General features: G+C 41.1%; 2 protein-coding genes across 2 annotated transcripts in view; one reads left to right on the top strand and one right to left on the bottom strand.

Annotated features, from left to right (window-relative positions):
* Positions 1-7,844, top strand: part of LOC125900068 (sterile alpha motif domain-containing protein 9-like) — a 9,979-nt gene extending 2,135 nt beyond the window's left edge. Inside the window, exons 2-4 of the mRNA XM_049594832.1 lie at positions 1,612-1,674; positions 1,761-1,826; positions 2,166-7,844. Coding sequence (XP_049450789.1) covers positions 1,803-1,826; positions 2,166-6,734 — 4,593 coding nt within the window. The 5' untranslated portion in view covers positions 1,612-1,674; positions 1,761-1,802 and the 3' untranslated portion in view covers positions 6,735-7,844. The remainder of the gene's footprint in view (positions 1-1,611; positions 1,675-1,760; positions 1,827-2,165) is intronic.
* Positions 7,845-31,017: 23,173 nt separating this feature from the next.
* On the bottom strand, positions 31,018-141,758 carry gli2a (GLI family zinc finger 2a). Its single transcript, XM_049594834.1, has 14 exons — positions 141,117-141,758; positions 115,759-115,898; positions 79,136-79,241; positions 67,611-67,816; positions 61,132-61,341; positions 51,801-52,002; positions 49,137-49,335; positions 46,257-46,367; positions 45,566-45,706; positions 40,850-40,999; positions 39,205-39,369; positions 38,507-38,788; positions 36,985-37,351; positions 31,018-35,663 (listed from the first exon to the last, which is right to left on the bottom strand). The coding sequence occupies exons 2-14, from the start codon at positions 115,871-115,873 to the stop codon at positions 33,355-33,357; spliced, it is 4,563 nt and encodes a 1,520-aa protein (XP_049450791.1). The 5' UTR covers positions 115,874-115,898; positions 141,117-141,758; the 3' UTR covers positions 31,018-33,354.
* Between the last annotated feature and the right edge of the window lie 2,421 nt (positions 141,759-144,179).

The following is a 144,179-nucleotide window of genomic DNA, read 5'->3' as shown; positions in this document are numbered from 1 at the left end:
TTTTAGGATGGCAGGTCAGGGGAGTGAGAGCTGAGTACATGGAGTGGGGATAGTGAGCAGGGGATGGAGAAATAAACAACTAGATAGTCCTCATGACAGTACTGTTGGAATTACAGTGGCATGCAAAAGTTTGTGTACCCCTGGTTAAATGTTTTAAAAATGTGAAGTGTTAAGTAAGTTGAAGATGAAGATGATCTACAAAAGGCATGACGTTAAAGATGAAACAGGCTTCTCAACATTTTAAGCAAGATCAGTGTATTATTTTTGTTTTGTAAAATTTTAGAGTGGAAAAAAATGGAAAGGAGCACCATGCAAAAGTTTGGGCACCCCAAGACATTTGAGCTCTCAGACAACTTTAACCAGGGTGTCACACCTTAATTAAATTGTCAGGCTATGGCTTGTTTACAGTAATCTTTAGAAAAAGGCCAGGTGATGCAAATTTTAAAGCTTTATAAATACTCTGACTCATGAAATCTTGTCCCAACAATCAGCAGCCATGGGCTCCGCTAAACAACTGCCTAGCACTCTGAAACTAAAATAATTTATGCCTACAACGCAGGAGAAGGCTATAAGAAGATACCAAAGTGTTTTTCCTCAGGCTGTAATGTAATTAAGAAATGGCAGTTAACAGGAACTGTGGAGGTCAAGTTGAGGTCTGGGCGACCAAGAAAATGTTCTGGGATGCTGCTAGTAGGCTGCTTTTTGGAAACAAGTCTTGTGGACTGATGACGTTAAAATAGAACTTTTTGGACACAATGAACAAAGGTATGTTTGGAGAAAAAGGGTGCAGAGTTTCATTAAAACTACACCTGTCCAATTGTTAAACACGGGGGTGGTTTGATAATGCTTCGGGCTTGTGTTGCAGCCAGCTAGCTAATACTAAATCACTGTGCAGCACTTAAATTTCCTAGGAAAGCCATTGGCCGTGCATGTGAGTTGTTGACGATTACAACGTGTGTGTCGGCTTCGTTGAGTGTACCAAGTGCAGCACGATGCTGGTATATGACAGCAAAAAGATGAAGGCCTCAACACTTAAGAGGCACATGATGAAGGCTTGCCATGGAAAGAAAGACAAGAGTCAGCCTTCAATGTCCACTTTCATATCCTTACAAAAAAGGTCAGGTTTAAGATACTGTCCGTCTCAGAAACTGACACAATGTATAAATCTATGAATCTGCCAATAATTATTATTTTATTAGCTTTGTATCTTATGCACCATAAAAGGGTATGTTTATACATGACACTTTAGGACCCCTTACGTTATTCTAGGCCCAGTTTAATATGCAACTCACTTCTATACATTGTTTATTAAAGGGGATCCCTGCCCTGTCTCTCCCTCAGCGAAGGGGTCCTTGACCTGAAAAACATTGAAGACCCCTGGAATAGTCACTATTAATGTTAGTTACTGATAGTTCAGAGTATTTACCACAACATAGGTCTGTAGCGATTTGCTGAGTTTTTGATACTCAGGGCTACATACAGCTTAGTTGGTGGTTTTTGGTACTTAGGCCTGCAGACAGTTTAGTTGGTCAAAGAATTGAGGTTCAGTACCTTGTCCTAGATATGCTTTAACAATTGTCAATATATTCATATTTATACTTTCTTTTGCAGCATTAATGGTCAAGATTTGTGAAAGGTGAGCCGGCTATCATGGATGATCTGGAAAAAGTGAAGGTAAGGCTGAAATTTATAACATTTTGTGCTTCCAGACAGTGTCTAGTCCTCTATCATGAATTGCTCTTTTTAAATTATTTTTGTAGCATGAGTGATCTACGTGTGTGAAGAAGGAAGCAAGGCAGACCATGGCGGAGGAATGGGAAATCAAGGTACATGTAAATAGCAGTTGAAACAATCTGCACTTTAGAGGAAGTTGCTCCTGTACCATAATCCATCAAACTGCTTTTGTAAAAATGTAAAAAATGTAAAAACTTTTTTACTTTTTTTTTTTTTTACAACTTTTTTACTTTTTTACATGCAATTCACATGCATAAATTTAACAAACTAACACAGCTTTGTAAATTGTGTTCACTTCTTACATATTAAACCACTTTAAGTCATTGTGCATTATTACACCTCATACTTAAAAATTAAAAATGATCAACAAATAGGTGTGCAGTAATTTCAGGTGAAAATGAGAAAAAAAATAACAGCACTTTTTATTTTAGAGTCAGGAGGAGGATCTGTCACCTGACATCAAGAATTGGAGTAAACATCAAGTGAGAGAATGGGCTGTCAAGTTGGATGATGTGGATGACAGAGTTGCAGAGACACTGTTTCAGCAAGACATTAATGGAGCCAGTCTTTTGCTTTTAGATAAAGAAGACTTAAAAGAAATTGGTGTGACTTTTGGACCAGCAAAACTTATCATTCATGCCAGAGATGAGTTAGTAAAATTAAAGAAAGAGGAGCCAGCAAGCTCTACAAATCAGCCTGGAAGACCATGCAAACCTTATCCATTTTGTAGGTACCATGATACCTATAGATACATGGAGAGCAGCATTCTTGATATTACAGAATCGGGTCCGTCAGATTTAATTGAACCCTGTCACGAGTATAAAGCTTTCATCAATACAACAGATGAAACTGAAATGATCAAGTTCACAGAAGAGACGATTCGCTTTGCAGCTGCCTGCATGAATAGCCGCACCAATGGCACCATCCATTTTGGAATAGGAGATGAGCCAGAATTCAGGCATGGCCAGGTGTTGGGAGTGGTTGTTAAGGACAGAGAAGCTTATGCAAAGGAACTAAAATCTGCCATTGATGGTTATTTTGAGTATAAACACAAGCAGACTGCTCAAAATTGCATCAAACCTCCGAGATTTGTTGGCGTTCTCAATAAGAATATGACATCATCAGACAAATGTGTGATAGAAGTGGACGTAGTCCCTGACTCTACGATGTGTGAAGAAAACATCTACCACACTTTCAACATGGACACAAAAAAAGCCAAGAAAAAAGCAAAGGGTAAAGAAACAGTTGCAATGGAAACAAAACCATCAAAACAATTCTTTGTCAGAGATGGTGGTAGCAGCAGGAGTCTCCTTGCACTAACCACATTTGCCAAACCTATGGAAGAGTACAACCAGTTTGTTGGCAGTATGACACAGCGATCACAACTCCGCAAAGAAGCTGAAGAGAAGCACCTCAATGTGATAAAAAGCAGTACCCAAGGCTCCAGATTAAGTCAGATGATAACTGGTGGAACCCTCTCATTAGATAAGTCACATTTTGAGTCGTATGTGATAGTAACTAACAAATCACATTCAACCCAGTTTGAATCACTGGGATTTCTTGTCGAGCTCGACCCAACAGCAGTTTTGGACTTTGATCCAGAATCATCTAAACATGGATTACAGCATCGCTTTGAACAGCAGAGTACAGTGAGTGTACATTTACCAGCAAAGTATAAAATCACAGAGGGAGTTGAGGACATTGCAAACAAACTGAAATTAACCCGAAAGACCAGCTGGGTGTTATGCAATGGAGGTATTGAGGATGAGGCACCCTCAGACATAGATGAGTGGTTGATGGACAAGGGAGCCTCCATTCGAGACGTGATTTCCTTCTTGTGTCGGAAAGATGTGCTTCCAAACAAGAGATTTCTTGTCATTTTCTTACTTTTGTCAACAGTGAGTGAGAAGATGGACCCTCTTGTTGAGACTTTCAGCACATTCTTCCAGGAGCTCAGAGGCATCGAGCAAATCCTTTGTATATGCGACAATGAAAAAGCATTTACTTCCTGGATTGGCCTGATTGAGGCTCGGTGTGGAATCAACATCTCTCATAGGTGCATATATGAGCTCAGTTTTGCTGAAGTCAATGGCACTGTCCTCAGTCTTCTGTCAAAAAACCGTAGATCCAGCCGTTTCCTGCCCTGTGGTGGGGGAAGCAAAGTGCTTCTTGAGAAGAAGGTGGAGCGTAGCCTGAATACCTTAGAGGTCCTGTGTGTGAACCAATGTGAAGGAGGAAATGAGGACAAAATTGCCATAGAGGAGAACTTCTACAAAGGAGGAAAAGTGTCATGGTGGAATTTCTACTTCTCAGAGCAGCCTGGATCCACACCATTTATCAAACGAGACAAGTTTGACTTCATTATGAACGCAGTCCTACCAGATTTGTGTTCCCTGGGAAAAGCCTGCGTGTTGTTCAACCTCATGCATGTACCTGGATGTGGTGGGACAACTTTGGCCATGCATACTTTATGGGCTCTCCGAGACAGATTCCGTTGTGCTGTCCTCAGAGACAGCAACGCTGACTTTGCTGAAGTTGCTGACCATGTGGTCAAACTTCTAGTGTATGACCATGAAGAGCAATTACCAAGGGTCCCCATTTTGTTGATGATAGATGACTTTGACGATAAAGAAAAAGTGTTTGACTTGCAGCAGCTCATTGAGAAAGAATGTGCAAAGAAAGAGATTCGGTCTAAATCTGCACAGGTCATTCTCCTGAACTGTATGAGGTCAGAGTCCTCTGAACAGACTGAATCAACTGAGGAGACAGTGTTCATTGGAAATAATCTGTCTGAGATGGAGCAGAAACTGTTTGAGGAAAAACTTGTAGAAATAGAGAAAACGCACAAGAATGCAGACACGTTCTACGGGTTCATGATCATGAAGAAGAACTTTAAGCCAGAGTATGTTCAGGGTGTAGCCCGCAACACCCTTAAGAGCTTCAACATAAATCAAAAACATGCACAACTCCTGGCTGTTTTAGCTCTGTTGAATGTATACTGCAAGGGTGCCTCTCTCTCCGTCTCTCTGTGTGAGGAATTTCTTGGTCTTCAACCAAAACCAGTTTGTGGAACCATCAAAGTCGAAGAAGGATTTGGGAAATTTTCCACTTTAGTTACCACCTGCTCAGTTGAGGGTAAAGTAGTTTTCAAAGGTGTGAAAATGATCCATTCAAGTATTGCAAGGCACTGTTTGCAGGAGCTTACAACAACACACAATGTGAGCAAAGCTGATATCACTGATCGTCTGCTGACCACAGACAAGCTTTATGAGAGCACACTAGGCAAAGACAAACTCCTGCAAGATGTTCACCACATTTTGGTGAAGAGACATCACTCAGTGGAGGAATCTCAGTTCTCTCCACTAATTCAAGACATTGCAAGTGAAACCCCAGGACTGGAAGAGATGGTGCTGCAAAATGCATCAAAAAGATTTGAGAAAGATGCAGTTGTCTCTCAGTTACTTGCCAGGTACTATTACCTGAAAAAGAAAGATTTCCCAGAGGCAGGAGTTTGGGCCACGAGAGCAAGAGATCTTTCCAAAGACAACTCATATTTTGCAGACACATCAGCACAAGTTATCAAGCATGAGCTGAAGAATGCAATCACAACCTACAAAGAAGAACCTCTTAGTCCTGAAAAATTGGACATGTTTCTGAAAATGTCTCAGTCAGCAATAGATGCATTCAAGGAAACACAGAACCTTGCAAAGAAGGAGTCCATTCAGCGATTACAAAACAAAACAGACAACTGCCCTTTTAATACAGCAGGGTGCCTGGGAGAAATTCAGGTTGGCGTTCTTGTCATTGATGTGCTGGCAAAGACCCCCATATTTTCTTCTGACAATGTCCGCCATGACATTATGAGTGAGGTTCTCTCTGGAGAAATGAAATTTCAGGATGTAGAGAGAAATGATAAACGGCACAACAAACACACAAACTACTACAAAATTCTCAGACAGTATGAGCATGTACTTTACAACCTCAGATATAGGATGAAGGTGAACTTTGACTTCCTTGACAGTTTTTATGTGAACTTGGGCTCCAGGTCTGGATTGAAAGACAGTCGTGAGCAGGTTGCCCAAAATGAGCTTTTCAGATGTTTCAAACAGTATGCAAAGCTTTTCTGCAAGACAGACTCTGCAGCTCTTCTGAAGAATAAAGCCATGCACAACATGCTGAAACTACACGAGGCAAGACAATTCCTGGAGCTGCAAAAAGCTGATACCTACTCTGGGATTCTGAGCTGTCTCTCAAATGACATCCATCCTGATATAATGAAGAAGATTGCCAAACAGTATGCTTTTGTTTGTGCACCTGAACATAAGCCGAGTGTGAGGGAGAGGATCAACTTCATCTACTTCAGTGTTGTGCTGAGTTGTATCAAACTGGCATCACCAAACATTCAGCCATACCAGGACTTAATTAATCTCCTTTGGCAAGTTCTGAAGGAGCAAATCCCATTGGATGAGAATTTGCCACTGCACTTCATTGCAGTTGTGCTGTTGTGGCCACAGCAGAACTGTCCAGCAGATCGCAGGCTAGGGGTGTACATCTCACAGATGAGGGCCTCTTATCATATAGTAATGAAGGAAGTGTACAATGGCAAGAGACCCACTGTCCATTTCCTCCTGGGGAAGAAACAGGGCTATGAACGACTAGTACACTTAGGGGAAATCAAAAAGTGCTGCACGGCTGGACAGGAAGAGTTTGCCTCCATGTGGGAAAATGGCAAAATATGGAAAGAGAAGAAGGTGGAGGAGAAGCTTTGCAGGGTCACTGGTGAGGTGAAGAATGAGTTGATACTGGCAGACACTTGTATCCCAGGCCTGAAGCTCGAAGTCACCCCAATGTTTCGAAGTCAGCTCGGTGGGCTGGCCCAGGGGTCAAACGTGTCGTTCTTTATTGGTTTCTCAATGAAAGGTCCTCTTGCGCTTGACATTAACTTAACTTTGAAAGCAGTCTGTTCTAATCCAGCTGCCCACCAGCACCTTGATATTTGATTGAACTTAGGTTTTGACATCAGATAACCAAAACTCAATGACAGGGTAATGTCTAATGCCAACATCAATATGACATAAAATACTTAAAACAGATGGCATTGATATTTTGTTGGTTTTAAGTTGTGTTAAGTAACCAAAATCCAACATCTTACAAATGTCCCATGCCAACATCATCTTGATGAAGAGTACCAACTTTTAGTTATGGGGAATGAAGAACAAAACCCATCGTCTGCAAAACATCATAGTGTTAACATCCACACAATGTGAATTTCTAATGTCGTTAGATATTTAAATTATTGTCAACCTGATTTTCATTTTAACCAGAATACATCAGACTAAGAGTCCAACATCCTTCTGTCTTTCTGTTATATTGACATCTGGTGCTGGAAACATATTGTAGCTTTCAGCTTATCATAATCGATTCGTCTGTGTTATACACTCTAGTATACTTTGAAAAGTGTTTTAGTTACGTAATTAATGAATTGTCATGCTTTGTTGCATTTTTGTGTATCCCTGGCTATGTGCATTACATTATTAATGTTTTGTAGGAAAACATTTGTCAGCCTTAAAATCAAACTCTTTAAAATGTCTTATGTTGAAAAGTCTACTGTAGCTCACAAGTCATTGTAAATATGAGTCTTTTTTTATGAAACTGATTTTTTTTACATTATGGAATGATTTGTCATCTGAAATAATCTGCATTAGTGCATTTACCTTTAAATAAAAATGGTGTACTTGAGCAACTGTGTAAGAATTTACAATGTTTTACATCCATCTATAATCATGCATGCTCTATTATCGATTCAACTAGTTTACTTTGCCTAACCATTGAACAATGTTTTGCTTACATAACAAGGTCTCTCTTATATTTAACCAGTATTTTTGTATGAATATTCTAAACATTGAAATGTTGAATTTTTGTCTGTTTTGGATTTTGTGTCTTTATTCATAAACTGATGTGACATTTTAAATACCATATATACATATATTAATTTTTATATATATATATATATTCTTTTCATAATGTGATCTATGATAATTTTGTAACAGCTTGTTTTGCATTCCATGAAAAACAATGACAAACATTTCTAATAAACATGTACTGTAACATTACCATGCATGAGTTTATTCATAATTTACAGCACAATGTGCACAAGCTGTCGCTGGCTTGCGTAAAGTCTACACAAATGCCCTGCATTGTCAAAATGACGTATACACTTTATGTTCACTTGACACAAACACCCATCCCTTGTGAGCTTGACATCATTTTTGATGTTGGATCAAAAATTTTTGAGTTGGGGTGTCGGTGGCTTAGTGGTAGAGCAGGCGCCCCATGTACAAGGCTGTTGCCGCAGCGGCCCGGGTTCGACTCCAGCCTGTGGCCCTTTGCTGCATGTCACTCCCCCACCCCACCCCCCCAACACACTTGTCTGTCCTATCCATTAAAGGCTAAAAATGCCCCAATAAATAAATAATCTTTGGAGTTAATTTGATTAAAATATATAAAGCCGACTTCTCCTAATAAGTTTAAGGCCAATATACAACACTATCATTGTGCACTTAACATATTGTAGCATGTTGGGGCTAAGTAGGTGGAGTTTCCCAGCATGCCATGAGACACTGTGTTTAAGGCCATAAGCTGAGGAAAACTGTTTAAATGTGTTATAATCTAATGTAATCTCTTCTGTTACTCATAACGCAGTGATCAGTGTTTATGTATTTTACAATAGTTGTAATGGGCTACAGTTAATGTTGTGGTCAAAGATATTTTGCACCATGAGTTGAGTCGTATACACAGTTAGTGACATCCCACCTGTGTGTATAAAGCTGTACTGAGGTGAAATCAAGAGCACTTCTGGTTCAGAATTCATCTTTTTGACTAATTCATGCATTTGAAGAACACAGTTTTGAGTCCAAGATGTTATCATAAAGCTTTATATTGAGTAAGTGAATTGAGGTTTACAGTGTAGTCAAACACTTTAACACATCACTTTACTAAAACTTAGTATCCTGGGTGCTTTGTAGTGTACTGCACTTAGCTGTTTTATTCTATTTACATGCCTGAGTTACTAATGTAGTTATAAAAAGAATATAAACTTACACTCATTAATTGTATCTGCAATAAGTAGGCTACAGTGCTTCAATGTGTTGAGCTACCAAGTCCAGGTAAGGTTGTCCTTACCTGTATCATACACAGGGGGGCGCCACAAGCTCAGAAATGATAAAACAAGCTCAGAAACGGTAACATGAACTGAACCACTACATTAAAGTGAATAAAATAGGAAAACAGATTTTTTTATGTGACTTATTTAAACAAATGGCACATGATTATTATACGAGTGTTATATATGACTAGTTATCTGCACTTGGTATCTTTAAGGCACTGACCAAAACAACCCAGTACCAAGATGTATAGAAACTTCTCTAGTCAAACAGTACCTTCATTTGATCCTTTTTGTACTCAGATCTAGACCAAAATCAGTATTTATATGGTTTTCCTTGCAGCCAGTCACTGCAAGAGTTCATAGATTTAATGTGATATGATTGGCCCACTACTGCAGTAGTTAAAACCCATACAGTCTGTGGTGTGGTGAAGTTGAGAAGGGTGTGTCTGACAGAGTTGGCAGTTCAGCTTGCCAAGATGCCCCCAAAACTTTTAAAAGTATGGCTGTGCTATACGCCTGTGGTATTTTATATAAGTGAATGCTTTTAATCACGTATGATAGGTGTTGAATGAAGTACTCTATGGAGTAGGTATCACTTTAAGGGTGTTGGTATTGGTACTGGTCTCATAGTTTTTCAAATGATAACTCGCCCAAGTGTTACATTTTGTTGCACGGCAAATCAAAATTTATGCACAGGCTGAAGGCTGAAATGTGAAAAAGCTGTTCACAGGGTAAATTTCAGAATTTCCTCATTTATGGTGCATGACAATAAATGGTTAGAATTGAACTCGGGGTGGAGGGCAGTACTTCCCTGTGGCGCAGGGTCACCAAACAGCTGAACTCCCACCTCCCTGGATGATGAGCAGTCTGACTTGTGGAGTCATGTGAGATTTGAAAAATCAACAGAGCATTTTTCTCTTTCTCACTTCACCATTTCTATTGTGTATAGACCTGCATACACAATCTCCTGCAGGGTGCTGCAGATGCTGCGTTACAATGTGGGTCATGATGATAAGTGAGGTGTGAAGCCTGTTGCTGAATATGTATGTTGCTTTCCAGCCCTTCTGAGCACAGGTCCCCAGCCTCAAGAGACAGATCTAGTCTGTGTCACGCTATGTCAAAGCGACAGATGGCTCAACAAGTGACAAACATCTGTAAGAGATTGGATGTCTACATTTGGGGAGAGACAGCTAATCGACTCCAAAAACTCAACTCAAAAAGCATTTGCTCAGTTTTAATATCTTTGTCACATTGAATGCCATAATACACATCACAGGACTGTATTTTAAGGTAGTAGTATCAAAAGTATCTGTTTCATCTGTGAAGGCCTTGGTAAGCCTTAGTTTAACAGATTTACAAAATGGCAAAGCTAATAGGTCATCAGTATACAGTGTTATTGCCCCTTCCCCGTGTCAGTCAAGATGGACTGAGTCAGATGTTAGCCCTAAGTAACACATGGCTGAAAGCAATCTACAGAAGATCATCTTTTGGAAGTCAAAGGTCATTCTGGTGATAAGTGTGTCCTTGATGTAGCATGGCCACCTAAAATGCTCATAGGTGTACTGAATTGTTACTTTCTGTTACTGTTCACTGTGAGACATTTAGAGATTGACTTTGCTCAGTAAACAGTGGGTCGCTGTGATTTGCTGCCACCCACACAAAAGTGAAACCTGCACCTTTAGCACAAGGGGTCAACAAGGTCCAAGTGAGTGAGTGTAACATTATACGCCTACTTATTCCTGTCTGAACTGAGCCTCTACATCTTTATAATATAAGGGCTGGAGAGTGAAAGCAAGCATGTTACTGTGTCATCCTGCTGTGCCTCTTCAGAATGTACCTCTTCAGTGGAGAACATGGTAAAGTTAAGACAAAAGGACTGAAAGGATTGGGAATATTAAATCCAGTCAGTTTAAAAATTACAGTAAAGTAAAAAGGATTTAGTGTTGCGCTCCCATAGCTTAATCAAAGTCATGATGAACAGTTTGGAAAATTACCATTACCCACAATGCAACTAGATTCACTTTTTCAAAGTAATCAGTTGTTAATAATTTAGAGATCATACTAACAAGTATTGTGTGTGTATCCGATAAAGCTGCAGAGCTCCATTGTTGTCCGCAAACTATCAAAACACATCAGCGAGCCACACTGTTGCACCAGGGCACCTTCATTACCTATATTTTCCTCCAAGAACACTGGGATCACCTGCTGCTCGATTTTATGATTCATGTTTTTACAATTCTATGATTTTATGATGTCATGATTTCATTACTTTCTATGATTTATTTTATCTTATGTTTTCTTTCTTCGATTTTAAGATTTATGGTTTTGAATCATCCATGTTTCAAGCTGTTTTTAAATGCACTTTTATATTGAATTGCCTTGACTGTCTGCACTCAGTGCTTATAATGCCCTCGTTGTAAAGCATTTGTGCTGCATTTCTTGTATAGACGGTGCTATATAAATAAAGTTTATTATTATCATCATTATTATTATTATTATTATTACTAACCACCATGAACACAGGCACTGGTTTACTTTAAGTTCATCCCACATTCGTGGTCCTGGTTCCATAAGTAATAAATAGCTCACTAAAGGTTTATTAATCCACTATTGAAAATAGTCCCCAACAAATGGACTGTTTCCTCCTGTTTGTGTAGCGTTACTAGAGTTTGTCAACTTTAGGAAGAAATGGAGTTGAATAAGAAAGTTGTGAAGTATTGAGAAACACATTAGACATTGATGGTTTTGATTTCACCTGTGGGATTTCTTTAAATATATTTTTAGGTCTTTTTATTACCTGTATAAGAGAACAGCTGGAGAGTGACAGGAAAGTGGGGCGAGACAGAGAAGGGATGATACACAGGAAAGGGCTGCAGGTCGAATTCAAACCTAGGCTGCCAAGGACTCAGCCTATGTGGAGTGCACACTCAACCAGGTGAGCTTCTGGGATTTTTGACAAAAGCCAGCCTTACATTTACGTGAAAGAATTGTCACATTCTCACACATTATTTTTATATTGGCTGATTTTCATGTTGAGGTATTTATCATAAAACAGCACTGTTAAGTATTGAATTGAATATCTAAATATGTTACATAATCTGCTTGTGGCACTATTATTATTAATATATACTTTTAGAAAGTGCTTTGAGTTCAAGCATTGACTTGGGAGAATGTTCAGTCAAGATATTTGTTATACTTCAAAGTTTCACATGAAGACGCTGTAAAAAAAAATGTGGCCTGTGTGTGTGTGTGTGTGTGTGTGTGTGTCAGAGTGATTTTGACACACTACTTCCTCTATAGAGAGTGTATCAGAGCTGTGTAACACAGATCTCAGCTCACAGTAAGGTCTGACTAAGCCCTTTGTTGCGGGAAAGAAATAAAAATGATGATGATTTTCTCTCTCTCTCTCTCTCTCTCTCTCTCTCTCTCTCTCTTTCTTTCTTTGGCAGCCCGATGAAGTTTTTAGTTTTGAAAAACTGAAAAGCACGTGTGTTCCTTCAGGGCTCAGTGGGGATGAAAATGATCCTGATCATCTTGCGCCATTCTGCCATAAAGTGCAGCTGTCCACCCTACATTAACACATCTGTGAAAAGCTGAGCTGGCTGAAAATTGGAAGAAAAACTCACAGTCAGCTATGCCATCAGAGATTTTGCCTTCTCAAATGTTGTTCCACTGTAATAATGCGTCCCATTCATGATACATTTTTTGTTATTACTGTGATTTAGAGAATTGGAATAAACATTTCACTGACTTGTTGGTATAAATTCATTTCACTGTTACACTTGTTTCTGTGGATGTTATGCTTTTCAGCTAGGTCATAGTCATCAAAGCATTTAATATATGGATCTGTAGGACAATTTCCCACAACCCCCTAAGCAGTGGTTCTCATAGAGCCTAAAATACATGACCCTGTTGACCTTCCTCCCAAAAGTCCACTACCACCCAACCCAACCTCCCAGCTCTGTCTGCTAACTTTGAATTATAACCTTTGCACACTGGCGGGAGCACAATGTGACGATTGTGATTGTATTTTAATTCTGATGGCGAAGTGAAAAAAGATAGCTTCCTCTGAGAATGGGCTAGATTTATGGGCCCTGTCCTGGCCGCCGGCCCCATATCCTCTCTGATCTGCTTTTACTCCAACGACCCCTCGACCCTCGGGGGTCATTAGAGAGCCCCCGAATGGTCCGGCTGGCTGCCAGCCCATCTCACACTGCTTGTTTTCCAATCAAATCACTATATTTAACGGGGACACGAGCCCAGGGCCAAGTCCAAACAGACATCTGTTTGAAATTGTTCCTCGCAATTATTTTACACAGAAGTTCTCCCTCTGCACCCCCTTCCGCTCTCCTCGCCCCACTTTGGTCTTTTGTTTGTTGTTGTTTGTTTTCAGCAAAACCTCCCACTCTGGATTGCTAATGGACAGAAATGAGAGGGTGGGGGGTGGGGGGGGTGGAAAGTGCGGTGGTGAGGGTCTGGCTCCTGGAACCGCTGTCACAGAGATATGCAGCCAGAGGAGAATAGGAAAAACCAGGGAGGGCTTTTTGATTCAGCACAAAGCAGGTTTTTTCACTCTGAACACAGGGAACAGCTTTTACACTCAGGGGCCCTGTACTGCTGCCAGCTCACATGACGTCTCCATCAAGACTGTCAGTCAGTGGCTTTCATACCCTGGTGGCAGCATGGATTTATAAACAAGGCTAATCTGACAGAGGAAAATATACTCATTAAGATGATTATTGGTTAGGATTGTTTTCTTTTTTGGTAAAGAATCAGATAAATAAGAAGAATGCAAAGTGTTTTTTTAGGTTGGTCATTACATGGAAGTGAGACATCTGGTTAAATTCCTCTTGAAATTACACATGATTTTCTAGAAATATCCTTACAAAGATACTGTGTTTTGTGTGTATAACAGTCATTACATTCTTATGCACTAAAATGGTAAATGGACCTGCATTTTTATAGCGCCTTTCTAGTCATCTAGTGACCACTCAAAGCGTTTTTTACACTACGAGTCACATTCACCCATTCATACACTGGTGGCCGAGGCTACCATACAAGGTGCCACCCGCTACTCAGTTTTAACACACCCACACACCGATGGAACAGCCATCGGGAGGAATTTGGGGTTCAGTATCTTGCTCAAGGATATTTCGACATGCAGTCTGGAGGAGCCCGGGATCGAACCGCTGATCTCGATTGGTGGACGACCTGCTCTACTTCTGAGCCACAGCCGCCCCTACTGTCATCCTTTTTAAGCCCCTGTGCATTTTTTCCCTGGATAACTGGCTTAGGACCAAAAGCCTCCTCTCCTTTGAGACTTTGTTCAAACAGTGTACTTAGAGGAAAAGGGTCAAAACAAGATCTGCCTGTCACTCATGAGGCTTTTTTTGTGGCTGTAAAACAAGATGAGGTCGCATTTAGGCCCAAATTCACACAGAATGAATTGCAGCTGATAATAGCACCATGAATTGCACATCACTTGCAACCACTATCTGCCCCATCTCAAGGTTTGATTCATAAAAAATATTGTGCCAGTGCAAACATGCCCATAAAGTTTTGCAGATGAGTGCAATTATCCATGTGGCAAAGTATGAATGTTGCCTTAGAACACAGTAGGCAGAACAATGGCAGAGAGAAAAAGAAAACTGAAACTTTTACACTGCAAGCTACAGATCCCGACTGACAAGGTGCAGAGACATTCCTCAAAACTTCAGGCAAAGAACCTAAACATGACAGAGAGAGACTGTATTTAGTATTCTTTCTACTGTCTGTCGTTTCAGTTCTATCTCATACAAGCCCCGCCTTCTACTGGACTCTTTTGCATAGTATTACTCCTTTAATTCTGAGCACACTGAGGTCTGCTTAAAGAAGCCTGCCAGTCAGGACCTGCTTACCTGAATACGTGTGGACCCCACAGTATATAAAGAGGCCCATCATAGCTGGCCGCCATCCTTTTCCCTTCAGCGACGGTGATTTTCACACTAACCTTTAGCTGGTCAGGATCAGTGTGGCTGAGTCGATGTTATGTTTCGAAAGGGCATTCACTCATTGGGCTCCACCCATTGTATCCAAAGAGCCCATTAGAGGGCAGAGACTGTGTGAGATAAAACAAAGGTTATGATATTGTACGCTAGTTGTATTAGCAGAGGTGGAGCCCTTTACCCAGGGGTCCTGTCACTCCAATGTTGCTCACTGAAGAGGGTGTAGGATGGTGGCTGGCTGTGGGGTCAGCGCATATTCAGTTTGGCAAATCTTAATTTGCTGGCTATAGGATTTTAGGAGTAGTATTACACAAGAGTCCAGTAGGGGGCTCTACCTGTGCTAAGAGAGCTAGGGTTACAATATCGTAAACTTAGTCACCACAAACTCTCTGAAGACACTAATAATTTCAGTTCAGCTGCGCATGGCTACTAGCACTTCATGAATTATACTGCAGGGTGGAATTTTGCTCCAAATGTATATATATTACCTAATTAAATGCTTGCAAATAGTACAAGAGCACTTGCTATAACCGTGGTGGTGCGGTTAGTCATGCATGATTAGTTATTTAAACGCATGATAGTATGTCGGACTGCAGTCTCTACTTTTGGGCTTGTTTCCATAGCCCTGGTTGCTTGTTTCTCTCCCAAGATCTGGCAACACTGACAAGCCAGCCGGTAAGCAACAACAACAATGGTGGTGTCCACAGGATCACGGGGAGCGCGTTGTGTTTGGACTCAGGATAATAAAGAATATCCGTGCCTTGGGCTGATGGGAATATTATTAGTTTTGAAGGTGTTTAGCCATAAACCAAAGTTTTGGACAATTTCTTTAGAGCAGAAAAGGCGCCCAGCTTAAAAATGAAAACCAATATTATTAAATAATTTGCTACCACCTCCTGAAGTCTTGGCTCCAAGTTTCATTCAAAGTCTGAATCTTATTTTTTGAAAGCTTCCTTGTGGCTGGTGGGATGTGAAATGCTACATACAGTATGTGCTGACACATACAGCAGAAAGAAGGTAGTGAGGCCAGGGTGGGAAATGCACTTGTCAAAACATTGTTATTTGAAAATCAGTCTTTCACTCATGTTGAGACACTTTAGGTAAAACAATGGTCAGTATGGCAATAAGCATACAGTTTATAATAGTGAAGAAAAGTGTTCCACACAGCTGACACTTTAAGGACTACAGTATTTTGTGGGACACTGATTACAACTGATTATCCTAAATCCAGAGAGTAAGGAGCAGGCGACTGTACTTCACAACCAAAATTACCTGCTGGGACCTGCATTGTCACAGAATACAATGGCTGGTTTCCTGGACATATTATGAATATGCATGTGCAGAATGATCATGATGACTTTACTATAAAAGATGACTTAACACATTTGCATAAATGATTTCTACTTATGAGCTACATCCAAGTCTATTACTAGTGATGAATAGCTATGCAGCTGTGTGTTGGTATTTGAGCATTTAGCAGTATGCTGTTGTCAGTCAAAATGATGCTCTTAGTCACCCCCACCCATGTAGCCAGAGATTAGATGTGTGATAATGCATTGTCACCTAAAATGGGACGTTTTGACACTTCAGAGTGCTAAAAGCAAAGATATCAGTGAGGACTTTAGCACTGTACCTGAGTTACACTAAAAGCCAAGTAGTAAGTGGTTTTCCTTTAGTCATTTGGCAAGGATGCAACTAGAAACAAAATACATGTGTATGGTACTCGTCTATAAAGGACTAGATCCTACAGCAGCTTTCTTATTTGATATAACGAGTGAATATTTTGTGGAACAAAGATGCAGAAGGACATCAGATGCTGAGGAAATAAAAAAATGCTCTTTTGCATTATGTGCATAATAACCATGCATACAGAATTAACTACACGATACCCACGTTTGTACAGGGGGTGGCCAAAACAATGTTGCCATGCTGTTAGCTGTATGGGCATGGATGTAATAATTAGAGTCAGCAAGGCATCACAGTACAATATTTTCAAAGAACAGAATTACAGCAGCAGGTTGCTGAAGTTACCTGCTATATTGTAAGTCGACTATTATAAATATTCAAATGTATTGTCACATATACAATAAGGTGTTACTCTACATACCATTCCTCACACAATCAAGTTAATATAAATAATTTTAGATTAAGAACAATACTAATCTGAACAGCTCCTGGAAGCCATTGGTCTCTATTCATTTCCTTTCATCACAGTGTGATCACACTCATTACACACATTTGTTTCTTTATTTTGCTTTTATTTTATTTATTAAGCATTTCTTCACACCAAATATTTACTTCATTTTTTACATTGGTCGCCATGAGGAGAGAGATAATGTCAGCAGAGCATCATATTGCAGCAGTAATATTTGGTAAAGCTTCACTGTATCCAATGGGCACATGATGCCAGAGATGCAAACTCCCTGTATCACAATAAGCAAGGCTGACTGATGCATTATTCATTACCTGTGTGTGCGTGTGTGTGTGTGTGTTTTACACTTCTATGGCTACATATCTGTAAAACAGTGTAAACTGAGAATTGCTAAGCATGTGATCTTGTTTACATTGTTCATCATAATCAGCTGAGATGTGTTCAAGACACATGAATCGATGGACATTTTTAATAAGTGCAAATCCCAGCGGCACTGATGTTTAGCTACGTCTTTGACAGACAGTAACATTTTTATCAGATAGAATACTTTCACATGCAATGTTGACTACAAAAGAAGGAGACTTTCAAAAATGTGAGTGCTCCACTGCAGCAGAAGACAAAAGGATTAAGATGTCAATCTGTTGCATATAGACCAACTACTGTATTGATGTCAATATGTGAACAAAACTGGATTACTGTCAAAGGCGATGTCAAAAATGGGACAGAAGGAAAAATCCTCCAAGTGACCCAGGTACTGTCCATAGGATCGTCAGTAGCTTAATATTCTTTCAATATGTTAAAAAGTCTGACTTTTTTGTTGTTGTCAACAAAGTTAACAAAAAGACCAAAACCAATATGTGTTAGTCCGTCCCTCTTGATGCTTCCTGACTTCTTGTCTTCTCTGTGGCTTTCAGCTCCAACTCTATTGGTTTTTCCTGAAGACGTAAAAGTAAAGCTGCAATTATCAGTATGTTTCTATCATCAGTGTGAAAGGGGTCACCTGCACTGATGAACTGAAAGAAAGTTAGAACCTAACTCAGCTCCTCTGAGTGTTTAAGCATCTTGAGGCTGATTGTTTTACTTTTCTTGTTTGGAAAACTCTGATAAACACACAGTGCACTACCTGCCAATCACCAAACAGCAGACAGACACAGTCAGCGACTAGCTGGTGAACATAGTGGAGCATTGAGTACCTAAAAAGACAGATTTTTCTCTACGGACAACACAGTTGCCAGAATAAATGATGGTCTCGTACGTTTCTGCAAACCATGGATCTGTTACATTTAAGTTATTATGTTGCAGATACGTCAAAACTTAAGGTTTTAACAAGGCCAGGGTTAATGTGCATTTAGATTTAGGCAGAGAAAACACGTGGTTATGATTAGGAAAAGATCATTTTGACTTAAAATACCCAGTTTTGGGGGCACAATTGCAGCTGGGGCTCTAGCCAGGCCCAAAAACATCAGGCCCGACCCTGTATGAAGCCACACAGTTTCTGTCTAAGCCTGACCTGAACCCAAATAAAAACCAGAAATACTACTGTGAAATAATCTTGTATTTTATATATTATAATATATATATTTTATATTAAAACACTTGTTTGCCAACACCACCTCTTCTCTTTCTACTGTTATTTCAAAAGTCTGTTGTGTCTTGTACAACGGTGCAGAGCGGGCTGCGCCCCTTGGTGCTTCAAGTGCACATGGTGATCCATGGCAGTTCCAACCCACTCCCCCCTTCCTCTCTTTCCCTCTTGATTCCATCAATTGAAAGTCCTGCCATTTACACAGGAGAGCTGCCAGTTACAAAACAAAACAAAACAAAACAAAACAAAACAAAACAAAACAAAACAGGGAAACTGCCGAGACCCCTACACGATTCAAGCCTGGGGAAATATTAAGAAATTACAGGCCAGCCTGGGCCCAACCCGGCAAGTCAGGTCAGGCCCAACAGGGCAGAGTATCACAGCTGGAAATGCAGTATGGTGTTTGTAAAACACAGCTGCTTTTCGTGGCACTATCCCAGCAGAAATGCCATGATTTCTTGGTAAAAAAAAAACAAATACTTTTGTGGCACTCTCCCAGCAGGAAATGAAGCAACAGTTTGCTAAAAATCACCCAAGTTTGATGACTAACTGGTCTGACAAAGTGGTCTGTGGCTTGGCATGTGTCTTGCTTAGGTGACATGCCATCCGCCATCTCCTCCACCTCCTTGGGACAAAGTTAGTTGATATGATACTAGTCGAGTGGGCGGAAGTTCGCTGCATAGATCAGCCTCTCATTGGGTGGAACAAGCCACCCGCTGAAGTCCCGCCCTCCCACCTCCAGTTGTGTAGCAGTTTTCAACCGTTTTCAACATGTCCTTTACTAACTTTTGCGGTGTTTGATCTTGCGGGGATGTAGCCATTTTTCTGCCATGGTTCGCGTCCTGTAGGCGATATTTTTGTGGGCGTGTTACACCAAAACCTGTTTCCCCCTGGCAATATTTTTGCAAGTGCACCGTTGCTGTGGCACCGCCAAGACCTTGTGATTGTGATTGGTTGAAAGAAACAAGCAGCCGGGGCGTTTTTTTTTCCACAAATCTTAAAGTGAGAGTCGGCCTAGCCAGACCTTTGTTTTCTTGAGAAAGGTCTGGTGAGTGAGACTAATATGATACATATACAATGTACAAATGTGAGGTATCCATGGTTTGCAGAAATGTATAATGCCAACATTTTCCTTTGGACACTGGGGTGCTCGGGAGTTGGTGGAGACCAAACTGATACAGAGAAACTGATTCTTTCACTTGTTGGTGTATTTTCAATAGTTTTTGGATAGTAGAGCTGTATGGCACAGGGGAATAAGATATTTCAGGCAGATGATATACACACAATACTTGTTAGTTGGTCAATCTGTTGTGGGTTTTCATCTTTCCACTGGATTTTTTACATAAAGAAAAATATAGAATATTGCCAGCCTTATCTACAAACACATCAACACAGTTCATTGACTAGATGAAAGACCTGGTGGTGACATGGGATATTTAAGGTGTTTGCATCACCTGATGAGAAATTAAATCTTAATTAGTTTTTGATATTAAAACTTGATGTAAAAACACCTGTTTTTAATCAGCTGACATGAAATACGCACTCAAAGAGACATTTGGCACATGTCCATCCTTAGTGTGTGAGAGCCTTTGACTTTGTTTACCAACCAAGTAAAATTAGATCATCCTGAACCATCTATCAGGCAGTAGTTAAAGACCTTTGAGCAGACAGTGACGAGCTGCTTCCTATGCATTTTTAGATTTTGGCCAAATTCTAGTGGTTTGAAATGATACAAGAAGATGACAGAGAACGGAAGAGGAAAGCAGTGATCCCTTGAAATAGCCAACATCCCACGTGCTGGCATTATGTCCAGGATATATGCAACACTTGTTCCTTCCCTCTACAGCACCACAGTGGTTTACCATTTTACACAGACCTGCTGTGTGTGCTAAAAGAGGAACTTTATTTGGCAAGTGGACCATTGTGCATTGTATAGAAGGAAACAATCTGTGTTCTGTCTGTGCTGATGTGTTTTTTGCTGCATCAGACCCCCTTTCCTGCCTCCAGCCCTGGGGAAAAGAGGGGTGAATATATGATACTTGTGAGATGCCTCATGTTAAACTCAAGTGACCAGCTGGGACTTTTGCAGCCGTTAAAGGTAACTGACCCAAGGGCCTTACATACTGGTTTCTTTAAAATGCCTTATGGCACTTTGTTCCGTCAATTATTGGTGGTATGAAGATTATCTCAGTGCTGAAGTCTTTTAAGGGATTCCTTGCATGTATGATTAAGGAAAACAAACACGCATAAAGGTCTGTTTGCAAGGCTGTGAGGGTAAATTCTACTGTCAAAGGCATTTTAAAGCCCAGTCATTCCACCATGTCTCAGCTGTGCTCAGCTATTCAAACTGTAGTTCTAGTTGGCATTCCCACTACATAATTATAGTGTTGTGGATGTTAAAATACTAGTCCATCCACAACGGCTTTTATGTAGCAACATTAGCTACAGCCCAGGTCTCCCAACCCTTAAACAAGGTCAAGGGTTCAGGTTTAGGGTGGGAAACCTCCTTTGGCCTATTAGTGTGTTTGCTGCAGAAGAGGCAAAAATGCTACGATGAGAGGCTTTTCACAGTGTTGGGGAGGCGCTTCGGTCAATGTGGCCCAGAAAATATGCGAGTGAGCCAAACCAAAGGAACATTAGCAAAAACTGTGGCCCATGCTCCCTGTGGTCTTTATCCAGTACATTTTTCTTTGCCACAATAACAGGTCTATCTTCATTTTTTTTAATGCATGAAGGAACATTGAAGAATTCTTTTTAGGTTTTACTCTGGACAAAAAGTGAATTATGCTTCAACAATCAGAATGTGACTTGCGAGTAGTGTTACACCATTCATTTCAAAGGGAGAGTGCAGCGGGTAAGGGAGATGAGTGGGTGTACATTCTTTGTGCCAGTTACAACAGGAAAAGGAAACATCTAAAAAGCATAAAATAGAAGCTCTAAACGCTGCTGACCAAGAGCTGAGACGAGGTCATCCACTCACTCTCACTCACATAAGCCTTTAATCAGAAGATCCCCCTGACTTCAATCAAACGATGGAATTCCTCAACGGCCTACTCACGAAGGAGCATCTGACCTCCAATCTGGATGGCAATAGAGAATAACCTAGGAGAGGTCATGATCCGGGTTAGGGACTGACCCTGGACTCTTACACCCCCAAGGAAGGCCACAATGCTGGCCTTCATCACAGACATCCCCTAGGCTCTGTGCGGGTTGATCGTACTTCTTACACTTCCAGAGTTTAGAGGGGCATGTTCTGCCCTCAGGCCAGCAGCGGCAGCGGAGCCAAAGCCCTATTGGAGCAGTAGGTAACCCTGACTCTGACACGGGTCACGTCCCTCTGATCTCAGTAGGCACAGAGCTCAATGCAGGAAGCCTTTGATGAGAAACTGAGCCAAGCCTGGAAAGAAAGGCACAACAGCCCCAGCCAGTGAATTGCTTTATTATGATGACCTGACCTAATAGGTCAAAGAGCAAAATGTGACACACTCCGAAACTTCTTCAAATACCCTCAAAATACATTTGGGATACATTTCAAACTGAATTTTGTCCCATTTAGTTACAGTTTCACAGAAGTAATTTAGATTAGTAGTTCAGCCGCATTCATATTTGCATAGTGATTTATGTAGTGAAATTACTTATATAAATTACATACATGAAATTCCATTTGACCACAATTAGTCAGAAGTATTAATTGTTGTCATTTATTAACCAGTGTTCAGAGAAGTTGCTGCACTCACTCATGGGTGGTGCATGTCAAGTTGCATCCACATGAATGCTGATGCATGAAGATTTTCCAGCAAAACATTGCACTGCAATGAGATCGATGCTGGTGAGAACTGTTTGGTCCATTTCCACGAGAGAGAGAATTTGAGAAGTGCCAATAACAGCTGGTCATATCAAACAATGAACCACTGTTTTTACACCACTGGGAACTGGTGAACTGCTAAGTAGAAATTAAATTCTCCCTCAGATGGGAAAGAACACGTAGGGAACCTGATAGACCTGGGTGATTACAAAAGTAAATGAACAAATAAAGACATAAAAAGAGAAATAAAAAGGAAGCCTATGCTTAGTTTGGTGCTAATTAGTCCTAAAGAGGTTGCTAAGGCTGATGGGCATGTCATTCATTTTTCCAAATAGAATTAACAAGAATTCAAAGTACTGGAGAAATTGAAAGTTTGACCTAATGATGGCACAAGATGAAAAGTCATGGGATCACTACGCTGATTCTAATTCATCCTTTGGCATACATGACTGTCTGTCAACCTGCTGGTGGTGCTATTTGAAAAGACAGGGCACCACTAAAGTCATTATGATTTGTCTTCTGGGAATCGTGACATCTGCATAGAATTATGTGCCAGTCCATCCAGTAGATGTTAAGATATTTCACTGTAAAAGGAAAAACTTTGACCTGATGATGGTGCAGTTCAAAAAGCATCGGTATCATGATGAAAGTAATTAAGATCACCCTTTCTGAATGTCACACTCTATTAAATAGGTGTTAGTAGTGGTTATCAGCATTATTGAAGTGGGATAGAAGAGTCCTGCTACACCAACTACTGTGTTTAGAACATCGACATCAACTGTTAAAACAGCTAGCTAAACTTTATATTGGTCTGTGTTTCTTAGGACGCTGTTGTCAACATGTGGTTATGGGCAACAAAAAACAATTGGTTAGGAATTACTTTTTTTTTGTCTTGAAACACCTAGTTTGGGGCAAACATGCCAAACAAGTGGTGATGTTGTTTATCTGTCTTTAACAGTGTTCTGTAGTGGCAGCCATCTTTCCTAGATGTCACGCCATCCACCATCCCCTTCACCCCATTCACTCCGTATATATATATATATATATATATATATACATATATATATATATATATATATATATATATATATATATATATATATATATATACATATATATACACATATATATACATATATATATATATGTGTGTACATGTCATTGCATAACAAGAAACATTACATTTAATAGCTGACATTCTAAACACACTAAAGTGCAACACACACCGCCGCGCGTCAAAACGCTGCCTCCATTATATTCTAGCAACAAACCCACACCAGCACTGGCTGACGCGCCGCTCTGCTTCAGCCCACTGGTCTATTTCCAGTGTGGCCGACGCTGCATGAAAAGCCTTTTATGTACGTCTCGGCCACTGTAGTATCAACTCCGGTTGTTTTTAATAAGACGATTTCGATAAGAAACTCACCCGTGAAATCCAAGTTGTTGTTGCCTCAAAGTTTTTCCTCTTCTTATTTCCCTTACTAGCAGTTGGCAACTAGTGTAGGTACAGCCACCTAGCAGGCTGGGGTGACAAAAACACTTTAGTGTCAACGGTGCCGCTGTGCGCTGCTGCCAGTGTGTGCTGGGCGGTGGCACTTGACGGCCACAGTGCCACGCTGACGGCAGTGTGTGCTGCACTTTAGTGGTGTAGCAAGAGCCTTCTAACCTTCCAGTATATCTACAATACTGATAACCACCACTTACACCTATTTAATAGATTGATAACATTTAAACTGGGTGTCATGATTTATCATGAAGGGACCCTGAACATGTGCAAATTTCCAATCCATCCCATGATTGTTGAGAACTTTAAATAAAACCAAAAGTGACGACCTCATAGTGGCACAAAGGAAAGTCTGAGGATAACCAAATGTCAGTGTAATCCAACCAACATTGCCATCCATAGTACCATGTAGCTAGCATAGCTAAAGAGAGACAAATAAAATGATCAAAGCAGAGATCCATCACATGTAAACAGTAGTGAGGCTTTTTAGAGCGCATTTGCCTACCTTCTAGCAGGATTGTAAGAAAGTACTTTTTTTTCCAGAACAGATATTTCATACATTCAAGTCATTGTTACTTATCAATAACTGTTTAAAACCTTAAAAACTTACCAGTCCTGTAAAATTCACCAGAACTCACCTAAAAGGCCTGTTCAAAGCATGACAAAAGTAAACTAAAAGCTGTTCTTGTTCCATTTTTAGTACATGTACATACATGCTCTCACTTGAAAGGTAACTGCTGATTTTTTCCTGACAGTCAGAATAAATGTAAGTGCTTCTATCACTGAGTTAAATACCAATACCAAGAAAGAAAGATGAAAGAAAGAAAGACCTTCCCCCTTACGACAGCAAAGAAAACATTTGTTTATAATTTATGTACTTAAACAGTGGTCTGTGATGCCATGAAAGAGTTAAAAACTGCTCTGTCATTGTCTACATGACCCATAAGCCAGCTGGCCACTTGCTGGCTATAGATTGGCTGTGAGACCAAAGGAATTAGGGGAGGCTTTTCCTTCAACACAGGCTCTCATTGCTTATTGAAGCCTAGATTGTCAGTATGGGAGCTCCTATTGGCTCAAGTGAGGTGTCAATCAAAAGGTCAGAGAGCCAAAATTTTGACAGCAAGGAGTCAGCAAATATGTACATGCAAACTGAAGAAACATTTGAAATGATGCAACAGCTGTTTGTGGATATTTATGGATGTAATTATGTGTTTTTATGAGTTATAACTGTATGTTTGTTGTTTGTCCAAAAGAAGCATTTATTGAACCTGCTGTGGTGGTTGTATCTTGAAATGATCTGCATCAATCAAACCACAAGGAGTGTAGCTCCCCAATGATAGGCTGTGTGAGTAAACCACTTGAACACAGCAAATACAGCAGTTATTTACATATCATAACGATCAAATAATGATTTATCCAGGCTGTTGGATTCAGATTTTCTGGGGCTTTGGAAAATACTACTTGCAATGTAAAGCTGTGAGCGCATTACTGTATGAGAATCTATTTTTAAGCTTTGCAGCTTCCATTTGTTCCATTGTAGGTCAGCTGAGGATAGCAATCTTTCATCCACTTAACCCCCTGCCCCTCTGATGTGTGTTGTTTTGTCTGGTAGTGGCCATAGTGCAGAGTGCGAATGTCACCAACAACAGCTGACTTCCTCTGAATGCCTTCTACTTAATGGGCAGCAACACTTTAGAGCCCTGGAGCGAGATGTTGGCCAACTTAGGGGCAGCTGAAGAGGATTCCATGGATAGAGACTGGATGCTTCCTTCTCCAACCATACACCCACCTGCTAGCATCAGCAGATGGACAAAATTAGCCAGTGACTAGTAAGTCATAATGGTGGAGCATTTAGTGACTAAAAAAAACATTTTTTGGGGGAGTTGGTGGAACCAAAAACAGAGCTAAAAGTGAGTGAATACTGGACTTACATTCATCAAATTGCCAGACACACACCTTAAAATGGTGCATAATATGCATTGCATGCTGCATGATTTTTAGCTTGTTGCAAAATTCTGCCTCCAAGTGGCAAAAGAATGCTTGATGAAGCAGGTGTCTCGAACAGTTGAAATCTCACTCTCTCAACTTTAACGTCTAAATTTTGTGTCAAGCATTGTTAAGGAAGCAGGGTGATAACTACTTTATGGTTTTAGAGTATGAAGCTGTGTGCCTTAGAGAGCTCACCATCTCTCCTCATCTGTGTGCTTTGTCTAATCATCCATTTCTGCCTCACTAACCTCTTGTTCTCCTCTCTGGTGAGACTCCTTACCCTGGGGCTATTTTTCTCCCATCCTCTCTCTAAGAGAATATGGAATTCCAGTGGCAAAAGCAATCAGTGGGCTCCACTTCTAACCAGTCCCCAGCTGAATTTGCTGTCAAATTAAAAGTGATTTGTTCTCTTTCTTTTAGCACTCTGCATCTTTTCTTATACCCCCATCCCCTTCCCTTATCTCTAGTCTCTCTCCTGTTCCCCACCTCTATTAGCTTTGCTCTGTTCAACTTGACAGTAGCTCTCTCTTTCTCTGATTTTTCCCTCTCCTCTCTTTTCTTGCACATCCTCTTCTCTCCTCTCTCTTCTTTCCTGTTTTATGTTGCTCTCAGACCCATTTCTTCAGGGCAAGCCTGCCACTGTTAATTTTGGACAACATGCCATCTAACTTTAGAAACTGCTCTGTATGCGTTTTGTGCATACGGAGTATCCTTTTTCACCTGGGTTTTCAAACTGGATGTTTTTTTTTCTTCTTTTGCTCTTGTATGGAGAATGATGAATCAAGGATAAAAAGCACAGCTACTGAAAGTAATACATTATCTTTTCATTAGCAGAACATCAAGACAGCTACATAGATGTATGCAAATGAAAGCAAAACCAATTTTACTCTATAACCGCAGCATATTCACTGCAGTTGTAGAGCATTCTAAAGAGAGCTGACTTTGAGACAAGAGAAAGGAGTGTGCAAAGAAATTGGTGTAATTTGACACCACATCAATTATGGTATTTTTTCATTTCAATTTGACGCTTAACAGTGAAATCATATTGACATAAGGAAGAAGAACACAACAGACAGTCTGAGAAATGTTTCTGAAGGAATAGTTCACTCTCCAAATAGCAAATACATAATTTTCCTCTTACCTGTAGTGCTATTTATCAACCTAGATTGTTTTAGTTTAGAGTTGCCGAGTGTTGCAGAGGGATCACAAGCAGAGTGCAATTTAGTTTCATTATATTGGGAGAAGAAAGACATCTCATATGGGCAATTTCACCAACAGTTTGCAACTAAACCAAAACAATCTAGATAGGTAAATAACACTACAAGTAGGAAAAATATGTATTTTGATTTTGGGGTAAACTGTCTCTTTAAAAACTTGAATTTATCCTCCAGTAAAGTGGTTTGGATAAATAAGGTTAAAAGGGGGTCTTGTTTATAACCTGTCTGTCTCCTCTCATGATGCTGCCCTGATCGACTCATTTGCATCCGTCAGACCTCTGTAGATAAATTTCTGAGGACCTGCCAACAAAACCTGAAATAAAATCAGATGCTATGTAAAAAATGGATGTTTGGATGCCTTCTGGCATTTTAAACAAATACAAATCAGGTGAGTGAGACAGTACCAGTGACTGTGTAATTCATTCAAGTTCTGAAAACAGCATTTAAATGAAATTTAGATAAAGTTAATGTAAAATTTTAGTTTTATTAAATTGTTTTCATATTCAAATAGTGATAAACAAAGACAGCACTGAAAACCAGACACTTACAGAGGCCCAAAAGAATTGCTCCAAGGCCCTTGTCATCATAATGTGAATAATAAAATTATAAATCAATATAAATTGTAAGCTGTAATTTTTCCAGAAATCAACATGGTCTTTTGCGATGACTGTCAACAATACCAAGACAGCTGCTGCACATGGTTTAAAAAGTCATTATACAAAGAATACAAATATTGTCATTTAAAGTACAGTCTAAGGACATTTTTTAAAATGCACTTTATAACTTTCTTGCAGACAGTAAGAGGACAAGATCAATACCACTCTCAGACCTGTCGGTTAAATTGTGAAGCTACAATGTAAGTGTAAAAACGACAAGTTGTGGTATTGCTGGTTACAAACTACACAAATGACATATAGCATGTTGACATATTAGCTTAGAGGTACTGGTAGGCAATTTTCTTTAATGTTTCAACAGAGCTAGGCTAGCTGTTTCCCCTGTTTTTAAGTCTTTATGCTACATAAAACATAAATGCATTTTTTATTTATGTATTTTTTCCCCACAATTTTGAGCATTAATCACTTCATTTCCTGCTTTCTGGTCAAGTTTTACGCAACAATTTAGTGGAAATTCCTTTTTTTTATGTAAAACGGAAAAATTGAGGTGGCAGGTGACAATTCAAAACCTTAAAACAGGCTATAATAGAATATCATCAGTAAGGCTCTCAGACATTCTGTGTTGCTCTCAGATTTGTATTTCTGCTGTAGATCCACTTTTCTCATTTCATGTTATTTCTGGTAATCCAACACACATGCTTGTACTTTTATAACCTACTTTGTGTCTTTTGTTTGAGGAAGTAACCCCTTTTTAAATGTGCATGTGTCACCTATTGACATCAGTGATATATTGATTCATTTTAATGAATTCATAAACTCCTGTACTTGAATACCTTGTCTGTGTTCCAGCAAGATTTCTCATGTTCAAATCTTTCTGCACATTCAAAACATATCCCTGCAACTGCATACTTGTACTCAAAAGAAAAACACTGTTCCACTACATTTAGCTGACTCAGAAAATTTAAAAATGTAAATATGATGCATAATTATTAAAATAATTCAGCATCGTATTACAATCAAAAGCTCCATCTTGAACAGACTAAGTAAATTTAAATTCAAATACATTATACTAATAATATCTCTCCTGAGTGCAGGACTTTGAATTAAACTTTTGCTGTGTGCTACAGTTTTACTTAAGAAAATAGTTTTGCATACTTCTTCTACAGTGGCCAACAGCCTACCAACATTCACAGTCAGAGAATGGGTGAAAATAAGACAAAGAATTTGTCTGGGGGCCTCATCACTCATAGTGATGAACCTACAGAGAACTGTGTCCTGAATCTGCAGCTCCCCTTGGCTTTATAAAGCTTTATAGTGAGTTTCTGCCCTTTCTTTTGCTGTCTGACCAACAACTTTACAGTTATGGCTAACTCTCACCTTTCTTATAGCGTCATTTTCAGTCAAAGCAGACAGTCGTTTTCAACAAAAAAGCTCTAATATACCAACTGTACACTACCTGCCTATCAGCACATGAAAGACACAGATAGCAAATAGCTGGTGAACATAGTGGAGCATTTAGCAGCTTAAGAGCCAGATATTTCTCTCAGGAGGTAGGGAGGAGAAACAGAGCTGAACTAGAAAACTGCCCAGCAGTTGTAGGCCTCTGCCCATTAGTCAAGTTTCTCTTACAGTTTACATCCATGTCTGTAAAAACAACACAGAAGATCTATACAATCTACACAGTTTTGAGGTGGGCACCCAAGGTAAGTGTCATCAATTCAGTATCTGATCAAATGTCTCCCCTTCTGTTCCTGAGATATGATGTTGAGTAATGGCTGTTTTTGCAGAACATTATGATGTCAGAGTCAAGTTGAACTTTGACCTTTTTGATATAAAATGTCTTCACTCTATTATACACATATATATACAGTACAGGCCAAAAGTTTGGACACACCTTCTCATTCAATGCGTTTTCTTTATTTTCATGACTATTTACATTGTAGATTCTCACTGAAGGCATCAAAACTATGAATGAACACATGTGGAGTTATGTACTTAACAAAAAAAGGTGAAATAACTGAAAACATGTTTTATATTCTAGTTTCTTCAAAATAGCCACCCTTTGCTCTGATTACTGCTTTGCACACTCTTGGCATTCTCTCCATGAGCTTCAAGAGGTAGTCATATATATATATATATATTAGACATATGTGTGAGTTGTCATAATTAGAGTAAGAATTCTTGAAATCATGTTTTGTGAGGTCACACTGACTTTGACCTTTGACCACTAAATTCTAATCAATTTTTTCTTCAGTCCAAGTGGACGTTTGTGTCAAATTCAAAGAAATTCCCTTGAGGTGTTCTTGAGATGTCGCATTCACTAGAATGAGATGGGTGCAAGGTCAGAGTGACCTTGACTTTTGACCACCAAAATGCAATCAATTTACATTTGAGTCCAAATGAATCTTTGTATCAATATGACAGAAAAAAAAATCCCTCAAGGCGTTCATGAGAAAGGGGCATATATATTCACTCTATTTACGCAGAGGCATAAATAGAGTGAATATTTGACTTACTTATCGCCAGAAACTCAATTACAAATGAATAATAATGTTGCTCAGTAACTGCTGTATGTGTAGACAAGTGTTTACTTATAAGGAAACAAGTTTCCCATATAAATGAAAAGGTGACTGTCAATTTTGCATTAACAACTTGTGTCTGCTGCCCCCATGCAGCCAAGAAAAATAGTTGTTGCAGTTTTAAGTATGTATAATGACTATGCCAAACCAACATTTGCTACTTACTGATCACACATAAAGGTGGCACACTGTTAACACAGGCAGCACAGTCTTGCAATTACTAGTTAGTTGTCTTAAGACCGACAGAAATGACTTGACACCGTCATTGGTCCTGCACACAGTATGAAAAATAATCATACTGTACACTTTTTACGGATAGTTTGGTTGTATGTTTATTCAGACATTTTTCTAAGCATGCTAGATTTGCCTTTTTGTGGACAATACGTATGTGCAGTGTAAGTACGTATATGTAAGTGTCTTTACAAATCATGGCTCTTTTCATTAATATCTGGGGCTTAGAATCCTCTTTATGTATGTGCATTTATCTTTATACATATGGCTGTGGTGAGTATGCTGATGTTTGCCTTTGGAGCTGTACTCAACAGCCATCTTAGAACATGCCAAATGTGATTTCACTCGTAGCACAGCCTACTAGCCCTACTTTCATGTGACCTCCAGGGACCACAGACTGTGTGATATCAAAGAAGACACAACACATGGATTTAAACAGAAAAAAGAAGATAGTTTATTTGAAATGTACAAAAACCTATATACACACACTCACACACACCCACACACACTAAGCATAGCAAAAGTGAATGGTAGCATACACACAAACATTTTAAAAGCTACTCAAAAATTCAGCAAACGTAATAAAACTGAGGAATTTGCAGGGCTAGTTTGCCAGTCCTGTCCGGAACAGGATTTCATTATCAAAGTCTGTGTCCCTTCCTGGACTCTCTGCAGTTCATCCCAGAGCCCAGGGGAAGTATGGGGTGCGGCGAAGGGGGGTGCTATGAATGTGTTAATTAGGACTGGATCTCTACTGAGAACACACAGAGGTACTTGTATATTCTTTTAGAGAATGCTGCTCGTCAGACACAGGGGTTCATGTGCCCTGATAGACTAACACAGAGGCATATCCTTGTCCTTTTCAATCATTTACCCTTGTGAGACAGGACCATGGAGAGTTAATGCCTCTGATCCAGTGGGCAAAGAAGGAAATCTGATTTTACAGTGCCATCCCCAAGAGCTCAGACCATGATCAAGACACACTTAATATCTGTGGATCACAATGTTGTACAACTGCGTGATTAAACTAGGGCTGTCAAATGCTTAATTTTGTGAATTGCAATTAGTCACACATTTCTGTTTGAAGGGTATTAATAACTGCACACTAAATTTTGTGAAATGTCATAGAAATAGTGTTTAATATCAGTAAGATTATCTCACTTTCACAAAAAACCTTTGTTCCAAAATCTAGGTGTAATTGAAACTCAGGTACAAGACAGGTTCCTGTAATGGCACTTCTTTCCTTATCTTTTACACTGCAAAATAGCTGAATTAAATGCAAACATAAATTGTAACAGCAGTTATTGGCTGTGACTGTTTATTAACCTCAGTGCTTTAAGCATTCACATGTTTCATGGTAAATTAAAAAGCTAAAAACAACAACAACAAAAAAAAGTCCTTCTGAGACAGGTGATAAAGCTTTAACCCTGGTCACATTTTCCACAATTTTCCAGTTTGTGTTTCAGGTTAGTCTGAGGATAGTTATTTTATTGTACCAAGTGGCAACCTGCAGAGCTGAAAAATGAGGCCAGCGTTAAAAGTGCCAAAAACTGCAGTTCTGCTCAACTTTACAGCAGAAAGAAACATGTTTACAGCCTGGTACAAAAAACTTTTATGACAGCTATTTGAGGGGATGAATTTTAATATAACTCACCTGTTTGAGTATTATTAAGGCTTAAAGTTATGCATAATTAAGGGTATGGTCGGTTAGATAACGTAACTACAGTTTAACTCTGTTGCTGTTGCTTTTTCAGTGTATTTGCAGTTCATGAAAGTAAGCTGGAACATTTTGTTTGTCTAAAAAAAAAAGCGTTCAGCTTTACATCTTGTTTTAATAGTTTTAAGGCTGTTGTTCACTCAAAATACACAAACAAATCAGCAATAGCATTTATATAATCACAGGGAGCTAAAGATGTAAATGCAACACGCTAACCAAGCTAGCGGTTAGCATTAGGGTTATCACTTCTGGCTCTAAAAATCCAAGATGGTGACGACCAAAATGTCAAACTTGAGGCTTCAAAACGGGAGTCCACAAACCAATGGGAGACTTCATGTTGGCTAGATTCATTATTTCATATAGTCTATGTATTGTACACGTAAAAGGTAAAGAAAACTGCAGCTTAGCTTTGTGAGAATATTTTTTTCTAATGTATGTGGTAGCACAAAGCAAAAAAAAAGAAAAGAATGAACAGATAGTAGATGCCCATATATTACTGTAACTTGACAGCCCTAGTTTAAACATCAAACGTCTATAGCATAACTTAAAGCAAGTACCATACAGTATAATCTATAAACATAAAGGTCTTGGTGAGAAAATATGATCTGTTATCTACATTTCATGTCCATTTCCTGCTAATTCTATTTCCATGTTGTATTCAGATCCTCATGTCCTCAGCATGGTACTACGTGTATGTGAACTGCTTTCGATGCACCACTTTGTAAAAGGCTATTACATTAGCAAATACTGAATGGCAATTGTTTGTAGATGCATTTATATATGTTGGGGTATCATATATTTGTAGGTAAAATGTATGGCTTTTGAACAAATATTGATAGGAATTGTCCTTAACCCTAGCTATACTTGCTATTATTCTTTTAATGTAACATATTATAATCTGAAGCAAATATTACAAGATAAGCGTATAACCATAGACAATGAACAAAACAAAAAAAAAGAAAAAAAAAAAGAAAAAAAAAGCCAGTTTTACATTGTTTAATCAGTGCTTTGTGTAGTCCATATATTCCTGATGTAGAAATGGTTAAGACTGGATGGATGATGAGGTGTTTGATTGCTCTCAGCTTATCATGTTAAGGAATTTGCTTTCTTCAGCCAAGGCTGTGAGCATTGAGTTCATATCACCAATGGCCATGTTGCCAATCCCTGCCGGTACAGACGCGAGGGTGACAGAGTTGCGAGGGGTGGTGAGACGTGAAGAATTCTGGGAGAGGCTCTGCAAAAGGCCAGGACTCAGGGTGCCTGACATTAGGCTGGAGTGGTCCCCATCATCCAGCATGGTGTCAAAGTCAATCTGAGCATGCTCCGTGCCACCAGATCCACCAGTGGAAGAATCTACTGTACTGCTGGAGACATGGTTGACTCCAGGAGAGGCCATGTTGGCTGCAGCTGTGGTGTTGCTGGCAGGAGCCTGGCTGGCACTGGGGGACATGGGGGCATCAAAGCTGACAGAAGTTGGCTCAATCATATGAATTTGACCTGTGTAGAGCACAGCAGAGTTAGGATTTTCAGAGTTGTTGTTGTGGGCTGCTGACCCACTGGGCCTCTTTGGGCTTGCCTCTGAGGTGTTAGTACCACGACTGGCAATCAAATCACATGACTTAGGTATTCGGCTTGGTTGCATCATGCTAGGCCCAGTGTGTTGTCTGGTAAAAGACTTGGGCTCTATGGGAGGTCTGGGTTGTAACATTCCTCTGCCTCCATTATGGATATTATGCTGTTGCTGCTGGGAGAGAACGCTGTAATTTTGCTGATGATTCACTTGGTTTACATGGGAATACCCATCAGCCTGTATCCTTGCTCTGCAACTTTGCAGTTCTGGATCTGACACACTGTTCCGGGTAGGTCTCATGCTAGTGCTCCCAGATATACAATTTGGGATTGCCTCTTGGCCAAACCCTTGCTGAGGACTCATTTGCTCACTAAAGTTCACACTGTTGCATTGCCTCTGCTGCTGGTGGGAGATGTTCATCAGCCTCTGGCTATTGTGGTTCGCATACCCCTGCATAGACATATTCTGACTCATAGGCACTACCTGCTGGTTGCTTCCCAGGCCCTGACCTTGTCCCTGGAAGGAACCAAAATTATGCCTCTGCTGAACAACAGCTAGGTTCCCCCTGAGAGAATGCTGCTGTTGTTTGGAGAGCTTGGTAGTGGTGTCCACAGTCCCTGAGCTCACCTCGTTCCACTGCACCGGCATGTTATTTTTGTTCATGTTGTCTGATGGTGCTGAGAAGGGCTGCTGGGAGCCACTGGGACCCATCTGACAGGATTGCATGTCCTGACCAGACTGAGTCATAGTGGCATCTACCATGGCCATCCTCCTCTGCGCATAAAATGATGCTGGTGGGGCCATGTCTGTCTGGTAGCCCTGAGCCTGATTGTTGGAATGGTAGTCCACTTGCCCCGAGTTGTGACCTGAGGGGCCAGAATTTTGGGACCTAAGGTACTGCACCACATCATCTGGAAGCACCATGTCATCCTCCCCATTATGCTCCCCCCCAGTCATCATCCCATCTACTGCCATGTTCTCCATGGCTACATTCTCAGAAATGCTTGGTGGTCTCGGAGCAAATGGGTAGCGTTGCAGGCTGCCATCGGAACGAGTGTAGCCCTGCATAGCCAGTGCCTGATGGCGTTCAGCTGAAGGACCATTCATGGGGTTCATGCTGTTCATGCTGTTATAACGCTGAACCCTTGGAAAGGAGACAGGGTCCAATGTGGGACGACGCACTGGATCACTGGCACGACGTGGGAGGTTGCCAGGTACCTCATGGGGCATCATGCTCCGATTGCCATATCCAATATCACTGCATCGCCGAGGCGCAGTTCCAGAGGGGGGCTGATGGAATGGGTGTGATGAGCTTTCCTGGGAGTCACTGTAGAGTGCCATGCGGGTCCTCAGGCTCATCCGATCCATATTGGGGAGAGGAGTAGGTGGGGCTCCGCCAATGGCAGCAGCATACTTTGCCTTTAGTCGATAATGCTGAGCTGGTGTCAGACTAAGGAGGCTTGGGAGACCTCCCCCGCTTCCTCCACTGACACCACCACCTCCACAATGGCTAGCCTCGCTGGAGCGGCGAGACAGATCAGTGGAAATTGGGTCATAGGAGTCAGCCGAACTGATGTTGTGGCGGTTAGCACCAAACTGTGATGCCTCACTGGAGCGGCGGCTGGAATAGCAGGGTGAAATACCAGAGGAACGGCGACTCATAGTGTAGGCTGAGCTGATGGTGCTGGTGGTGCTGTCACGACGCTCGTTCAGCTGGTTCAGCAATGTTACCTCACATGAAGACAGGTCACCCATGCGTTGGCCAGGTAATGAACCGCTGACATTACTCATCATGTTGGAGCTTTCCAGCAGGGAACCTGGTGGATGCAAAAGAAATTATTACATAATGACACCAACTAATTTACAACTGTTCAAACTGTTCAATCTACAATTATAGACTGAGCACTACTGTGTATGGTTGTTTTGGCTATTGGGCTCACTCAGGCCCCCAGGAAGTGCGCTGGGCTTTAAAGCTGATTTTCATAGTGGCCATACAGTGGAATTTCAACTTGTAAGCCCGCACTTTGTGCCACTGGGCCAAAACAGATTTTTTCCTTTAGACTTAAATTGGGAAACTATCGTCTTTAAAACAGTAGAATACATTTTTTTGAGCCTCACAACCCCTGCAAAATGACTCGCTTCACTTTTAGGGTTTGATACATTTGGTCTGATTTTGGAAAGTCTGGAAAAGCTGCAAGATTCAATCTTTTTATCCCCATTCAAGTTAGCAGAGCACTAAACCAGAAGTAGCTGACTTGGTCAGAAGCCCTTTTTAAACAGCAAAATGCCGGTTGCCTACTTTTGTTCATACAGAATGTGCCTTTTTTCGGGGCAATGGGGGGCATGAGCAAGTAACAAAATGTGTAGCTCAGTGTGTGACCTAAACAGCGACGTATTCCGAGGGAAACTATGGCTAGTCAGTCCTTCGGCGATTCTCTCATAAGTCAGGCCGTCCTTCACCTTCGCCGTCATTTGACGGTTAATGGCCTCTTCATTTACGAGGGCAAGGAGGGTGCGCAATACTTTGTCTCCCCAGTTGCTCATCTTTACAGTGTCTGTCAGGTTTGCGTTTCCCTCTTGCTACTAGTACTAGCTGCTCATTCCTGCCATCAGCTGTTTCCTGTTTATCCACTGCCAGTGGATCGCACGTGCGGCATCATCAACAGCTCCTCCCACAAGTCATCAACAGCCCCTCCTGTGGTGGAAGGATGCCTCATTCTTTTTAAACCAAAAAGCTTCCGCCAATATGACTACCCTATGAGGAGGAAAATTGGGCACTTCGGATCAACTCGCCAATCCGGCTCTGCGTGTCTAAACGCTCGCAGCTTGCAGGCAAAATGGCCCAACATTCACCGAAAATCTGGCAGTTTAAAAGGGGCTAGTGAGAGTGTCTAGTGCACTTGCTCTATGGGCCTAATGATGTGGAAGCAGCACTGATCATCTGACATACTGTAGAAATAGAGCTTTTTTGGCTTCATGTACCACTTAGCAACTTTTATAGTAATAAATAGGTTCCTGCCTCCAATGCTGTATCCAGGTCTTTTAATACATCCATGGACTCACTCTATAAAGACATAATGCGATTCGGCTATCTTATGCCCTCATTACACAGTAAAGGACGTAACCTTCCACACTTACCAACTGCAGGTATGGGAGGCAGCTTCATGCTATTGCGTTGGCCCTGTGGTGGCTGTGGTGCAGAGTTGACCCAGGGGCAGGAGTCCCTTACTGTCTTCAGCCTTTCCTTCTTGATGTTCTCCAGCTTGATAGTGACTGTGCTACCGTGACCCACAGCTTTCCTCAACTGAAGCCCCACCCCAGCCTGCTGTCCCCCAACAGGAACAGTGGAGTCAACCATGGGGCAATCATCCTGTGCACTGAGGTCCCCGAAGCTGCCCCCGCTGTGCATGGCCATCTCTACCCCACTGTCATTGTTGTTGGCGCTGCTGAGAGGCGACGGCTCACTGCTGCATGACGAGTGGCCGCCAGGACTGGACTGATATGTCTGGCAGAGGACAGCAGTGAGGAAGTGGAATGAATCAAACCATAGATGCTTTATTACAATAGTGGTATATTATTTAATTTTGCACCAGTAAATGAATAATATTTTGCCAAACTCTGGCAACACATAACATTTTGCTTATGAATAGTAAATAAATTAACAAAGGCTATATTCTCATGCCAAGTTCACAGAACTCCATTATGTATTCTTCAATATAAAATAATTACCACATGTAAGAAATTCTGATTGTAATGGTGTTTTGTAATAACTAATGTAGGTCTATAATTCCACAATCTCATTAAATATCAATGAACTTTATTTATTTATTTACAAAAAAAAAAAAAACCTGGATAATAGATGAGTTCTGTGAGCAACAATCCAGCAGCGACAGTAATTCAAACTGGCCTGTAAATGAACTAAAGTCTTGATCATAGCTTGATGCTGGCACTATTTGTTCAGCACACATGCTTAAACAGTCCCAGTCTATGAATATTAATCTAACAACGACTTTTATCATCAGCCGACACCAGAGGCTACTGCCAGTGATCTTCTGGACAGAAAAATCCAGTTTAATGGTAGTGTGTGTCTCCATACATGCACATGTGTGCATCCCATACACAATTTTAAATTTGTGAAAATGGATAATCATGCAGAGAGGACATCTGACATCATGCAAAAATGCAACAATGTAGTATGAAGCACGAGGACACATTCACACATCTCCCCATGCTGAGTTGCAAAAGGACAGAGAGACAGTTTGAGTGCTCACCTCAGTGAAGTCTGTCCATTAGAAAGGTTAACTTGAGAGAAGCAAGATCAAGCAACAACCAGAGAGGTGAGTTAGGAGGGGTGCAGGCTATACCAGCAGAAAACATTTAACCTTAGAGCAATGTTAGTAAAGTGGTAGGGAATACGTGTCTTTCTTCACTTTTTTGTTTCCTAAATATACAAAAGCATGCAATTATATGATTGTGTTATATTAAATTGTTACGCTGACAATTTTGAGTGCCGAAAGCGGTATGTTCCTTCAAGAGGCAGTCAATCAAACTCCAAAGTTTAAACAAAAAAAACTAGCAAGTTCCTACACACAGATATTTCATGAACTGTTAAAGAGGTTTGTGTGGGACGACTTTTTAAAGTTATGTGATAAGGACCCACCATAGAGTTCTCGGTCTTGATTGATTTGACTTGTAGACAATCTTCCACTCCTCTAGAGGTGCTGTTGGCCTCAATCTTGCCATCCACACCTCTTGCAGCGAGCTTGGAATTTGCCTCATTCTCTCCATTGCCTTTGGGTGGCTGCAGTCTAGGAGGTGCGTCGCTTCGTTGTTTCTTGGTGACATGTGCTTCAGGTCCGTGGACTGTCTTCACATGTTTCCTGAGAGAGCTGGGGTCCGTGTAGCGCTTGGTACAGCCCGGGATCTTACATACATATGGTTTCTGCCAAGAGGGATTTAAAGTCAAACTGAAATGAAATGTTTTTTTTTTTTTTGTTACAGCATACTGTATGTATCTGCTGTCAAGGTCATATGTTACGTTTCAACAATGGGGGTGACACATATGAAATAGGCGGTTTGGAGGTCCTCTGCCAGAAAATGCCAGAGTGTCAAAAACTTTTGACTCCTTTCGTTGCATTTTCGTTGCAAATTGATGCTTATTTCATTTTTGTTGTTTAAATCACATGTCCTTGTCTTTTGTGAAAAAAACCAAGGGGGTGAAATTTGTATTTTACATTTTTTGGATTTATGATGGCACCTCCTAGTTTTTCACAATTTGTACTACACTAAGCACTAAGCTGATGGTGGCACAAATCCCACTTGGTAAGTCAGTTGATCAATGTGTGTGCATAAGCATACCTCATTAGAGTGTGTGCGGTTCTGGTGCTTGGCCCGGTCTGAGGCGTTGGAGAAGGCCTTGTTGCAGCCTTCATGTTCACACACGTACGGCTTCTCCCCAGTGTGGGACCTGAGGTGGGTCTTGAGGTTCTCCAGGCGAGAATAAGCTTTCGCGCAGCCCTCAAACTGCAGAGAGATGGAGACAGACAGATAGACAGTGAGACTGAATGCCTCGATGCTGTGTTGTTTTATGTGCAGCTGGGTAGAGAAAAGAGCTCAGCAACAACAACAACAACAACAACAACAAAAAAAAAAGCTCTGTGTGTTTCAGTTTTCAAATGTAATCTACTCTTGGACTCGTGCCCACCTACTGTGGCATGCCACACAAAAGCAAAGCAGTGCTACACTTTGGTAAAAAGGGCTATTATGCGAAATATCTAAACTGAGTGTGAGGTTTGGTAGAGCTCTTTGGCCGGTGTGCTTTGTTGAGACAAAGAGAAGTCTGTGTTTAGCCTTTGTGTTCACTTGTACTGTACAAGCTATAATTTGGTATTCCTTCTGAGCAGTCATTGTGAACGGAATTGGCGTTGAAATTAAAAGAGAATCAAATTAGACCAGCTCAGAAATTGGATGCAAAAGTCATAAGATTCTCAGTTAAAAGACAAGACTGAAGGGGAGTAAGAGTGTTATGAGAAGATGCACGTGGGACTTGTGCACAGAATATACAGCCTGGTCTTAATAAGGACCCATGGCCCCCTGCTTGTCTGCAGATTTTAATTACACGCCCACGCTGTCAATCAGCTTTCTTCACTCTCTCCTTCACAAGTCATCTGTTTTAATGCATTCACAAGAGCCTGTGAGCAAGCTTTGAAGCCAAGCAAACAGGCCCTCAATTTGATCTTCACACAGCAAATGAAGCCTTCAATAAAACCCTCATGATTTATCAACATGGAAAATATCACTGGTGTTTAGCACAAAGAACATCATATGAACACTCTTTTCAATTTTTTTTTTTTTTTTTGAGGCAAAGGGAAGGGTTGAATGGTTGAGACTGTATGGCGACTGTGGCTAAGTAACATTCAAGTTCTAGTTTCAATAGTTGGTTAAGCCGGCAACTCTGAAATGCATGGGTGTTTTTTCAAACAGTCCTACATACCTCAGGTTATTAACAACCCAACACTTATGAAACACTTATACAAAGCCATATATTAATATCATATTGCTTCTAAAGTCTTGTAACATTTCAAATATATTAACAATAACAAGCAAACAAAAAATAGTCAGGACTTTTTGCAGAGCACCACTCAGTCTGTAAAGACAATTGTATAATGTCTAACGTGGCTCTGGAGGAGCTTTGTCAAGTCCGAAAAAATAACCCTAATGATGTCATTGTGATGTCATCAGGGTATATTGTAGAACTTAGGCTCTGACACTTTAAATTAATAACCAAAAGCATGCATTCAAATTAGAGACGTGGAGCGTGAATGACATTCAAAATCCATCTCTTGCAAGTCCCCCACTTTTGAGGAAAGGTAATACTAAATTGCTGGAGTATGCTTTAACATGCAGTAGCCAGTCATTGATCAACTGATCCTGTGCTCAGTCAGTTAACCAGCTAGATACTAACAGTTCATGACAGTGTTTTACAGCAATATGAGACTCCTACTGTGCATTTATGCGGCTTCTCCCCTGTGTGACGCCTCATGTGGACCACCAGCATGTACTGAGCCTTGAAGGGCTTCTGCTCCCGTGAACACTCCTGCCAGCGACACACAAACTCTTTCTTCTCACCATGGATGTGGTCGTTGTTGATGTGCTGAGGAGACAGGTTCATTCAAGAAAAAATCACGATGTAGCACAACATACGATTGTGATACAGATGTTGGGATAAATGTTAAAAATAGTGACTAGTAACCAATATGTGTGTGTGTGTGTGAGCACACACATGCACAGACACATGAAAGAGGGAGAAACTTCTGGTGAGAAAAATACAAAACTTTGCTGACTCGTTTTAACACACACACACACACACACACACACACACACACACACACACACACACACACACACACATTGTGAACGACGGTGCCATCCATTATAGCTGACAGTTATTATGCATCTGTCAACAGGAGACAAAAAAAGATAAAAACATGTTTTGTTTTTTCAGGCTTGGTGTGGCAGAGGAACTTCCTCAGATCCCAGTAAAAGTGATCAGGAAGAGGATTTTAGCACGCTTTATTTGTCTTTCTCTCCCTTACTTTTGAAGGATCTGGAAGTCAGTAAAGGACCCACAGTTTCCTGTGTGATGCTTAAATTCTGTGTTACCTAGTATCGTTTCTGACAAATTTAATTGTGTAAAACCGGAGAATTCTCTTCAAAATGTTGAATCTAATATATCATAGTGAAATTCCAACATGAATTTTATCTCATAGGAATTCTTAATGTTTAAAGATATTTTTGTCCTGTTAATATAAATAATTTGCACTGCTAGAGTATGAGGCAGTCAGTTATTCCTACCACATTGTGTAGACATGCTAGAAAATGCCAGGTCTCCTTCAGTTATCTTACTGACTTAACATTGTAGAAAACACACACAATGCTTCTGAACAGACACACTTAAAAACTCTCATCCTGTGCACCACACGCAAATATCCACACACTCTGAGGAACCACTTCATTTCCTGAGGACATCCAGGCCCACAACGCTCCACTTATGTGGCCACTTCTCCACCAGCGAAAAAGCTCAGTGGTTGACGATTCTGCTGAGATCTATTTTAGGTGAAGGAGGAGGAATGGAAACAAGTGGAGGCCTGGCCTCTATTTTCAGGTTACACACTACTGTGAATCCATAATTTGGGGGCTCTAGAAACAGGATTACTTTGGTTAAGTAGAAGCCAGAAAAACCCACAGGTGTGTGTGTTTTTTGCTGTTATTAACCTTGTGAGAAACCCTGGGTGTGCTTAGTGGGATGCTGTCTGGAGTTTTTGCAGGGTAAAAAAAAAAGCTATTATAGCCCCGGTTGGTTTTTGTTAAGTTCAAAGAAATCAGATGCCTTTAAAAAAAAACCCATGGTCCTGTGGGAATTTAAAAATGTGTTGGCCTCACATTGTCCATCCACACCCAAGATCACACCACTGATCCTCTGCTAGCCTATTCACCATTCCTGGCAGGCTCTCACAGAGTCTGTGGCTGGGGAGCTGGAGCAAAAGTTCTTAAAGGTAACTCTGGTCCTGACTTGTAGCAGCCCATGGCAACCCGCTAACCACCACTTCCCATAAGTCTCTGGGTCTGTGGACCTGACACATGCCCCTCCTACCACTGCACTGAGATGACTGACAGTCAGTCAGAAAGTGGAAAACAGGAAGAGAAGTTGGCCTGGAAAAAGAGAGAGTATGAGGTTCCCTAACTCCAGAGCTTCTGGCATGACGATGGATTTATGGCCAGCCCCTCTGGGCTTTCGGGGGTGGGGGGTGTTGCTGGGAGTGAGGGGTTAGGGGTTAGGGGTCACAGGGCTGAGGGATTGGAGGGTGTGATGGGGGGCACAGCTGCAGGGCTTGGGCTTGAATTTGGCGAGAGCCGGCAGGCTCATTAACGTTGCGCGTGTCAACCCAACAGGAAGGGATCAGTTACTGGACAGCTTTTTGACCGGACTCAATAAGCATGGATTTAATGAGTAGCAGAAAAGTTGTTTGAACTTTTCACTTTTCACACAACAAAATGCAGCATTTCTGATGACACAGTTTGGAATTGGCTGTGGTAAAAAAAAAAAGAGTGCAACTTGAATAAGTGTCATTAATAGCCATCAGAAGGGGTCATTCTTATGTTCCCAGGGTCCTATGTCTCTTGATAAAAACTAACATTGTAAGATATTAGTAATGGCTAGCTTTGCATTTCAAATAGCAAAAGAATTAAGGGATGTGGATATTTGAATTGCAGTTTGAATGATAAAAAATATGCAGAGTTATCAATGTCTAAAGTCAGGAAAACTGTCTTGTCTGCAAATTTGAGGGTGTCAGTAACATCAGTAGGCTATAAACTGTAGGTGGGTGATTTCAACATATTGACCCAGGCATACATACATACATTGAACATATCTGGTAGGAAAGAAAACATTGCTGAGAACATTAAACCCATTGAAAGGTCTCCTTAAGTATCCTGGAAAATTCACCTAAATCAACCTAAATCACCTATCCAAGACATACCCAAAGTAAATTGAAAGCTGATCATCTTCAATGTTTTGTATGTGTACATGTATGGTCCCATTTGAAAAGTAACACTCAGTGTTATTCCCCAACATTCACAATCACTGTAAGTGCTCTGTCATTAAGTGATATAGGTTTTAACACACTGAAATTTAAGATATCTTCTCCTGATTATTTCCTTTAGAAATGACGTTGCAGATTACTTGAACTGAAACTTAAAATGGGGCCATATCATGAAAGCTCATTCATTCATTCATTCATTCATCTTCTAACCGCTTCATCCTCTTGAGGGTCACGGGGGGGCTGGAACCTATCCCAGCTGACATCGGGCGAGAGGCAGGGTACACCCTGGACAGGTCGCCAGACTAACGCAGGGCTGACACACAGAGACAGACAACCATTCACGCTCACATTCACACCTATGGACAATTTAGAGTTATCAGTTAACCTAGTCCCCAATCTGCATGTCTTTGGACTGTGGGAGGAAGCCGGAGTGCCCGGAGAGAACATGCAAACTCCGCACAGAAGGGCTCCCACGCCCGGGATCAAACCGGCAACCCTCTTGCTGTGAGGCGAGAGTGCTAACCACCACACCACCGTGCTGCCCCCATGAAAGCTCACATAATCCAAATTCCAGTAGATAACAAAATCACAGAATATAAACATTTTACACGTTTTTCTAAAGTTTTGTCCAGGCGCTTTTCAAATGAGAGGGCAAAACAATGAACTGAATGTGTGATACTGAGTGAAAAACATGTCGCCAAAGACAGAAATGTCTATTTAGGACCTTACTTTTTAAAAAACACTTCTAGAAAACCTAAATTTATAACAAAGACTGTTTTATTTCCCTCAAGAGAGTTATTTCTTTATCACTTATGTACATTTATAGCAATCTATGGCGCCAGGAAGGAGTTCAAAATTACTCTGGAGCTGAGGAGTGTCATTGACTATAAGACCCATAAGTCATGGGGCCAATCACTGGCTATTGATTGGCTCTGTAACCTGAGAAGTGACACAGGACCTAAAAGATGAACACAGGCCCTTGTCCTTTTCAGTCTAGGCTGTCAGTATGGAAGCTCCTATTGACTCAAGTGAGGTGTCAATCTAAAGGTCAGAGTTCAGTCACCATTTAGATGCCTAGCAGTTGACATATGTACGTGCAAATGTAAGAAATTATGGATATAATGTGGAGAAATATGACTGTTCGCTGGATTTAGATCGTCGGACCAGGGGTTAGCAACCTTTACTATCAAAAAAGACATTTTTGATCAAAAACAATACAAACAAAATATGTCTGGATCCACAAAACATATCTTAGCCTTATAATGAATGTTAAACAGATAATGAAATCTAAATTAGCCAATCAATATTACTAGTAGGTCCAAATGAGCATTCATTAATATGTTTTACTACAAGGTGGCTATTCTGCAGTGGGCAAGTAATGATTATTTGGAACTTAAACTTTGCAGAGCTGTAAAAGCAAATAAAGCTGTCCACACACTATTAAATTCTCTATTCTCCTCTGAAACTTTATTTTTTTGAATTTGGAATCGAGTTGACGAAATGTTTAAAAAAAAATTTTAATCTGGTGCACGGGTGCATAATTTCTTTAGGCCTACAACAATTATAAACAAAAATGAAATGCTAAAAAATAGCTGTTATTTATTTCCTTTTTTTTTGTCAGTGCCAAAGGGAGCCACTAAAGAAGGGCTAAAGAGCCACATGTGGCTCCAGAGACACAGATTGTCTACCTCCTGGTCTGGACCTTCGGGAGTGTATGAGAACTGTGTCAGCAGCGTTTCTGTTGGCATAATATCAATCTGTGGATTAAAATAATGCTTCATAGGTGAGTAATAACTGTTTGTTTTTTGTCTGACAGAAGTTTTTATATAACTTGCAGTAGTGGTTGTATCTTGAAATGGTCTGCATCATTCTAAAAGCAAGGAGCGTAGCATTTGAACAATGGGTCATATGATTAAATCACTTAAACACAACCAATACAGCAGTTGTTCACACATAATGATTATCAAATAAAGCCTTACAAAAACCCACAGATGGGACGTTGGGACGTCGGATTTTTAAGTTTTAATGTGTGATATTAAGAGGTTATTGAGCTGGGGAACATAGGACCCTGGGGACATAGATTCACTCCCCATAAGGATACCAAGCCTATCACTCACATGAACAAGTTGGTCCTGGGTGTCATACTCCTTGGTACAGCCCTCCCAGTGGCAGTTGGTCTCATATATGGCCTCAGGCTCCTGTTTGCACTCATCTTTATCCAGATCCTCACTCAGGTCCAAGATCCCCCCACCATGGTCCTGGAGAAAGGGGACAGGACTTTGTCAGAAGGGGGCTAACAAACAGTGCAGATGTGTGCATCCATTAAAGCATATAAATGACTAGACTAAAAACATGCAAACACAGAGTCCATCTTTTACCTTAATCTGTGGTCAATATGTTACAGCTTCATTGTGTACTGTTTTGCATCTCTCCTTCCTTATCTGCTTCTTAATCATAATGAGTTGTTCCTTGATATCAATGCATGGCAACACCTCGTCATTGATTAAAGCTGCATTTTTAGTCACTATCTATAATCAATTAAAGCCAAATTTGCAATTGCAGTTAACGAAGGGACTATGTTTCCACTGTAAGCGGCTGAAGCTGAGATAGAGATAGCTAAGTTGAAAAAAACTCTATGCAGTTAAGATTTTTTTAAGGTCATAAAGTAAATTCTTCAAGAGAAGGAATCCAATCAAGGTTTGCAGCGTGTAATGCAACCTGGATGATTCTTATCTGATCTTGCATTTGCTTTTTGTTTTTCAGGATTTCAGATTCTTTACTTAAGTCCCATATTTTTGATTCTCTTACCTGAGAGGATGGTGAGATGGGCAGCGGACCCTCTGCTTCTGTCTTAACCTTTGACCTCTTGGTGTTCAATGGGTTGACTGTGCTACTCACTGCTGGGTCTCCGCTGGCATTCTGGAGGACAGATAAGAACAGAAACAGAGTTAAAGATGCACAAGTTTTTCCCTGTGGCAGTTACAATTTTCTGAATGACATTTTGAAGCAGAAATGAGGCAGAATAATGTTTGTGAAACACGCTGCTTTTGTCATTCATGCACAGAAATTCTAGGAAACCACAAACAGATTTTAAACTTCTCTCCAGTTATGCTGACACTCATCCACTGACCCAACAACCCACTCATTCATAATCTATCAGTGAATCATTCCATTAATCCTAACACATACCAGCCTGTATCCTTCCGTCCATCCATTAGCCCTCCTACTCATTCTCCTGTTAACTGAACCATCCATTCAGTTTATTAAACCACCAGAATCCACACAGTCACCACAGAGGGGAATCAGATAACTGATTCAAAGTGATACCATGCAATTGTTTTTGGCTTGACAATCTGTTGCAAAGAGATGTGTGGAGTCCTTGTTGCACCAGGCACAGCGGCCTATAAGTCAGACTAGGACCCGCCGCCGAGACTAAACAGTTTAGACTTGCTCTATGATCGCCAAAGCCACAAGGAAATATGAAAGAAGAGGAGTTATTGCCCTCGGTACAGAGGGGGAAGGCAGCAGGGTTCTGGGGAAGAAGGGGACTTTGATCTGCCAACAGATTCTTAAGATGACAGAAAGACAAAGACACACAAGGCCTGTTAAAGCGCTAATGGAGACGAAAAGAAAGGAAAGATATAAAATGTAAAACAGCTGATAAATTATTGTGTGTGTGTGCAAACTGAAGTTCATTGGAAGGAGTCCAATATTGGAAGGGGTCTCCTAATCCCACCCAGACGCTACAGTGCAGTTCGGCATTTCTGGGGGCCTCGATGATTCATTCTGTTGGCTGAAAACCAAGAGGGAAATATGGTTCTGATCACTGCTGAAATAAAGCTGAATGTGTGTTTTTGTATGTGCATGAATGGTGGCGTGCTTGGTTTGTGTGGGTGTATTTGCATGTGTGTGTGTATGTGAGTGTATGCAAAAAGGTGCAAATATACACGTATTCTTGGATAGTGTGTGTCAGCAGACATGGTGCTGAAACAGAGCTGGAGGCAGCTGATAGCCGTGTGAGGTGGAGTGATTCACTGAGTGGGAAGTTTACATTACATTACACTGTGGTGTATACAGTGGGCTGATAAAAAGCGACAGAGGAGACAGTAGGAAGTAAGACAGATGGAACTGGGAGGGAGCCTCCTGCATATTTCTGACCTGAGACAATGTGCAAAAAAGACATCATTTGTGACAACTTGTAAATTTAGATTAGATTTATAGTCTAAAAAATTTAGATCATTATTGATTATTTATTCAATTGCAATGAAAAACATTAGGTTAACTCCTCCATGCAGCCCACAGCTTCAGCATTCCCTTATACAAAACAAAAGTAGAAAAGTGCACTCAGCAGAGTGCAGATCTTCGCCAGGCGACCTCGTTCAGACTGTGGCTGCTGGAGTTGATCGTGACCACTCTAGCCCAGTAGTTCTTAACTGGTCCAACTATGAGGTCCAGATTTCTCCTTAGTTATTAGTTCAAGGTCCACATCATTGAATACATTCAGCAACATATTTGCATTTGGCCATGTTGTTGAGCTAGCTTTCACTGTCCAGTAGCTGTCCATTAGTCACTCACACTACATCAGGAAACAGAACTTAAAATAAAAGCTCTGTGGCAGAAATTAACTGCAGTTAAAAATAAAGTGTTTTTTTTACAAACTTGACAGAATTGCGAGTCACCTGTGGTCCATTCAGAATGGGCCTGCAACCCACTTTTGGACAGTGACCCATCCGTTGGCAACCACTGCTCTACACAATGCACGCAGCACAGCTGTAGAATATTCCCTCCAGGCTTCCTTACTGTCAAGATGGTGCGAAGATAACTAAAAAGTTTTTGTTTTTTCATCTTATAAAGTGCCCAGTTTAAGTAGATCACAACACATCGGTTATAGAATTATTCTGCAGAAGCTCCAGTTCAAAGACACCAAACTTTTTTACAGATGTCAGTTTTTGGGCCATGATGAAGGCCTAAATGTGGCCTTCATCAGATGCTAAGGCTTGTTGCTTTTAGCTGAGCTGATTTCCAGAAATGTCTCTCACTCTATCCATTTGCTACATGATTTTGTTTATGACTGTGTAAAACAGTCAGTACAGGTTTTAACAATTGTGAATCACCACAACACTGAGAGGTCCTTGAGCATATAGCTGTAAATGTGCGCAAAAAATGTTAGGCTAATTGGTTCAGTAGTATGTGAGATCTGCTGTGGACAAACATATTACATATACTCATGTATTCACACCTGATGATAATAACCACCCTCCCAAACAGAGATTGGCTACCAAGAATATCATGTGAGACTGAAAAGGAGAGCTAAATAAAATGGAAATTCACTCTGATTATCAGGCTATGAAAAATTGCCACGGAGTACAAAAATTACAAGAGTTGTCTCTAGTAAACTAAAACTGTAACATCAACACTGGCAATTGTACGTTTGGCTCTATTGACATTCATAAACCTTACAACTGTTCACATGATGATCAGAAACATATTACATGATAGTGAAAAATAATCTGTTTTTTTAACAGAAATTCTTTGAGAAAGCTGCAATCTATCTTGTAGGAAGTTACACATCCAAACATGATCTAAAGTAAGAAAGACTGACAGAGAAAGTGTAAATGCCCTTAAATCTGTGAACATCTAATAGGATAGAAGTGTAACATTCAAAGGTATAAACCCTTCCATTCCTACCTGGTTTGCCTCAGAGTTGGAGCTGTTGTGGGAGGTGGACATAGGTGAAGCCGTGAGGGGGTGTTGGCGAGCAGAGAAAGAGGATGGCGATGGTTGAATGAGAGGAGGTGTGTGGCCGAAGGCATTGAGACTCCTCTGCTGGGACAACAGCTGCTGGTATGCCACAGGGTTGATGGGGTGAGGGAAGCTGAACGAGGGACTGAATCAGAGGGAAGAGAAAAGGTATGGAAAACATGAATGGAGACTTTTGTCTAGTGGCTTATATTTAAAGAAGAAACCCACACTGGAAGCATTTGAATTAAGTCCAACTGATTTGCACCAAAATGTCCTGTTTGTGTCATATAGGCCCTCACTGCCAAGCGATGCTGGGTAGGCCACTACTAGCATGGTCATTGCACGCTAGGAGGATGCTTGTAGCATGTAGTATGACCTAGCAGTACAAACTAATAGCATACTGACTTTTATGCTAATAATTATAGGGTAAGGCTGGTCTTATTCAACAGCTCCCCTACTGTCCAAAACATAGTCTGCATTAGTCTGCATAGTCTTCCATGCATTAGTCAATCCTGTGACTCTTCTACCTTGTCTGTGGCACTCAGCCTTAAGTCCATTTGTTTTTACTGAGGAAGTAAATCTGAGCCATTTCCCAAAACAGTTGGGCACTGTAGTTTTAAGCAAAATGACTCAAAGAGGAGTAAATAGTGCATTTGTTTTTCTGCTTGCTGGCTGCCAGTTGGGTTTCAAAAAATGTGAACCTTGAATTGAATTTATCATTTCCATGGTTTTTAATGAGTGTGTGAATATTAACAGCTGCTTCAAATATTAACAGCTGCTTCAAATGTGACCGTCACCCTAAAGGGTTTTGGCTGTACTTGATACCCTTGGATACAAAAAGGGTAGTACCTTAAAAAGTTGTACTTTTTGAAGTACTACCCCTGACCATTAATTATTGTCAGTGGTAAATATGCGTCATTCGATTTCAGTAAAAGACAGTTATTGAAACTAGATATCTAGTAATTTGGCTTCATTACATTCTATCAAAAATTCTTGCAGACCATGCTTCTTTCATCTACTGTATCACAGAGAGATAGTGGTTGCAGATATTGGCTCAACCACTATGTATGCTCAATTGTGTATACCTGTGAAATGTGCTAAAACTGAACTGTCAAAGATATACGTTATTGATCCCCCAGAGGGGAAATTCAAATATCACAGCAGTACAAGACAAAAACAAAAAGACATTAACAAGATAAAAATAAGATAAAAAAATCAAAAAATCAAAATAAAAAATAATAATATATAAATAAAAAGATAAAATAAAATTGCTATATCAAGATGAATAAAGTGACTAAAAATGGCAGACCAAGTGTTGAATAAAATAAAGTGACAGGTGGCAGATAAAGTGTCATATTGATCAGATGCAAATAAGTCAGATCCTAGCTGGATGTAGCTTAAAGCGGCTGTGCGGAACTTTTTACCATTAATAAAACTGTCCCTAGTTCGTATCACCCCCCCTTGAAGATCCACATATTTATTTGAACCCAACAACGACAAAAAAGCCTTTCTCTATATGGTTATTTAGCGTAGCCTCGTGCGGGTCGGACGGACAGCGGAAGTCAGCAAACCAGTATACAGCACCCGAGGTGTAAGTGATTCTGCTCACCTGCAGCGGCCCGCAGCCATTAAACCACAGAAGAAGGAGCCGTGTTTACAGAGAGTGTTCTTCGAGTAAGCGGTACGCAACGGGCATTGCTGAACACATAACAGTTTTACCAGAGATATATCTATAAGGACTTGGTTGTACTTTCCATGTCATGGCGGATAACGAAGGAGCACCATCTAAAAGAAAAAGAACAGAAGAAGGCCAAACGGGACAGTGATAGGACTCGTGTAAACCTCAGTCAGGCATTCACCAAGTGGAGAGAGCTAAGAGAACTGAAAGGTTTTAAAACTGATCCCGGGTTGGCCCTTTTCCTAATCGACAGGTATGCAATTTTTGTTTTTATTTAGAGAATATACCGCAACTTGTTAGATGTTGTTTCACTTCAATATATGACGACATGGAAGTTATAAGCAAGCTAAATGTAACATTAGCTGATGTGAACCGCTTTTGTCTAGTACAACAAATGCCACAAAATTATCTGTGACTGTAACCATGAACACAAATACACAGCAGGCAGTTGTCCTCAGTTTATAAGAAATTCAGAGCTGCACCAGAACATTTATGAACAGGTCTTACTTTACTACTAACCTGTGTAACGTTAGCATGTTTCCACTAATTACTTGGACTGACCTAACGTTAGTAGTGTTAGCTTTGCAAGCGAAGGCTGCAGGTAACAGCTTTGCTGTGTTAGGATTAGATCAGAACAGAAACACAGCAGGAGAATTTACTGAGTAATTTTGCTGTTTCCACTAATTACTTGGACTGACCTGACGTTAGTTAATCCTCTTGCTCTCCAAAACAAATGCATGCGGTAATTGCCAGTCGCAGTCGAGATTTTACACCACCAGGCTGTGGGTGTCATACCGCTTTGACCAAAGGGACGCTATAATCAATGAAAACGAAAAGTTCCCCACAGCTGCTTTAAGCCAAGCTGGATGTAGCTTAAGCCAAACTGCTGTACAGTCTGATGGCGGTGAGCACAAAGGAGCGTCTGAAACTACCTGATCCCTCCGACTGAAAGGTGTCCATAGGAGCTGCTGGCAGCTGAGCTGGAGCGGGAGTTGTTGATGTAGGCCACCAGGGAATTGGGTGAGGTGCGGATCATGGTCTGCAGGTCAATGCTGGCATCTGACAGTGGGGAAATAGACAGCGCCCTCTTCCTGCTCAGTCGGGGTGTTAGCCGTGGGCTGGAGAAACGTGACACTGGACACAGACACAAAGAGATGCAAAATAGGCAAGGTCAGTTGACCATTGCTACCTCAATGGAGACTAGGGATGCAAGATTTTGGAGTTTTTGCAGATTTTATCTGATATGCCAATATATAACAACTTATTTGGCAGATAACCATTACTGATATATCCACTTTTTTTCTCTACCTAAGTTTAGTGATCATCAGGTCTCTTCTGTATTGGAATTAGCATCATATTATGCATGCTTACTCTTATCATGATGGCTCACCGGCAGATGGAGACATGATATAAATTGCTTTTCAATGTATATAATATTCATTCATTGTGCAATTGTGCATTCTGAAACTTCATTTTAAAGCCAATATCTGCCGATACTGATGATGTGCTGATATTATCATGCATTCCTAATGGAGAGCTTTTAAAAAAAAATCAACAGCTTGCTAAAAAATGTATATGAGTATTAAGAGCATTTCAGACACTGCTCGCATAGCTCAGAGTCACCAGAGTGGAGTACTGATGTGTTTATACCTTGTACTTCCACGAAATCTCTGCCTGGCCTCAATAGAAACCAGCAGTTACCCTGGACCATGTTTGAAGAAACATTCAGCCCTGAGCATTCTAGTGGAGGTCACAGCCATGCTAAGCTACACTCTATCTCCTGCATCTCTCTCACACACAGCTCCCCTATTTAACATTCGCATCCTCTTATGCATAATGAATCGCCCCCAATCATTCTCAGTAATTACCCTGATAGCAATCTCTTTCAGAGCGCTGTACTTGGGCAAGTTAAATGGAGGCAATTTAAACAAATTGATCTCAGAATACCATTAAAAAAGAACAAGGCTGACTCACAAAGGTAGGGTTCACGGCCTTCCGCTAGACCTAGCTGTTGCACTATTTTCTTATTCTCATAGAAAAGAGCAAAAGAAAATGATGGGGGAAACCACTTTCCCACGAACAAGAGAGTGGGCTATTTATTTTTCCATACAAACTGATAGTCCATCATTTGTGTGTATTTATTTCTTTTTAATGTCTGGGGCATGTGGCTCCCACTCCTATAGAGACAGAGACAGATCACTTGCTTGGGACCAACAGGTGCTGCTTCACAGTGTGAGGGACAGAGAGCAGAACTGGCGATGTGTGTTGCTGTGCACACATGTAATTAGGTCTTACAGCAGACATCATCAGAGGCGCGAGACGCAGGAAACTCATAATAGGCCCATCACAACTCACCTAAGCACACATTTGCTGCACGTCAACTTCACTGCTGTCAATATGTAGCCAATCCCCGACTCTTTGCTGGTGAAACTCACAAGCCCTCAAGCGAAATGAATCCAGGCACCACTGTAATCACCGTGCCAGACCTACAGCCATAAACCAGGATCTTACTTCCAAAACTATTATGTTTGGAGGTGGCGAGTCGTAAAGCAGAGGCATATGCACTTAGTTAAAAGGCCCTAGGGACAGTAGACGGCAGACGACAGTAGTATATGGGGCTTGAAAAAAAAAAACTGGCGGAGATGATAGAGATGTGTATGAAAGAGCTGGCAAAGGCAACAAACAGTCCCCAGGAATGTGCTTCTATAGGGCTAATAAATAAATGTGTCATCGTTGGTTAACTACATAGAAAAATAGGGGTGGAGCAAAGGAGGAGGGCAGAAGGGGAGGGACAGTAAAAAAAAAACCTCAGAGGCAGGCAATTCTCCACTTGGAAACATGGATCGTCATGAATGAAGAGTTCATTCTGATAAGCTGCGTGTTGCATACGGGTCTTGCAGCTGCAAGGATTTGCTATTTTTGCAGTGGGGCGAGCTTGCTGTCTTGCCAACAGATTTAATGGGAGATACGTGTATTAATATTCTCCTTCAGAAAGCAGGAAACAGGCCTCGCAGCCTGGTGGCCTGGTAGCCTGGCGCCTGCCTCACCCTTCTGGGCACTGTGCCCAAAACACCGCCCTCCACCTCCATCATCAAACCACCCCCTCAATCTATACATCAACCTCAGCTCAGAAGAATTCTTAACGCCTCCAGCAACAAATTTAAATGTCTATAATGTCTGTTTTATTAATGCTAAAGCATAGACAAGCTAGTTTTGTTTAGCTTTTGTTGTTCTAATGGATTTCATTGGTCTAAACTAATTTTATCTGGAACAAATTTCACACAAATGTGCACACACAACTCTTACCACTTGGTAAAGGAGTGTTTTATAGGTGGCGGTTATAATTGAAAGGGTGAGCAGGTTCCGGCAGGGAGTGAGAAAACAGATGTTGCACAGGCCACGGCGGCGCGGCAGTATGCGGCAATACAGCATGTGTGTGTCTGTGTGTGTTTATGTGAGTGTGCGTCTATGTGTGGGACTGGAACATGGGCTGGTTGTAATTGTGGGATCTGGATTTATATAGAGTCATAATTACAGGCGTTCCACATCGATACGGTAAAGAAAAAAAATATATTAAAAAGGAAGGGAGTGAAGAATATGTACGTGTGTGTGTGATTATTTTAAGGATTTGCCTGTTCTGTTTTAAATGAAATGGCTTTGTGGAAAATGAAAACACTTTAATTGGAGGGTTGTGCTAATCCCCAGAAGCGGCTAGCTCTGTGTCATCCTGACTCCGAGCATGTGGAGCACCACCTTGCAGGCAGCGTAAGCACTTCCCTGATATGGCAAAGAGGACAAACATATAGAAGCAAAGTCCTTCACCTTTCTTTCATTCTATAACTCATCAGCTTCATGGACGGGCATGAAATGGATGCTATTTTAAAAATGATTATCTGCTTGTTATGCACACACATAAAATTTCCTGATTTGAACAGTGAAGATGATGATGACAGTCACAAGCTAGAAGGAGAAGCCTTTCCAGAGAGATGGGTGGGTGCAGTGCTCTGGGTTTTGTGGGGAAATGCATGCACAAGTTTGTGTGCACATAGGGACCCACAATACAGCATGCCCACTTACCCAGACCAAACTGGTGAAAAATTCAAGGGGTCTTTGGAGGTCAAATTAGCAACATTTCTAAAGTATGGAGCCAGAGTGGTTTTACAGGTGACCATGTATCATCAGCTTTAATAAAAGTAGAAATTAAAAAAGCTGAGTACTTCAGTTTTCAAACTTCCTCCAAAAATGGCTTCCACTAGAAAATCATTACGTAAGCAAAAACCCTATGACCTATGCAGTTGTTCTCAGTGGATAGTCTTTGGCTTGTTCACCTTGACCTTGTCTGGGGTGAAGCAGGCCTCAGCAAAGTCCCCTCCATAATCAAGGGGGACTGCTTTACGCAGACCCCCCCCCCATCTCAATGCAGCTTGGGTTCGTGCCAGCAGGGCCCCAGGCCTCTATATCTTCAGCCAGCCTAGCCACCCCACAGGCCAGTCGTAGTGGGAAAATGTTTATTTTCCCTGCTAAATCTCACTAATGCTAACACTGTGAATTTTATTAGTGAGGCGGCTCGCGCTGAATCCTCTATGAGCCCCTAGTGTCCAGCCTAAAGCCGCCGTTGTGTTTGCCAGTGTGTTTATGCACACACTTCCACCCATGTGCTCATGAACCAACATATAGTTAAGTGTTTGTGTATGCAGTCTGAGGGGACCAAGTCCCCTCCTCCCCCCTCCCCCCAACCCCCGCACTCCTTACCACCACATCAGTACACAAATCTATCTCCCTCATTCCCTCCGCTGCATCAACACTAACATCTTTCTCCTCGGGATGGCAGACATTTACTTTGGCCGCTGCTTTTGTCGTGGGAGCTTCAGCGTTTTCCCGCAAGCCGCTCTGATATTTCTCTGCCCACCCACCCTTTACATACCTGCTTGCTCATACACAAACAGTCCTCTGAATGCCGCCCAATGTGAAATACCATAATGTGACTTTATTTATACTTACAGCAGTGGTGGTGTATCAATGTTAATGATAACCATACTTAAATGTCTTTTCACTCATGTTGGAATTACTGTTTCTCTGTCTTACTTGTATTGGGGTTCAGAGACCAGCATACTGTAAACCATGATCAACAGGTTTGACTTTGTTACTATGGTGAACTGAGTGAGGTTTACCTTCTGCCCTGCCTAAACTGTAGCTGGAAAGACTTATCTGATAGAAACAAATGGCATCTATAAAAGTAATATCTTCCTGTTCTTTGTCTTAAATGTTATATCCTTAGCCCCAAATGGCATTAAGAGGTACGTCTTTGATTATAAGATCATTCAACATGATGCGAGTAAGTATACTTCTGACCAAAATTTCTCCTCTATGATCTTTCCCATTGTGGAAATGGTGAAGCGAAAGGCTAATGGTGTTCTCAGGTGAAACAGCGAAGTTGCCACCTTCTGTCAGATCACTTATGTGCAAACCAAGGCTATTTGCTATGTGCAGTGTAACTGGAACTGCGATGTTAGAGGGTTACAGATGATGGCACTAGAAATAAAGAGACAGAGTCCACTCTGGTGCTCTTTGGGTGCGCTCGGCCCGACAATACTTTTGGGTGCACTCAATTAGATGGTTGCCAATATACAGCAGAACATTTACAAATATAAAGTATTTGTTTCATGGTCTTTTATTACAGATCTTTTCAATAATTACAGAATTGCAATTCTCACCTGAAGCTCTATTTTTGTACATAAATATTCTGACCCAATGCTGACTGTGGATGTCTCAGTGAAAAGAACCAATCATTCCCAATGACCTATGATAGTGCACCAGCTATTGAAGCTTTCAGCAAGTGCAGACCAGATTTAACTGCATGTGTGTTGTACCCCATTGGTATGGCATGATATGATGCCATGACTTCTCCTCTTTTTAACGTCTTTGGTACAAAAATGGCAAACTTTGATTGGCCAGAGTCCAAAGTGTCTTCAATGTCTCTAAGCAGAGTCACCGCAGGAATATTTTGTCTGATCCTGGCATTAATCCTCCATTTGTTTCATTCTATGTATGGAGATCTTCTACAAATGAACATGCCTGACACCAGTTTTTTCAAGTCTGCAGGAAATCAAACTTTTTTTCTGATATGTATTTCATCCATGACTGAAGAATATTTAAACCAACTTTTTGTTTTAGAGAGAACTGAAATGGTCCCTAAACCACTTGCTGGTTTAGGCTATTAGACAAAAAGACAGAAGACAACACTAGTTAATGACTTCTTGAAATGATATTTGTTTAACAGTGTCTTTAGAGCAAAATGTATTTTTGTTGTTTTAGTTCAGTTTGCTCATCTCAGTCTCCATGCCACTCTTGTCAGATAAGGACAGGAGATGATTAATGCGTGAAAAACACACCACAGACATTGACACTGACTTACAGAAGCAGCTAAGCGTTTCAGTGAGGCCTTTACGGCCGCTGGTAACACTGTGTTTGTCTAGCAGTCCTGTCCATCACACTGCAAGTTTTTGGAAAGCAAGCTGCTGATGGATCTTTACACAGTAAGACAAGCAATTAAGCAACCATTTTGTGGGGTAGGTGTGTGTTTTAACTGAGGACATGAAGAAAAGTCCCCCCAGAGTCTGTGGCAGTCTGTAGTAATGGCACAGCATGATGTTTAAATGTCATTGTCCTCATATAACAGAGAGAAATTCTTGTGTTTAAGTGTCTGATTCCAGGCATGCCTAAATCCTAAAATTCACAAGTGGAACGGTAAGACTTGTAGTCGTGATAAACTCCCCCTGATGTATGTGTCCACAGCTTTTCCACCAGCACACTTCTGCACAGCAGCATAGTGTTTCATGGTTCAACCGTATGCCTTGCACTTCACTCATCCATCCATAAACAAGGGCAGGAGGGAGAAGGTGGATGAGAAGCCATACTATGGGTTCACTGAGGGCTCCCAGTTTTTGCGGTGGGTCTTCTGAATATTAGTGCATAAATTGATTTTTAATATGGGTTTTATCTGCACTGCCTTCCAAAACTAACGGTGAGGGATGAAGCACATATTTGCCACCTCTGGCACTCCTCCTCCTTCCACACTCTCTGGCAGTGAATGAGGTCTTTGATTCAGGCCGAGGCTGCCCGCGATGGCCATTAGCTGGCCGCCTTGGTCAATATGGGCCCTGTGTCTGCAGGCCGCAATGGACGAGCCTCCAGACTGGCAGAGTGGCCCAAACCAGACCACATCACTCCTAGCATGGTAGAACACTAAATAAAAGCTGCCGAAGAGCAAGCAGCAAGTGTGGACGCTGCGTTGAGAGTGAGGGAGGTGGGGGTTGTGGCAATTTGAGCAAACAGCCTTGCCAACAACTGTGGGCAAGGCAGCACAGTGGCGGTCACTGAGGTGGTTGGAGGTAAAAGTAAAAGGGGGAGGAGGAGAGGTGGTCTTCAGTCTTAGATTTCAGCACTGCTGTGTTTAACTAAGTGATTGAGGTCATTTAAAAGATTAATTGCCAGAGGATCTTGTATCTCTCTGCTGCGTTCTCCTACCTGTGCGTGAGAATACTTGCATTAGCGTTGTGCAGTGACTACTGAGAGTGTGACACTGTAGAAAGCAGTGGGGCAGTTATTTTTTCTGGGTGGGTGGTTGGACGGGATGAAAGAAAGTGCGAGTGCTCCTGGAGCAGGGCGGGCGTCAGTGCCACGGGGAGTATTTGATTATCAGGCATCGAAAAGGCTGACTTTCACGGACAGTTTTCCACTCTGTGTGCTTTCTGTTCCCTATTCATAAGGGCTGAAGGTTTCTTGGATGCGTTTCCCTACTGAAATCAAACGTCTGTTCTGGTGCCTGACCATCATCTTGATAGAGGGTCGGGGTTCTAAACTGGCATGAAAGAACAGGCCTGTCTCTGTGAGTTTGTGTGCAAACACGTGTACGAGTTTGCGAGCATTTGCCTGCCTATTTGCCCGGCTGTTAATTTTTTTGTGTGCCCCTGTGTGTATGTGTGTGTGTCAGTGTTAAGCTGCCTCATCCCTGCCATTAAGTGGACAGCTCATGCAGCCCACAAGGTTAATCCCTGCCTTAACTGCCTGACACAGAGAGAGCAGACTCAAAAGTCTCAGGGTAAAACTCCTCTGCCTCACACAGCCAAATGCTGCCCTTTTTATGGTTACCCTGGATTTGATTTGTTGGATGTTACTCATAATAACAATAGAAACACACCTGAAACACCATCAGAATAAAAGACTCTATGGTAACACGTGTTTTTGCGAGTTCCTGGCCTTGGGGCTTTTAGTGTTTATGCACCCTCAACTAGCCGTGGCCCCTATGTTATGTATAAGTCTAAAGAGCTCCAGTAGCTTTGATGTGGGGAACTCTTCCATGAAAAAGCCTCAAGAGGAAGAATAAGAGGATGGTATCAACATGCCTGGTGCTGAGAACAAAGGGTAAGATGGCTGTTAAGTCTGGCTATTAGGCTTGTACCAGGGATGAAAGGCATGCGTACGCTTTAGTATTACTGGGATGGGAATAAATTAGAGATAATTAATCATTCTTGACATGAAAAAATCACACTGACATCTCATGTTCAGTAAGCTTTCTATTACAAGTTCTCTTTTCAATCTGGTTCCAGGTTTATAAAATACCCACATTTGCTAAGCTCCAAGGCCAACGGATCTCTTGAATCTTCTGTCCCTCCTTCTATTTTACAATGGGCAAATAATTCAGGTGTAGTCTGGCATTACCTGACCAAATCACAAATGCAAATTAGGCTGGAACATCTCAGTTCATTTTTGATTTCAAGGGGTGTTTTCACTGGTCACACTTTTGTGTCACTTTTAGTCACAGACCAAAATTTCTCCTGAAGCAATTGGATTGACCTGCAACCATTCAAAGCAACAATGGACGTGATGTAGGGCCGAGCGATGGACAAATATAAAAAGACTACAGCATGCACAGATGAGCTATGATACTTTAGCTTCAATATGTATTTGAGAATAGCTCTTCAACAGAGTTCCACATCAGCTGCTGCCATCTCAGTTGTTTTCGAGAATGCCTCAGTGGCACAAATCTTTAGTATTCTATGTTTACTCTACTGTAGTGTCCCTGGCACCAGGATCCGTGAGCTAAAAACGACATCATCACATATTTTATTAACTCACACTTACTCATTAAGTGTGAGTTGTAAATCATCGTATCAAACCCACCATGTCAACAGGAGGACCCAGGGATCAATCTGCCAACCACCCTGTGACCTCTTAAGTAACTTGCCAAAAGGCCACAAGCAACTCTCCAAATGGGGTATATTGGAAGAAGAATCTCCACCCACAAACACCCCTTGACAACTATAGGCCCAGACACACCGAGCCAACGGTTGGCCGTCAGTCAAAGTTGGACTTTTGGTGAGTGTCTTCCACCTTGTCGGTGTGCTTTGTGTCCCGCATGAGGCCTTTTTTTCCCAGCGTTGGCACAGTGGAGCCCATGAGTGGATGAAATCAGTCTGACTGGTGGTTCAGCTCAGCGCACGAGAAGAGAAATGGAAGTGAGACACGTAAACAAAGACTTAAAGTTGAGAGGGAGGGAGCTTGTTATATGAGGTAATATGTATTATATAAGGTAAGGTGGGATTTTTTTAGCCATTGAGCTCTTTAGCAGAAAAAATTCCTGGTGGGTTGTATTATTGTTCATTGGTGCACGGTAAATGTGGTCCGTTCTTTCAACATTGGATTGTGTTGCTAATCTGCTAACTGGCTAACTGGTGTCAAGACATTCTTGGTCCCTTTGTAATGATGATGACAGACAACCGCTGTCTGCTGGTGTGGAGGGGTGTGTCCTCTCGTGCAGACACAGAATGTGTACACTTGTTGGCCATTGGTTTGGTGTGTCCCTGTGCAACTTTCTGACCGAGACATGAATATATGAGACGATGCAGCAGGGGGATCTCAGTGCTGCCAGTTCTCTGATATCGGTTTGGTGAGTGGGCTGTGGTTCATTGTATTTCAACAAGAGCAACAGAGTGTTATGTCTTAAAGTGAAACAGTCTTGCTGATTTCATAAGTTGGAATCTTTCAGTAATTAGGAGAAAAATGTGAACTTGAAAAGAAATCTGAACAGATTTGTTAAAACTCAAATAAGAAATTTATAACTGAATGATTTAATGAAATGCTATCAAAATGCAACAGTTTTACAATCTTATATAGCCTCATATAGTGAAATTGTAATGTTATTATTAGCAAGTTGTAACTTAAAATGTACTTTTATGCTGGACTGTACTGTCTAATCCTCACCATCCACAGGGCTGATGTAATCTGGTAGATGAGCTGCTGCTGCTGCTGCTGCTGCTGCGGCCGCTGCTGCACTGCTCTGCATCAGCAGGTCACCGTAGGGACTTCGCTGGCTGGCACTGGCCATCAGGTGGTAGTACTCTGTGGGGTTGGCCCCTGGTGGTGGAGGGGGAAGACTGAACAAGGCACGGTCCTTCAGGTGTTCATGGGTCACTGCAGTAGAAATTGAATGAACAAATAAGAGATTTAAGAGAGAGCTTTTTTCCCAACTTGTAATAAAAATAAAAGGGGAATAACTTTATTGCCTACTTGTCCTATGGTACAATCAAACACATATTGACAAGTCAGCGGTGCTGAGCAAAATACATGTAAATTTTGTCATTTGACAGAGCCCTCAACAGAATGACAAAACAAAGACAAGAACAGAAAGGCTGCGAAAAGGACTCAATGGAGGAGACGAGTGATCTGCTTTACAGATTTGAAGATTTGTGCTTGCGTGCATGCCCCGGGGCACAAGGCTTTTGATAAAAGATGTCTGATGTCTTTGAGGCTTGCTGGGTTATGGGAAAATATCTCTAGGGAGTAAAGGAAGCAGAGGGAGGGATGGGGCAGGCAGAGAGGGGGGCTACAGAGGGAAGGAATACCACATTCCTGCACTCCTCTGGTGTTGTGTATGCACTAAGTTTGACAAGCTGAAGTCATACACAGAGTGCAGGTGCACGCAGATGCACAGACATAATGCTGAGGAAGCCTTAAACGCTGCATGTGCAAAGGTAATATTGATGTAAAATGTGTTAACACCTGCACCCAGTAAAGCCACATTTAAAAGTGTCAGGAACTATAAGAGTGAGAGATGGATTGGTTTTCCTCTTTCCTACATCTAACTGTGCCTGTGTCCCCCCTTACTCCATTTCCTGCCCCCACACCCTTCCTTTCTCAGTGGGTAGGGGTGTGTGGAGAGGACAGGGGTGTGGGCTGATGGTGGATTAATATGCATGCTAGTGGAAACTGGGGGAAATGGGGGTTGGGATCACTGGGTGGGGGCCAAGTGGGATATTGGGGGAGAAAAACCACAACCTCCCCCCACCCTGTGTACACAGACACATACACATAAGCACACGCATAAACCCAAAAATCTGGATCTATCAGAACCTATTAGGCCATGGCTGTGGCAACAGTGCACAGGCAGTGTGTTTGTGCTCCAGCAGCAGCGACCCGAGCATATTCCTTTGGTTTCTCCATGGCTGCCAGATCACGTTACCACCTCTGCAGAGTAGCATTTTGTGTCTGAGTGTTTGTGCGTGTGTGACCTCACTTATGAACACAGAGGATGAGACATAGCAGCTACACCTCCACTGGTGCCAATTAAATCAGACAAAAAGTTACTCATTACCCCAAACTTAAGACACATTTATCAGTTTACTCTGGAGAAGAAGAAATTCTGGACATATATTAATCATCATTTTGAGGTATGGTATCGCAATGTCATTTTCTACAAAATGGCTTTGTTAGATGTGTGTTAGTAGAGTGAGTAGTGTACTTTTTTGTTTTGATTTTGGGGAATTTTTCAGGGTACTATATAGTGCTATTATTACATTGAAGTAAAATGTTGGTACAAAAAATGGTCTCTATAGCTAATTTCCCTGTTCATCCCCCTTGTACATAACTCAACCATTTGAATCATGGATGTCGTAAGAGACCTGCATACAGCATTAGTGGTGAGGCCCCATTCATTCTTATGAAAGCTGCTCAGTGGTGCACAAAGTGGTGTTTAAAATCACTCGGATGATTGGCACTGCTTCTGCATTGTACAGCTCATAGAGCAGACACACTACAGCTGAGCCAGCTAACTTCTGCTTTGGCGCTCTGTTGACTTGAATGGGGATAACAAAATTCAATCTTGCAGCTCTTTTAGAGTTACTAGATGTTATTGGACCCAATGGATTAAATTCCTGTAGTGGAACAAGTCATTTTACAGGGGTTTTGACGGAAAAAAAATTTCTCCACTAATTTGTAGATATCTCTTTTCCCATGTAAATCAATGGAAAAAAGTCTTTTTGGGTTGCAGGGCATCACGTGATGGACCAATAAGGTATAATTCCATTGTTTGACCACTAAGAAAACTGACTTCAAAGCCCAGTCTAACTACAGTGACTGGCATCAAAATATGCTAGGTTTTTTGCACCAGTAAATCAATATAGGTGCATGGCAGGCACACTCAAATGCCAGGGCGACGTTGTGGCGACATGTACAAGTTTCCCATCACCTATTTTTCAGGGCCCTGCCGCGCACACCTCATGTCATGTGAGGAGGACCACCAATCACAGCCAACAGACATCCATCTTTTCTTCTGTAAATATCAGTCTGTGATTAATATGGAGAGGAAGTTTTGGTGCAGGGCTGTGTTTTACATCTGTCTCATTGACAATATTTTAGGCCTACATACTTAAAAAACAGCACTTCAAAGAAGATCAACTCTGCACTCAGGATTTTAGGTAAATATGCTACAATACAGTGCTTGTTAAGGTTGCAGCCTGCCTCTGTGCTCTTAAAAGTTGCCACAGAACAGGCACAATACAAGAGTCGCACTGAGGAATTAACTGTTGGACTGGATGTAATGGCTCATGTTGCTGACATTGTTCCAATAGTGTATAGGTTGACATTTAATGCAATTTATATTGAAGCCTAAAGATGTGTTTTAATTTAACAGTAGTAACATATATCATAATAAAGAGTACATATTAACTGACCTACTTTTTACTTTCACTTGAGTAAAATCTCTTTAAAGTAACTGTATTTTTACTTGAGTACAATATTCAAGTATGCTTTCCACCTCTGAGTATACCTTAAGCCATCAGAGTTTCACAAAGAACCATAAAAAGATGCCTGACACTCAGGTATCCATATCAGAGGTTTACACATGCTCCACTGAACTCCATGGTTCCACAGACTTTATTTATGTTCTGCAGAGCAGCAGAGTGCCCTCCATTTGGTGCCATACTTCCCTGCCGCTTTATCAGTGACAGCATCTCTTCCGCGTTGCTTCTCTTGAAAGGCGGGGAGGCATTACTTGCCAGCAGCGTGTGCTTGGTGATTTATTGATGCTGTATGCAGGCCTGTGGCTCCTCACTTCTCCAACCTGTTGTTTGAACAGGGGTAGCGAGGACAGGGCTGTCATCGTGTGAATACAATATTTCAGGGGGCGCCGCATGTTTTTTTTCCTGTGCTAATTTCCATGGTTTCTCCTGCCACAAACATATATACAAATGAGCAGGAAAGTTGCTCGTACCACAAACATATTCCTGATACACCCGCAAATCACCAGCATGCACACACATGCAAAAAAACCATAACATGCTTGATGAAAGGTGTGTTTCAGTACCTCATGTAGGGGAATGTATAAGGTGCAAGACTAATTATCACTGTCGGTTAAATAATCAACTGTGTAAACTACAGCGGGTATGTGGTGAGCTGCAGCCAAGCAGACAGAGTTGGTTTATAGTGAACAGGATACATAAATTCTGAACCCGCTCAACTCTAATCTCACCTCCTTAATGTTAACTGGTCTAAGCAGCTGCAGAATAGCTGCCATCTGAAAGACTTTCCACATCACTTGCAGTTTATTCGTCATATTATTTACATTGCATACATCATAAGACGACTAAGGCTGAGTGTTATGGTATGAGAGTGTTTATGGATGAACATGTGTGCCTGGGCATTGGAAGTTATTCATATATTAGAGCATCTGTATGAGCACAAGTGAATGACAGCATGTAAGAAGTATCTGTATGTCTTTCTCAAATTTAATTGCAACTCTTGCCATAGGTAATTAAATGTAGTAAATACTTCTTACACAAGTGTGTGTATTATTTGTCCAATCTACAGTGTAAATGTGTTTGCAGGCTAGTGTTGTTAACATAAGAGGATGATTCTAGAAATTCACCAGACAACGGAGCCCAGTAGAATGAGGTAAGACACTTTCACAGTGTTTGCAAACCAACAAATTAAAAGCCATTTATAGTGGGTAGTGCAAGTGTAATGTAGAGCATTTGTTCCCAACTGGTCCAGCCATGGGGTCCAGACTTCCCCTAAGCCATTGGTTCAAGGAGCACACATTAATAAATTCAGCATCACACTTGCATTTGCCATGTCCTCAAGCTAGTTTGCTGTCTCTGTCAAATACCTCTCAGTAAGTCACTCACTCTACAGCAGGAAACGGCACTTCAGAATAAAACCTCTGTGCCAGAAATTCACTATACTTAAAAATAAAATGTGTTTTGTATAAACTTGACATGTTTACAAGTCACTTGCCATCCATTCAGAATGGACCTGCAACCCACTTTTGGACCATGACCCACTAGTTGGGAACCATTGATGTAGAGCAAAGAGCTAAAATACAATGGGTTTAAAAAAATAAATATATAAAGAGAAGCAGCGCTAATAAAATTGCCTTAAAATTGTCTTTAAAACCAGCAATGATGGTTTATACAGGAGAAGGCCTAAACATACATATCAGAAGCCCTGTGTAAAAACTGTCACATAACTTTGTGTTGTGAACTGATGGTCAGACTGCTTTATAATGTTATTGTGGTTGAGGTTATTCTGTAAGACAAAGTAATGCGATGTCTTTTTCTTTTGCTGTGGTATTAGCGCCCAATTCCATGTCTTATTACAGCCCTTACCCCTAATTTTCGAGTGCCCCTTTGCTCCTCTGAACAAAGTTACAAGTAGTAGACCCTTCAAGTCCCTGATATGTCATCAGTATCGTCATGTAATGCTGCTGCATGTAGATAATGTTAGCTAAATGATGACTAATTAATAGATGCCAATATATCAAGTTAAGCTAGTTAACAAGAAAACTAATGTTATTGTTACCTATATTGAATCGTTTGCTAGCTAGTTTCATGCTAGGAATAAACCCACTCCTCCTTAATTTCTGCGCAGAACTTGTGCTCACTATTGCTTGCACATATTTTTTAATCTTTATTGCCACAATATAAAGAGCAGGGTCAGGGAGGAGACAGTGGACCAGACGCCAGCAAGGATGATCATGCTGGGTCTTCACAGGTGAGGAGAGATCATAACTGACTGAGAGAAAATATATTGGGCATAAAATTAACTTTGCGATTAATTTCCACAGCAATGTCACCACTACTATTCCTAATTCTATTTATAAATTTTCTACGCCCTTGGCATTTACCATCAATCTGTTGGAGACAGAAGAGCGTGGATGCTTGCAATTTGTTCACAACTTAAGCTTCATGCTGTCAATCGCTCAAACAAGTCATCGAATTAAAATGTTATACATGGCTCTGTAGGCTAATGTTAGCAGTAGAGGAGCGGTAACAAGAGCAGCAACTTTGCTACTGGACCTAATTAAAATTCAGGCATCATTTACCATTAAAGGGGCGAAAGTAATTATGTCAAAATTTGGTACTGTAAAGGACATATCAGCAATAACAAAGTAAAGTTAGCTAGCTAGCTGGTGAGCTACCGAGACATAGTACTAGCATTTATTTGTTATGCTTGTTAGAAAGAAAGGGACTGCAATGAGTTGACATGACATTAAACTACAATAGGCCTAATACGATGGTTATCACAATCTTTAAATCTTTATTAGCAAACACATTTGTGGGTCTTAGGCCAGATTTCCACTGGATGCACGTCCGTTGTGGAACGGCAGCGCTGGTTATCCGCTGCGTGCTCCGCCGTCCGTCAATACCCACCGGCTGCATTTGCTGTGCTGAGCGGTGCAGCTCCACCGGAAGACATCTCGGTGCACTGCCATGATTAATATCTCCTCGCCCATGGTGTCAGCGGGGTGTTGACTTCAGGCCTGCCTCTGCCCATTATGTAGTTTTCAAGGTGTAGTGCAGGGAAATATGATCCGCCGTGAACACTTTCTATTTTATTTTGAAAATTAACCGGATGTTTTATTTTGTTTCTGCGCATGACTTCCTGCCCCGCACGATCTGCTCTATGCTGAATTGCTGCATAGTGCTCCGGCGTCCGGCAAAAATAGAAGTCCTGCGTATCTGTTGTGGAGGGCTCCAGACTGCCGGAGCTGAGACGGAGCCGGAACGCAGCACAGCTGCAGCCGGTGGAAACACACACATTGACTAGAATTGAATCCTATCGGCTCCACTGCCGTGCCGGAGCGGAGACGCAACACGCATCTGGTGGAAATAGGCCGTTACTTGTGGCTCGTGCAGCCATTTTTGCCAGTGATTTCTCATAGCACTCGGCCTGGAGTGCACCTCTGAAAAAAAACTTCTATTTAAAGCCCCAACACTTTGCTCTTCCCCTCTGTGCCAACAAGAATCAGGACACAATATCCCTAGACATGAAGGTGCAAAACAGAGGGTTATGGGCTAAGTGGAAGGGGCAAGGGCTTTATTGGAATTGAGCCAAAATCTGTAGATATTAGATACATTTTACCTGCAATATGTAAGTACAATGCCTGTATGTGGGGTAAATCTTACCTTCAGCAGGGCTCAGCCCTCGGGCCGCTGAGATCATGGAGAGGGTGGGGCTGCCATGTACCGAGCGTAGGTAGTGCTCCATGTGAGGGCTGACGTAAGGATGCGGAGGGCTGAACGGTGACTCACCCGTCCCTGGCGCTGCGTGGGGTGACAGACGGATCAGGGAAATATCTGAGATGACTGGACTGCCCGTCAGTCCTGGAGGTCTGCGAAAAGAGAGTATGAATTAGACCAATATAAATAGGTGATACAGAGACAGATGGAAAAAGAGGAGATGGCAGGAGGATGGGGTGTTCAATGAGGATGTAAATTCGAAAGACAAAAAACAGATAGTAGAAGATAGAGAGAGTGGAGACCTCCTGTGTTCATTTGATTACTTGTATTGTGCTCAGTTATTATCGTGAGTGATCTTCATTGGTATGTTCATAGACAAGCCCTAACTTCTGTGATTCCACAAAAGTGTCTGCAGTCTCAATCCACTTACACCCTTTCCCCTCCCCAGTCCCACAGCTAATACATAATAATCCCCTTTTGTTCGCCTTCTCCTATTAAGCCCTAGAGCTATAGACAAGTCGAGACCAATTGCTTTCAACTGCGAGGCTACCAGGAAGTGTATCTGTTTGGGTGGGCAAAACTACAGGGTCTCTCACATCAGGTATTACATGGTGTATGATAAAAGAGTGCAACCGGATGCTCAAAACCTTCAGTAGGTGCCTATAGCCACCTTTGACAAGAAAAGTCAGAGGTTCTCCGACAGCCTGCCGGTCACATCAGGCTATACAGTAAACGTGTCATCTCTGACAGGTAATTGGTGGCTCTGCTCCCAGAAACACAGACAAGTAGGTGTTGTAATTCTCAATAGCTCAGGGGGGCTGAACTCTAGATAAAAATGTCTGCTGGCCGCTGGCAGTGGCACAACCCTTTGAAGGGGCACTAGTACTTATGTCGACCTAGTGTGCTTCTACTCTGATAAGAGACCAGCCGCTCTCTCAGTGTGTGGTAAGAACACCTGGTAGAAATTCAGCTCTCAGACTCTTAAGCGGGAGGAACGATGACTAACAGAGGAAAGGCTGAATGACTGAGTATGGTTATCTTGCTGTTTTAATAGTAACTAATAAATTGTCAGCCCACACTGCTGCATGGATTCAGAATCAAGTAGGCTTTTAGTTGGAAGTGCTCTCTGGTAGAGCAGACAGGTAGGTAACAGTGTCATACCTAGCTACAAAAAAGTGTGCCCAGAAAACAATGCCTAAATGATATTTCAAAATGATGTAAAATAAGCTAGAAAATGAATAAATGACAAATTTGCATAATGTCAAATTCAGATAGTAAACCCAGGACCCACTGGCTATTGTTTTTATATAAAACTGTATACATGTATACATGTATAAGAATAAGAATAAGTAGTAAGAAGAAGAAGAAGAAGTTATTCCTATTATATATCTTGTAAAAGATATACAATAAGAACGAATAAGAACGAATAAGAAAACATAAAGGCATAAAGAATGTTAGATTATATAGCATTGACGTGTATGATCACATGATCATAATACTGCACAAAAATGAATCATATAGATTTTTTATATATGATCATATATATATTTATATTGCTGACAAAGACATTATGTACATGTATCCAGCCCATAGTCCATTTATACATTTTGATATTACATATGTAAATATAAAAGTATTTATATTTATATGCATAAATATATGTATGTAAAAAAAATAATAAGAAACCATAGAGGGTTACAGAATGTTTGGTTATCTGTTGTTTTCATGAACTTGCGTGTTTAAATTAAATTATGTTAGTTTATAAATTGTTAACATATATGATCACAACATATAATACCATACAAAAATTAATCTCATAGATTTCTAATATATGCATATATATTAATATAAGCATACAGCATTTTTGTATATGGTGTTTACTTAAACTTGCATACATAAAGTAAATATATATATATATCATTAACATAAGTGGTCATAACATATAATACAGTGTAAAATTCATCATATAGATTATCATATATGTAAATATAAATGATAGACGTGTGTCAAAAATGAATAAGAAAAATATATAGGTATATAAGAATTTTTGTTAGCATGCTTTTTTCATAAATTTGCATTTATAAATTAAACATGAATTAAATTAACATATATATTGTATAAAAATTCATTATATAGATATTTTTAAAAGATGTACATACACACATTTTACAATGGGTATGTTATAAGCTTATATCTTCATATACCCAGGGGGATGTATGTATGCAATAATAATCACCTTAGGTAACATATATGGCCAAATCACTCTTGACATAGGAGCATATATGCCATATATTACATTTTCATACGGGAATCTCTCTTAAGAAAAAAGGAGGAAGACAAGAAAAGGGCGATGACTCACTGTAATCTGTCAGAGGAGTAGAGGAGGGCCTTACACAACAAGCCTGATTAACAGATGACTAAAATGTTAGGCATTGTGGCCTCTTTTCAAAATAAAATTCAGGTTAGAGGTTACTTTACTGTCAACATTTTTATTCAAAATGTTTATATTCTTCAGTCACTCTGCTCCCACGCTTACTTTGTGTTTTGAATTAAGAGAATGAAGGGACTTTATGCTGGCCCTGTTGGAATGTGTCAAAGATTAAACAGTACTTGCTCCGCTTCAATTTGCCTCATAATAAGGAGGGATTCTTTTGTAGAAAATATAACCACAGTGGCACTCGCACACATCAATACAATGCAATTAAAATAACAGAATAGCTGCCTTTATGAGCGCCTGAGAACTAAGGCTGTCAAAGCTGATGGTTAAGCAGCTCGATGCCTGTGGTGAACACATGAGTGTTTATATGTTTGGTTTTGATTCTTGGCAGCAACAACTGCATGCACAAGAAAAGGGTGTAAGACATGGTTAGTCTAAAATGTAATGAATGCCTGTATCACACTAGCTGATAACATGATTCAATAATGTTAATCATTTAAATATAGAGAGTGGTCTCTGACTTTTGGAAGGGCTGCATTACATCCAAGATTTGGTATCTATCTATGGTCTGAGCGCTAACCAAGACTAATACTGAAAATAGATGCCTTAAGGTCAGTAAATACTGTAGTGAAGGTAGTCATCATTTAGAAGAAGCTTAAATATTTCCCTTTGCATCTGAAAAGTGTGTTAAATCAGTTGGCTCTGATGAAATGAATGTAAGCGGTCCAGCTTGTAGTTACTGGCCGTGGCTATGAAAGGTGGGCCTGAAACCCAGCAAGCATGCTTGGCAGGATCCCCCCCCCATCCTCCCTTCAGAGTTTCCCTGCTCAGTCTCTTATTCACTGCCTCTGTGTGGACGCCAACCTGCACCCGGCCCGGCCCTGCCCAACTCAGGCCGAGCCAACCAACCCAGAGCCTCAGCCCTCGCTCCATTTCCAGTAAGCGCCTGCAGACTGCTGGCCTTGTCTGAGGGCCAACTTTCTGCCGTCAGGCCCAGTCTTCCCCTACAAACAACCATAAAGAGCCCTCTGTTCTGGGCGGGAGGGGAGCAGTGAGAAGAAACAGACGCTCCATACACAAAAACACGCTTCCCTCAGTCCGCCTCGGAGCAGCATACAGAGAGCTTGGCAGTGCCGCCTCAGATTAGTGTTGGGGTGCTTCACTGGAGGACTACCTGGGTAAGCTGGCACTGGTGCTGGCTCTCTTTCTTATCAGACTGGATGATTCAGAGCTCATCAAAGTAATCCCACACCGGGATTCCCAACATTTAGCTAAAGCCTAAAGCTATGATACTGTGTAGTCTAATAAGTGTCCTGAATGGATGCAGGGACCTGTTAAGCATATTCATTCTTTACCTCCATCTTTGGTTGATGATTAAGTAATGGATGGCAATGTGAACCACATTTAATTTAAATTTAATGAGTGCATGGTTTTCATATTCAGAGTGTATCTTTGCATCCAGGTGAGAATAGCCATACTGCAGCTATTCAGCTATTTACGCCCATCCCTACGACATGTTATACATGTGTCAAAGTAGGAAGTTGTTAGAATTAGGGCAAAGAGGCCATGGTTAGGGTAAGTACTCATCAATCTCTGATATAATCTGAGATTAAAGTGGTAAATTTTTAAGAAATAACTCACAAAAGTACTGCAAGAAAGTCAGGTAATGTATAGCGATACAGTCCACAAAAGGCCTAGGACATGGGTTAAACACAGGACTGTCACACAGTTGACTGGGGTTTGAGTCCTGTGTGAGACAAGGTTAACTTACTATGTTTAGACCTAGCTGACCTATTATATTATTAGTGACCTACAAAGGTGCAGAGCAATAGGATATTGCAGGGTAGGTGACAACAGTGGCCACAGACAGTACACAGAACAGCCATACAAACATATGGTGTGCCTGGTTATTTTCTTTGCATTCATTTCATTCTCAATCAAGAATGCAGAGTCAAGAATTGATTTACCTTGTTAATATGGACTTCAAAACTGTTTAGAAATGCAAAATAATGGAATTTTAAACATGCAATTACAAATGTGATTAATCGCAATTAACTACTGAAATTCACCAATTAATCGCGATAAAAGAAATTAATTGTTTGACAGCCCCAGGAAGGAACATGTAACCCAGTACAACGGTGTGGCACATTAATGTTTTGTTGTTTTTTTTTTATAGTGTTTGGACAGCAATGGAGCTCTGTGGCACAGAGGAATTAAGCCTTGGCTGTACAAGCAGTACCTGTTAGTATAGTCTCATGTTATTGGTTGACAATAAAATGATCACCTGCCTCACCCTTTAAGGCAAATTTAAACACAAAGATTGAGTCTCAAATTGTAAACTTCCATTAGTACACTAAAATATAGTACACTATGTACAGTATGTACTTCTTGCATGGTGCACTAATTTCAAAAGGATAATCAAATTGCACACTGCTGCCTTTGTCACTTACTGGAAGTGACGAAGGCCTTTTCTTCTTTGTCTTCTTTTTAAATGGTGAATTGCAAATGGATAGTGGAGCATTATCGCCAACATTTGACCGCTATCTCCACCCACACATAAACCAAACTTATGTCACAACGTCAGTGCTGATTAAAACGTGCCACCATAGCTAGGAGCAAGTTGGCTAGCTAGCACTCGCATTATTGTTTGCGGTACCATATCATTACAGACCAAACAAACATTAATGACAGTGTCTATTTGACAACAGTACTGGTACTTAATGCAAAACACATGTATAACTAACAGGCTCCTTGTTGTATCCGGCTGCAATGTCCAAAGCTGAGAAGACTGCTACATCAAAAAGATGGCGAATGTTGAGGGTGCATTTTATGCAGTGTAAACGCATTTAGTGCACTTGTGTACTCAAAATATGAAGTGTTTAGTACAGAAGTATGTGATTTTTCTTTTTTTTTTATTTCAGATACAGCAAAAGACAATGAAGCTATGAGCCAACCTACAACTGTTATGAACATTCTCAGTGTGCGTCATCTTTCTTTGCTGAAAGAAAAATATAATCAGAACATCAAGTGTGAACTTGCTTTGTGAATATATTTTCATATTCATTATAACCAACATGCAACATTTGACTTTAAACCTATATCCATCAACAATAGTTATTTGTTTCTTGGCTGATAGCAAATCAGCGTGTCGGCACACATCACTCCAGCTGCAGTAAATCACTCAGACGACCAGGAGTGTGCATGAGGTCTTGATAATAGGTGAAATTTACTGCTGTTGCCTGTCAGGAGGCTGCAAATAATAGCCCTGTCTGGCAGGTACCATTATTGAAGCCTTGTCGATCCACCCTTTTTCTGACAAGATGTTACTTGAAGTCTGCGTGTTTTCCAGAGGCTTCAGTCACAGAGGTTGAATGGGAAGCTCTTTGAGGGAGAGCCCTATCTCTTAATTAGTGGCTGCCATTTAAAGAAAGTTTCATCATACCTGAACACTATGGGTGGTTGTCCTATCGCAAACAGGCAAAGAAATTCGGCTGAAAATCTTAATTCTTTACTGCTGCTGAATAAAAGTCCCAGGAGTTTGTCCATGTCAGAATGATACTTAGTGAGGAGTATGGATAGATAGAGGGATAGGAAGCCTATGTGAGTCAGTAGATGACATGCTTTCAACTAAGTAATTGCTATTTGTCTCTGTGTACTGTACTGTGTGATTACATGCTCTCTGTTGTTCCATTGTTTAAACTCTGCTGTGAGAAAAAGTGATTTGGACATGGCACAGCTTGTTGAGCATATGACTAACCCTATGAGTAAGTACATACCAGAGTACATATACAGTGGAGTGTGGCCAATGGAAATGGGTATAAACACTTTTGCCTTCGGACAGGGACAAGTGACACTTCTTACAAGCTAGTTAAGACTAAGGGTATTTTTGCATCAATAAAATTAAGTCTAGTTTCATGATAGTGTGAATTCACAAAGTTTGAATGGGGCTTTCTGCAAATGATGACTTTGAAAATGATCCATCTTCACTGCCATAGGATGCTTCCCATGTAACCTGTTTTCAAGGTGAGGCAGTAAAGCCACACCAACTTCAAGTTCCCTTTCTGTCCATCCGCCTGCCTCCCTGCCCTCCTGGCTGACCAACAAGTAAGAATTTGCCTCTCTGGCATTTTCCCTACTGGCTCGGGGTGGGATGAATTATGATGTGACACACTCCCTTCTGTACTTCTGGGCAGCCAAGGCGATCAAGATAAATCACCATGCTGCCCCACAGGGGACATGCTAAGATCCTGCCTTAGTTGTTTTTGGGGCCCTGATCAGGATGCTGAGGACTTGGACACAACTCGATACTGTACTCCCTAAGAAGCAAGGACTGTGTACAAAGAAGGGGCCCAGAAGAGCTATGTCAGACGACGGGATAATATACTTAAATGAGACAGGATTATACAGAGGGTAATTATCCATTATTCGGCTCTGCTGCTGTCACATACCATTTAGTCTTTTTTGAGTGCGAGAAAATTACATCAAGACCATGTGATAAAGCGTGGAAATTTCAGGCTATTGATTTGCAACTTCCCAGTCTTTTGATTGACATGTCCCTTGTCTTTTCAGCAGCACATTCCTGGCTGTAACTCAGGGGAGCATCCAAATTCAAACATTGGCCGTGACGATGAGCTAAGGCTGGAGCCAACAAGAAACAACATAAGATAACAACACGTCTGTCAAAACCGCTGACAGCCAATCGTCTGACTCCAAAATCTGTCCCCCTCCCCCAAACTCCCACCCTCCACTCATTTCCCTGCCCTTCCCCTTTCCATGTTAACCAAACCAAAACAATGAAGGGAAAAAACAACATCAACCCGAATGGCTGATCTGTAAACCGTTTTTAATCAACACATTCCGCGCTGTGGGGCTGTGGGCCTTGAACAGGCTGATTGCCTGGTGAGTGGGACCACATCTGTTTGTGTACAGGGGTGGTGTAGGCCGCAGCTCTGCCACACAAAAACCTTGGGCATATTTCAACTTTTCAGTGCTGCAATTTGTCCCCCAACTGCTTCCCAAAAAGCATAAATACGGGCTGTGGAATGAGCGGGGGATCTGTTTTTCTCATCCGCTGCGTTGTCGTTGAGGTTCTGGGAACGGAAGGCTGGATTTCGGATGCTAATTACCTGGTCAAACATGCTGGCACAGTGGCTGGCTTTCCTGGCTTGTGGCTTTGCACAGAAGATGCCCGACTCCACAATATGCAGCAAACAGCACATAAGTGCGGTCTCTAAGTCCAACTTCTACTGTCATCCCACAAAAGGCTCTTCCTAACGTCTTCCAGAGACAGTTTGGATATGGAGTGTTTCTTCTCTCTAATGTCTGCTAAGTCTGTAAAAGGCAGTGAGACAACAGCCAGAAGGTTGCTGCTTTTAAAACCTGCTTATTGCAAATGTGCTGAAGGATGGCAAATGGAGAGATATTTTATGTACTGACATTTCAACCCTGACTTATGAAGATAATCATACAATGTCCATCCTGTTTTTTCTGTTTCATGAATCGTGGAGAAAGTATTTTGAAAACACAAAATGACTCCACTCTAAAGGATTTTGTTACAAATGACATTTGATTTTTGTCAGCCCTGTCAAATACCAATTACAAAATACTCAGAAGTAATTGAAATACATATTTCAGGTATAAGCAATGGAAATACTGCCCATCTCTCATTACGTGACTGATATCAGCCGATTAATCAACTATTGGCCTTTCCGTGTTCCAAATCGTCATTATATCGGCTCTTAAAAATTCACAATTGGTCGACCTCTTGTCAGTGGTACTCTTAAAACACAACTGATGCCAAACAAACACAATCTTTTTTATATTTCAGATTAATTAATTTGTATCAATATATACAGTATATTGATACAAAACATAAAAAGATAGTCCCGATGATGTGTAACAATGGTTGCACTTGGGCTCATAGCTACTGTCCAAATGGAGTGTGTGCACTGGCTTACTGAGTCACATTAATACCCCTGAAGTGTCAGACAGGGAGCAAAGCAGGTAATAAAGCAGTGAGTACTACAAGATCTGCAATGTGACAGCTGAGACATCGTGACCTGCAGCCCTCATTATGTTACATGCAAACAGTGATGAAGGGTGCTCCATATGGAGTTAGCACAATGCTTCAGACAGGAAGTACAACCCTGACACACGGCAACCAGCTGCTGACAAAAAGTGCCTTGCGCCGACACCCCGCTCCATTTCGCCAGGACGACATGCGGTAATTAGGTGAATTTGGCGCATGCTGGGGAAAAGACAGCTAGATCAAGGCCTTGATGAATTAGTGGGAGCACTCTGTCAGAGTCACATCACATTAATCAAAACAAAGCGGGTGCACAGCCACACTGTTTCCCCCTCCTTTCCCTCGCTTTGCAGGTGATGAATCGCTCTGCCTGCACTGTGTATCACCTGATCTTGCTGAATTTAAATGTAACGGCACAGTTCTCACAAAACCTCTATTGATCTTCCTCCTGGGTTCCCTTCCTGGATTGGAATATTTTAGATAAGCAGAAGAAGGCCTGGCAGTGTGAGGAAGGCCAGACTTTTATGGTAATGCCACATGAATAAAGTCAGAAAATAAATTAGTGTTTCTTTGTAGATCAGGTTAGGATACAAGTTTCAAATCCAAACACACATCTGAAGTGCCAACCTATTTATCCTAACCATTGTATTGTGAGTTCATGTTTTACAATGGAATGCTTTTCAGAATCAAAACATATAAATATGTGATTGAGTGAGATTTTGTCTTTGATAGCCAATAATAAGTCTTTTTCCCCACAAGGATTTTATTATTATATAAAAAAAAAATAAGTGCTGCCAGTTCTACTTAAGTGAAGCATCTATGTTCTTCTTCCAACATAGTATTTCACTGAGCTTTCTCTCAGCAGAGCTGATCTACTAAAGTCTGCTGTAAGTCCCACGCCATGAAATTTTAGGAGTGCTAATGTGGCTTGTCTCTCTTCATCTCTGTCTGTCTTGCTTTGTGTATCTAGTCTGGCTTTGATGTATGTGAACTTGGCTTTGGCAATAAAGCTCAGAAAGAGTTATTATTATGCTCTGGTGCTGACAAACAGGAAGGTATGGTAACATAACTCAGTAGTAACGAGAAAGAAAGCAATGAAAAGTGGAAAGTGAGCTTCACAAGTCACACTGAGCCACCTTTGCTTTTTAGACTTTATTTACATCTGTAAAAAATAGTCTCACCACATTTTAAGCGGAAGTTTTACGTAAAGATCTTTTTTTTTTTCATTTAATCACCATGTTGTGTTGCAACAAAGTGGTTGACCCCTGCTGCTGACAAGAGGATCTCATGACTTTGTCAGTATTATTTGGTAAAAAGCAATCTCAGAACAGTATGAATGATAAATACAATGTGTTCAGTTTACTACAGTTTACTCCAAAGTTTTAAATGTGGATGACTACTTTGACATGTGTTTGCTTACAACACCAATACCATTAAAGTGATACTGATGCCAATAGATTACTTCATCTGATATCTTTCATGTGAATAGGGGCATCCTGTTTAGAATGAGCAGACACCAGAGGCATGTAGCCATAATTTTTAATGTTTTGGTGGCATATCAGCATGCTGAACTGCCAACTCTGTCAAATACACTGCACTTTGCTTCATCACACCACAGATTGCACGGGTTGTAGCTGCTGCGGTAGTGGGGCTAATCACAAGTTGCTTTAAATTGAAGAATGCTTACACATGGTCATTTTTTTCTAGATCTGGGTACAAAAAGGATCAAATGCAGATATTGTTTGACTAGTCTCGCCACCAGACAATGAGAGATCTCCGCCTTCTGATAGTCTGGGGACACTCCTTTTTAAAGTGTGTTTAACACACCGGAGAAAACGGCCGGCAACAAAGCAATGCCTCTTGCATTTTTGAAAAGGACACACCCTCCCGGAAATGTGCGCTCCCCCTTTTCTCGTCTGCAGGGAAACAAACACACAGAGAGCTTGAAAATGGATGTCGAGAGATTTAACTCCATTTTATCAAATGTGTGCTCAGTCCACAAGATTGTGGAAATGAAGAACTTACAGCGACTTTGTTCAAAACTTTTAACGCCGTGGGACTATGTTTACGAGCACAAGAGTTCAGCGAGTCACCGAAGGACCGCCCTGCGGATTTACTATTGGTTCTGCAACGTAGGGAATTTTTTTAAACTCTGAAATTGTATCCGCCCATCTAAACACAAAATCAGGGAGAAAGACATCAGTCTTTAGTTAAGCAAAGCGTCTAAAGACTGAATTGTGAGTCTATTGTTTGACTAGAGAAGTCTCGATACTACTTGGTACTGAGTTACTTTGGTTGATACCTTATATCAGCCATGTCCAAAGTTCGGCCCGGAAAACAATCGAGGCCTGTGGATTGATTTGAAATAGCCGGCGACTTGTCTTTCAAAATGCACTTCATGTGGTCTGCCACACATCATTGATTAATCAAGCAAGTTGACTTTGTATTTTTTTCCATTTTTCTGATAATGGCAGGACTATCATACAGTTTGTAGACATGCACCAGGAAGGAGCAGATGGTAAACGAGCAAATGAAAGGTAACCTAATAGCAGATTATTTCCTACTGCGTAACAGACATGACCACAGCAAAGAAGTGTAGAGTCAAAAGTGTGGGCAGTCGCTTTCAGAAGCAGTGGAAAATTAAATACTTCTTTACTGAAAGACAAAACAGTTGCAATTGTCTTTTCTTTTTTTAATAACCCATATGATGCGAGACACAGCTGGCCCCTGGGTATTTTCACATGATCTAATCTTGCCCCCATTTCCAACAGATTGGACACTTCTGCCTTAAAGGTATCGAGTACCAATACCCAGCTCTAGTAAACATACAGTTGGAAAGGTTAGAAAATCATTGTATTCTCCAGCATCCTACTGTATCAACTTGGCTTAACTCTTCATTACAGCTGTATAATTTTTATACTAAGTTTTCAAACCGAGGACTCTATTCCATCAAGGGGAAATATTCAGCCTGACATATTTGGCATCTCTGGCTACTTTGATGATACTTACCCATGCATGGCATGGAGTGGGTGTGGCTCATAATGGTATCGCCCCTCATGGTGTCTCATGTCAATTGGGATGGGCGTGTGAAACGTTGGGAAGAGGTGGTGGGCACCTGTGAGTGCAAAGAAGAGAGACAAATCACAAATTTGAAAATAAATACACTGAATGATGACACTTTTCTTAAAGCTGGCAAAATAAGAAGAGTACTAAACTAACATAGACCAAGACAAACAAATATTAAGGCTGAAATAAATGCCTACAACGCAGCATGACATGCAACTGTACCACTTTACAGTTCCTGTAATCCACCAGTAATTGAAACCATCTCCACTTTGTGTGGCTTTTGCCCCAAGAACTGTATGGTCATTAATGGCTCTCTATCCTATAAGACCAAAGCAGGGTTTACACAACGATGAATGTGTTTTTTATGTGTCAGACAAAGAATGCATGAATCCACCATTTCCTGCCATAAATGGTCTGATGGCTTGAGGGAAGTCTCATTAGGACAACACAGCCGATCCTCATTAATTACTGTGATTACAACGGCTGAGAAGAAGGCGTGATTGTCTTGATTGAAGGAGGAAGAGAGCTCTAATCATAGACAAAAGCCTACTAATTCTCCTTAAGTTTCACATGTTTGATGCAGGGAAATAAAGCAAAAACAACAATCTGAATAACTTCTAACCCAGAGAACATTCAGTTGTGTGTTTGAGTGGTTGTGTGTGGAGGGACAGTGATAGAGCGCACAGTGCAGTGCGGCTCCCTTGGGTCCATCCCTAGTTGCTATTGGGATTCTCTGGCTGTACGGTCCAGCAAACCTGGGGTGGCCTGGGAGCACAGACCACCAAGGTTAAAGGTCGAAGCTCAAAGAGAGCAGATCATTATCTCCACCTGAGAGGACCACTGGGACTGGGCAATGAAGCGGAAATGGGTGCGTTGTTTCACACCTGTGTGATGCCAATATGCCACATATTGAGGACGTCTGAACCCAAATGACAGACTGCCGAATTGATAGACATTTAGGAATAAGTACATTTTTTTTACAGTTTTAATTCAGTCAGTACAACAACAGATAATTATCTTGATTCAATTCCACTTTGGCATTTTTTTTCTTGAGTGCTGTTAAGCTACTGTCAATGAAACCCAACACTTCCTGCTAAATTTTCACATTAAACCTGGCAGGAAAGGGATTACTTATGTCCATTCAGCCAGTGGTGGGATTTTAATATGGATACAGAGACTTTGCATTTAGAGCCAGAGTTTTTCACTGTTATCACAATGATTATAATATCCTTTAGATTCTCTTTTCCAGGTCTGCAATTTTCAAACACCTCCCTGTTTGAGATGCGCCTTGCAGGGCCTAACGTGCTGCAGACAGTGCTGTAAAAACAAGGTGTAACAAGACTCTGTGGCTTCAGGCTATGACAGAATGCTCAAAGTTGTTTTTAGGTGATGCCATTTACAAAGGCAGACATTACTGCTACTTAACCCTGATTGAGTCTTTTGTTATTGTGATTCAGGCAATCATCATGACGTTGTACCATCTTGTTTTTAGTTAATTCTGATGGGATTACACACGACTGGGAGAGAAGAGTTCCCCTGAGGGCAGCCCTCAACTGTGAACCATTTGACTGGTGTGGAATTTGTTTAAGAACAAGCATTACCCACAATGACTGTTTTCCCTTTGAAAACATACCATTATGACATTTGATGAAATCAGGCATGCAAAAGATACAGTAGATTATGGTAGGAATTTTGTTCAGTTGGTTAATTCTTGTTTTCGTGACGCAAAGCATGAAGGTTGCGCCAAGGTATCCAAAAGGTTCCTGAAAAGATTTGGCGAATGGACTGTTCTTTACTTATCAGTAGAGGGGGTGGCTGAGGTGTGACTTCTTTTTCTTTCTTTTAATTCTGACCCTTCCCAAAGCTACAAATATTTTTCTTTCAGCCTCACTAAGTGAGTGGGGAGAAATGCATGACCCTCCCTCCACCATAAATTAGTTATTAGAGTTTAAAAACTCACCCTATCATATTTGAAAGTTAAAGTTGAAGACGAAATCCTGGAGTTTGAAAAAGCCCTGGTTTTTCACTGGTGTCATGCATGCTGCACACTCTAAAAAATGATTCACAGCCTTAGTGGATACCACTTTAAATAAAGAAGTTTTTCAACTCAAAAAATTACATTTGTTTCATTGAGATGTTTTAGTCAGTTGGCAACTTATTTTCAGAAGTTGGTTGAAATCAAAAACAAGGACTGAAGTAAAATAAAAAAGTTGCATGCAAAGTGTAACCTTCACTTTTTCAAAAGCTGAACCAGTAGATTATATTTTGAGTGTCTGTGCATTAATGGGCAAATTTTAAAATGTCCCTATTTTTATCTCAGATTTGGTTATGTATTTTGTCTGACTGAAGCATTTGTAACACATGGTGTGCCAAGGACTGTTGGAAATTTGAAAATCAACCAACGATAATTTCTACGTTTACAGTTTCTGTCTGTGATAAATCATGTAGTGTCTTTTTTTGTAAAAAAAAACATGCATGTTTTCTTCAGTGGTAAAACAAATACAACCACCAAGTTGTCAATCAATATAAAAAAACATAAGCCCATCCCCAGTGTTTAAAAAATTGTTTGACATGCCTCCCTCTTTTTGCACCACCTCATAAATAAAGAACAGTCCCTCATGTCTGCATTTTTTTTTAAAGACTATACGTAGCTGCTGGCTAAGTAACAAAATAACACACTAGCCATAAAAACAACTGATTTTTAAAGTTGAACTTAAAACATGATTAGTACTGCCAGGGGACCTCTGTCTACTGGGATCATTTCAGCAGGAAATTCTACTTTAGAAATTACCAGGGCAGATTAGCACAGCAGTAAAATAAATAAATTCCCTGAAAAACTTTACAATCACTGGATGTCTGCAGGTAAAATAAGTCTCAAACTCAATATGTTCCACTGAACTCCCAGAATAGTGAAAATCTGTGATGCCAAAGTGAGTTGTAAAACTCCATTTGGTGCCACATGCTCCTTGTCTCCTCTCGTCTTTGAGCTCACAGGCCCAAGAGCTCTGTGTTTCTATCAAGATCTACGCCGCTGGATCTCAGCCAGCGACCCTCCCATGCTTTTGTGCGCGAGACAGGCGGCCAATTCCGAGTCAACTTGTGTGTTACAAAGCCAAAAGAGGCACCCAGTAAATGAGTGAGAGGGAGTGAGAGCTGGGAAAAGGAGTTTGAGCTTTGTTTCACAAGTGGAGCCAGAAGTTGGGGCTTTGTCTGAGAGGTGCCCCCTGCTTGTGCTGCCTGGCACATCTCTGGTGGAGAGGGGCGGGAGGGCACGGTACAAGGAGACTAGACTACGACAAAGACAGCAAGGTTGTGCTGGAAGTCAGGCCAGCACTGTAGCTTCATTTAGACAAACTGGAGGGTTGACCAATTAAACTGTCACACTGCAGGACCCTTTTGTTTTTTTTTCTTTAATTAATTTTTTTGGGCTAAGAACTCATTACTTTGCACTTGTGTTGTGATGTATTTTCTTTTGATAAAGTTTTGGTTTCCACAAGTAGGGCTCTTAACACCCTTTTTTTTTAGCAGGGGTTGTTTATATTAATATATGCCTTTCTTGGCATCTGCCTAATCAAAAGCCTCCATGAAGCATAAATGAAAACTGCTGATGGAACATGGCTGTTTATTGATATGAAAAAGTCATAGATTACCACAAATAATGTTCAGTCCACTAGTGCGCACCAAGCCGACGCCTCAGAGGCCGATTTCCTCCCCTGCCCTCTCTCAGTTTGAGGCTGCTAAATGTGAGGGCGATAAGGGCTGAACAGGCCCTTCCATCACCCAGACAGCTGCATTGTCTCCTGGACTGCAGGGACAGCTACCGACAGGTACACAGCCAGGACAATTCACACGCCTCAGTTTCTTGATTTACTGCGTGCCTGTCCCCTCTGGGTGTGTTGGCATGCAGGATTACTCCACCCTGGGCCTCATACTGTATATCCAAAACAGTGCTAAGGACTGTTCAGATGACATTAGCACAACTTGTCTCAACATTCGTCATAACATACTGTGACACTGAGATGGAGCACAAAATGATCAAATGAGTTGTAAAATCTTGTCTTATAGTACCATGAAGCATTGTGCAGGATTTGGGAACTGATTAATCGCCAATCACATGGATCTTTTGCCAAAACTGGACTTCCTGAAATGGATTTCATTGTCTCAACAGTGCCTGAAATCACTCACCCTCACTGACAGAGCTCTTTTTAATGCAGTGCTAGTTTGGATTTGAACACCCACTAAACGATGAAGCCCCACTTTTGGGTCATTAAAGATCATAAGGCATATTTCTGGACCAGAGAAACATTTTCATAGTTCGAAAAAAACCCTCTTTTTGTTGTGTCTGCACTGTAAGAACCTGTTCTATTAGTACAAATAGATCCTAGAATACCCTTTTGAGGAACTTTTTTGGCTCCTGTTTCAGAGTAGGTACTTACCCAGCACAAATAGAAACTGTGACTGATGTAAGTGTATAGTCATTGGTTGAACACAGCCAGTGCACTGTCAGCTGCTAATTTTAAAAATCCTTGACTAAACAACAGACAACACAAGACACAAACAACTGGACGGACAGTGAGGTCCAGATTTTACTGAGCATATATGCGACGTTGGAAATACGGGATTTTGACTCAGCAAAGCTAAAGTGACGGTGCTATACGAAACGCTAGCCAGCTTACAGTATGTCACATGGAGTTGGCCGTGCGAATGCAAACAGAAGCCCCTTTTACACCAGCTCTTCAAGGCGGGAATATCACACTGTTATTCCACCTCACGATGCTGTGTAAAAGATACAACTGCGGAATGCGGGGACAGGGTTGTCTCACCTTTAAGCCAGCATCAGAAGTAGTAACAGTGCATAAAAGGGACAGCCGGCAGGGACAGAGGCTGATGCTGTTGTGTTACATATCACGCCAGTCGCACCTCTTTTGCTTCTGCTTTGCATGCATGCTGTCTATAATACACACAGGAGCGTATGATGTCGCCGTTGTTTGGTTCTGTGTAAAAAATCAGAAGTGGCATAAGGAAGGGACTTTGTAGCTGCCCTTTAGAGAGATAAAAGTAAAATGTGTGAAGGTATGTAGTTCTTGGGGGATCTCCACAGTGCGCACTTCCTCTCAGGGAGTCCCCAGAACTTTTTGGTCTGTAAACACCTGATAAATTGTACTATTTTAACCATTACTAAAGGTCCATTGGTGTTTTGTCCTTTTCAGCTATAGGCTATGTTTTACTTTCAGATGCTAATTTGTAAAAACATGGCAAGGGCTCAAAATGCAGTTAAGTGCACAGTGTACTAAGGGGCTTTTGTGCTGATATAATCATATATCATAAATCATTCCAGCCCACAGGAACCTTTAACTGGTGGTCGTTTTTAGGCACTGTATCTGCTCTGATCCCTCATAACGTGTTTTAAGACTGAACATATCTTTGCCCCCTAGTCCCCATGATGAAACTCCAGACGTGCCAAACATCCTGCCACATCTTCCCCTCCTTTTTAGTTTGCATCTTAAAGCCCCAGTTTGATCTCTCACAAAAGACAATGCCAGGTGTTCGATGTTAACAAAGGCCCCTTCGAGTCTCATGACTCAGAGACAGAAGGGGGAAAAGCACTCTCTCATTATGTCCAAATGAAGCCCGAGATCAGGACCATACTGAAGTGGAGAGTGGAGTGGGCTCATGTCTTCGAGGAAGTACTCAACGATAATAATAATGCCCTGAGAGGCCAGGCAAGGCCAGGAATAATTTTGAAGAGAAAAAAAAAAACGCCTTTGTCGTGCTTTGAGAGAAAGGGGCAGTGAGAGACAGCGAGAAAGAGAGAGCGAGGGAAAGAGAGGGAGAGGGAAGCACAGAGAGACAGAGAGAGAGAAAGAGAGAAGTGAAGAGCAGAGGAGTAGGGGAGGTGGGGGTGCTCAATTCAGACAGGAAATTCCAGCAGAAAGAGTTGGCTTGGATCCTAACTACACAGCACCGTGCCAACGGCTATACACAAATGCTCATGTGCATGCATACACACTCACACACTCACAATTACACACACAGATACTGATTTGTTCTGCAGTTCACTCTCAGTAAGCAACCGTCAAGAGTGACTGAGACAAACACAGATGTGTTACTTTGAGGTTCAACAGACATGTCTTTCTTAAACACACACACACACGCACACACACAAAACACACTATAGCAAGTGTTATGCCCAAGGTTAATAAAAAGTGTATGTTTGGCCTAATCCAGGAATCCTGTGCTACACACACAACACGAAACCTGCAGGTTTAGTTTGCAAGACGTCGCTTCCTCTAGGGCAGTACATGGGCGAGTGATGGCGACAGAGGGATTAGAGGCTTACAGAAGAGCACGGAACCACTGCCATCTATGAAAGGAAGTCTTAACAGAGTGGCTCTTTACTTTTAACAGCCCTCAGGGAGAGTAAAATGATACCTTTTTTATTGATCGGGGGATTTTGGGCAGAAGGTAAGTGGATTAGGCCAGTGGTCTCCGTAATGACACAAGATGGTTTGAGCGGAAATTCATTAGTCCCTGTGAACTCATGCAAAGTCTGTGTATGTTATGATGTACACATCAAACACTTGCTCCCTGGGAAGACTAACACAGTTGTTTTCCAGAGGTTTTGAGGCATTGCTGTAAAGAGGGCATGGTACTTGAAGCTTGTAACTTTTTTATAGCACATTATGAAATCAGATGTTTAGATTTCAAATAAAACAATGGCCATTAGTCAGTAGTAGGTGGAGACCTTGTGTTTGAGCCTCAACACTTTAATTGCCTGGATTGAAATGTGTCCATAGTACGTAGTGTTCAAAATTGTCAAATAGAAAAAACTGCCATTGAGTGAATGCTCAGATTCCAATTGTGACTGCTTTGTTTAGGCAAAGTTCTTCTGCAGCTACTTGGGTAAAGACAACATGCAACATTTGAGAAACTTTGCTTTTATTCTTTCATCTGATAAGAAATAGGTTTCCGATAAGAGCATATTTGCATACTTCAAAATAAAGTACCAAGTGGCGCCCCCAGAAATTTTCCCTAGTGGTGGCCATATGGGACCACTAAAGGCCTTAGGGTGGCAGACCAAAAGCCATAACTGAATTCGATTATGATTATGCTGTTGTAGTATATATATATATATATATATATATATATATATATATATATATATATAGGCTAGATGAAAACTATGTGAATATAGGGAGTTAAGGAATCACATATTGATATACTTTGGTTTCCTATTTTATAGTAAATGTTTCTAATTGTCTGATGTGTATAGACCAATACAGGTACAGTTAACATTTCAAGTTCCACAACAATCCTGTTTTATTGTGTTATGTATCTGCATGTGTTAGGCAATTCTTTGTTCTTTAAATGGACTGCTTGTCCTTTTCCTTAAAAAGACAAATGTACAGCTTTAATTTGAAGGAGTGCATTGATTGTAAGTAACAAAACATTCACTAGGAACAAGCCATGTCAAGATTAGAAGAGACTTTTACCCATAGAACCAAGTTTTATTCTGATATCTTGACGCCTCCTCTGACCTCCCTTGGGGGTGCCACTGAAAGTACTGTGACTCAAGTACCACAACTCGGGTACTGTATCAGTACTAGTATTAAAGCAGGATTAATCAATTTTGTGGCCACTGGCTGAGGAGCAAACACAAATTTACATATTATTACCAGAACATGTTACCAAACAGTTGCCAACATACACTTCCAACAGACACAAACCAACACTAGCTTCAATTTAAAGTCTTGTTTTGGTGTCTTACCAAAGCTAAGTTGAACATTCACCCTCTTTTTTTAGCTCTTTTGTGGGTCTCCACCAACTCCTCAGTGATATAACTGTCTCTTTAGCTACTAAATGCTCCACTATGTTCACAATCTAATCGCTAACTTTGTCTGCTGTTTGGTGCTGCACAGGCTGTATATACTTGCTAAAAATAGCTGCAAGAGACAGGGTTGATGAAAGCATAGAAGCTGAGCCAAAACAGTTAAGTCGTAGACAGCTGAACCAAAACAATAGACTGAAAGATGTTAACATGCTTCACAGGAGCTTAGGGAAACTTTGAAGTTGGGTCATAATTCTCCATCACTACACACTTTTCAATGTACCCATTTGATTCATCGTTTATCTGATGATACTGCATTAAAAAAATTAAATGATACACGAGCCTTGTTGCAGTGAAGTCTTATTAAGTGTGTTCTGATCAGCTGTGTGTATCTGAGTTAAAAACAACAAACAAAAAAAAACAGATTAACAAACAAACAAACAAAAAACAAACAAACAGTGGGTTATTATAAGGGCCTTGTGCCTGTGTTTATATCTTGTTGCCATGACGCCCCCCCAGATGTGTTGTATCACCTCACAGGAGCTGTTGTGTAGCTGCTTGGGCCTCTGCTGCCTCTGTTCCTGTCCCTCTGTGTTTACAGAGCCCACTCAGACCCAGCTGGCCTCTCTCCTCTGCGATCAGTCTCTGTCAAATCTGCACGCCGGCCTCAGCCAATCACTCCTTCGTCTCAGTGTCAACCCCAACGAACCCACCACCAGTATGATCCATCACCTGGGCTACAAGGTGCTGCACTGCCTCTCCTAATTGTTCTAAAGCCTGAGTGCTACTGAGACCTTATCTCACCTCAGTTGATATTAGCTGGTGGTACTAACGCCTATGGAGTGTAAAATAGGTACCAAGGGAAGCAGAATGACACATGAAGACTCTACATTTTTGTCAGATGATTGCTCCTCCAAAATGTCAGAGTTTCCTTTAAAAAATATTGCATTTTTGGAATTCTGAAAACTTTATGATCTCAGCCCAGTTGTTCCATAGTTGCCGAAACACAACAATCAGAATTAGGTTTTTATCTGAAATGGTGGTATAATCAGTGATGTCCGGCAGCAGCATCTGGGGATCACTGGTTAACGACCGCCATGCATCACCTGGCCGGAGTGTTTAGCTGGGATGGGTATACCCTTCATATGTTAGTGTGTGATGTTAGCGTACAGGTAGCTTAGCTTACCAAGCCGCTCCTTGTGGCAGGCAGTGGGCCTCAGTGAAGACTGATGAGGTGTCAGGATAATCAGCTTCCCTCGCAGACTTCTGATTTATCGCCTGGCCCCTTTAGAGCACAGGTGTAGGGCTGATCAAGTAATTAATGCACTCGGTTTGTTATTGTTGCAGCGGGGGTAATTTCAATTCAGTTGGGTGCAAGGAAAAACAAGATAAAACCTCAGTCTTAGTTATAGCGAGTCCATCGTGCAACACACTGTGTGGAGTGATGCTTGAAATACTGAGTTGTCACTATTATATGTTTTCTACTTATGGAATTCACCAGAACAACTCGTAGAAATCAGCTTATGTGCGACTTCATCAATCTGTTTCTCGTTGTCTCAGGTCTGAACAGCATTTGCTTGCCAGTTTCTGGCAAGTGTAAACGCCAAGTAACTTCAAACGGCGGGAACTCGGAGCTTTCCTCTGTCTTCCGTGAGCCCTTTAACCCCTGAGACACAGCTGACGGAGAAGCTGCCAGTTCACACAAAGAGTGTCCTCAGCGCCCTATGACGGCATCCTCAGCGCAAGCTAAGCACCCCTCCTCAGCCACTTGTAAACAGGGCTTTTTTTCTTGAAAGGAAAGAGGGGAGAGGCAGAGGAAATAACCCAAAACACCACACAATGTGTGGGAGAGGGAGGCAGCACACATCGATCTACAGCCGTCTCAGCTGGGGGTCACCATGAGGTGAGGCGCCCCCCGGGGAGAACACTCTCCAGGCCCAAGCGGCAGGCTGGGGAGTATCTCCTGGACGGACCTGGCCTGGTCTCCATCAAACTGCCATGCTGAGTTTCTTAGATGTGTCTGCGGTCTTACAGAATGATACACAACATTTTCCCTTTTGAACAGCGAAGACTCCAATGCTATTTAAGACACAGATGGATTTAGGCTTAAAAAGGCCAGAGGTAAATTCTTCCTGAGGGACCTTTAAAATAATTCATGTTTAAAATAATTCACATCCCTAAAAATGTTTACACTCATCAGCATGGAGGTTTTATTAAATAAACCACTGATATCCATTAGTTTCATGGTGACATTAATAGCAGCAAAGTTTACAACAGCTCTAAAAACATGTGACCCATTTCAGACTTAACTGTAGGACAGCCAACATCCCTCTACTTTCCCTTCATGTGTGTTTGCATTACAAAGCTGAACAATTCTTAGTATTTTAAAAGTGTGGTGACAGGTGAGAATAAACTGTAAAATACATGTGCTACACTCCATTTGTACCACCTAAGATAAGGCTTATACTTACATTTGTTTATGGTGACTCAAAGGTCGACTCTCACTAAATAACTGTAAACATCCTCTGAGTGTTACTGAAGCTGGAAATAGACCTGAAAGAAATCAAGACTAACTCAGCTGACTGTTGGTGGCGTTCATAACACAGGGCAGAGCATCTTCAGTGCAGGCCCCTACGCTCTCAGGTCATCTATCCAGATAAGATAAAACGTTAAGACTTAGCTGTTTATATACACACACAAAAACGCGCACGCTCACACACAGCAGCAGCAGGGCTTTATAAACCCCTTCTTGTCTGGCCTCTTTCTTCAGGGCAGGATTGAGCGTGGAAACCATCTCACTCTGGGAATTTGTTTTAAAGCACTAACAAGAAACAGCTGTGAAGCAGGTCAGAGGGCCTCTGACCAACTGGATTGGCTGTCAGGTGATCACCCCCCCCCCGCCTCTTAGTCAGAATAACCATGGAGAAATCTATCTTAAAACACACAGTAAGGACTGAGACAAACGAGAAATTAATTACATGTAAAACCATCCCTTTTTTCAAGGAATGCAGAAGCAAAGTCTTTAGTTTGTTAGCTTGGATTGGTTGCTCATGGGATAATAAATTCACACATTATTTAAAAGATGCATCTGCGGAATGGACTCCTGTTTCATTCATTAACTACTGACTACTACTAACCAATATGAGACAAGAGTGCATTTCTATGTAGGCTGATGTGGAAGTTAGCCTCGCCCTGGTTCACTCTTTAAAAATCCTATGGGATTTTTCCATTGCATTATTGCAGAAAATAAGCTCTGTGGCAAACAAATGTTTATGATACTTGCACGTTTTGTTCAGCAAGACTATCTTCAAGAATGAACATGACTTTCATGATTTTTAAAGCCCAAATGCAATCACCAGAAGTAAAAAGCTAACATGACTTAAGATCCCTACCAAAACAAGACTCTAAAGCTGTGTTCGGCAGGATAATGCTCTGTACTCTCATTTGGCTACTTCTTAGCAGTCGCCTTTTTTGAGACAAATAAAAGTTTTAAAATTCACAAGTGGGATAATAGCTTTATTATTGTATGTCATACAGCAAAGCGTGAAAGTTTCTTAAGCTTGTGTTAACCTTATTTCAGGTATCTAACCAAAAACCCACTCTATAACTGAAACCATAAATTGTTTATTTAGCCTTACGGGACATGCATCCACAGTCTGAAAATACCAAATTCTGACAGATGACACTGACCAACAAACTGAGATAAACAACAGTGTAGCTACTCTTTCTGCAGCATTTTTGGTAATAATTCCACTCTAGGTAAGCCGGAGTACCAGCGTGGCAATAAAAGCATTGTAATATCTTGGGGAACATTTGATTCAGTGCTTAAACTAAACTAATAGCCTATTGACGTTTCTTTTTCTTTTATTTATTTAGCCTAGGCAGAACTAGTGGAGTTATCAAATACTCTCTGATCTGAATTAAATCAATATTAAATTACTACGTGCTGCAGTATATCCTGTTGTATCACTGCAAATGGAGGCTATCTGTACTTTTTGTGTAACATTGTCAACAATATTTCCATATACTAAGGGAAATAAGTACAAACCCCTACTTTTTCTGATGAATACTTCTAATTCATATTAATTCAATTTGTGGTTAAACCTTACAAAGTGTAGAGCAACATTAATTAATCCTATGTTCCTGCAGTTGTGATCAGTAAACTATGCTTGATGACTTGTTTTCCATCTGTTGTTGTTGGAGCTAGTTGGACTCTGTTGTAAGAGCCAATTGAAAAAGGACAACACCTAATGCTTCACAGTGATGACAGAGAACTGATTTATGAACCAACTTAATTTTATAGCCCTTTAAAAGCACAGCCTTGTGTTGCTAGTTCCATACCCGGCATGACCACATTGATCAACACCTTTGGAAAGACATTTTCCATTCAATAACCCCTTCTTTTTCTTGCTCTTCGACATTATGCTCTTTATTGAAGCATCCTAGTTGTTTTATACAGAATCAGTGAAAGGAAGTAGTCCCAGGACTCAGCATGGAAAGATCCAGGTCTGAAAGGTGCAGAGACAGGGGACAAAGAGGCTGATTTTTTTACTTTCAGCAACTGGTGAGTGACATGGAGTCAGAGCTGTGTAGATTTAGTAACATGTAGAAAAGTGCATGCACAGTGCTACTGGTTATTGGTGAATTTAAACAGCATCAGCTTTCCTTCCTGTCTCTTGTGGTTCAGATAGAAAAACAATAAACAAGACTGCCTGGCTTCAGGCTAGAGAGGAAGAAGTGATGAGAGTCACTTGATTCGGTGATAAGAAAAGGAAAGGAAAAAGGAAGAAGAAGAGGGCATGGAGTCAACAATTGCATGAATTCTGGGAATTTTCTGGGATCTGCCAACTCACAAAACATGATTTTAATGCTTCTCTGCAATGGAGTGCCAGGATTACTAAACAGAGAGGCTCCTTTTTGCACAAAAAAACATCATTCTTCCTGACTTGATGTCTTGTGATGCCATATTTTGTAAAGGGTTTTGTTCCAGCTGTAAAGCTTATTATTCTGCAATATAAAATGGGACCAAATCTTCACCCTCCAATTTATCAGTTCTGAATGACTCATTGCTTCACTCATTCACTCATTGCAGGGATATCTCAGTCTCCTCCCTGCAGCTAGGATGCGCTGTGAAAGTGATCTGAACAGTGAACATTTGCATTTCTCTGGCTGTTCTGCAGCCTGGAGGGCAGCTGATATGTTTACTTGGCCTTAATGCAAGTATGGAAGTCAAATAAACAAGGGGCCCTATGAGTAACACATGTCGCTTTCATCAGTCCCTTGCTGGCAATAGGGTTGAACCGTTTATAAAGGAGAGGGATTTGTGACATTGAAAGAGAAAAGGGGCTTGCTCTAAGTTAGTCTACATGTCTGTCTTTATTAGATTTTTTGCAGGCAGATGGAAAGGCCATCAAGCTGAGTAGTGGAAAGCTTAAGTCAGAGAGGAAATGGCAAACAGAAAACAGTTAGCCTGCAGGGTCAATTACACCTGAGTTTGTGTACAAATCAAAGAAAGTTTGCTTTTGTGTGGAGCTGTACTTGAAATCAAGCGTATCTTTGATTGTGTGTGCTCAGGTGCACACATGCACACCGATTATAATGTGGATGTGGTCCCTGACAGTTGACAGCGGGGCAGCAGAAGTGCCCTGAAGGCTCCAGAGACAAGAACAGAGTGGCCAGGACATTACTCAGCAACAACAAACAACAGCCCTCAAGATAAGGAATCATTTGTCATTGAAGGTGCACTGACAAACGGCATGCATTGTGTGATAAAATTAGCCAGCACGCCGCTTCCCTTGTGTGACACTGAGAGAGTTGAGTCACCTCGGGGTAAGCCTGTGGGGGAATCTCTTTTATCTGACAAACACTAACGTGGATATGGTTGAGAAGGGCTCTCAATCATAAGCAAGTTGCTTTGCAGTTTTCTAACTTTTATTCATGAGGGGTTTGGTTCCAGCTATCTTGTTTCAATACGTTAATTATATTTTGACAGAATAATGAGTGACACAATGTAAAAACCAAGAAGAGAAATTAATCAGAATTAAAAAGAAATTAAACATTGGCTCTCTGATAACGTGTTTCAGGATTATTGTGATATAAGTTTTGTGTTTTGTCTAATGTGGCATATGTGAACTCTGTTGGTCACACTTCATTAGTTACAGAATTATACATATTCATACTGGGAATCTGTCCAGTTTAATAACAGACCTGAACTGATGACTAGGGATGCACCACATTGGATTTTTTGCTGATAACCGATATGCTGATATATAACAATTTATTTGGCTGACAACTGACATCGATATCGATATAAGATAAATCTATATAGATAAAGTTGCAACTGAACTTTTTAATTCAACAGATTTCTGTGCTACAATAGAAGCAAATTTGCTTCATCATAAAAGTTCTAATATATGATAATTAGTAGGTTGCTATATTGTCACATGGTACAGACCATGCCTTTGTCAAGTCCATGGAGAAGATTATAGAAAGAATATGGACTGTTCATTAGTTATTCATAGGGTTCAATAGGAACAAAGCTAAGCTTGTCAAAGCTAAGCAAGGCCGTTAGTGATCACAAAAGATCTATCTGTCATACAAGAGATTTTAATTTGGTAATTGAACAATTAATGACAGTTGAAAGAACTCCTCTGAAGATGTCAATAGGGACATAAAACATAAGGGCTATATCTGCCTTCACAGCCTCCACTGTTCATGTGGAACAAGTAAAAAGAAACTATTATTTTAATCCTTTGGACTGGCTCATTGTATACTGTCCCTCTGCATCTGGACTGCATTGTGTGTTCATTTGCTCTAAACTACTCAGATCTACCCGTACAGTGTTTCGGCACATATGTCAAAACACACGAATGTCAAAATGAAAGAATCCAATTCCACATTGAGGCATAATATAATAAAGTTAAAGGCTGTTTCGAGGGGGTTAAAGCAAATGAAGAATAGAATGGAAACGGCGATGACAGCGCTACAATCAAGTAGTTGAAAACGTAGCTAAAGCATGCAGGTTCTGATTAAAGCCTAAACTCCCTATATCCCTGGACCCCATGCAACCTGAAACCAGGCGACTGAGCTGTGATTAAAGAGATGAGGAGAGCCTCATTCATAGAAGAGTTGAACGCACAAAATTTGTGCATGTGAAAAGCAAGTTTTACTTCATGAAAGATTAATCTCAATGTCAGAGTCAGTGACTGACAGATGCCTTATTTTCTGCAAAAAAAAAAAAAAAAAAAACAACCTTTCGTTGATTTTAAATACTGTACATTTTTGTAGGTGCTACTTGTTTATCTTAAAGCCACACTCCACCAATGTTAAACTTGAGGGTCAGTTTCCCAGTAAGGGTGATGCTCACCCAGTGTTAACATCAGCCAAAACATTAAAACCACTGGCAGGTGAAGTGAGTAGTAACACTGATCATCTTTTTACAATTAAATCACAGCATTCATATGGATGCCACTTGTTGTGCTCCGCCTATCCAAACACCACTGCCGACAAAGTAAACCTTCTCATGGTGACAGAACAACCCGACGGCAGTAGCCCCTTTTACACTGCCAGATTTTCGGTGAATGTTGGGCCGTTTTGCTGGCAAGCTGCAAGGGTTTAGACACACAGAGCTGGATTGGTGAGTTGATCCGAGATGCCCAATTTTCCGCCTCTTGGGGTAGTCATATTGGTGGAACCTTTTTAGTTTAAACAGACCAAAGCAGCCTTCCGCAACAGGAGGGGTTGTCTGACTTGTGGGAGGAGCTGTTGATGACACCGCACATGCGAGCCACTGGCAGTGGATAAACAGGAAACAGCTGATAGCAGGAATTAGCGAGCAGCTAGTAGCAAGAGGGAAACGCAAACCTGACAGACAGTGTAAAGATGAGCAACTGGGGAGACAAGGAATTGCGCGCCCTCCTTGCCCTGGCAAACGAAGAGGCCATTAACCGTCAGATGACAGGAATGGTGAAGAACAGGCCGACTTATGAGAGAATCGCCGAAGGACTGACTAGCCGCAGCTTCCCTTCCACGTCACTGTTTACGTCACACACTGAGCTACATGTTTGGTTACTTGCTCACGCCCGCAAATGCCCCAAAAAAGGCACATTCTGTATAAACAAAAGTAGGTAGGCAGCATTTTGCCGCACTCCCCGATTTTGTTTTTATACTGCCAATGCTGAAAGAAGGCTGATTGGGCTTTCCTGCAAATCTGCACAACTACTATCTAAAAAGGGCTAGTGTGTGTGTGTGTTGGGGGGGGCCAGTAGAACTTGGCCTCTTGATAACTCAATTTTATATCTTTGTATTTCTCTGGTGATTAAGAAAGTACACCACTAAGTCACCTTTAAGTCTGTTGCAACAAACATCATTATTTGTGACACAGATACTGAATAATGTGAATCTCTGCAATCATACCACAGACAATTGAAACTAAAACACTGTACATTCTAATTATGTCTGTATAATCTGTACTGTATTATAATAACATATCCATGTTTGGTGACCCATACTTAAGAGTTTTGACTACAGGCCATCGTACTCTGTCATTGAGCCCATTTCTAGACTGAATTACTGCCAGAGAACTTCTATCAACACACAAAGTGAAACATTTGGGGAACAAATTGAAGACAGTGTCAGTAAAGTATTTCTTACTTGGACTACAAGAGTGATGATAACAGTGGGATTTCATCAAACCTCCACATTTTGGAGGGCTAAAATAAGACACCCAAAAGTGGGAGAGAGAGACATAGACTATCTCAGCCTTAGTGACGGCGCAATTGAGTGGCGACATGGTGAAACAATTACAGTGTGGAGTCACGCCAAACTCCAGGCTCCAGAGCAAATCCAGGGTAAAGACGTGTATGCTTATCTTGACTCGATTCAAAAAGAGGGGCGGGGGTAAGAACCCTTGGTAAATTGTCTCTAACAGCCTGTTTCCAGTGCTGAATTCCATTTATTAAACCTAGAAAATGTTGTTTTACATGTCTTGAAGAATCCCCAATGGGAATTTTTGCTCAGCTTTTATGTGCTAAACAAATGACTGCAGACTGACTTATCATATAATTCTTTCACCATTTCATGTGGGGTTCCCTTCAATAGAAACAAACAAACAAAAACCATCTGGCTCCTTAGGTTGGAGATGGTCGTCTTGGAGTTTAGGCATTGTGGCTTTTGTTTTTGCTAGGCCTTGATTAGAAAGTATTTTCCCTTTACCCTGCTTCAAAGCCCGAATCCAAGAGCACATTGAAATTTTAACTGTTCCTGCCTGGCTCTTGATAATGATCCACATGTGGCACAGTTGTGATCTTCATCAACCAACTCTTCTTTGAGTTTTCTGTGGGGAAAGGGTGCCACATGCTGCCACTGTATTATTCTTAATCTTCTCTTTAAATGCACCACATTAAGTACTTACAGCAAACATATGAAGTTGCACTGTATGCTGTGGTTTAGGAAAGGGGGAATGAATTATGGCTCCGGCAAAGGAGATAAACACAGTTGAGATTTTGGAGATTTTGGTGGCTTCAGCTATCACCAGCGTAGATTTTCTAAAAGAGAATGTATGCACCCAATAGTTTTCACCCATCAATCTGGATCTATCAACACTTAAACATTACTGTTCACCCTGCATGTCTCAGGTAGCCCATGAGATCTTTTTTATCACCACACTAAAGACTGTAGTAGCAAAGGTCTGCGTACTTAGGGACAAACACACTATGTATGGCGTACTTGTCATACATACTGCTGTTTTTAATGTAAGCCCACACACCAGTGGTGAGGTACACTTTCATAGGATGCACCTTGTCAGGAAATGCCACTGCCCTATTTTCTCTGCATCTATACCAGTTCACACTCCAGAAAAGCTGTGATTCTTTCATATTCCCCAATGGATTGGTGATAGCATGTCTTCTTGTGTGGTGTTGTAAGTGTCATAGAGGGTGAGAAGAAACATTTATCTGAGTTCTATGGATGCTGACAAGTCAAAGTCCCAGCAAGATGAAGATAACTTTTTACAAGAAGACATTTCCAGGTAAGGAGGAGAAATGCTGTATAAAAAGAAGAATCTCAGGGCAACCTCTAGCTCAACAAAAGAGTGTGGGCTGAGTCCTTTGCAGCAGCTGCGTGCCATCCCCATTCTCTCTCCACCTTTCCTGTCTCCCTCCAGCTGTCCTATAATAAAGACACAAAGCCCTAAGAAAATGATCTTTAAAAAGAGGGTGCTTTGGGTGAGGGAACAGCTGACGAGACTGTACTCCCAAGAAAAGTGGCAACATTAGTCATTTATTAGATGCCTAGTGTGATCTACGTACCTGACAGAGACAAGAGAAATTCTTTTACTTCAAACTATGTGGAGTGGCAACGTTGATGTATGCACAGCAACACATTTGTTGGGAACAGGCACCAAACCGCACAGATGATACATCCACGTCACAACGATAATGGACGGGGCCACCATGACATCACCCATTGATTTGTGGACTGCTGTTTTGATGAGTCCAGCATTTTGGCTGTGATGTTGGATTTTGGAGTCAGAAGTGACCATATTATATGACATGGTGGAGATGGATCTGACTCAAAAGAGTGTGGGGATGCTTTGCATACAGCCTGTTACTCAAAGTGGCCCCACCCTTAATTATGTAATACTTTAAGCCTTAATAAAATGTAAACAGGTGAGTTTTATAAAATTAATTCCCAGTACAGTTGTCATGAAGGGGAAAATTAGCTAACCGTTTTTTGTATCAGGCTGCTGTAAAGTTGGCTGTTTTAACATGGGGACCTGTGGGGAATGACTCGCTTTTGGAGTCAGCCTATAGTGGCCATTTGTGGGACTGCAGTTTTTGGCACTTCCACGTTGGCTTCATTTTTCAGTCATGGAGGTTGCCACTGGCTTTCACGATATGAAATACTCTACAGATTTTAGCACTCCTATAAAATAGGACTTAGAATGAACAGTTTAAAAAAGGAAAAAAATCAATGCAGGAAAAACAGAGAATTTGTCTTTTTCTTCTTGAAACGTGATGCCTACATTACCCACAATGCCACCAGACTTATTTAAAGGGGCCTCATGCAGTTTTAATTATTTTTATTTTTTTTTATAAACATACAAGTATTTACATTTCATGTTACTTACCAAAACACACTGGGTAGGTTTAACAAGTGTGTTGAATATAATGTAAAACATTTACAAAGCTGATTTTTTCTTAGTCTTTTAAATCCAGCATTGTTTACATTCACATTTACTGGATTGCGGCTTTCGTCTTTCTTGTCTTTGTTGGTGCATAGCAGCATATCTTGGCATGTTGCCACCACCTGTAGATCAGTGTGGAATCATTGGTTGGACTGTGTATCATGTAACCCATGTGCATGTGCATGCACAGCATTAACAAAATATGGACACATTCATAGACAAACAGTTATTAGAGGTCCAGATCTCCACAGAACCCTTTAATTCAAAGGACTAGTTAAAGACAAGGGAACATATGAATTCCAGTATCTAGTGTACCCTAGTATGATGGAGAGACCAAGCAGGAGGGGAGCAATGAGTGAGTGTTTCTTCTGTACAAAGCCTCTATTTAAAGCAAACCACTCTGCCATAGGCCCTATAGACACAGAGCTCTGTTTCTATAACGACAGACCAGCCCAAGCCATCTGATCTCCCCCTGTCAGACCGCCACTTGTCAGCTCCTATTAGGGCCAGCGGTTGCCTCTGCTTACATGTGGTACCCATCACCCCAGACCATGAGGTAGCAATCCTGCTTGGCTGCTGCAGCACCTTCCCCCCAGGGAAGCTCGGTTCACTCAGTCCTGGGATCACCTAAGGTTATATGTGCCGTGTTATGACAGCCTAATGGTGCTAGTAACTGTGTGGCAGTAGAGTGCGAGAAGAGAGAAGGAGGGAGAGAGAAAGTTAGAGAATGGAAAAGAAAGACTGAGAATAAGAGGTGTACAGCGTGTCTCACAAAATCAGAATTTTAGCAATGTCTATGTTAAGCATCAATGGAGGACAGATAGAGTTGCATTCGCAGCTTTAAATTCCTCCAAAATGTTTTATTTCTTCTAAAATAAGCTCCAAGAAAATGTCACTGATAGGGAAACACAGGCTTATAAACCTAAAACTGTAAAATCAGAATACATCTTAAGCAATAATTTTATGAAGGAAAATATTTCTCAAGCAATTGCTGCTGAACATGAGCCTACAAAACCTGCTCTGTTCCTTCTCCCAGTGCAGACTCTCATGAGTGGCAAGGGCAGCACAAATTGCCTGTGTGTAAAAAGTATTGAGTTACCAGTGTATAACAAAGGCAACAGTTAAGCTGAAACATGTATATAATCTTTCACAAACTCTTTACCATAAAAAATACAGCAATAAATGATAAATAAAGATTCAAAGCTAGGCTAGTTTTGTGAGTCATTCTGGTTGGCTGTCCTGATGTGAGGAGAAGTGAGTCACACAAAATGAATACCTTGTATTATTGTTGTTACCCTATCTGCCGCACAGCCAAGTTCTGGGGCAATTACAATGTCTCTACAGCTATGACAAGCTGATGAAGCTAAACACCAACCAGTCAGAACACACACACACACACACACACACACACACACACACACACACACACACACACACACACACACACACATGCACACGCACACGCACACACTCACACACAGTATTGACTTAACTTAATGCACATCTGCAAAAAACTGCTCTACAGCAGTGTCCCTTGCATTAGTTAGTTAGTATGTTCTAACAATGCAATGAGACGCCATACATGTTATTAAACAAACCTTTTACAAAAATTTTCCTTGCAACTTTTGGTGTGAAATATACATAAATATACATAAATTCTTGATGGCTTCATGTTCTGGACACGGGCATGGGAAGGTGGGTGCTGAGGGTGCCGCAGCACCCTTTATGATAAGGGGTGGAACAACACAGTCTGTATACTGTTGGCTCTTTCATCATAACTAAACATTAATTTTGAATTTTGAATAGAGTATGACAAGGTGTCTGTTGGAAAATATATGAAAACCAGATCAACCAGCTTGCAGTTGCATGCCTCAGCAAACCACTCAAGTTGCATTTAAAATTTACATCTAGGTGTGTGAAAACTTGGATGCTTCACACACATCTCTTCCAAGCAGCACAGAAGATCTATATAATCAGCACAGTTTCAAGGTGGACACCCAAGTTTATGATGCTGAGGAATGCCAGAAAAGTATTTTTGCAGATCATTATAATGTCAAAGTAAAGTGGACCTTTGACCTTTTGGATGCAAAGTGTCCTCACTTTATCATTTTATCCTTTTAGACATTTGCATGAAATTTTGTCACTGACTTAGCGTAAAATTGTTTTAGCGTAAATATGTGTAAATATGTTTGATGAGGTCACAAGGACCTTTGACCTTCGACCACCAAATTCTAAGCAGTTCATTGTTGAGTCCAAGATGAAGTTGGTGTCAAATTTGAAGAAATTCTCTCAAGGTGTTGAGATATTGCATGTACAAGAATGAGACAGACAAGGTCACGTTGACCTTGATCTTAACCTATGACCACACTAATCAGTTCATTATTGAGTCCAAGTAGTTGATTTTGCCAAATTTAAAGAAATCTACTCAAGGAGTTCTTGAGATATCTTGTTCAAAAGAACAGGAAGGCCAGACAACCTGAAAACATAATGCCACCTGTAACAGCTATCCCCAGCGCAGAGGCATAATGAGATGTTTAAAATGTGTGAATTTAATCAATTCCTCTGATCTGATGTGACTATCATGCTATCACATCAGGCCAAAGTGCAATGGTCACGGTCAGCTCATAAGTCAGCTAAACTTGGTGAGAGATTTGCAATTGCGGGAGCTAATCATGGATGTATAAAGAAAACAGAGCTAATCCATTGCAGACAGGCTAAGAAGTCCAGCTCCAGTTTTGGAGCTGCTTTTTAGATCAATAAAATATCTTGGAGTTTTATGGAAGCTAATGATGGAGGGGACAATGAGCAGATGGATGATTTGCCCAGGAGACATGAGTGGCTTTAGCAAAGAGACAACTAGATGTCCAACACCATCAAAAAAAAGAAATATTAGAAATTTTGCTACATGCAGTCCAGAGAGCAATTGTTTCTGATGCGAGGGCACACTCTTTAGATTAACAGCTGATGGAATCACCAATGTAAATACATTGTAGTAGTTTTCCTGTTGTTGCTATAAGTGCATGCACAAACATAGTCATATGTGCACATTTACACTGTGCAGCACCCCTGAGCAAAAATATGTTCCTGTTTGAGTGATCATTTGAGTGACTTGATTCAATAAAATGCCTGTTGTCATGGGTGGTACCATCTCCCTGACTTTTATTTTCATCACTGACCAGTCTGCAGATTACTTTATCAATTATGTGGTCCACAATTTTTTATCGAGCCCAGGATGACATCTTCAAATGGCTTGATTCTTACAATTTACTGCCAAAAACACAGGCAGATTGAGTTTATGGCCTTATAGGACAAAGAAAAGCTGTGATCCTCACAGATAAGAAGCTGGAAGTAGGAAATGCTTTTTTTGCTTAAAAAAATGACTCAAAAGATCAAAAGATTATCAAAACAGTTGCTAATCAATTTTCTATTGACTGACCAATTGACTAATTAACTAATTGTTCCAACTCTAATTTCTTTGAGATAATCTCACCTGCCTTAAAACTTGCTCTCGGAGTTTTCATAAATAATGTGAACATGTCTTGAGAAAAATGAACTTCCATTAAGGTTTTTGGCACTTGTCACTTCAAGTTAAACTGCATTTAAAAGAAGTGACAAATCCAAACCCTCTGCACATTTCTTCAGACTGAATACACAACTTAATAACTTGTTGATGGATGGTTTTGCAGTATTCATAAATCTGACCCTATATAACTTAGGTCAATATTTGCTCATGTCTGTAATTACCGTGCAAGCACCCAGTCTGGATGTTAATTACCAGAGTTTTTTTATGAGATGGATTTTGCATTAAGTTGGGATGATTTCATGAAGTGATTTCCAGTCTGTAAAGGGAAAGAGTCCCTGGGGTTTTGGCAGTTTGTGCCAACCCCCCTCACCCCTCATCCTTCAGGCCCAGACGCCTATAAGTCTCCACCAGTAGAGCTGGTCTGGCCTCACGGAAGGAAATATTACTTGGAGCGGAGCGCTAATTGGCAATAGCCCAGACACCCCACAAGTGTTAATGAACAGGCACAATGGCCACAGCAAAGAGGGAGTGAGAAATCCAGATCGAGGCTAGGGAAGAGGGGGTCCAAAAATCACTGAGGCTCTCTGTGAGCCCTTACCCTCTGTCCGGGGCTTAGGGCTACTTCCTCCTCTGTAATTAAGGGGTTATCCCCCTGCACAATGGAGAAATTAAACTGTAAAACCTCGCTAGGTAAATTACTGCTTTTCCTGGGAGTTAGAGGAAGTGTCTTGATATGTAAACAATACCCCCTCTTCAGCTGAGTACCCTCTCCCTCTCTCTCTCTCTTCCTCTCCGTCACCCCCTGCCTCCCCCGCCTCCCTCTTTGTTCCGTGGGAATTTCAGATGGGACAGATTCTCTCTAAGACTACAACTCAATAAAGAATAAGAGGAATAAAGAGGATTTACAGTACCTTTATCGCTTAAGCATCTCAAACCTGTTTTGCCAAAGCTAACACTCAGAGAATGTGCACTCATGGAAAAAGCATACGCAGATACAAACACATTCTTGCCAGAACACATGTTTATGAAATCTGTCTTTCACTTTTTTGCATTTATTACAAAGTCAAGATGGTGACATATAAATATGATTGCAAAAACGATACAGAGCTATCTGCAATGACATTGAGCATGCTTGCTGAAGATGCACTTTGCCACAACATGCAAGACAACACAATCTTTTACCATGGCAGTTTACCTTATAATCTCTGATAAGACAACAATCTAGAGAAAGGCTGCATTGAGCCGCCAGGGTCAAGAGGTGATTGTGAGACTACATACAGGATTCCCACACATTTTTATGGACAATGTTTCAAAAAAATTTCCATGACTTTTCAAGTACCCATTATATTTTTTTTCTTGCTTGGATTTTTTTTTTAAACACATCAGATTCAAACTCTATTCAAGCCTAATTTCAGCTAACTGGCAAACTTAAAGGGAGAGATGAAACACGAGGAGAAAATGAATAAATGTATGCGATGGTAAACAAAAAGTTGTCACACATTCACACATATATTCGACAGCTACAGAAAAAAATGAACCTCAAATCACCTACATTACGTGGAAGGTTATCAACAGAAGATTACTGTAACAATTTCATTCCACACAACAAAGTTCCATAACTTTTCCCAAACTTTCAATGACTTTTACTTATTCAATGACTTTTCCAGGCCTGGGAAATGTAATTGTGTAATTACTTGACTTTTCCACGTTTCCCATGACTGGGAAACCTGTATATTCACACCTAGGACACATTCACACTAATTGTCATTTGAAAATGATCTATGTGCACACAAGCCTTTCAGAACCATTTTAGAACATGTCTCTGTCCATACTAACATGCATGGAAATACGATGATCATTAACACACACTAGGCATGCGTGTGCTGATGTAAATAACAAGCAGACTGTCTATTCTACTACGGAGATGATGAAAAATAAGACAAAAGATTTCTTCACTAAACCAATGATGAGAAAACTGTTGCTGAAAGTAACATGAGTATAGGGCACTCAAGGCAGCAGAAAACAGATTGGGAGTTATTGCAAAGCAAATACAGTGACATATCAGGGCAGTACCAGAAGTATTATCTATCACCTGAGGTAGCCATGGCAATGGGAAAGAAGTACCAACACAAGGAGGATGAAAACACAAACACATTAAGTATGTAGGTCTAGCAACATGTTTTGGCTTAACACATCGTGACTACCCAGTTGGGTAGCAAATGTTGGTATCTGTGTCATTGTCAAAAGTCTCCATTTCCGCCCATCCAGACTAAAACTTTTCAAAACTCTCCATTTCAGGGGTTTCCAAACCCCATAGTAATGTGAATACTAGGCTAAAATGTAGCATCAGTTACTATTATTAAAACGAAAATGCATTAATGTGAATGTAGCCTGAGCTGGCTAAATTTGAAAATGCCTTCCACATTATTTTCAGGTTGTTTTCAGTGAGCTCTCCACACTGAAAAGCCTTAACAGAAAGACAATTAAACCTCTTCCCCTTCTCCCAGTCAGCAAAACAATGAAACAGTCAACATCTGGTAAAAAACGGGACAGACTGGTTATTCTATTGAGTCTCAGCTGGTTAAAGTGGTAGAGAAAAATGTCAGCTTAGTGAGTATGACAGGCACAAATCTAGAGTAAAAGATGTGTTTGCAAATTTAACCCACTGAAGCTGGATTTAAAGTTGTATTAAGGGGTTACGGTGCAAAGAAGAGTCTCATATTGAGTAAGACACACTGTCACTTGTGTCATTGAAGTAAATGAAAGAATGTTAACAGTTACTATGGGGAGTATAATTGAAGCAAAATATAGCTGGATCATATACAAAACATCCATTTAGTCCTGTGGTGGTGCTATCGACTCACTGAATTATAAATCAAAACGAGCACTGTGGATATCTGAGGCAGGACCACAGTTCACCCCTTGCGTCAAATTTAAATAGGCTATAGCTATAGTGTGGATGTACTATAAGAGGGTATTACTGTACTTTGTGCATTGTGAAAGTACGTGAATGTCTGTACTGTATAGGGCTGAAAATAATGACAGTTTTCTTTATTGGTTGATCTGTTCTGAAAACTGTCTCTCTAAAAATGACCAAGACAATTTCCCAGAGCCAGGGTATTCTCATATTACATATTTTGTTTTCAGTCTAAAACCAAAAAGTATTCAATTTACAGTGACATAAGAACATGGAAAGCAAAGTCTTCCATTTGAGCAACTAAAACCAGATCCTTTTTGGCATTTTTGCTTGATAAATGACTAAATTGTAAATAGGAATTATAGATTTTATAATTACAGGTTTTATTTCAACTACAGTATAACTGTGTCTCCTTCTGAAACAACTTCTACAATTGATTAGACAGACTTTAGAATGCAAGATGATGGTGGTCAAGCTGACAAACAGTCTGCTTGCAGCACTGCGAACGTCAGATCCATGTCTGTCAGAACATGTCTGTATTCACTGCTGCCAGGGGATGACCCTGCTGCTCTTTGAAGCTAGAGCCAAAAATTCTCAGGCTTAGCTAACACCGTTGGGGAAATCACCTGGCAAACAAAACACAACAGGCTTACACGCTATACTGACACACACAGGCTTTCATTCAACAAAGCCTTTTCATTCGTAGACTGTTTATTAGACGGCCGCCTCCTTTAACTTACGTAACGGAGCTAAAGCACAGCGATGAACCTTGTTGCCGTAATTGCAAAATGGGGAGTGTAATTATATCTTCATGGAACAAAACTTTAATTCAACAGTTATGGATGTTTATTTGAAAGTGAAGGCTTTAAGGGGATTTTCATTGTTGATATTATATGAATGAATGGATGAATGACTTTTAACACCATAGGTTCAACACCTGTAACTGGACCAAAACATCATACGTTGCCTTGAGAATCATTCTGTTCATATTTTCTCTTAGCAACGGTTATCACTCTGCATTACTTATGATTTCATTTGTTTCAGGTTTCCCTAAAATCTTTATATACCCTTAATGGTTCATGATCACACACATTAAAAAAACAAAGAAAGTCAGAATGACACCTAATTCAACTGTGTTTTTATATTTCACAAGATCTACTTTGCTGTACCACCACCCTCATGACTTGACTTGCACTGTACTAAGGCCATCCAATCTAAAAATGACCCTGCGAAGCACTTTGGGTGAAGGTATTGGCCAAAGGGCAAATGTAATGTTTGGGTAAGAATTTAAGATTCAGATTTCAGACATCCTGTTTCATGAGGCGTGGTGGCTTCTTTCATACCAAAAAAACTACCCTGCCAACCCCAGCCAGGGTTAGCACTCAATCATCTGTTGCTACCCAGCTGTTAGAGAACGACTGTCTTTATTCCTGTTTCCTGCAGCTGTATGATGAATGACATTACAAATCAGTTTTCCATATGGCAGCATTTTATTTGCCTTTTTTTCTGAGGGACCATGACAACCATACAATGGCCTTATGACAGGCTTTTCTGTGATTACAGAGCAGTGTAACTAATAGTAGCGCAGTCCCAAAGCACTTTCTCACAAGGAATATGACACTGTAGCAAATGGATGCTTATAGCTGGATAGAAAATCCTTTTTTATCCTGGAGGAAAGAATAGTACAAGATGAACTGTGAAGGAAGCCAGCCTCCAACTGTAATTCCTTCTCTATGCCGTTCTGTCTGACAAAATAAAGTTAAAATCAGTGTCCACTTACTTACCAGAGCTTGCAACCACATCTCACAGCCTTCATAAATGTTTTAGATGTGATGTCAGTCACACTACTGCAGGCCAGAGACACCTGAACTAGATCCATTTTCTGAAGAATACCATGTGATGTGGTTGAAAGGCCCTGTACGGTTAATAATTAAACCTTTGAGTTGAGCTTTCTTTTCCAAACATGTTGTTCCCAAAATTATATTCTATGCATGTCAACAAAATAACAACTAACTGGCTTTTATGAAGATTTCAACCACATATCACAGTCTTCACTAGGTGTGTAGGAAGCTAGGAGGCTGTAGTAGCTTAAGTGGTTGCTGTTTCCATGGTAATCTAATAGTCATGACGGAAAAGTCACTGCGCCTGGCTGTTGTTTGCCAAGAAATACTTACAGCTCTCCCTAAAGCTTCCTAAAGACTGAGATTTCAGCAATCTTAGAAGTTTAGTGCAAGCTAAACTGTGCAACACGTATCTAATAAACTTGGGTACGACACCAAGTTGATGTATGCAGACTATACAAATGACAGCGTCTACTGAACCACAGGCTACAATGTAGGTCTATCAACGTCAGTACGCAAGAATAAAATGTCATCAGCGTGTGTCATCCATCTGCACTGCTGTAGAGGTAAGAGCAAAATCAAAACAAACATGAAATGAGCCCTTGTTATAGTGGCATTTATGCGTGTCAAAAAAGTCTGAAGAGGAGGATGAGATAGTGGACGCAATCATGGCCGGGGAAGGAAGGCCAACTTGGCATGCCAATTTTTCAACAAAATGAGACTGGTAACAGTTTTCTTATCCCACTCTCAGACAGAAATACTGCTGTTAAGCTTTATGTTTATACCAGCCTTAAAATGTAGTAAAAGCTGCGCCTGTATATTAATTTTTCACTCATTTTTTGTAACCGCTTATCCTGTTAGGGGTCACATAGTCTCGATATACAGACTCTACATTCAGTGAATGTAGAGTCTGTAGGCAAACCCCGGAGAGCTTGCCTCCGGAAGAAGAGCGGAAGAGCCCTGGTTTCCGGTGCTAGGCTGTTTGTAGTCGACGTGATATTGATCAATCACGTTTGAGCCGGCTGCAGTTGTTGCCAGGTTGTGCGGTGAACTAATGAGGTGGAACATAATTGGCGTCACTGCAAACTCTGAATCCATCGCAATGGTTCAGCATATTTACTTATATATAAACGGAAGTCGGAAACGGAAATTCGCCTCCTCTGCCCAAATCAAACCGGAATGCCAAAAAATCGGGGGTCTGCCCCCAGAGGCTGTATCGCCGTCTGCCGGAAGTCAGACTATCCCAGCTGACATTGGGTAAAAGGAAGGGTACACCCTTGACAGGACGCCTGACTATCACAGGGAACTATCATAGAAACAGACAACCATTAACACTCACATTCACACCTACGGTCAATTCAGAGTCATCAATTTGGATTGTGGGAGGAAGCCAGAGTCCATCCATTTTTCCATCCATTTTCCTAACCGCTTAACCTCTTGAGGTTCACGGGGGGGCTGCAGCCTATCCCAGCTGACATTAGGCGAGAGGCAGGGTACACCCTGGACAGGTCGCCAGACTATCGCAGGGCTGACACATAGAGACTGACAACCATTCACACTCACATTCACACCTATGGACAATTTAGAGTCACCAATTAACCTAGTCCCCAATCTGCATGTCTTTGGACTGTGGGAGGAAGCCGGAGTACTCACGCTGATATGGGGAGAACATGCAAACTCTGCACAGAAGGGCTTCTCCACCCCAAGGTTTGAACCCCCACTAGGTTCGAACCAGGAATTCTATTGCTATGAGGCAACGATGCTAACCACTCAGATATCGGTTTTCTCATCTCACTCTCAGACAGAAATGCTGCTGCAAAGCTTTATATTCATACCAGTATTAAATGTATTATAAGTTGTGCCTGAATATTAGATAAAAAAAATCAATAATAAACTCCAGGAAGTAAAAATGACACCAAATTTAATATGTGACATTTGTTTAAGAAGCCTTTCCGTTTTCCCCCACTGATCCTGTTTTTAGGACAAGTTCCAAGAGACAGTAAATGTGGGCAGCTACTGTTTGCTAAACCTGTGTCCACTGTATTTACTGAGGCAACCTCATCTGCTTATTTTGCTGGTCGCACAGTTTACTGCGACTCGTCTGTACTGTCCTTGGAATGAGGCCATTGGAGATGGCCGGTGTCATGGCCACACACTCCATCTGGAAAAAAAAAAATTCTCCCTTCTGGGGATGTGACCATGACAATATATTGTAAAAGTTTATTTTTTCATAAATGTTTATGGAATACCTCCGCCCACGCACTAACCTTGCCGCTAACTGTGAAGGGTGGTTTGGTATTGTTTCTCATCGCAACCATTTTATTTAAAGGTTTGAACCCAGGTTATTTCACTAAGTTCAACCATCGGCTGGCAGGTGACATGTATGAACAATTCTGGCCCTATGTGACTGTGCCCCAGAGCTCTCAGTGGCTAATTGTTAAATGCTAGCAGAAGCTGGAGAGCAGCAGCAGTGAAACCTTAGATCTATAATTACAAGAAGCAGCGTTTCTCTCAAGAGGAATTTTACTGATGGCAAAAAATCAATTTCCTCCTCTTGTTTTCTGGGGAAGCTACAATACAATTACACCACGCATTAATTGTACAGGCACCAGTTGTCCACTGGCAGAGACACAACTGCTCTGTGATTGTTGGGGGTCTTAAGAGTAGAAGTCTGGAACATTTAATAAAATGTTCTCCCTGGAGAGATACATGTTGATGCAAACTTCTTGGGGTGTTTATTGTTTTATATATTCTCGGCTGATGCCTTAGTGACTGCAGACATGCACTTCTCATCATGGGTGAGTGGGCTTTTTTTGCTCCGTGCATCTCTGTGATTAATTCTTTTCCTCCAGCAGCGTTTCTACGAGGGCGGACCACAGCTGTGTCTGCAGGGTAGGAGGGGGGAGATGGTGGTGGTGTGTGTGTGTATGGAGGGGGGGGGGGGCTGAACCGGAAGAGCCTGACCACAAACTGTCCGCCTCTAGACCAACTCAGCCGTAGGAACCAGGCCTGTTTACATAAGCGCCTCCCGCCCGTGTTTACAGCTAGCACACATTTTTGTTTTACCACGTCTAAACTCCTCAGACGTTTATTTTGCTTCACTTGAACTGTGAGTGTTAGGGCTACATTAGCGGATGAAAGTAGCCGAAGCTGGCAGACTGGTGGCTTGAGTCTGATGGATACCGAGGGTCACACCAGGTCAGGGAGATTGAGAGTTGACAGCATAGAAATGCACGGGCATGGACTTTTAACAAGTTCTTTAATAACATGTGGCGTCTTCCCGTCAAAAGAAAGCGGTTGCCTGAGGCGACACCTTAGAGAAGAGGGGAGAGCTAGGCACCTTATTGGGCTGATTCCCATCAGTCCAACAAACAAAACAGGCAGGAAGTGTCTTAGAGGCAGGGGCATGGATTACACTCTGCATGCTGGGAAAGAGCTTTCTGTTTAAGAGAGGATGAAGCACAAAAAGAAAAAGGGAAGTACAAGTGAGGGAGAAGGGAGAGACTCAAGGGATAGGGAGTGAAAGCTGGCGGACAGGGTGTTGGTTAATCCCCTAAAGCATCCATATATTGCCTCCACCTCCTCTCCCACTGCTTGTAAACGGCGAGGAATGTAACATGTTGTCTTTGGGCCCTCTGTGTGTGTAGACGCCTCTGGTACAGAGAGATTTATATTCGCAGACATTGCCCAAAGCATACCACGTTGCTTTTTTAACTCTGGGAGGCTTTGAAGCAGAGGCAGAGCGTTCCAAAGAAACAACCAATATCAGAAATGTCCTCTCATTTGAGCCTGATTTATGTTTCATAACCACATTAGAGACCTTTCAAAGGCCGTCAGTGCTCCATTCAGTCAACATACTATAGGCACTGGCTCAGAAAATACAATCTGAAGACTAGGCTGCTTAATATTTGCCTTTATGACTGTCTTCTAAGCATTCACTAAAATAAACATTTGTCTTGAGATATTCTTTTTCAAAACTAGGAAGACAAGTCTCAATAGTGCTTTCAACTCGTTAAGAATTCCTCTGAACTCCATCGTTGGATTCAGTTTCTTTGCTTACTTATTTCAAGTAAACATAAAAAAGAATCCAGGAAACTAATGTATAATTCAGTTTTAAATAAAATGAAAAAAATAAAGTAATGATTATACATGTATATACAGTCTATTAGGCCTCAAAACCCTTGTGAACAATTGCTACCAATCACTGAGAGGAGAAGCACACTGCATCCTCCTGCAGTTCCCTTCTCTTAGTATGTAGGCCAGCTCGTCTGTGATAAGAATGCCCTGTAATGAGGGATGATACAGGGCGCAACTTCAGTGGGTACTCAGGCCTCAAAAACCTGTGTTTGGAACTTTACACAGCCATCAGCGACCAATGAAAAAAGACAAGATGTCCCCCTTCTGCTTTCACTTCACATATATAAACCTGTTCTTGGCCAACCAGTGAACAAAATGAAACTCTAGATAAGGCAGAGAAAGAGATGCGAGGATGGAAGCTGAAGTTGAGGAGTGGCTTGGAAAGCAACCAAGTTAACTGTTTATAAGAGCCACATGAAGTAATGTGAGCTCTGATCTCTGAAAGCCAGATAGTCAGTCAGCCAGCCAGCCATTCAAGTATTTAAGCCTTTCTTCCCCCCAAGCAGACCAGTTAGAAAATTTGAATTAAAAAAAACTGATGTAATGTTTCATTAGATGTGTCCAGTGTCAAGTAAAGGCATACACTGGACATATCAGGCACAAAATCTAAGCGTAAACTGACTCTGCAGATGATGAAGCTATAAGTTTGCAAATAGAAGGCCATAAATTGAAAGTCATTCCGGGACAGAAACCATATCGGCCTCTCTTGAAGTCATTCTTGGAGGACGGCAGTGGATTCCTGATAGTGTGCAGCTATAGACCCTGACAGGAAAATAAACAACAATGGGACTTGGTCAATAGGCCTTCCTGTAAGCTTGTTGCTTGCAGGTCTTCTCAAGTATCAGGAAAGACATTATTGATATGCTGTTATAAAATGTTACTGTAGATGACACCTGATAGAGCTGAGTCTTTCTCAACACTGGGGACACCAATATGTACTTTGGGCTGTTAAAAATGAAATCCATGACATGTTTGGAGAAGCCAGGGGAGGTGTTTCTTGTATATACAGCCTTGGAACTTGATCTGCAGTATTTCTTTAAATAGCAACGATACTGTACATGAAGCTGCATTGCCCTGCATAGTTATCATAAAAGTCTGTTTGCCTTGGTCAAAAAACAATTGACCTGTCTGACTGTTACAGAGTATCACTGTCATTGGGACGAACTGCATATTTCTTTTCTTTTATGCTCAGTAGACTGCCAAGGCACAAGAAGAAAATGTTGGTATTTTACATTTCTGCCAAGCACAGCTATGTTACATTTGTATTATTGTTTCTAAATCGACATAGTATATGAGCTGACTTTGTCATCATGAGGTAGAAGGGATGGTGGTGGATGTCGTACCACCTTGGCAAGATGCCTGCCAAGCTGCAGACCAGTGTTTGAGACCAACAAACAAAATTGGTTGTGATTTAGCATTTCATTTCCATGTTTCCATCTGATTCTTAGCCACCTAGGGTGTTTTTTTGCAACCTATTGCCATTTTTCCAGTGGGGATACTGCTACGGAAAGTTTTTCTACCAACTGCTGCAATTTAAAGCGGGACTGTGCCCTCAAAACCCGGTATATCAAGTCAAAACCTGATCTTTTCCTAACCAGAAGTGGTGAGCTTACTGTCATCTGGAGGTGGAGAGGATGGTGGGTATTGTGTCACCTAGGCAAGTTGAAGATCACTGGTCAAGACCAACAAGCGACAAAATAGGTTTTTTTTTTAGCAAGATATCACAGCGTTGCCAGCCACCTTTTAGGCACCAAACATGGGTGTTTTGTACCGACCCATCACTGTTTAGCCAGTGCCTTGAAAAGTGTTTGTGTTTTACAGAGACATTGCTGTGTTTCCAGCCGGGAAACGGCCCTAAAACCGGATATTTTAAGCTAAAACATGATCTTTTACTAATCATAACCAAGTGGTGTTTGTGCCTAGACCTAACCCCATGTTAACACAATGATGTTAAAACATAACGTGTCTGCTACATGATAACGTGCAAATGTATTGTATTTGTGGTTTGCAGAAATAAACAATACCAGGATTTTTTCTTGGCAGTAGAATTCTTGAAACATCAGGGGATGGATTCTCTGACTCTGATTCCCTTCTCTTTCAACTTAGGTGGAGAGGCCAAGGAGTTAAACCAAAAGGGGGCACAGTGGTCTGGCATGAATGTGGTCATCCCTGCATAACCCTGGCCACTGAGGCCCCCCCCCACCCCCACCACCACCACCACCACCACCCCACCCCCTCCTCCACCTCTCACCCGGTCTGTGGAACCACAGCAGCGTAAGAGCCTCATTTAGGAGCACAGAAAGAAAGGCAGAAATCTCTTTCTCAGGAAGATTAGTGGCTGTCCCTTTGGAGTAGGCCTGTGGACGGGGAGGGAGCTGGGGGAGGCGAGGGTCTATTTTGCTCTGGGACATTTTTCTCTGCCAGGGGGGGCCATGACCCGCTCCAGAGCACCCTCCAGAGAAAGACCTTGTGGCCAGTGCGGAGACCCCAGTGGAGACTCTTCAGACTAGAGCTCCATCTCAGACTTACCCATGATGGCCATGATTAACACATGGCTCCTTATCGCAAAGCCACGCTCTACTCCCTGCAAGACTAATTACACCACACTACTCTTCTTCATCCATCTGTGTGCTGCGGTGACCACTCTGAGTCAGACTTGCAGCCAATCCATTTTCATGTGAAAAAAATGGAGGTTGGTTGATTTAACACTGCATTCTTGCTTGAGTACAAGTGAGACAGCGAGTGTTGACAAAGGTGAGGTCACTTTTTTTTGGTGCCTCTCATTGGCATCCTCCTTAGATACATCAAAGCTGTGAATAATTGTCTGTGGACAATGTGTTTTTTATGCTGAAGAACATCAGTCTCTGTCGGGAGTTTGCGAGCTGCGGCCGAACTCTAAGAAAGATGAATACAACACACTGCTTAGGCAGAAATAATCAGAGTGTTAGTGAGCTTGTCTGCTCCACTGGCCTCGTACAGTCAACACCAAAGTGAGGGATGATGGAAAAATTCTCTTTGGCAAACTTTCCCAGAACATAATAAGGGCCGTAAAACAACAAGTTGGCAGATCTGTGTTTGAAAGCGTTGCTCTTCGTCAGCACACAGCACATCTGAGCGTCCATGTGGTGTGTAGCAGGAAGGAGGGGGCGCATCAATCACAGGTATTCCTTTGAAACCATGAGATGTTTTACAGTCCTGGTACCTAATCTGGACACATGTTACTCTGACATGGTAAAGCACAAGCCGACACAGACTCGTAAATCCCGGGGCCAGGGAGTCAGGTTGCAAGGGCTGTGCCTGTGGAAGCATGCCCTGTAGCTGCGAGACAGATGCAGGCTGTCACACAAAATCCGGGTGCCCATTTAAAACCATTAACAAGGCCCTGAGAAAGAGGCCTGATTCCTATCACACAGACTAAACCCGACCTGCAGTTTTGCGCCAGCATCCCTGGCCTCTATCCTCTTTCCTTTTACTTCCCCTTGGACCCTGACTCACACTCTACATTAGTGGCCAGGAGCACTTCCATTATGTCTTCACAATTCGAGACAGACAAGTTCAAAAGGGCAAGGCATGTCTCTATGAAACACAAGCAAAGTTAGCTCTCATGAAACAAGTTATGATATCTGTGGGCAACTGACACAACTGATTAGGGTGAACAAGATGTTCTCAGGATGTTTCTGCTTAAGTTACACTATTGTATTGTGCGGGTTCATTTTCAAGCTTAAAAAACTTTAGTCGGCATGGTTTGGAGTACTTTGCAATTCAAATACAAGTAAGCGGAATACAGAGGACCTTTAAGTAAGCCAGTTTGTGACATCTTCCAAAGAATGTTTCCAAGCTGCCTGATTTATTCACATTTGCCCCACATTTTGTTTCCACAAGCATACTAATCTGAGAACGAGTTCAAATAAAAAGAAAGAATAATCAAATTGAAAACAAAAGCAGAGCATTAAAACTATCTAATGACAAACTAACGTCCTACTTTTACTGTTACCCCGTGGGACAAAGTGAGCTTTGTAATGGCAGGCCACCAAGCCCTTCATTAAACAGTAAAGCAACTTGAATGATATGTTCCTGCAGTGGCCCCCTTAGATGATGCCAGTATGTCTTCCAGAGGGGTTTGAGTGTCCACAAGCCGGCTCCACCAGCAGGCTTTAGTAATTTATAACACTGGTACCTCAGAGGCCTGAACAAGGTCCTCAAGCCTCGTTATGAGGAGTTTTCATCACACATTCACTAATGAAAACATGAGCTCTCATCTTTTAATTATGACCCCTTTATAGTGGGAAGCTCACTCACCCTGCACCCTCTGTGGTACCTCCCAAGCACAAATAAGCCATGATGGGTGCAGACTGCTTATATTCAGTGGTGCAAGGTTATGAAATGCAACCACCACAGCCTACATAACGCACAATGGTCATAACTGTGTAAATGACTAAATAATTCATGTCATGGCGAGTGCAATATTTTCTTCGTTGCTGGTTTGAAAAAAACTTGTGGCCTCTTTGTGGAGGTGCCAGGGAGGGCGCACTGAAATGTCCTAGTTTTTCACCCCACATCCCTAAACAATTAATGCTCGTGGCTCCTCTTGTGGCAGGCCACCAAGCCCATCATTAAGCAGAAATACTACTAACACCACAATGTCATACGAAATCTTCTTAGCATTTCAAAGGTGCTTCCCTCCACGCAGCCTTTATCCGAGGACTCTGATACACCATGTCGTCCACTGCTTTGCCAGCCTCTTTTAGTAATTCATGAAATTTACACTCGGGAGGTGAGAACAAGGTCTTTCGATCTCATTATAACATTTTTTCATCACCCATTCTCTGACATCTCTGAAACACACGGCCCCTATCTCTTGGTCTAACTCTTTTCATGTGCCACCCAGCTACTTATGTGAGTAGCCATAATGTTTCAGTTCACTGCACTGCAGAGTACACGATCCTACAGAAAAACCAAAAGATACAGAGTCTTACATTATACTAGCGGAATAAATAGAGCTGAAGCGTTGCCAGTTTTTCACCAAATTACTAAATGACCTTGCTTACTATCATTCTGAAGCAATTATGTGTGATACCAACTCTATGTCCACTCTTAGTCAAATATCTAAAGTGTAAATAAGAAAAGAGCTGTACCTCTGGTCAGAGTGGTGGGTGAGGGCTTCTTTGGGATTTCTGAGAAGCTGCTTCCATCCAGACCTGAACCCTTACACTCCTTCTTCTCAGTGGCTGTTGGAGCTGAAGTCTCCATGCTGCTCTTCAATTTACGTCACAACCTGGGTAGGCAAGAGAGACACTGTTAGGTCATATATTTTATGTTAGCAAAAAAACAACTGCTGTGGTGTAAATTAAGTAACACATTTAAAATAAGTTCATGGGAACTGTGGGTTTGTTATACGCAAACCAATAAGATGGTTCTTATGGATAGTAAAAAAAAAAAAGTTTAATTTTTTCACAAAGAAAGATGACATATACCTTGATAAGCAATTGCACTGAGTTAAAGAAGCTAGTGGACCAATGCTAGTCTGTCAAGATTTTGGCTGATTTTAGAATCTTTCTTATATCCATAAATGTGATTTTAAAGTCAGGAATGCTGCAGATAAACCCTTTAAAGGGTGACTCCAATATATATATATATATATATATATGTAATTCCCTGTTGTTAAGGGCTTACTGATGGCAAGGTAAAGTGGTAAAATAATCTCAACATAGCATACACCTCAAATGATATTGATTCTTTTAGGTGGTCCTTTTTTAAGGGAGGCTAAAATACATTTTGCTGCTGACCCCATCCACACTCACCAGACCTCGCAGAACATGAGGAGTTGCTGGTCTACCGCTGCCTCTAATTGGTAAGTTTGTTTGTGTTATTTAGGAGCTGAACCAACGAGTCGGTCACAGCAGTAATTTGCTTAGCTTCTACTCTAAACTAGAAGCGTGCTGATCGCCATCTAACTGTAGGTAATACATTGATTATGGATCTATTAATGTGTTTATACAGTGCAAATGCAGTGTTTTACTGTATTGTAATATGTCTTCATCTGATTAAATAAAAGTTTAATAATCAGTTACGGCAGTGGATCGGTTTTATCTATCTGTGTCAACTCTCTAAATTACGCAGTGTGGGCAGAGCTGCTTTTCCTCAGCAGCAGTTTGAGGAAAAGTCGAGTCCCTGCTGCAGAGGCGAGTGAAGGCAGTTAAGTTTCCCTTTCACTGCGCTGGGTGTTCTGCTGCTCAATCTCTTGATAATAATCGAATGGTATCGAATCGAATGGTATATATATATATATATATATATATATATATATATGTATACACATGTATGTATGTATACACATATACAGTATATATATATATATATATATATATATATGTGTGTGTGTGTGTGTGTGTGTGTGTGTGTTCCAAGAGCACTACTTAGGAACGGTCCAGCTCCAAAAATAAAAATCAATTTGTTGCAGCAGGATTCTAAAAATAAATTATTGTGTGGAAAACCTTAATAACCAAATAGCACCATGTTCCATCTCCAAAATTAAATCTTCCAGGCTATGTTAGCTTTTTGCTAACGGTTGCAGGGGAGTTTCCATTTGAAAAACACAGATGCACCCACCCTTTAATTTGAAATACGATTTACTAAGTCTTACGTTCTTCACAAAACTGCTAAAAAGAAATAGGCTTTGGTCATAAACAAAATTGATATTAAGCCATTTTCCATCTTCAGCCATTTCTCTCCCCCTCATTTGAACTAAATACACTTAATTTTGAAAAACTTCTCATAAATGTTTCACCTTTCTTCGTAGAATACCAAACCATCTACCAAGCCAAGACAGTGAAATCATATATTTTTTTTCAACTGAGTGAAGTGGATTACAATGTTTACACTGTGTATGTATTTATTCTATCAGTGTAACTTCTGTCAGGTCAGGCCCTAAACACACAGACAGGTTTCTCAGTTTGATGTAATGAGCTCACAGTGTTCTTCTGTTCCAATTGTAAATGTGAGTGGCCCTCAGCGCTGAGGTTTTAGCCGCACACACTGTGTCAATACCTCCTCACGTCTGTGTGAATGGCTCGATGACTTGGGAACGTGCCACTTGTTTGACTTGGTGGGACCTACAAGATCATCCTCTGCTGTGAACAAACAGTCCCTGTCTGGGAGGGAGAAGTCATTCCACACTCCGCTAGTTCCCAGTCATCGCTTTACCACCTGCTTTCAGGCACTAGCGAGAAAATGTCTGTGTGCTTTGACAGAATGCTGAGATGACATTATGGTAAGACCGAGCAACAAGGATGTAATCACAGGGGGTGACTTCATGTTTCACAGGTGCAAGGAAAAGGACTCCTTTCCATGTTTGGAAAAGTTAAAGATATTTTAGTGTGCATCTGAATGCTTTGGGGCATCCAAATGAAGCACTTCAGTTTGCACCTCACACCTGTTGGCAGCTATGGAAAGTCAGTTGATTAAAACTTTACACGAACGTACCAAAGTTATCATTTTTTAGTCTGAAGTCTTATAAAACTAAAGTGTTTATGAGTTGACTTATGCCCAAAGGACACAAACAACACCCTGAAACAGCAATCTGGAAATTAATTTTCACTCAAGTCAGGAAACAAATGTGATTTTTGGCTGTAAGAAAGACCATAAAAAAAGCATCAACACATCAAAGCACATTAAAAACACATTCTTATTGGAGTGTATGAGAACATGGTAACGCAAATATATAATTATGCATGCTGAGAATGATACCGTCATTAAAAAGAAAAGGTAATTGTTCAGTGATCTGGTTTCCGTTTGTTGAAAGTGTGAAGTGCTGTTTTTGGTTTCATGTGGATATCCAACATGTCATCCTTTATTGTGATGTGTGTGTATTAGCAGCCATGTCTGTGACCCTTCGGAGGTGCCAGTCGCCTGTCACCGAGCCAATGTAAGCCGATTAGAGGTGGGTGACTAACAGGTTTAGGCTGCATCTGTTTCTTTTTTTCTCTGGTGCCAAAACGTCCTTGAGTCTTGTCTTGGAGAACTCCGTCACTCTGACATCACCTTTGTGATAGAATTTAATGTGTTCTTTCATGGGCTTTTATCTTATTCAGAGTTGGCTAGAAAACAGGCTCTCTTTGGTTGTGAACCCTGTTGGCAAAGATAAGACGTGCCCATGAACACACCAGTGCTCACAGCAACAGAGTTTGCCTTTCAAGCAGCTTGCCCCTTAAAAATAACTGAGAATCCTCCCCTTAACATTACCGCCTGATGAACATCTGGCACCGCATTAATAGCTGTTTCCATGCTTTCACAGTATGCCAACTATTTGCTTCCCAATTGCCTCTGAACCTTGAGCCAATATTTTGATGAGGAGAGGTTTGGGGTTCAAGCACCTGTACAGGTCATTTACCTAAAAATTAAAATAAATTAAAAATTGATCACCAGGCACAATTTAGTGCAGTAAGTTCTAAAAACTAAGTAAAACTTCTAGGTTTGAGTTAATTTCAAAAGTGGCCCCAACTTCACCTTGATCCCACCCCCCCACACCCCCACCCACCTTTTTTTCCTTAATTCTGTGGAGCTGTTACATTACCCCCCTCCCACTAGCTGGTGTCTCCCTACAGGCCAAACCCGCGTTGCCCCTGATGACAGGGAAGCCCAGCTCTGACAGGCTGGTACAGGTGTCAGGAACCAAGCTGACAGATGGCAGGGGCCAAAGGCGAACAAACAACAAGGGTGCACTTCTTTTCTCATCTTCTGGTTGGCTGGGCAGCCCGTTGTGGCACGAACAGGATAAGCACCCCCCACACCCTCTCATTTCCCCACCCTTTAGTGCCATGTGACCACATACTGGGGACTTTAGATAGCAGGGCAGGATTACTCCGACTTACAACACACAATCACCAAACTCCAAAGATCAGTCTTTACTTTTCAAATAAATGTTACAGAAATGAATCCTCCATTTTATGTTATATGTCTGATATATGACCTGTCACCGACATGACAACTTTTTTAATGTTTTAAATGAAGGTCCTTAATAAGCATTCTTTAACAGGAAATAATGACCACAAGTCTTTAAAAGATGTTGATTAACATTTTCATGTGTTAATAAAACTAAATAAGTGTTAATAATAGCATCATAAACATGCTTATTGTTGGCATTTATTAGCAGTTAAATGTGCCCTTATTAACAGTTAAATATGCTTTTTGCAACTCTGAAGCAAGAACAATGCCTTGTTAGGGCTAATTAACCCATTATTATGCCCTTAAAAGTTTTTTTTTGTTTTTTTTTTGACCAAGAAAAAAGAAAAGAAAAGAGAGTGACAGAAAAAAAGTATGACATGCAGTGAAGGGGGACCAGGCAGGAATTAACCTCATGCAGCTGCGATCTGGAGTTATACATAGTGCACATGCACTTTTTACTATGCTTTTTGTAGCTACCCTATCTGGAATGAGCACTACATGTGGTCAAGGTTGATAGAATGTGAGTAGAAGATTACATATAAATACAGTATTCTAGCTCTTAAGAGTTTCTGTCTTTCTTTCTTACTTACTTCTTGAACTTTTCATAACTTTTACCCATAGACTGTAAAAATATTTAACTGTGACGTCACCCAATGATTCATGGACTTCCAGTTTAAAGCCTCAAGTTCACCATTTTGGCCGTTGCCATCTTGGTATTTTGAAGTCAGAAGTGACGAAGGGCTGGTGCTGTGGAGAAATGAGGGGTGGATCTGATTGAGAAGCCGAGGACACTATCCGCAAACAGCCTATCACTCAAAGTGGCCCCCCAATTACGTTTATTTCTGCTGTAAAGTTGGGCATTTTAACATGGGGTCTACAGGGACGCCTCAAGTGGGCGAACTGCAGTTTTTGGCACTTCCGCATTGGCTTCATTTTTTAGCCCCGGAGGTTGCCGCTTGGTATATGGCAGTCACTTGTGCATCACTGCTAAAATATTGTTGTTAGCAAAACAATCTTCAAAGTAATATTCTAAAATAATTGACCTGGGTTCAAAACCAGCTTGGGCCCTTTGCTGCATGTCAGACCTTCCTCTTTAAAAATCTAAAAAAAAAACAAAACAAGCAACCCTGTTAATAAGTGCATAATGAGGGATTTATTAGCATTAACTAGGCATTGCACTCACTTTACATTTGGTAGCAGCAAGAAGCATAGTTAACTTTAACTTAAGAGTTAACTAAAGAGAATAGTGAACTGTGAACAATGAATTTCTTATATGTGCTTATTAATGTTTTAGAATCTAACAATAAATGTGTTATATGATCCTATTATCAACAATTATATAGTAGAATTATTATTAATATAGGATTTAGTGGCATCTAGAGTGAAGTTGCAGTACTGAAACTGCATGTAGGAGAATCACAGTGGGGTGGTGGGCTACTGTAGAACAACATGGCGGACTTCATGGAAGAGGACCTGCTCCAATGTATACACAAACAGCTCATTCTAAGATAATGAAAACACAATGACTCTAAGTTTCAGGTATAATAAACATTTCTACCAATAGATAACCCTTAATCCTACACACTAGACCTTTACAACATAATATTGTACCACTACTACTACTAACAATAATAAAAACAATAATAGTGATGATGATAATATTCTTATAAGGACTTATATGGCTCTTATTATCTATTAATTATCACTAATTAAAGGCGCCTAAATATAAAGTGTTGCCAAAACTTCTACATCTGGTGTTTTGATGATCTGTCATATGGAAGTGATGTTAAACAGACCTAAAATGTACAAATTATAAAAATGAGGAAAAAGCCACCCCAAGATCAGCTTTGCTGTCTGATTACTGAATGATTTCTGGGAAGTGCAGAGCAAGAACACCATCACAATGTCTGTGTAGAAGCCAAATACCAAAACAAGAACCTTACAGATAACTGCTTTAAATGATTTATTAAGTTCATTTCAATGCAAAGCTGCCTTTTAAAAGGCTAGACTAACCATATCCGAAACCTTAACCCTAAGTTTTACAGTGAGGCTGCTTTGTTCTTGTTCCTTCCTGCCACACAGCCACAAAACTGGATGTTTTTCCATTGAGAAATGTCTTTGCCTTTGGTGAAGTATCTCACAAACATTCAAAGTGAGGTTTGGTGAAGAATTTGTGTCTGTGCATTTGTTTTTTTCCCGTGTGCAAGACTTGACAAGGTTGAACTGTTATGGAAGTGAACACAGATGCCAAGAAATATGTCTTGTGTTTAACAAATTCATCAAATTCTTAAAAGCTGTGTTCAAACTCAACCCACTCACACTGAGGAGAATATGTTCTGTGTTATATTTATTGATTCATAACAAAAAAAAAGGTAGGAAAAAAAGTTTTAACAGGGTTATTGCACAGGACGGCAAATATTAACAGAGTATAGCAGAAGTCGTACATCTTGATTTTCCTTCACCAGCCCTCACTCTGATGGGCCATCCAGACATGCCACTTAACCACACGAGGCACAGGAAAAAGACTGAGGTAATGGGGAAAGTCACTGTTATGTTTTCTTTTGCCAAGGTCAAGTCTTAAAATTGTAAGAGGCTCAGATAATTCAACTTAACTCCAGTGCAGAATCGCTTGTTTTTTTTCTGCTGATATCTTTTAACAAGAAAGTCAGAATATTCACTTGACTATTGAGTTTACAGCTCAGGTCAATAATTATCTTGCCCAGATTTGCAGAATTTCTCCAATTTAAAAACAATAGTCTCTGGCTCATCTTTTGTACTCCCTGAACTCCTCTTCCTCTTTCAGTTAATTTACCTTAGGCCCCCCTCAACCTCAGAACTTGCAGGACTTTTGTTATGAGACCTGGTGTGTGTTTTTCTTAGCGCCTCGGTCAGTTTCAAGTGTTCCTCTCCTCCACTACCGTTCAACAGCTCCCCTTTCACCAACACTGAAAGGAATGCAAACACACATCAAAAGAGGCCCTCTCATTTTGAAGATTTCCAGGCTTTGCTCTTCTTACTTTCTTCCTTCCTATCTTTCAGTCAATGTGATCCGTATGCTGGTAGGCCCTCTTTCCTGGCAGCAGCAGCACACACACACACACACACACACACACACACACACACACACACACACACATTTATATGGATGCACACCGTGAGTTCGCACATACACAATGACAGACTCACCAACTGCTGTCCTACACTCTGCTCACTTGGCAAAGACAAGATAGATAGACAGGTGAGGTCTCCTGTTCCTGCGCCACCTGCAGACCTCTCTGCTCAGGTTTCTGATGGTGACACTCATGCAGGTTAACATAACAAACACTCAAAGCCAAAATATGGTTTTGTTTTGCATATTTCTGTGCCTCCATCATAGACATAATGTTGTGTTATTTTTGAGAACTTATTGAGAATTTCTCGTGCTTCCTATAGTATCTTGACTAGGTTTTTCACCAATCAGTTTCAGGACTGCCAAAGATTATTTTGCTTTGTTATGAGACAGTAACTTCGTCATTGACAGCGGCAGAAAGAAGACCTAGAATAGAGCCCAAACTGTAACTACAGAAACTGCACTCCCAGGAGAAATATTGTGGAAAAACGAAAAAGCTATTTCAGAGTGTTGCAGACAGAAGGGTCTACAGTATGAGTTTGAAGGATATGTCCAGGATGTCAAACTTACTCAGCAGCAAAAACAGGTTAAAAAGATAAAGACAGAAGCTATTTCTAAAGCCTACAGATGACAGAGTAAAAGTGAACTGCCACATCACTGGCGATCAAAACAGAAAACAGTGAAAATAAAGGTAAACCTTGCTGATTTTCAGCCGGCTATGTGTCAGTACAGTTTGTGCAGATGAACAATGTTTCACTTCCTCCCGTTCCACCAGTGCCCAGATCTCCACTGGCAGATGGGCATGTAGCTTTGGGGGAAGCTAAACATTGTTGGCGGCTGTGGCTCAGAGGTAGAGCGGGTCGTCCACCAATCGAAAGATCAGCGGTTCGATCCCGGGCTCCTCCAGACTGCATGTCGAAGTTTCCTTGAGCAAGATACTGAACCCCAAATTGCTCCTGATGGCTGTTCCATCGGTGTGTGAGTGTGTTAAAACCAAGTAGCAGGTGGCATCTTGTATGGTAGCCTCGGCCACCAATGTGTGAATGGGTGAACATGACTCGTAGTGTAAAAAGCGCTTTGAGTGGTCACTAGATGACTAGAAAGGCGCCATACAAATGCAGGTCCATTTACCATTTACCATTAATCTGCACACACTGTGATGATGCACAGCTGGTTGAATATAAGGTTCCCTGTTTCCCTTCACTGGATGCTGTAGAGAATGGCAGGTCTTTATTTACAGTTATAATCATTTAATAGCAAAAGTAGCAAATGTAAACATTTAGCAGGCTATACCCAGGGCTTTCCTGCATAGAGAATTTCACCGGTGACACAGATGGAAGTCTGCACCACATTTATCGTTCACAGAACGGGGTTGCACGCCTACATTTTTAAAACAAAACGGAACAGGCAAGAGTGAGAGACTCTCGATGGGATATTTAAAAAAAAGTGCGTTTGTGCATTTAGTCCTTTGCAGGCAAGCTTTTTTCCCCTGATTAGAATATATGCAGTTCACATAATCCAAAATTAATATATATTTTTAAAAGCTCGAAGATCTACTCATTGCTCAGTCATCCAACACAGACAATAAAAACTAATGGAGTAGTCAAAGTTGTCACATTGAAATTTAAGGTGTGCTGATGGATTCATGTCATCAACTCATGCATTGAGTAACATTACAAGTAAATGTTACACCTTAAAAGTTGCCCAACAGAGGGGGGACCAAAAATGGGGACATTTAGGAATGGTTCCATTGGTTCCATCCACAACTTTTCACAGAGGAAACACAAATAATGCCTACAGAACTAAACTGAACCATACTGGACTGCTTGGTGGAAACGGGGCTACAATGGAAAACACTATTGCACTCGCAGATTTTTAGTAATACCGGTAGCACGTGGTGGATTTCAATTATTTGTAACCAAATAACCAAAACTGCCAAAGAGGGAGAAAAGAGCCATCGGTTTAGAACCACAGCAAAGCGGGGGCCAGCTGCCAGCGGCAATATACACCTGAGGTGTAGCATATCCATGGTTTGCAGAGATGTACAATGCTTACACTTTTATGGCAATCGGGTTGTTAGTACCTATAGAGGCAGATATTTCCTTAATGAGTTGGTAGAGACCAAAAACCAGAGCTAAAGTGAGAGAGAATTATTTTTTGTCAGGTGGCAAATAATTTCTTATGTTGCTCCATGTCTGCTGCAGGTGAGACAACTATTTGCTAGCAAGTTCGCCATATCAACTTTACAAGGTGATGATTTGCCAGTTCTAGGGTTGCAACAATGTACTGGTTTCAGGGTATATAGTGATATGAAAATAGATGGTTATTGTATCATGTATATTTGCTTGGCTGCAATATTTGAAAAAAAAAAAAAAAAGCAACTGGACGTAGCATCTCACCTTTATTTTAGTTATTTTCAAAAGGGAGACTTTTTAAACAGACTTCCATTAAAACAGATGTTTTAAAGTGTTTATTTTAGTAATAAAAAATTTGTTTCAGCAAAAAAAATCCTTCTATTTTTATAACTTTAAGGGTCAAGAATGCTTGCTTTGAATTCCCAACTGGCACACCATAAATAAAAGGCTGCAATAGTCTTTATCATCAAGTATCAATAGAATACTCAAAGAAGGACAGGAGGGATGATTCCAGTGACTAATAACGCTCTTTACAACAGACTTGATAACTCCAAACCTGTCCTTTAAGCTGTTACATACCAGAACCATCCACTGCTGTCACTCTTAACCCTTCCTCCAGTTGCACGCTAAGTGGGCAAAAGGCTAAAAACAATGATACACCCAGGAGGAATGCTGGAACCGTCACATTTAATTTACAGGTGGACAGGTGTAGGAGCAAGGGGTGATGGTGGTGAGAAAGTCCACACAGGCTTCTTGTTTCATTGGATTTCAGCTGTACCTTCACTACATCTGGATCAAGAGAGCTCCTTGCATAATTCATACATAATACAGCTGTTTTTCCCCTCACAGCCCTAACCACCTTGGCCGGACTTTCTCTGGTACTCTGCAACAGTTTCATGAGAAACCTTTAATTTAACTTCTCTCCATAAGACCTTACCAAAGACTTCCCTCCTTTAGACATCACAGCTCATTTTTAGTCTTGGCTGCTACCTAACAGTCAAATGGTAGGCCACTCATTGGTGGGACTGCAGCAAGCAATCCCAGTTTTATTCTCAGGTTCTCTTTCTTGTTCTCATTCTAACCTCATTTTCTGACACCTAAGTACTTGAACACCATCAGACACCATCAACACCAGACACCAGATGCTAGGACTTTCAAAATAAAAATCTCAGTGATTTTTTCTTAACTCGAACTCAAACAAGCACACACATACTTTCACAAAACATACACATTATGCCTCCGTATGCACCCTTATGTATTCTACTGATACTGAATAATAATAAGAATATAGGATAGCCTACTGCACAGAATGAATAGTATAACAAAGTAAATATAATAATATAAATATATCAGTTGCTTTCACTATATATCTTATACTTTGTCCCCTTAATCCCTTTGCTATTATTCCAGTGCAATACACCTTCAGGTGCTCCTTCACTGAGCCCAAATGCAGTTTAGCTCCCAGTCATATTTCTCAAGCAATGCTGTTCAGCCCCAAGCTATACATGAAGCAATGCAATCCAGCTTCCAGCTTTTCACGCAGCCAGCGAACTCATTGCGGTTTCTTCAGAAAATGCATTCCCCAGTTTTTCTAAAACTCTCACTTTTGGTTTCCCACATTTGAAACTGTAACCCTGCCAACTTCAATCTTTTAAATGTGTAGACCTTTTTCTGCATTTTTTGGGCCAGCATAAAGAGGAGAAATATCAACACGCCCCTTGGGTCATGGCGAGGTGAAAGGAAAGTCTGCTCTTATCACTTTGAAATCAATGTAACACAAAGCTGGTTACAAACCAAGATCCTATATCAGACTACATTATCCCCTAAGCCTTTTTTTCTGTGCTTCCTTACAGCTTATGGAGTGGGATAAAATTGGTCTGCAGATTGTATTCACGTTGACAAGATTTATTTAATGTTGCAGCACCCATACATCGTTTTAACATTTTAAGGCTAGTATAAACGATTAGAGTAGAGAATTAGAGAATGAGTTAGCAGACACAATTACAATTGCCAGATGGGCAGAAACACGCCTCAAAAGCAATGCTAATATTGCCACATATCTGCTGAATGTGTAACTGGGCAGTTGTATGCTAAAAAGTTCAAAGGTGATGACATGTCAATATTGTATTTACAGCTTGTTCCCGCTGCCCCAGAGGGACCAAAAAAAATCAGTTATTCCAAGTTTAAAGACCCTCAGAGAAAAATATGAAACTCTTAAGGGCCAGACACACCAAATAGACTTCAAAGAACTGGCAGCAATAAAAGCAGACCTCGTCTTGCGTTGCCTGTGTCTCGGCCAAAAAGTTCATATGTTCTGCCCTTGCGTGAGGGGAAATAACTCTCCACACCAGCAGGTGGTGGTAGACTGAATTCATCATTCAAAAAGCAACACTGAACTGCCAATCAGAGTGATTTCATCCACTGATGGGCTCCACTGTCATTGATTCATCATGCTGAAATGAAAAAAAAAAAAAGCCGACTGGGGTCGATGAGGGGCAATGGTGCCTTTAGGACACTATTATGTTATTGTTTAAAAAAGATCTTGATACACACAAGCGTTTTAGGACAGTTTCAGAAATAATCTCTGCCCATACTGACCACACCTGAAAACGCATATCACATTACCATTTATATACACTGGGCATGCACTCTCCAGTGTGGGAAGGAGATTGTCCACTCTGCAGTTGGTTGCTTAGTTACAGAAAATACTACGAAGATGATGAAAAGTAAGACCAGAGATGTCTTTGTTTAGACTGATGATGAGGTAGAACTGATACTGAAAGTAACAGTAGGGCAGTGGAAAATAAATTGGGAATCACTGCAAAGCAAATACAGTGCAGATTAGAACAGAAGCGGAAGCATTATCTATCGGCAGAGAAAGCTGTGGGAATAACACAAGGAGGATGAAATCACTAAATGTATGTAGAACTTATCATAATGTTTTGGCCTGACATGTTGCTGCCTGGGCGGCACGGTGGTGTGGTGGTTAGCACTCTCGCCTCACAGCAAGAGGGTTGCCGGTTCAATCCCGGGTGTGGGAGTCCTTCTGTGCGGAGTTTGCATGTTCTCCCCGTGTCAGCGTGGGTTCTCTCCGGGTACTCCGGCTTCCTCCCACAGTCCAAAGACATGCAGATTGGGGACTAGGTTAATTGATAACTCTAAATTGTCCATAGGTGTGAATGTGAGCGTGAATGGTTGTCTGTCTCTATGTGTCAGCCCTGTGATAGTCTGGCGACCTGTCCAGGGTGTACCCTGCCTCTCGCCCGATGTCAGCTGGGATAGGCTCCAGCCCCCCCACGACCCTCAAGAGGATGAAGCGGTTAGAAGATGAATGAATGAATGAATGTTGCTGCCTGTCAAGACTAAAACACAACCTGAAGTTCTGAAAAGCAAAACGGGGGACACATTAGTGTGGTTGTTGCCTTCAGAACAGAGACCCCTTCTTCTGAAGAAAGCTGTAGACACAAACAATATTTGAGACTCTTTCAAGACCCAATAAGAATAATGTCACTATATGTAGTATAGATACATATTGCCTTTTCAAGATTTTTTTTTTACTTCTTTGTACTTTGTAAAAAAGTTTAAAATCTAAAACATCCAGCAAATTTTGCGTGATACCACAGTAAAGCAATTCATACCACACTGAGAATGTTTATGGTGATGGACGGCAAGTTTCAAAGACCTCTGGGAGCAGACAAGTTTAGACTAGGACGGAGTGCATTCTCTATGAGTGAATCACTCTTTGGAGAAACGTCTCCATGTGAGGATTTAAAGCTCAGGTCTTAAAGGTCATGAGGTAGATTGTGAGAGGTCTGACAGCAACACATTAGCCATTAGTCTGATTCAGAGGTTGAAACAACATCAGTACAGGCTGTCACACATGTATACATTCAGGTCAGTCAAGCAAGAAGAAGAGTATTGCCACAATATGCTTTCTCAAACAAGGGTGCAGGTTTTCTAGCCCAGCCGTTTAAGTGCTTCACATGGCTTGGTCAATAAGGGAAATTAGAAAGTAAGGGAAATTCAACCTGTGATCAAATTCCAATTCAAAATTATTTATCATATTGACCTGGAGCAAGATTGTTCAAATATGCCAATCCTGTTTGTAATCACACAATCATGTAAATTAGGGATTTTAAAAAAAAAGAGATTTCCTCAGCCTCATTCCACATTTTTTTTTAAATCTCCTATCTGTTCCAAACCTTTACAATCTGCCAACTGCACATGGGGACTCAATCCCTTACCAAAACCCAATCATCCAGTGGATTGCGGAAGATACAGAGTAATGAGCAGCTAACAACTGATGCAATATAAAAGGCATCTAAAACAGCAGAGAAAAGCCCTGTGGATGAGTTCTTACCCCACCCCTGAACCTGACCTTTCCTGCTAGTAAAGGCAATATCCTGTGGTTGATCTCTTTGTCTCCCTCGACCAACAGAAAACAGATGTGGAGCTCATGGCCTACACATAGTCCTGGGCAGGAAGGAATCTACGTGCAATTTGGGGTTTTTTGTCCTCAGAGAATCAAAAAACTCCAGTGAGGGAACAGATACTAAAATAACTGTAGAATAAACTTAACCCTAATTAACAGATGTACAGACAGGTAGGTATGGTTACAGAAGGATGTAACCTCCGCCAGTACATTCTCCTATAGTAAAAATGTGTAGCCTATACACTGAATAAAAAAATGTTTTAACATTTAATCACCTGAAACGTGTCAACGTGTCTACAGCCTGGTGCTTTTTCCTCTAAATTTTGCCAAACCTCAAGAGCAATGGCTATACAGAATTTAATAGTGCATGGACAGATTTGTTTGCTTTCACTGTTGCAAATTTAAAGTACCAAATAATCATAAATAGCCCACTGTAATGTAGCCACCTTGTCGTAAAACATAATTAACAAACAATCATTTAGACCTATCAGTTAAGTTGATAGCCAAATTTAGAGGTAAGTTTGTTTTAAACATGGTGTCCTACGTGTCCTAGTAAAAAGCCTTGAATTTAACTGTGTTAAAGTGTTTAAAAACATGCTAATCTGTGTGCATTATCTACGCCACCATTTACGCAAGTCACTATGAGAAACCACAGACACATTCGGGTTATTAAACCAGACCAAAAAAACAAAAAACGGCAGCTCTGTGTTTAGTGGGAGTGATTTCTTCTTTCTGACAACAATGTCTACATTTTATGCCAAAGTCTGTCATCAGTTTGCCAAAATAATGTTGAAAATCGACAACCTTTGCTGTTGTCACCAACAGAAGGCAGCACCACAAGGTGGCGCAAAAGTAGTCATTGGATTTGTGTATTAGTCAAAGTGAAATATTGGCCAGATGATAACAAGAGGGGAAACATCAGAGATCACCAGAGTTATCACAATTTCTTCTGCGGGGATCATCATTGTGTGTGCCACATTTTAAAGCAATCCATCCAAAGGTTGTAGAGACAATTCACTAAAAAAACAAAGATGTCACCTCATGGTGGAATTAGAGAAAAAAAATCCAGGGATCACCTAAATCAGTATGGCTTTATCTTCTGGGAACTATGAATGTCTTGGCAAAATTAGGGCAATCCATCTAATAGTTGTTGAGATATTTTAGGCAACCAACTGAAACTGCCATCCCTTGAATACCGCTGCTAATGTGGCTAAAAATGCTAAATGTGAGCATCTCAGACGTCTGTTATTGTGAAATGAAAAACTCTATTTCAATATGTCAGCTTGGGTGCTAGAAAACTGTGAATCACATTTTACTGCATTTTCAAATATTCTATATTATGAACTTTTTCTTGAAAAATAAACTGGCAGTAACTAACTGATATCAAAAAAATCTTGAGTTTAAAACTGTGATGTTTTAATTGCTGACACCTCACAGCTGAATGAACACTTAACTGTCGCTGTAAGCATGTACTGGAGGTGTGTGTGTGTGTGTGTAAAAGTCACAGCTGTCACTGGTGCCACATTGCACACTGCTGAGTTGAGCCAGCTTCCTCTCTGAAGCATTTGGACTGGGTCATTCATCTTAAATGTGTTGTTAGCACTCACTCTCGACTGCTTCAGCTGTCAGTAACCTCACAACTACTTGAGTAAAACAGGCTTTGTGTGTGTGTGTGTGTGTGTGTGTGTGTGTGTGTGTGTGTGTGTGTGTGTGTGTGTGTTCCTTTGCAGAACCACAGCGGATGTGCCTACCAGCCAGTGAGTCAAGATTTGGCCAAATCAAAGTTGGCATTTGCTACACTCAGGTTTCACTGTGGTGCAATTTCCACATTGTTGCGGTGAATTCAGCACTCCAATACGGTGCTTGTGATAGTTGACAGTCTGTGTCTGCGACTGTGCATTGCTGGCCTATACAAGCCAGCTGCTGCTGCATCCAAGTCAGATCTCAGGCCTTTGGTGCCGGGAGCTGGGGCTTCCCTTGATGTTGGGGGCATGTCAGTGGCCCAGGACCTGCCAGTATCAGCTGTCAGAGCATGTCACCAGGTGAGATCTTGTAGTAACTGTCACTAACTATGTCAAAACTAAGCCAGCTAAATTTGAAAATGTATCTCTGTCTCACCATTTTAGCCTTCTGAGCACTCTGCTGCAAATAAATTACTGTTCTATGATCCTTCTGTTGGAAATACAACTGACTAGATCCTGAGTTTGGCTATTTTAAAACACTTCAAAGGTGATCATGAAAAGCAAGAGGGGACAGGAGAAGACTTAAGCTAAAATTCAACAAAGTAACCAGGCTGTGTCTGTCCCACTGGAAGAGGACCAAGAAAAGGAGTTTTAAGATCTTTCAGTAATGATGGAGATCTTTTTGAAATTATTGTGGGCATGAGGGCTGCAACTAACTACTATTTTTATTGTTAACAGTGTTTTCAAAGGGCCAAGATGGCATCCTCATATGTCTTGTTTGTACTAGAACTTAATGATACTCACTTTATAGACAGAAGATAGAGCAGCATAGAAACCACAGAATATTACTGTTTAATAAGCTGGAATTAAAGAAGTTTTGATAGTTGCAGATCTAGTGGGCAGATTTATACATTTCACAAATCCTTTTTACACTGCCTGTTAAAGGTGGGAATATCTCACCATTATGCCACCTTGCTGTTGCGGAACAAGGGGGGACAGAGTTCTCTCTCCTTTGAGCTGGCATCAGAGGCAGCATCTATGTAAATGGGGCAACTGGCAGGATGGGATGGGTGTATCATTTTCATAACATGTTTTGCGTGTAACCTACCACAGGAGATTTAAAAAGCAGCTAGAAGCAGTTAGCGGCTAACTCAACAATGAAGAACAGCGGCTGAAAATGTCCACAAATTGGGAAAACAGTGAGGTCCGGGAGCTCCTCACCCTCTGAGAAAAGGACGAGATCAGTTGCCATATAACAGGGGCGGTAAATGGTTGTTACTGCCATGTCAATGCCACTGTTATTGTTTATAAAGAGCTGCTAACACGTGTTATATGTCACATTGGTGGCTGTTGTGTTACATGTCATGCCTGTCAGTCCTCTTTTGCTTCTGGTGTGCTGGCAATGCTGTCACACACTAGAGCAGCATAATTTCACTGTTGTTTGATTCTGTGTAAAAAACTGCAAAAGCAGAAGGGACTTCGTAGTGGCTCTTTAGTGCATTTTCTTTGATGATCACTAAAATTAGGTGGGGAAAAGAGTGTATATATATTGATATCTGTTATCAGCCAAATGAGTTGTTAAACATTGGCATATCAGATATCGTCAAAAACTCTGATATCGTGAATCCCTAGAAGGGAATGAGACATCCTGAGGTTTAATGTAGAATGGGGAAAATAATGTAATTCTACATTTCCCATAATGTAACCAACGGTATATCTTTACTTGGTTCATGGCCAAACATATTTAACATAACACAACTTCACTTTGTAAAGCAGGCTTTCTGTAGAAAAAATTTTGATCCCAAAGCCCAAGCTGATGATTAGGAAGCTCCACAGCAGATATCATACAACTGTTTCCACAAGCTGGGCAAAACTCCCCATGACAAGCAAACTCACCTGTATGTGTAAAATCACAGGAGTGCCACTTTCTAGCTTAGTTGGACTAATGAACATGTGGCTCAAGGTGACATTAATTAAATCAACCAAAAGTCACAGTCCAACCACTAATATAATCATTTTAATATTGCAACATGCATGTAATTTTCAAACTTCAGTTCTGTTTGAACAGTGTTCTTTTTTGCTAAAAATAACTGAGAATAAGACTGACACATATGTAGATTTTCTGCTGTCTTCACCAAAATTTTTCCCCTATGCTTTGCTATGCTGTGACCACCTGTTGACACCGCTGAGTTCAGTTTGAGAGCGGCCTGACATATGAGTCTTGCATGTGAAACGGCCTAGTGCAAAGATGGCCCTCCTTGTAACCAGCATGGTTTTCATCCCACTTTCTCACTAATGAGCTGATTACAAAACATAAGCAAACCTCGTTCTGGCCCAGAGCCAGTGCAAGAGATGGGAAAGAAGAGAGAGGAGATGATGGCAGCAACAGACATGTTGTGAGGGAGGAGGGGAAGGTTGCGGAGCTTGTTGCTAAAGACAACCACATGTCTCTATATCCAGGCTCAACTCTGACTCTTTCTGTCTCTCTGTCTCCTGTCTCCAGCTTCTATCAGAAAGGAGACTGTGGCCTGGCACTGAGTCAGCATGATTTGGAATCTAATATCTCCCATCATATGGAAACGTAAGAAAACGAGCCCAGCCGCCCTGCCCTTGAGGCTGCGTCGACTTTGTAGCTATGGGAGGGCCTAGTGTAAATCATAACTTACTAACTCCTTCCCCTCTCCCCTCCCAACACAAACCCCAGAGTTAGGAGCACAAACAGATCCCACCTCCTTCCCCTCTTTCTTTCTCTGCATGTTGGCTGTATTTTGTTGTCAGTGGCCTCTGCATAGACCCCAATCACTGGCCTCTGTATCAGATTAGGGCCCGCGGCAAACACCGCAGACAATATGCCATTGTCTGCGAGCCTGTGTCACTCTATCTCAAAAGCTCACAGTCACATAGCAAAGCCTGTTGGTTGTTTGATGAGGAAGTGTTAATGATACAGTGAGGGGGAATCATGATCCTCTTCACTACAGTCATATGCCTAATGTCACTTAGAGCTGATCATCTTTTTAAAACAGCCAGCTGGGAATTAATTTTCCCAGAGGGTGAAGGAAAACATCCATGAGCTCTCATATTCCATCATACTAACCAACAGACCCATCACTATTTGCTAGACACCAAAATGATGACTTAAAACTGTTTGTATATTTTCCTACAAAAATGAATACACCAAAATTCACACATATCCTACGTAATCATGAGCCAGTAGTTTGTGCATGACCCAGATATTTTGGAAGATTGCAATGAAGTGACCAATGCACTAACAGGAGTAAAGAAGGAAGTGGTCACAGCGGTCCAGTTAGGAGGCACACTGGGGTGGTAGGTGGGTCACAAAACACAGAACTTACTTTCGGGACTTTCCCCAGTAAACTGGTGTTTGGAACCATGTAAACTTTAGTCACTTTGAGGTGGCTATGTCCTCACATTACTTTTCCTAAACCTAACCACAGTAACTTTACATTAAGGATGTATGAACTATTGCATGAGGACACGTTGTTTAAAATGACCTAAACTGTACACCGACAGTTGATCTTGTCAGGACCGTAATACTATATGTCAAAGTCTTTGATGGCCGCACTGTGGAACCCGAACATTTCAGTCACTGAAGCCCCTTTTCCACTGCACAAAAAAAAAAACACACGAACACCTGCTAACATCTGGCTATTGTACGTAAAGGGAAAGGTTACAATCAATGTTCACACTCCAGTCAAATGACTGTGGTAGTCTTGGGTATTTATTGGCTTTGGCTCTGGCTCTGGCTCCAGCTCCAATTGGCAGTGATGGAAATACAACACTTGGATTAACACACAAATTGTTGCCCCTTTACTGGTGAGATGCAATGACGCACCACCACAAAATATCCGTCCGTCTCTGCACAAGCAGCGATCAAACATTGTTCCAAACATGGTTTAGTGTGCGCCGAATTTGAAAGAAAGACGAAATAAGTAAGAGGTATAAAAAAGACGTAACCACTGCAACATTTTCACTAGCCTCCATGCTGCGTTCTACTGTTTACTATCCTGTTTTCCGGCCTGTGCGTGACACTGAACATGACATGCCACAAAATATTAAAATTAAAATAAAAAAGAAAGAAACACATACTTGTCTGCAGCAGAACCATCTATACAGCTGTGATCTACTGGCAATGGGAAAGAAGTGTATAACCTACTTTAAGCAAGTTTCCTGTGTTAACCCTGCATACACGCACTAGTTTTGGTGGTAAAGGGGTAAAAGTGATTCATCCCATTTGTTCAGGACGTTATCACTTCAAACTTACAGGATAAAAGGCAGTCTTAGCTACATTTAAGGTGGAAAAGTATCATTAGATGTCTATAAAGTAACAAAAAAAATACAAATTATGCCGACCTGATGGAGTCAATAGAAACAAATCCTGCACAATGTTTGATTTAACATGGTTTGGTCAAGGTAATGCCAATGAAAAAAGGAAGTCAATCATATCATCACATTTGAGACACGTTTGTTTTTTTACTTGACAGAAATACCAAAAACTGCCAAAATGTCATCAAATAATTTTTGGTTGACTGACTAATTAATGAATTGGTAGTTACAGCACTCGTTAATTGGTGCTTCTCTTTTCTCATCTTCTTCATCACTGCCAGGTTTTTATTTAGTCACAAAAAAAGTTTAAATTGTGTAGGGCTGCAATATGAATTGTCCTCATTAACTATCAATCTATCAGTTATTTTCTCAATTAATTGATTGTTTGGTTGATCTATACAATGTAAGACAATGGTGAAAAAAAATCTCATTCTATTTTTTTTAAAGCCCAAAGATATCTATCATAAAAGACATGAAATCAGTAAAGCTGAAACTAGAGTGTTTTATTCACCCATTAACTCAAGACGAAATATGTTGTAAGAAGTGATGGCAAATAAACAGAGCCAAAGTGTTCAGATAAAACAAACTACACGTCCCTTTTCATTGTCTGTGGAGTTTATCTTGTGTTGAGATAATGAAATTAGCTTTACCATCCCCCTCCTACAAATTAACTGACCTCCCATGACCTGGGGCAGAGTTTCCCTAGAAGACCCCAGAGCTGCGGCCACCATTGTTCCTTTGTAAGCTGATAGACAATGATGAGGTTACTGCTAAAATGCTTTTGGGAAACTGGGTTTCCGTTGAGTCAGTAAGCGAAACAAGGAGTGTGTGAGGAGTTCAGACAGGATGTGATGTGAAGATCTTTGTGCTGTGCTGGTGATGACACATCATGCATCACACAGAGAATTGAAGACTGAATCTCTTTATGTTTTGCTGTCTTTTGGAGATTTTGGAGCTGGCTTAGGTTTCGCAGGTCCGCTTCTTCTGTAGTTTAAGAATTACAGAGGCATTGGCATAGGAAGAGGGTTGTTAGACCTTGTTGCATGACTTGGAAATACAGTTTTCCTGAGACAACCTATTTCCGCTGCAATTGTGTGTCCCTCTTCCAGACGAAGGGGAGCGCCTCCAGTGATTGATGAGGTCCATCAGCCTGTAATGAGCTTGTCAGTTATTTTACCATACAACCCTTAAAATGGCTTGTTAAATGCACATCAGGTTCTGCCCTGTTTCTCAACAGTGTGTGTTTTCAGAGGCCTTATGGTCTGAACCTATTCTTTTGATGCTGCTGGTACAATCGAACGTGACCTCAGTTTCTGTTCTGGGATTCGAGTGCCCACTCATTGCTGCCCTAGTGTAAAGAGGGGGAAGCAGGAGGGGGTGAAATGTGCAACCCACACTTTCCCAAAACTCCACCCCCACATCCCAGATATGATGTGAGCCTATTTAACCTCACACACTTGAGTGAGAATGAACAGGATGCCTCGAGGGGAGTGAAACAACAGGCGTTAAAACAAGCGGGGATTGTCCAGTGCCGTCCCCATGCCCAAAGCAAAGGAGATGGGATTCTGTGAAGGGCTCTACACATGAATGTAAGTGTCCATCTCTCTCTCGCTCTCCCACTTTTCCTCTCCATCTGAAGTGCAGGCTGACTGTGAAAGATCATGGTGGCATCGCTCAACACCTAGTTGCCTTTTACAGTCCCCTAAATGGCCATTAAAGTCCCATCAATTCATCCCTGCACATGAGTAAGTTACAATCCACAACACACCCCTCCTCTGTGGACTCTGAGTGGACGAGACATCTCGACAGCCAAAGTCTCACACAGATCACTGATGCATTAATGATATTCATTACCATTAATTATTATTTGTTAAAGTAAATGATTAAGTAAAGGCACATTACATTTGCTGCTTACAGATCCACAATTGTGAATATTGATATCTTTCCTGTTACCAGTGCCTAAAAATTAAAAGAGCTCAAAATGCAACATGGCCTTGACAGAAGTAAAGAAGAGAACCACTGTTTTATTTATTTATTTTTGATCCCTCTAAATCAAAGGACAAGAGTCACATTTTCACACCTGTATGTTTATCAGGTAGAAGACATGTGGACAAGTAGAAGCTTTGATATCAAGCAAAGATACTAACTTCTACATCCTCAGTAGACCAGAATGCACGCCATGTTGCAGCGTACAGTACCTATTTTCTTTTGTTGTTTAAGATTGAAAAACTATGCCACTCCATCACCTACAGTCACCCAACATCCACTCTCTGGGCTTTGTATAAAGTCACAGATTTTTGGGGGGATTGTTGTGGTCTGAAATGTCTGAATTCACAGCAGCTTTTATTTTTTTTTTTTAAAAAAATTGTGATGCATGTTACAATATTTAAATTTCCAGGCTGTTTTCATGCGCTGTTCCTATGTTTTCCTACAAAAAGTAATGTACCAAATTTAGTAAATATATCATGTAATCATGAGCGAGTAATTCATGCATAACTGCGTAACATAAGCTGCGATCATTTGACTAATGCGCTTAAGGAGTAAAGATGGAAGCAATCGAGTAAGGAGTCAGACTGGGGTGGTGCATGGGTCAAAAAACACAGGACTTTCCCCTGGGACCTTCCCCGGGAGACTGGCGTTCAGAACCGTGTGACCTTTGAGTGAAAGTCATTTTAGGGTACATCCTCATCATGTTTCTTTACCTAAACCTAAACTCCATAACTTAACGTTAATTATATGACTTTACATTAATTATGGAACCTTACGTTAAGGACATAACGTCATACGTAAAGTGCTGATTTGGAGGATATCATACAAACTGTTGTGTGTGCATTACATATGATATCATACAGACTCTTGTAAGAGGATATATTGCTCTATAATGTTACTTATTATGTAACGTGACTTTACTTTAAGGACGTAATGCCATTTGTGAGGTATTAACTTGTAGCATATCATACGAAATGTTGTATGAGAATATGCTTAAATAGTTTCAATGCTGTCTCGTATTCGGAGCCTATTATTATGAGCATTCAGTGCTTCCAACAGAGTTAGAATCTATTTGTGATGCTGGGGGGTATGGACTGTCTTTGTAAGCATCTCCTGCTCTCTCTACCATGTTAGCACAAGCTAGCACAGTAGCAGCAGCAAACAACACACACCAAGCTGTTAAATGGCCCCAACAGTCACACACACACACACACGCACACACAAAAAACGGCTCGGCTCTGTCATTAAATGTTTGGTAATGTTAGCTGTGTGGTGCTACCAGTTAGCCCTGCTGTCACTGTGTGTGACTCTGTCCCAGGCACAGGAGTAGTCTCATGATAAACAGAGAGGCTGAGCGAATCAATACGCTGCATACAGCTCTACAATGAAATGAGATTTTTTACCTGTTTTAAACAGTCAAATTTGCAGTGAAGTTGTGGTGGACAAAATTGCAAGGTCGTGCAGAATTCACAGGGACTGGCTTAATTTTTGTTGATTACTGTGACTGCAACTTTGCAACATTCTGGAGTTGCTGCATTATGGGAAATGTAGGATATCAACATATTGAAATGAATGAGGGAAAATGTGAAGATGGATGGCACTGTAAAACAACAGTTCATCACAAAAATCCCTCCAGAAACACAGCTAAGAACACACTGATGACAAGACTGTTCTGTAAGAATAATAATGACTCCTAGCACTAACTACAGTATGTTTAGGTCAGAGGTTTACACAGTGATTAAGGGAAAAAGCAGCAGCTACCTTTCATCCACAGTCACTGAACTCCAGAGCAAACATTTTTCGGCCAAACCGCAGAGGCCTTAGAAGCACCCCACCTACCACAACCCCACGCAGGCTGCATTCTCTTACGGCTGCCATCACGAGGTGACAGGCTGCTGAATGGCGTCATCGGTACAGTACAGTGTCTTGCATCTGTGAAACTAGGGTCGCAGTGGGATGGGTTGGGGTTGAAGACATTCTCTTTTTTTCCCCCAACTTTTGAGTTTACTCAGCAGGAGTGGGTGGTGGCGGTAGTGGTGGTGGCGGTGGTGGTGTGGTGTGGTGTGGTGTGGTGTGGTGTGCTCCTCCCCCTCCTCAGAGTCACTCAGACTTCACCCTCTTCACCCTCTCCTCCAACCCTCCTCTCTGTCCCTGTACGCTAGACTTCATCGGTATTTGCTTTCAAAAAAAGCTGTACCCCCTCCTCTGCCTCCTCCTACTCCTCCTCCTCCTTGGTCTATACCCCTCCAACACACACACACACACACACACAACCCAGTCACTCCTTTTCCAGTATTTGGTTCATTAAATTTTCTGCGGACTTCCAGAAAAGAGGCAAAAAAAAGGGAACCAGATCAATAAAGTGGGGCCTGTGCACAGAGGCAATGTGTGAAAACGGGGGCTACAGCAGCATACATACAACAGCACACAGGGGCTGGGCTGTGGAGATGAAAGTGACATGGCCACTATGGGTCTCCCCGAACTGAGGCTGAATGAGCTGAATAGGCTCATCCATTCTTTACTCCTTTCACTCTCCATAGGCCCTAACTGTTGGAACTCTTCATTGCTCACAATGGCCAAATGCACTAAAACTTTTTCTTTTTTTTCTCATGCAAATCACCTCAGCCCTGACTGGGGTTGTCATCATGAGCAGCGGAAAACACACATCCAGGAACTTGATTTTTTTTTTTTTTTAAAGCTCACCAATATTGGTACCATTTCAAACACATTAATTCATTTTTACTAATTATTCCTTAAGTCTCCTTTAAAAAAATAAATAAATCTGCTATTCTTAAACCTTTTCTAGGTCTGTTTCTCATCAGCATGCTAAGAAACGTCATCCAAAGAGGGAGCCCGCTTGGTTTTCAGATGTGAATTATATGGAAAAAGCTTTAAGAAACAGTTTCTTTTTTTCATTTATATGTAGGCCAAAACAACTAACAAAAAAGTGGGACTCATAAGTCCACACGAGTTTGGAGATCATTAGCAGTGCCTGTTAGATAGGGGTAAAAGCCAACTGCAAATATAGCTGCTTAAGGGCCCCACAAAGGCGTCAAGTGTTTGTTGACTGCTCAGGCTGGAGAGCAAACAGTAAACTTTGAATCTTTCAACAATAAGTACACATCTCCCACAGTCCTGTCACAGGCAGTGGTGTGTCCATGCTGCTACTGCATTCCTCACACTTTCTGTTTGTTTCTTTGCTTTGTAGCATTAAGAGATTAAAAAAACAGTGAAGTGCTCCAAACGCCAGGGAGTGTGTGGGTGACTGCACTAATGGGTGACATTGTAATTATTTTAATAGTTTTTCATTCAAGTCTTACAAAGGTGAAATGGTGGGAAAAAATCAACACAAAGTGCTTTTCTTGATGTTGGAATGTACTTAAATTTTAAAGTTATATTTGTAGGCTGTTTAATTGGATTTGTATCTTAAATTTAATCATAAAAACAGCTTCGTTTTTGGAAACACTACAATAGTTTATGTTTAACTATTAAAAGCTGTGTAGAGGGATTGGCGCCGAGCTTTCCGATCACATCTCTTCCCATATGGATCAAGTTGCAAGACTAAAAATTTTTTGGATTCCTGTGTCAGATAAGTTCAAAGTGCAAATGAGATGTGTAGCTGCCCTGAGCCTCATCTGCCGCTGACACGCAAGACAACAGAGAGAGAGAGAGAGAGAGAGAGAGAGAGAGAGAGAGAGAGAGGAAAGGAGGATAAAGCCACCGGTAAAACAAAACACTTTTAACTCCACTCAAGTGTGAATGTAAGAGCAGAAAAGACGAAAACACAGAAGCACAAGGCAAACTGAGAGCGACTTCTCCCAAACCCGCGGCTGTCAGCATCACCATAAAGTTGCCTTACCTTCTCTGCCGTCTCCTTTCACTTCGAAACCGAGGCTCTTCCACTCACCCTTTTTGTCCGAGGAAAACTTTGCCTGGAGTCTGATTCCCGTAAACTAGGACTGGGCTGGCACCACCAGTGAACGCAAAACGCGCAAACGAGCCTCTCTAGACTTGACGCGAAGCTCCATGAACCGAGTTAAGAAAAAGTTTTGAGACACTCAAAGTTTGCACGGCATTACCACCTCCTCTATCCCGGAGAGCGATTCAGTGCGGAGCAGAAGTCGAGTCTAACTTTTTCTTACAATCCATCTTCTCCAAGAGGTGCGCTCTTGTGTGCGTGCTTTGCGCGCTTTTCAGCAAACTAACAAGACGCGTAAAAAGCTTTGTTATTTCTCTTGAGTATGCGTAAAAGTTTGGAACTCAAAGCTGTTTGGCTTCGCTCGACAGTTGTTGCAGAGACATGCGGTGGTGTTGAGATCTTCAGGCTGCTGATCTGTTTTCAATCCGACCCCCCTTCTCTCTCCTTCCCCCCCTTTACCATCTCCCCCTCTCTCACTCCCCTTACTCCCTGGTGAGTTGGGCCATTTGCTGCACCAGATGGGCCGGGCTAACTCCATCCAGCAGTTGCAGACGGGGGAAAGTTAGATAAAGTTTCATTTATTGTTCGATTTTTCACGGGCTTTACAGTTAAGAACGTCTATCGGTGCCAGTTTGGGTTTACAAGAATTATCACACTTAAAATACACACATTTGCATCAGTTACAACTGTGCTGCAGAAATCATTTGCTGACAGTGTTACATCAAGCTTCTTGCACATGCAAAAAAGAGCTCTTGAAGCTCTAATTGTATTGTTTTTCTTTCGGAGCAGTGATTCTCTGAGTGGGTGGACAAAAAAATCAAGGCACTTTCAGTACTTGAACAAACCATAGGCACATTCCGCAACAAACACATCCAGACCCTGTAGTTAAAGCTGGTTGATTTCAAAAGTAGACAGCAAACAATCTTCATAACTCATGCTTTGTTTATTCTCATCCCTTTTCATCTTAGCTGGAACCTTTTATTCAGCAGTGCAACGGGGGCAGCAGTGCAGTAGGCAGTGATGTGTTGCGGACAAACAGCATTTATTATGTGATTCATATAGATTTCACTGAAAGTAACCCTGTCCGTGCCAGCGCATTTAAATGCTCATTTAGCTTTTTTTGTGTGTGCGTGTGTGTTATTTTGAAGGAAAGTGAAGTAAAGAGAAGGAAAGAAAATGACCTCCCTGTTCCTCCCACTCTCTGTGCAGTGTGTTCAGGTTTTCTATGCTGGAATTCAACTTTGCTGTTTTTTTTTTTTTTTATTTAAAACATTAATTTAAGAATGTGATATAAGTACAGAAGTAAAATGATTGAAGTCTTCAAACTATCACACAGTGAGACCAAAGCTTTCGGGGCCCTTGGTGTTCTAGGGCACATGGGGCAGTTCTCTTCTGCTCGATTGGTAACCAAACCTTGGAACACCACAATGTAAAAATCCTGGAGTCCTGCATTAAAAAAAAAAAAAAAATACAAAAATACATATATATATATATATATATATATATATATATATATGTATAAGAAATGTATGAATAAATCAATTCAATTCAATCAATCAATTTTATTTATAAAGCCCAATATCACAAATCACAATTTGCCTCACAGGGCTTTACAGCATACGATATCCCTCTGTCCTTAAGACCCTCACAGCGGATAAGGAAAAACTCCCCAAATGAACCCTTTAACGGGGAAAAAAACGGTAGAAACCTCAGGAAGAGCAACTAAAGAGGGATCCCTCTTCCAGGACGGACAGACGTGCAATAGATGTCATACAGAACAGATCAACATAATAAATTAACAGAAATCCATATGAAACAAAGACAGAAAGAGAGACAGAGATAGAGAGAGATACAGGACAGACAGTAATGTTAAATTATTTGTAATTTTTATTTTTGTCGTAACATTGAAATAATCCATCCCACATGTGATTACATGACACATAATATAGACATTCAGCAGCTACGGTTACTTTATTCAATAAAGATGAATCATTGCTGCATCTAACAAGCTGTCCATTTCTTAATTCACAATGGAAAAAAAAGGCAATTTGTACTTTTAAGCGGTCAGAATGCAGAAAAAAAACATCCAAATATACAGCTTCATTATCAAAACAAAATGCTGGAGGACGATCCACCTGGACCCCTAAAAGGAGTCTGGGCTGAGCCCTGAATCTCCTCAAATCCTAGAAATGCCCCTGCATACACCTGACCTGTGTGGGGCTGCTGCAACTGGATTTGCCTCTTCGCAAAGATAAGTGTGGACAGCAAGTGTTGAAAAACAGACAGTTCAGTGAAAAATGGGGAGATGAATTTGCCTTTGATTTTAATGGTTATTTATTGGATTATCATGAATTGCCCCTTGGACAGAGCAAGTTCAGTCCCCCTGCTCTAAAGCAAATCAAAAACACATAATGTAAAAACTATCGACAGTAGGCAACACGTTGTTGAAGGACAATGTTCTGACAACGCAACAATGTGTTCTTATTAATTCCATCTTCCACCAAAAGTAATCTTGCTCAGAATTACCCTGTTTATATACTGTCATATAAAGTTCAATATAAAACATTCTTTTTTCTGTAATTAACTGAGAAATCCTCCATTTTTAAAAAGTTGTACCTAAAGTATAAAGATTAAAAAAACAACAACTTATTTAACATAATAGCCTCTTTCAGGTGTGTTACATTCATGTAGGCCAGGCATATCCAATCGTGGCCTGTGGGCGGATTATAAACAGCCTGTGGCTTGTCTTTCAAACCACCACCACACAATATTAGTCAATCAAGCAAGGTCACTTTGCGTTTTTTACATTCACCTCAGAATTGCGGGACTTTCATTCAGTTTGTAGACATGCACCAAGCAGGAACTCTGCTAGCAGAACTAATGAGTTTTCATAAACAGATGGTAAGCAAGCAAAACAGTTCCTGAGATGCAGCAGACATGGCCACAGCAAAGAAATGAAGTCAACAGCAAGGGTTGAGCAGTGGAAAGTTAGGTACTTTTTCA

This window comes from Epinephelus fuscoguttatus, linkage group LG13 (assembly GCF_011397635.1).
Source record: "Epinephelus fuscoguttatus linkage group LG13, E.fuscoguttatus.final_Chr_v1".
NCBI lineage: Eukaryota > Metazoa > Chordata > Actinopteri > Perciformes > Serranidae > Epinephelus > Epinephelus fuscoguttatus.
This window is presented reverse-complemented; position numbering and strand designations above follow the sequence as displayed.

What these genes read in the sequence shown, in the direction of transcription:
- gli2a (XM_049594834.1), bottom strand. Translation starts at nt 115,873, where the DNA reads ATGGAGACTTCAGCTCCAACAGCCACTGAGAAGAAGGAGTGTAAGGGT. An exon ending in AGGGCTGAGCCCTGCTGAAG is followed by an intron (nt 61,342 to 67,610) that starts GTAAGATTTACC and finishes TTTCTACTGCAG; the next exon opens with TGACCCATGAACACCTGAAG. An exon ending in TTACATCAGCCCTGTGGATG is followed by an intron (nt 52,003 to 61,131) that starts GTGAGGATTAGA and finishes GTCTGTGTCCAG; the next exon opens with TGTCACGTTTCTCCAGCCCA.